Raw genomic sequence first — 144179 nt, forward strand, 5'->3', positions numbered from 1 at the left:
CCCAGAAAACTTGAGCAACACTTAGTGACAGTAACTGTTAACAATTACATTTTAAACCCGTGTTTCACACAGTGTACTAATGCAGAAATAAATAAATACAAATTTAGTACTGAGAAATACTCAAAAGTGAAAGTACAATAAAAGGAAGCATGGGTTTATATACTATACATACATGTATATACAGATAGATAGATAGATAGATAGATAGATAGATAGATAGATAGATAGATAGATAGATATAGTGTGTGTGTGTGTGTGTGTGTGTACAGAGCAAAGAGACAATTTGATAGGATCTGTCCCTTTTTCATCTCTGTTGGCTATGGGGGCATGGGGAATGTACTTTAGGTTGTCAGACTTAGTGGCAAGTTCTTTGACATGCTAAGCCATCTTGCTGGCTCCAACATAGGTTATGCTTTGTACTAGAGAAAGTACACCGAGTAAACAAAATAAAGCATGCCAGAAGTAACATATAGTGACATGAAAGGAAAACTTATGTCTGCCTTGCCATACATATTTTTCAATAACAAGATATCAATATGACATTTATGAAGCCTGAGTCATGAAATCATTCACAAAACGTATGATAATAGCTACACCAGACATTAGGAGGACCAATTAACCCAAAATCTTATGGTAGAAACTTGTAAATATTTTAATATCATTCCAATCAACAAAATGAACTCACCAAAAGAAAAAAAAATCTATAGAACTGGAGAGATGACTCAGCAGCTAAGAGCACTTGCTGTGTTTCAGTGTAGTCTCCAGGCCCTACATCCAGCAGTTAACAACTACCTGTCATTTCAGTTCCAAGGAGTCCAGTGTTCTCTTCTGGTCAACATGAGCACCTGATTGTGAGTGCACACGCACACACACACACACACACACACACACAAATAAACCTTAAAAAACAAAACTGCAACTATCCTAAGATACCTACTTTACAAACTGCATAAATTTAAGAATGTAAGCAAAGTTAGTCTTTGTAATGTCAGAGTTTCTTTTAAATCAACTGGTATTTGCTATAAAGCATGGCACTCAAAGTTTGTTTAGGCTTATTTTGCCTGAAACAGGCAGTATATATATTAACCTATCTAACTTTGCATGTAAACTAATTGTAATTATTACAATCCATATAATTTAGGAGATTTTTTTATAAAAATTACACCCAAGCAACACCTTTCCATATGGCCAATTAGTAGAGTCGTAAAATGCTGCAAATATATGATGCTGTATTGAACATCTGTGTTGTTTATCCTATGGGAATTTTTAATAAAGGACCAAACAGCATATTGATGTTAATGCTACGTTACCAGGACTTTAAATAAAAAACTAAAATAAATAGCATCCATTAAACTGATCATACTGTTGTAACTCAAATTGTGTTTATTATGCTAATGGAACATGAAATTAAGAAAAAGACCTTTATGCCAGTGGAATTAATTAATGAGCTTTATGAAGGCATTGGGATGTAATTTATTTCTAGATAAGTAAGTCTAATTTGCAGTTCCATGGGTCTCGGCAATGCTGATTGTAATAGTTGTCCCTGCAGATGTGCCGCTCACAGCATGTCTTTCCATTAGAACTGAACACCTCATTATATAAACTGTACCTAATTAAACATAATACAGTGGTGACTTGTTAAAGTGGCCTTTTTAAGTCAGCAGCTGCCTCAGCTAATAATACCGTACACAAGATTTATACCATCGTCCCCAGAATACTGATATTAAAATATACTGCCCAAGGGATTGATAACTAATTCACCAGTACGTAACAGGTACATTTCTGATTCTGTGATAAGAGATTAAAGCCCAGCAGCCCATAAAAATAAAATTTATTTCAGGACTATTTGGAACTGGAAAGTACTCAGAAAACTTCATTGAAATGACATACTTGTTTTTAAAAAAGTCAGTAAAATAGTCATGAAAAGAGAACACTTACAGTAAAAATAATAATAATAATAATAATGTAAATAAATAAATACAAAAGACCTAGGGGTCCTTCAACTATTTTCCCAGGTACAAACAGAAGTTTCAGAGTTGACATGCTTCAGTTGGACTTGTACCTACTACAGCTTCTGTATATGGTATGTGACATTTCCCACCACGGGTAAGGAAAATGTTCATAGAGCCAGACCTTGCTCTACTTACTCGCTGTTCCGAACCAACATCCTTAATAGGATGAAATCTAACACACACTCTTTTCTGAACTGTTAGCTAGTAACGTGGAAATGCAGTAATGAAGCTGGAGCTTAGGCAGATAAGCCCAGCTTATGAAGAAATACTCACACTAAGCCATGTTCTCCAGCACTGAGCTGATCTGCTTACCTCCTTCCGTCCTTCAGCCATCTACTGAGCCCCTCAGACTTTGAAAAGCTGTCCTGAACTTAAGCAGGAGATCTTAGGTGACTCAACCCTTGTCTCCTCAGCAAGCCATGCCTCCTTTTGAGTGTTAAATAGGGCAGTTGGTAGACATCCAACTGTCCTATCTCAATGTGTTTGCCCTCTGATAGATTACAAGAGCTAGCTGTATTTTGTCAGTGCAACCCAATTTGTAATTGGAACATCATACTTAATGTTAGTTGATCCATGACTTGAAGAGTCTTCAGCCTGTCACTTTACTGTTGGCCTTTTCTGTGTGTAAGTTTCTAGACCTATCTATCATAGGTCCTTAGGTAAACATGTTAGTTTAATCCACTGGTGAGCATCTTCTGTGCACTCATACAGTCAAAATCTATTTAACTTAGGAACCAAATAATAATTTAACATCAAATATAGATTTCTACTTTTCACCCAACTTGATAATCCTGAGCTGTTTCTTTATGGGCAACAAAAAACTTCTCCACTCAAAATGCAAATATTTTTAGTCTCAAAAGGATATCACTTTCACAGTATAAAATATACCTATTTGAAACTTTGCAATGGCCACTTCAAAACATTTAAAACACAGACACAGTGAGTTTACAGCTATTAATCAAAATTAGTTGTAGTACATAGGAGAACCTCCACAGCAATACTGTTAGGGTTCGTAAGTCCTGACATACTCTTTTTAGGTTACCAAAGGGTATCAAACTAACACACACAGACAGACACACAGACACCCACACACGGACACCCACACAAGAACACGTGCGAGCCCACGCATATGCTAGCTGTGGCCCAAATGGACAATTTGAACTTCCGAAGTTAAGCTAGGTAAACCAAAATATATTTTGCATAATATTGGACAAGCAAAAACATGACTAGTTTTTACATCAATGTACATTTAGTTACATTGATTTCAAGTGTAACTAAAGAGCATAAGAAGGGCAGAAACTGCAAAGGAAGAAAACCTTTATTTCAATAACAGGAAGTCTAGATGCTACAAGGAAGCTACCGGGCCTTTCTGTTAGGATTTCAATCCACACATGAGTCTTTTTCTCCCCCTGGAGGCAACATAAACAGGCGTCATTTTACAGAGAGGGCCAGATCCTTGTTCATTATTGTAGAGAGGACATAATCTACCTGCTATGACATAGGCCAAAACTTCAACAGCTATTTCAATAAAAAGTGTCCTCATAGTCACTAGAGCGATGCCGCTTAAGAACCTGACTTTGAGGCCCTAAACCCACGTCAAACAGCACACCACGTCATTCCGGCACACCAGCATAGGAACATCTTAGGGCTTTTGTCCAACCCAAATCATTAAGGCCCAGGCAATGAGAGACCATATCTCAAGAAACAAGATTGATTGCTCCTGAACGGCTGATAGCTGCCCTCCATGCCTACCTCCATATGCATGCGCACTTGAACAGAAACCTTTGTTTCCAAGCCATCTGCCGTGATCAGAGTAGACGTGTTTGTTTAAACTTGTACAATGATAGGAGTAGATGTGTTTGTTTCAACAGGAAATGTAGACACTGTCTATAGCAAGAAAAAGAATGAGAGAGGGATGGAGGGGGAGGGGTTGAGAGAGGGAGGAAGGAGGGACGGAGGGAGGGAAGGAGGTAAAGGAGCTGAAAAAGGGATTTACATTCTATGTTTTTGAAAATATAGCTCTTACAAGGAATGAAGTAGAGCCAGCCCAGGTGAGCACTGCGAAGCAGATGAGTAGGAAAACCTAGTTGAACAAACTGACAGTAAGAGAAAGTGAGCCTTTTATTCTATGTTATTTGTGATGGTTTTGAATAAGAATTGACCCCAAAGGATCATATATTTGAATACTTAGCAGGGAGTGGAACCATTCAAAAGGATTAGAAAGATTAGGAGGTGTGGCCTTGTTGGAGGAAGTGTATTCTCCACTCTAAGTTTTCAAAAGTCCACACCAGACCCCTCTTTCTCTCTCTCTCTCTCTCTCTCTCTCAGCTTATTGATAAGGACATAGCTTTCAACTACTTCTGCAGCACAATGCTCTCTGCCATGATAATGGACTAAGCCTCTGAAACTGTAAGCAAGCCCCCAATTAAATGCTTTCTCTTATAAGAGTGAATTGGGGGTCTCTGCACAGCAATAAAACAGTGATTAAGATGCTATTGCTACTCAAAACCCACTTAACTTTCTTCCATCACTATTGATCTGCCTTAAGAAAAAGCAAAAAGACAGAATAAAAGGACTTGGAGACCTGGTTGTAACTTTTAATAAGCCTTTTTTTTTTCTTCAGTATTTCTGAAAAATGAGATACTTACTTTTCAACTGTCATGTAAGTTAAGGGGAAATGTGCTCTAGTCTAGTTCTGTCATCTGGTAGACCACACATCTTAGTTCTAAACAATATGATTTTATAAGTAGGCATTAGCAGTAGCATCCCCATGCCATTTTCTGGCCCATGGTCAGAAGTCATGTACGTGTTCCAGGAGCCATCTAAGAGCTATGGGAGCTGGGAAAGATAATCAGAAACCAGTCCTTCAAGCAATAGGTATTCATGATCGGATTGCTGATCATACACCTGACCATAGATGTATAAAGACAAAAGCAGCTGCCTCTTGTGCAATAGTGTCAAAATTTTTGTTCCTGGAAAAGAAACATAGAAGAATAGTAAATAAAATAATTTACTAAAATAATAAATAAAAGTAAAGATATCATACATTATTCTAAAGAAATTTAAAAGTTTTAAGACTTTTATGAAAAAATTATAAACCAACAAATTGGATGGTATATATTAAAAAGAAAAATTTCTAAAAATACAAAATTTATCAATACTAAATCATAACAAAATATAAAATATGAACAGATCTATAAGTAGCAAGTATAGAGTCAATAATTTAAAATTTCCACATACATCTTTTTTGTTTTTAATTTAATTTTTAATTTTTACTTCTTTCTTCACAATTTATTCATAATATATCCCAACTTAAGCACCCTCTCTCAACTTCCCCCACTCCCACCTTCTCCTCTTTCCCCATCCCCTTCCTCCAGTCCACTGAAAGGGGGAGTTCTCCCCTACCATCTGACCATAGCTTATCAAGTCTCATCAGGACTAACTGGATCCTCTTCCTCCATGGCCTGGAAAGGCCACAACACCAGGGCCGAGTGATCAAAGAACAGTCAACTGAGTTCAAGATAGAGGCAGCCTCTGCTCCCCTTACTCAGAAATCCACATGGAGACTGAGCTGCCAATCAGCCACATCTGAGCAGAGGTCTGGATCCTCTCAATGCATGGTCCTTGGTTGGTGCATCAGTCTCGGTAGGACCCCGTGGGCTCAGATCTTTTAGTTTTGTTGGTCCTCTTGCTCCACATACTTCTCAATTTAGAAAAATATGTAAGCCCTGGATATAGTGGCTTCACTGGAGAATTTACAAAATGTCTAAACAGTAGTTAACACACTGTACAAACCTTTCCAATAAATTAGAGACCAGAATTAGCTAGCACCAAAGCCAGACACAAACTATCTCTGCAAACATTGATACAAATACTCTCAACAAATTCTAGCAAATTAAATTTTAAAAAGTATTAACTGAGATGTACAAAATGAAAAACTGGAATTTGTTCTCATTTATAAGGATTAATACACATAACTAAAATAAACATAAAATATTAATAAATATAAAATTGAGCAGCATAATGTGCTATATAAACACAATGGATAAAAGTCTATGTGATCATCTCAATTGATGAAGAAAAAGCATTAGAAAAAGCATTTGATTAAGTTCAATAACTTTCATGAATAAAAAAATTCAACAAGCTAAAAAATCTATCAACATAATAAAAGTTATATATAAAAACCAACACTGAACATCATACTCAATAGTAAACGACTACAAGCTTTTTATCTAACATCAGAAAAGTGCATGGACACCTACTTTTACAACCACTATTGAACAGAGAGCTGAAAGTTCTAGCCAAAGGAAGTAGGCAAGGTGAAGTATAAAAGGCATGATTGTGATAACCTTAAAAGTAGAAAAGCCCTAAATATTGCCCAGTGAGGCCTTTAGAACTGGTAAATGAATTAAGAAAGGTAGCAGGATGGAGCTAGAGAGAGGGTTCAGCAGTTAGAAGTATGCACTGCTTTTTGAGAGGAAGTAAGTTCTGATCCAGGCACTCTGTCAAGCTGTTCAGTGTAGCCTGTAACTCCAGGCCCAGGGGATCTAAAGCCTCTGACCTCCACAATCACCTGTACTCACATACACATCCCCACACAGAGACACACATGTATGCACATAATTAAATATAATAAAAACAAATCTTTAAAATGTAGCAGGTCGCAAAAGCAACACCCAACAATGAGTAGGTCCCTGTTCTTTAACAACGAGCAATCTGAAAAGGAAATTAGAGCAATTGTTCCATTTGCATTAGCAGTAAGGAGAATAAAATGCTCATATAATAAAGGTGACAAAACAGAGCTGAAGAAACTAAAGACATAGCTACATGGAAACATTTATGTTCATGGATTAGAAAACTTAATATTATTAAGATGTCAATACCACCTAAGGTGATCTACAAATTCCCATGTAATTCCTCCCAAAATACCAATGGTATTCTTTGCAGAAGTGGAATTGTTGTCTTAAATTCATTTGCTATCTCAAAGGGTCTGGTCGTCAATAAATATTGGAAAAGAAAAACAAAGTTGGAAGATTCCTATTCTCTGATATTGAAACTTGGGAAATTACAGTAAGCAAATATGATACCCTCTCCCCCCCACACACACACAAAATGTTATACCTCAAAACATTGATAACTCAAAAACAGCTATGTAATGCTTCAAGAATACCATGTGATGCCTCAAAAAAATTTATTGTAGATCAGTACAATAGGACAGAAGTTAAAAGCAACCCCTCATAAATGTCACCTCGTCATCTTTTCCTTGACATGACAGGATAAATCCAGAAGGAAAGGATAGTCGTAATGTTTAAAATTTTAATATTCACATGTAAAAAAATGAAATTGAACTCTTGCCCAATGCCAAAAATGTATCCAACCTAAATATAAGACCTAAAACTATAAATCTTTTAGGTGAAACTATGAAGCAAATCTTCAGGGCCCTGGGCTCATGGGAATGACAGAAAGGGCCTGGGCAACAATAAAAACATAAAATAAAAAGTTGGACTTCATGAAAATCAAAACATTTGTATACCCAAAGATCTAATTGGCAGTATGAGGAAGCAAGCCACAAAATGAGAGAACATATTTGCAACTACATATTTGTGTAAGAAAGTAATATCCAGTGAAGAGAGAGAATTCCTAAAACTCAGCAAAAATAAAACTGATTCCAAATTAGGCTTAAGGAGTTGAAGAGGCATTTGTCCAAAAAAGACACCTAAATGGCCCCAGATCACATGAAAACATGTTCACCATCACTGATCAATAGAGAAACGGAAATCACAACTATTTTGAAAAAATAGCTCATATCCCTTAGGACAGCACTATAAAAGTTATAAAGTGACAGATGCTGGAAGAGTGGGAACTGGTGAGATTCTTGTCCATTGTTATGAGAGAATAAAATTGTAGACATGTTATAAAAAAAAAAGTATGGCAATTATCAAAAGAACTTTTAAAAATAAAATTACCATATGATACTGCACCCATTTCTGAGAATACACACCACATAATTAAAGGGTCTTGAAGAGATATTTATACATCCACGTTCACGGCTGTGTGATTCACAAAACTTAAAACATGAAAATAACACGACTTCCATAAATGGCTGAGAATGAATAAAATGTGGTATCTGCATTGTTCTAGTTCCTTCTGCTGTGACAAACAGCATGATCAAAAGAGAAGGGCGAAAATGGAAGCATTTGGCTTAAACTTTCAGGCCACACTCTGCTGCTGGGTAGTCCAGATAGGGACTTAAGCAGGAACTCAGAGGAAGAACTCTGCTCACTGCTTCACTCTCTCGCTTGCTCACAGGCTCATAGGCAGCTTGCTCAGTAACCCACATAACCCACGGCTACCTGCGTAGGTATGGCACTGCCCACAGTGGGCGGGACTTTCCCTAGAGCAATGAGTAATGACGCTCCTCCCAGGGCTCGCCCCAGGCCAATCAGATCTAGACAATTTCTCAAGCGGGCATCTCCTCTCAGATTACTGTAGGATGAGTCAAAATGGCAATTAAGGTTAACCAGGATGTGCGTGTAGGGTTATAATGCTCAATATTAGAAAGGAAAGATTTAAAAAGCAAAACATGTATTTCTACAAGAATGGATGTGAGGCTATCAAGCGAAGGGAAATGAGCCAGTCACAGAGCAGACAAATACTTCTTGACCCGCATTACACTGGGTGGCTGGAGCATTCAAGTGCGCAGAGACAGATGTAGAATGGTGATTGCTGGGGACTGATTCAAAGAGAGAATGAGAAGTTGTTTAATGAATACAGAGCTTCATTTTTTAAAAAGAGACAAGAACTCCAGAGACAGATGGTGGTGACGTCAATACAGCACTAGAAATGTACTGAAGCAAGTGAACTGTACACTTAAAATGTCTGTGACGGAATCCTTGATATATGTGTAGATATATATTTCACTCAATAAAAATTAGTAAGAACACAACTAATGAATCGTCATGATTCTCGTCTCAGAGTTTGAAAGTGAATGACTCCTGCCCCAAGTGTCTCCATCCCTCTCAGATTCCAGTTCTGTCACAGACAGGCTCAATCCCTCTGAACTATGACAAGAGCCTTTGTGCCCACTGCCTCCTTTGAATTTTAGATTCCTCCCTCTAGTTAACTGCCACGTGATTCTTCAGACTTCACTGAAAATATCAGTTCCTGAAAAATAAAAACCTAAGCCCTCCCTGACCATTCATGTCCCAGAAAAAGTATGATAAATGTGGTAAGTAAAACTATGATCCCCACTCCGAGATGTCCCAGTTACTAGAAATGGCACTGTCCTGCACTGCAAAGGCAGAAGCAAGATGATAGTGGGGTGCTCAGTATTACCCACGCAGGCTGAATTAGAAGGGTCTTTAACTAACGTGCATTAAAGAAAAGAGATCAGAGCAAAGGAAAAGAGAACTCAGCGCAATGCTGCTAATTGTTAAGAAGAGTAGAGGGAACCAGGAATGTAGAGGGCCTCGAGGAGCCAGATGAGTAAAGAAATAATCCTTAGAGAATTCTGCTGCCCTGGTTTTAGCCCACTAAGACCCGCTTTGTATTTCTGACATTTGGAACATTGAGATAATGAAGATATGTTAAGCTAAACCTTGAAGTTTGTGGCAATTTGTTCTAGCTGTAATTGAAAATTTATATATCCACTTAGTATAAATTCTCATGGGATGCTTGGGTAAAATTGTTAAAATGTAATTATATTAACAATTTGGTTAACACCTGTCTCCTTCCATATCTGTCATGCTCATGTCTGGCTTCACATCTTGCCTGGTACGCAATAGGCTCTCTATAGATAGTTTGCTGGTAAGTTGTTTTGTGGTGAAACACTGATTTCTTATGACAAAAAGTGATTTCCTAATATGACCTCATTGCTGGTTCTTTTAATATTTGTGAGGCCTTGTGAATATTTATTATTATCATTAATCACTTTGGAAGGAGAAACACTTTGATCTACAGATGTCAAAAGAAATACAAGACATATTTAGGATTGACAAGAAAGATTTAATATAAGTATAATGAAAGCCACTGGAGAAGAAAAGTAGAACAATGGAAAAACCAAACATTAATAACTAATAAAAGGTATGAAATAAAATAGATATTATAAACTGGGCATGGTGGCACATGCCTTTAATTCCAGCACGGGGGGGGGGGGGAGGGGAGCAGAGACAGGCATATTTCTGTGAGTTTGAGACCAGCCTGGTACAAGGTGAGTCCAGGACAGCCAAGGCTACACAGAAAAACCCTGTCTCAAAAAAAAAAAAAGAGAAAAATCACAATAAATAAATAAATAAAATGGGTATTATATATCAAAAGAGTACAGTAAATACTTAGATATAGCTTATGTATTATAGATGATATAGGTATATTGACATTAAATAAACTATGGTATTTTTATTAATTCTGAATTTTATAATCCTGTGTACTTTATAACCAGGATTTTTGGTGAAGAAGAAAAATAGTTTAATTCAGAATTTGAACTAGAAGTATGAATATAAACTTGGAAAGTGTTTAAGCCTTAAAGGGGAAGACACATTTCTTGTGCTATCCACTAACCAGATCTCAAAACCATTCAGAATCCATGAGCACCACCAGGGCCTAGGCTGTGAGCTCATTGCACCACTTTCCTTGCAAATGAACCATAACTGTGTCCAGAAGATTAGCCAACTCCATATCAGAACAACAAACACAACACTGACCTTGAATCCCTCCGCATACTAGTACTATCAACTTATTAACAGTTGTATTTAGTTTTGGAAAATGTGTTTTAAAAGGTCAAGTTTACCTTGTTTGTAAGATCCCACAGAGCTTGGCCCTCTCCCCAGGAGAACTCTCGGCGCAATTATGGAACATGGATTGACAGTCAAAACACAGCTACAAGTTCCCATTAACATTTGAAAGCACACCTCAGGAAATACGGGGACTGAGGGCTGTTTTGTTTTTTTGTTTGTTTGTTTGTTTGTTTGTTTTGTTCTGTTTTGTTTTTTCACCTTTCTTGTGTCCTGGGTTCAGGTGAAACTAGGAAAAACAATAAGTTGGGTGCTTGAAGTGACCTTCTATTAATTAAATAAAGCAACAGCAGGGTTCACTCTTTTCAGTGCAGCTATTAATGATAATTTTGCAGGCATCAGAAGGTGGGGTTTCTACTCAAAACTAAATTGCTAAGGCACATACATGACTAATATAATGAATCACTGGGGGACAAAGCATAAGCAATTTAGATTTAAGGGTTATGAAGTAAAATAAAATTAAATGTTGTCCCAAAATGATATTAGAATTAATCAAGACAGAAAGCAAATTAGTTGTTGCCAGGTCTGGAAGAAGGGGAGAGAGAGTGACAGCTATTAGGTCTTTGATGAAAATCCTCTAACATTTGATGGTGATGATGGTGGCACAGGCTGGAGACGTATCCTCAAGGCCATTGGACTGGGTACTTTAAAGGGGTGATCATTATACTATGTGCACTGTATTTCAGTAAGGCTTTTGCACATACAGGACTTTGGGTGAGGATCCCTGTGCCCCGTCCTCTTTCTTCTTCTCTCCCACTCTCTTCCCTCTTGTTCTTCATTGTTCTCTTCCTAGTCTTCCTTCTCTTCCCTTGTCTTTTGGCCTACAAGGTAATCAAATTAATTCCTTAAGAAGTCTGATTTGTGTGCTCTCTCTATCAGAGCGTTCATAAAGCTAAAGGAAATTGCATCCTTTTATTTTACTAACTTCAAATTAGAGCTTTGGGAATTTGTCATGCAAATTTATGCAAAATACGAACATGGATCTGTTACTATTTCAATTCAGAGGCAAGAAAGCAGTCAGTTTTTTAAAAAATTTAACAAATCTACCTCACTGTTACTCTCATTTTTCTGATCTCAAAAAAAATAGCAATTACTTCTGACTAAAGTACATTTTCACTATTATATGCATTTCTAATAGACATTAATAGCACATTACACATATTAGATCCATTAAAGGAAATACACATCAGCAAATTTTTGTGTTCTGCGTGCATCAGCTGGAGCAGACATGATAGCATCCTTGATTCAAATGCTAGGAAAGAGCACTTCTATCCAAGAAGCCTCTAACATAGCAACCATTTTGTTTAATTATATATAAATTCTGTTAACTACCTCGGTTCCTAAGTGTTTAAACGTAACACTGCACCAGTCTTCAACCTCACATACTTCTGATTCATGCTTCGTGTCACCATAGATTAGATGCTTCTTCAAAGCATAACTATAGCACCAGGATTCTCTGTTACTTTTTCACTACTGATAATCTGTAATCTAAACGCTTCAATACTGTTTTCTGGGTTCAAGCAAAAGGACCACCACAGGCTTTACTTTTCTTGCACTGGGATTTGTGTTGTTGTTTCTTTTCAATTTTTAGTTCTTTGAAAGTTCTGCACGATGTGTTTTCAATCATTTTCCACCCTCCCAACTCTTTGAAGATCCACCCTCCCACTCCAACCACGCTTGCCCTAATATCCAGCTCTTGTCCTTTCTTTTCTCTGAAGCCATCAAGTCTAGTTTTTGCTTCCCACATAGTTTTGGATGTGTGCCTTTCCACTGGAGCCCAGTGGACCTGCCTGGGACTACACTCTTGAAACTGACATTCTCCCTCCCAGGGCTATCCATTAAGAGGGAGTTGCCAAACTCCCCTCAGGTAGGAGTGGGACTTTGTGCCTACCCCCCATCTCCATGGTGGGATTTTGTCTGCTTGTGACCGGGTCTTACATGTTCTGTCATGTTCTGTCACAGTTCATCTGTGCAGCTGTCCCATTGTGTCTGGGAAACACTGTTTCCTTGCAGTCTGTTGCTGCCTCCCGCTCTGACAGTCTTTCTGCCCCATCTTCTGCAAGGATCCCTGGGCCTGGGGAGGGGGGCCTGTGATACAGATGTCCATGGGGGACTGAGCTTTCCACAGTCTCTTTCTGCATCTTGACCAGCCCTGAGGCTCTGTGTTAACTGACATCTCCTGCAAATAGAAGCTTCTCTAATGACACTTGAGGGATGCGTTGACCTGGTCTTGGAGCCTCCTGTCCCCTGGTCTCACATTGGAAATTTTAAAGACAAAACCTAACTTTAATTGAATTCTATCTCTACACTTGCCCAAATTATTTGAAAAACATGCCAAATTTTACTTATAGCCAGTGCCTAAAGCCTAAACACTTTATTTGCATTTGTTTCAAGACTAGAGATTTATTGAAACAATATCAAAAAAACATTTTTTAAACGTTAGTAAATACAGTGTCTCACTTTACAAAGCAAAATACTCAAAATTTATGCCAGTTTTCCTGTGGTTTGTAAAATCTGGTATACAGTATGTTTGGTGACTGAAGCCAAATCGTTGGGATGGAAAATACAGTCCCAAGCTAATACATAGCTTATCATCTTGCATGCTCACATTTATCAAATGAAGGGACAGAGAACTCAGAACAAGCATGGTTCACCTTTTGCAGAAACAAATACATCACAACATTTTCTTAAAGTTTTTATGTTTTTCTTTCTCCCAAGTAAGGTATTCCTCATTCTAAAACAGCTGAAATGAAAACACCTTGAAAATAGCTAGAGACCAAATTATAAGAGAAGCCTTTCTGTCAGTGATGATTTCTTTTCCTCAGTGAAGAAATCTTCATCCACCCACACCGTCTCCATCCATTGTGGTGCTATGACTTCAGTGTCACAAACATTTTAAAAAGCAACATTTGAAACACACCTTACAGTATAAGACTAAACCCATGCTTAGGCAAGGCACTGTTGGTAACAGACTCCTCAAGGACTTCTGCATGGTCAGCGCTTTGAATGTTCCTTAATCCTTTCTCTTTCCTAAATTTCCTAAATTACTCAGTTTCCATCTTGGTTCCCAACAGCCATCTCCCCACACACATGAAGAATCTATAATATCTTAGGTTAATTCTGTGAATGTTGAAGTAACTTGCACAGTTAATCTTACGAATCTTCCTCCCTCCCACTCCTTCCCTTCTTTCCTTCCTCCTCCTTTCTCCTTCCCTCCCTCCCTTTCTCCTTTTCTTTCTTCATTTATTTCTTTCTTCCTTTTTCCTTTCTTCCTTCTGTTTCCAAGGCTGAAACTCTGTATGCAGCCAATGCTGGCTTCAAACTTGTGATCTTTCTGCTCTGGCCTCTCAAGTGCTAGGTCATAGGCATGTGCCAGCACACCAAGTTTTATGTAGTGCTGCAGCTTGAATTCAGGGCTTCATGCACTCTGTCACCTGAGCCACATTCCCAGCTCCCTCTTAAAGCCCATTTCTAAATTGCCACTCTTCAATCATATAACAATTAAACCCAAAACATAGCCTAATTATCACATTGGTCTGATAGATTTGTATAACCTAAATTTTGGCCATTAAACTCTCCATGTAACAAAATACTGACTTCAAAAGATAACAATAAAAGAAAAAGAAGAGGCAGGTGGTCATAAAGAGGACTGGAATGAGGAAGGAAAGGAAGAAAATGATGCAGTTATACTTGAATCGCTTAAAAGACATAAAACGTAGTGTAGGTGGCAAAGGAGATTCTGGAATTTAAGTGCTCACTTTTGTGTTATCAGAGATGGCGGTCACCATGCCAGTAAAGCCGATGGAATGCACTGACCTCCCCTTCTCTGAGAGCTCTATTCCTGCTCCTGCATACTGCAACACCCTTTATATATCACAGCCCCCTCATATATGCGTTAAATAAGTGACTTGCCAATGATTAGTAAGGAATTCATGACCGATAACTCCTCATGTAGACAAATAAAACCTTAATGCATACAGAAACATGGGATGGCTATGATTAGGGGTTTTTTAAACAGTTTACCCAGTTGTGCTGGCTACTCTTGTGTAAACTTGACACAAGCTAGAGTCATTTGTCATTTAGGAAGAGAGAGCCTCACCACATTGGTCTATGGATAAGACTGTGTGGTGTGTCTTGATTGATGTTAAACGCAGAAGAGCAAAGCTCACTGTGGGCGGTGCTGCCCCTAGGCTGGTGGTCCTGGGTGCAGGCTAAAAAAGCCATGAGAAGCAAGACAGTGAGCAGGACTCCTAAATGCCCTCTGCCTTAGGTGTCATCTCCAGGTTCCTGCCCCCTTGGCTTGGCTTCACTCAGTGGACTGTGACTCAGAATACATAAGCTAACTGCTCTCCTAATCAAGCCGCTTTTGGTCATAATGTTTCATCACAGCCGTAGACACCCAAACTAGGACACCAGTGATGGTAAAAGAGGAAACGTGAGAGCATCATCTACTGCTGGCTCTGACGTCAACGGGTACATTTCAGCAGAACGAGTTCAGATATGCATGGCAAGCCTTATGTCCAAATAATCTACTTGTGGAAAGTGTTTAAAAGCAAACTATGAAAAGCATAGCACAAGCTTTGAAGCCTGTTTGGATAAGGTTCGGACACTCCTTCAATGGCCTCGTTCTCTTCCTTCATGCATATCATTCATGTCCCCTCTGCTGCACAGGGCTAACGGTTCCTTACACATAACAAATGACCAATAACTGATACTGAGTAATAACTGTGCCACATTTGTGTGACACACCGCTATTGAATTATAAAAATCAAGTGAACTTTCAGGGTTACAGGCATAGTTCAGTGGCACAAGGCCCTGGTTCCAATTTGCAGTTCCTAAAAAAAGACTTTTGCTTGTAATCATTTTCTATTTTTAACGTCTTTATCTATCCCCCACAAAAAACACATACTTCACAACCTATATCATGGGTCAGCAAAAAAAAAAAAAAAATTAATTACATATGGAAGGATCATATAAAGTTACAGTCAAAGCGGATTAGTACCGTAGTTCCACAATATATTTTTGAGCATATTGCTCAAATGCTTAAAATGTAATTTTCAAAAAAAAAAAAACTATCTGAAACATTTTATAACCGGCCAGCCTCATGACAATTTAAATTTTTCCATATGGCCAACAGCTGACAGTATTATGCCAGCTTTAATGTTCCTCTCCTTTTTTATACATAAATATGCATTTTTCAAAACCAGATTTAAATTATTGAGAAAGGAACCGTGAATTTTTATAGAGCTCGTGTTGACACAGGGCTTTGTAGTTTTTTAAGTAGACCTTTGCGGTATATCTTGTGCCGGTTTTCTCTGTAGCACACACAGGGTTTTAACTCTATGAGGTGCCTGAAGAGGTACGTACGAAGTCTCCAACAGTATTTCACTGTTTATTGTTCTAAAATGAATGTGCAATAATCGCCTTATCCTATCTGGGCTCGTGGCCACTGGGTCAGATCCTTGACCATATTTGGTTTCCATTTGAGTCTTAATCCTTCCACGTCTCGGTTTCTCTCTATATAATATGAGGACTACAATTGTATCGTAGGGATAGTAAAAGGATAAAATCATTCCCAATACACACATGTACTTGATGGTGAAAATAAGCCAGGGCAGCACAGTGTGGAACTAAGGCTCTACACTCACACACATTTTGGGGAAGTGATTTCCCAATGGAGAACCAATCACATGAACAGGAGTGCCCTAGCCTTCACTTGGAAGCATGTAGAGGGGTGGGTAAAAATGTTTCCTCATCAGACTATCTCCTTGCCCGTGTATGAACTTGCCTGTGAGTTGAGGATGTACTGTTCAGATTTTTTTTAAAAAAAAAATTTAACTCTATATCCTCAAAGTATTTGAAGGCCTCTGACATCCAGCCACGCTACAAGAACTAAAACCTCAGAATTTCTGCATGCTTGCATGAGCATAATTTCTTTTTCTTATTCACATAGTGTTTTGAACAATATCTAGTATCATAGCACAAAACTAGTGCTTTTCAAAACGGATCTCAGGGAACACTACAGAGACCTAGTGAGGTGGTTGGTAGAGTAAAGGTGCTTGCTGTCAAAGCTGACGGCGCGAATTCAATTCCCCGGACTCACGGTCGGAGAATACTGCCGCCAACAGGTTGCCCTCTGACATCAGCGCCAGCCCCAAGACATACACATGCACGCACTCAGGCGTGCACACACGCATGCGCACAAACACAAAAGGGGTAAAACGTGATTTGAAAGAAGGAAGCAGTGCGCTCTGCAAGGTAAGTCCCAACTCTGCAGTTCCTCTGTGCCACGCTTGCTTGAGTAAACAACGCTGGGACTGAGTGTGTGAACCTTCAGACATACATCTCTGCACGGCTCCAAAAGGTATGTGTAGATCTTTGAAGATTGAAAGTTAAAATATATCCTGGAGCCTGATATATGTGTAGCCAAAATACTCAACTGACAGAAAATAACAAAAATATGTACATGATTTTAGGCTAGGAAAAACTTTCTTAAAGAAAACACATTTTTTTTAAAAAAATGACAAAATTAGAGTCATTTTATACAGGTAGGATGTCTCTCCCTCACAGCTATATCATAAGAGTAGTCAAACCCTTGCATCCATTATTCATTTTCCCTTACTTATTTATTCATCAGGTATTTATTGCATTTATAAATGTTAAATCATTAAATACATGGGTTTGTATCTATGTGTCCACTGATGACTGTGTAGCTGGGGCAGTCAGTGTTAACGGTCAGCGTGGCAGACTCTAGAATCCTATGGGAGATGGCATCTGGGCACACCCATGGCGGATTATCGTGGGTGCGTTATTTGATTTTAGAAGATGTGTCTTCATTGTGGGCAGGACCACATTCCTTGCTTTCCTACTGCAAACAAAATGTGATCAGCGGCTTCAGATTCCTGTGGCCTTGATTTCCCCACTGTAATGGACTGTCCACTCAAACTGTGAGCTGAAATTTTAAAAAATTAAAAAAAAAAACAGGATGATACCATCTCACAGGATGTACTGCACTAGAGAATATAATAACAATAAAGCAATTCAAAAAGCTGCCAGAGAAGCAGTTCATATTTCTAGAATATGAAGTCCCCAGGGATTCCCTGCATGTGCTCCTCAACTCCCATGAGCCATGAAGCAATCTGCTGCTTACATGTGGCTGGGTTGGATTTCTTTGAGTTCCTCCTGTTTGGGGTTAACTCTTTTGTAGGTTTTATTCATTTGAGGCCTTTGCTAAATTTGAGAGGGGTTCACCCACATTTCTTTGAAGACTTTTCCACTGTTTGTTTTTCTTCTTCTTTTTCCAGGGCCTGGTGCAAAGAATGGATGTGTGATAGAATTTTATGGTCCCCTTGGCTCTGCACATTATTATTTTTTTTAATCCCAGGTGGACAGATGAGTAATTCCTGTTGTTCTACTTTCAAGTTCACTAACACATTGGTTTCTCCATTCCACAAATGACCCTACCAAGGAGCATTTAATGTCCGAAGCTGCATTTTTCGGTTCTGGCATTGGCATTTGGTTCTTTCGATGTTTCTCTCCCTGTCCCCTTAAGGTATGTTTGTAATTGCTCAGTGGGATGGCTATGGTTGATCCTTCAAAATCCCTGTCAGCTGTATCCCATCTCGAAGCCATGTTGCTACTGTCCTCTGCCCCTCACCTTTTAATATTCAAATTGAGTTCTCCCTGGCTCTTCATAGGACAGGTGGTTTTTCTTATTACATTCCGAGTATGGGAGATAACCGTCTTATCTGACTGTGTGACTTATTTAAATCTTCAGCTTCAGTAAGTCTGCTTAAGCAAGAGACTTCTGCTTTACCTCTACTGCGTCTCCACACAGTGAGGACACAGTGGCCTCTGACCTCTGCAAAGCCCTAGATTCCAACTGGCCTCTGCCACACAGCCCAGCCAAGAACAGAAGGGGCTGCTTGCCTCCTCCCGGTGAGAGCAGAATATCCTGCTCCCCATCAGCCTGTGCTGACGCAGATGGAAGTAAGGCTGCTATCTCTTCTGTGACGCTGGAACATGGGGAGGGACCATATTTAATGCTTTCTCTTTTCCCAGGAGGACCTTTAGCTGGTGATTCAGCCAAAACCACAAGACTTTTCTTGGGATATTCTGTTTGTGGGTCAGCTTTACTACTTTCAAGTGGGGCTCTGTGTTCACCAACATGTCGCTTATACCCAGCAGTTGCTAACTCACTGGCTTCCTTACCATCTCCTATGTTCTCCTAGGTTTCTTTTGGATGTTATGTTCAGAGGTTTGGGGAGTTTAGGAGGATTATGTTTTCTTTGTTTGCTTCTTTGTTTGTTTAACGGTTTGAGACAAAGTTTGGCTATATAACCCTAGTTAGCTTAGAACTACTGTGTAGACAAGGCTGAATGTTATTTTGCCGTTTTTAACAGTATCTAGAAAGAAACATGAGGAGATGACTGTGTAGCCTATCTTTTCAAGAACCAGAAGACAACCTATTTCATTTACATCTGTGTATGTATATTATTTCTATAAAGATTTTTGTATCCTCATATTATTGGGAGTGCATTCACCAGGAAGCTTACTTCGAACAGTTTTTACGTGTCTGTTCTACCCTTGCATGTTTCTCTGGCAATTTTTATTTAACCATTAAAATTTTTCAATCTTCCCCACACATTTGACTGCATTTTTTGCTCTACGCCTCTGTTTCTTGGAAAGTGTAACAGCACTACCAAACAATGCAGTTTTAATGAATGGAAATACAGAGGTGGTATGTGCTTATTCCACATGAGCTGCTACCCATTGGATGTTTCACAGGCATCTTTCCAAATGCACACGATAAGAGCCTGATTATTCTGTTAATTTCAGCCTCACCTGAACAGATGTTCCGAGCTGATTTTCTTCTACTTGTGCACTGATAGTCTCATTTATTCTGATTATCATTTTGTGTTTTTATTGAGCATGAGCTTCTATTTGCTCATTTTCATTCACCATTCCTGTCTGAGCACCTCCATCATCTTTTACACAGTTTGCTTTTGATGTCTGAAGAAGCCAATAATATCCACCAATCTGCTGTGGCTCAGATGCTCATTGAAAGCGCCTTTTCCTTTTCAGTCCATCTCCTAGAGATGTTTACCTGACAGGCAATAAAACAAGTTTAGAGAAAATAATGTCTCATTTACTTCTTTCTCCTTAATTTGTTTTTTTTTTAATTCTTGCCTTAGAACTTTGTATGAGAGAAAAACTTGTTTTGAGCCAATCTCGTGAACTAAATCTAACCTTTGACAACATTTCAGTGATACCATGTTCATTTGGAAGTTATACCAACATGTAGAAAACTCCAGGGTTAAGAGATGGCTCCTGGGTAAAAACGCTCATTGCACAATCCCCAAACCACACTTAAAAGCTGGATGTCATTGCATGAAAGGACCTGCAACCCCAGCAGACTTGTGGGAAATGGGAGGTGGAGACTGGGGAATCTCCTGGAGCTCACAGACCAGCTAGCCTGGCTTCTGCAGCAATGAAGACACCTTGTTTCCAATCGTGTGGAAACCTAAGAACTGACACATGAACACTGTCCTCTGATCTTCACATGTAAACACATACACACAGGGAAACCCTGTTTGATACAGCCTACTATGCTGACCATTGTTACATCTGAATGTGCATGTTACATTTCAAAGGCTTCTAAAATCCAAGCAGCCTTACCGCTTACTGTTTTTTTGTTTTTGTTTTTGTTTTTGTTTTTTAGTGAGGAAAGATGCTTCTGTAGACTCAGACAAGTTCACACACAAGTCAACTAACGGTTAAACTGGTCTGATTCTCTGAACTATGACTTTCGTCTTTTCCAGTTTTTCTAAGAGAAGATGACGTACACACACATGGACACATCTGCCCCACTGCACTGCTTCCTTCCCACCTCAGCTCAGTGTGGGTAGAGTTGCTACTGGAATGCCCAGCCCTAGCTCTCATGACGTCACTGGAGAAATGCCTCCCCATTCTCTTTCGCTGCCTTTTCAACGTAATTTATAAGTTATTTGTATGACAACAGTGGCCTTTATTACAAGCCTCAAGTTCAGCAAAAGATACCCAGTTGTTTCTATTTAATTCCTTTACTGATTGCTAAAGGACTGTGGCTAGAATTCTGCGGTCCCATCACTTAATATCTCGCAGAGAAGAAAATGTTCTGGTCCCAGGCAGATGAGCGAAGGCAGAAAGTATCAGTCAAGAAGAAAGGAAAGAATGGCATCATTGAACAGAGAGGTTTAAGAACCCCTGCACAGATGTAGCCCATGGCAGTTCTGTGTCCAACTGGGTTCCATAGTAATGGGAAGAGGGACTGCCTCTGACATAATCTGATTGGCCTGCTCTTTGATCACCTCCCCCTGAGGGGGAAGCAGCCTTACCAGGCCACAGAAGAGGACAATGCAGACACTTTTGATGAGAACTTATAGACTAAGATCAGAAAGAAGGAGAGAAGAACCTCCCCTATCAGTGGACTTGGGGAGGGGCATGCATTCAGAAAGAGGAGGGAGGGTGGGATCGGGAGGGGAGAAGGGAGGGGCTTATGGGGGGATACAAAATTAATAAAGTGTAATTAATAAAAATTTTTTAAAAAAAGAAGTGAAAGTAAAAAAAAAAAATGAGGGCAAAGAGCAACACATTACAGAGAGTCATTCTATTTGCCATCATGCTCTCTACTGACTTTTAGAACATGGCTTTTCCCACTATTTCCTTAAAAATGCATTACTTACCTTTGTTTCAATTTGTTTTATTATGTGAGTAAAGTTGATCCCCAGTTAAATCTGACTCAACATTTATTATCTAATGAGTGCACCATGATATAGTCAGTGTTTGAAATATATGTAGAAACCACAGCCAGCTTCCTTCCCTGTACTGCACAGCATACAGTTCTCACATGAAGTAAGGATACCACCAAATCATTTTTCTCCAGTGAAACTGTATTTGAAGAATTCGTCATAACGGGATGGAGATTAAAGAGTTATGTATTTGCCGGTCAATGAGACTCTTTCCCTCCATCTTTGCCTCTTGAAGCAGATGCTGAGACTCACAGCCAAACTTTGGGCGGAGTGCAGGAAATCTTGTGGAAGAAGGGGGAGATAGAAAGACCTGGTGGGATGTCTTTATATATGTATATATGTAAACATTTATAGGTGTTTGCCAGTCTGTATCCCCAGCTCTCAAGAGGCTAAGGCAAAAAGATGAAAATCTCAAGGCCTGGCATGGGCAACTTAATGAAACCCTGTCATCAAGATGAAAGTACAAAAGAGAACTTGGGATGTAGTTTAATGACTGAATATGTGCTTAGCCTGCATGAGCCGCTAGGTTTGATATTCAGTACTGCAAAACACAAAAGAGTGAAAATTAACAATGAGAGAACAATTACGTTCTTAGAAGACAAAGATTGAGTACCTAGAGTTCTAGCAACACGGTTACTAAAATTGAGAAGGGGAACCCCGTCTACTGAAGCTTTATAGCAACATAGTTAACAGCTCCAGCTGGAACAGCGTCCATGCTGAAGCACTTAGGGATCACAGAAATCTTTACACTTCTGATTTCAGGATCTCATTTCTAACCATCTCTCCGAATCCAAAAGTCAGCTATTATGAAGGCATAGAATGAAAGCTAAGATTAGAGGGAGAGACACCAATGATGATTTTTACATTTGCGGGTCATTTTTGTTCATTTGTTTTGGCCCTGCCTTTATTTAGTGCCTTGGAGGTTTGAAAAAAAAAAAAGGGAAATTTTAGTATTTTCTAGGTATTACTTCTGAGGAAATTACCATATGCATTAGCACATAAAGGCTGGGAAAAGATCCGCAAAGTAACGACAACAATAATAATTAATAGAAAAGAAACTTGTGTAAGTATACCATGACCTACTCTGGGAGACCTTGAACCAAACCGACAAAGAGAGGTTCTTAGAAGATTGTGACGATTAACGTTAATTGTCAACTTGAAACAACCTAAGATCCCCTGGGAGAGTCTCAGTGAGATATTGTCTCCACTGGGTCGGCCGATGGGAGTTACTGACTTAGATTAATTGATGTGGGAAGATACTACCTACTACGGGCGTCCCATTCCCTAGTGACAGGATCCTGACCTATGTAGGAGTTTCTCAGTTGAGCTGAACACAAGCAAGCAAGTATGTATGCATTCAGTTCTCCCTACTGTACATGTGATATGACGAGCTGTTTGACGTTCTTTCACTTCCCTGCATGATGGACTATAACCTAGAAACATGAGCTAAAATCAGTCCTTTCTCTATTAACTTAATTTGGTCAGGTTGTTTTTATCACAATGACAGATATAAACAAGAACAAAGATTAAACCTAGTGTAAGGACACTGTAAATACCCTAGATGCAAATCTGTTGGTTCCAGATAAAAACAAAGAACACTGATCAGCGCTCCTCAACCTATCTGCTATTAAAGATCTTTAAAGGTCAAAAAAAAAAAAAAGAAAGAAAGAAAGACCTGGTGGGGACAAGAGTGCCACAAGAAGACCAACAGAGAAAACAAAAATCTAGGCTCAGAGGCTCCTACAGAGAGTGATGAATCAACAAAGGATCATGTCTGGAGAGGACCTAGATATAGCCCATGAGCAGCTTTGTCTCCATGGATACCCTAGTAAGGGGAAAAGGGGCAAGCTCTGGCATGACTGCTCTTTGATCATCTCCCCCTGGTGGAGTGGCCATACTAGGCCACAGAGATAGAGGATCCCAACAGTCCTGATGAAACCTGAGAGGCTAAGGTCAGATGGGAGGGGAGGAGGACCTCTCCTATCAGTGGACTAGGGGAGGGACAAAGTAGGGGAGAAAGGGATGGAGGATGGGATGCAGAGGAGGGGCTACAGCTGGGATACAAAGTGAATAAATTGTAATAAATAATAATAATGAAAAAAATTTAAAAAAACAAGTCAGAGCAATTAATCTCTACTTTCTTTGGCTCTACCCAGTGTAATAAAGCCATATTTTTTTTTTACCTGAACTGAAAGCATTTTCCTCTACACAACTTCTATTCTTACTACAATGGAGTTTGAATATAAGTGATACACAACCCAACGACACAGTCCAGGATTTTAACTGTGACAGTTTAACTGAAATAGCTTCTTCACAGAACAGTGTTGACATGTGTTTTCAGCAGTGATGGTGGATATCAGCAGGATATTTCTATTCTTAATTGAAACATTCCCTCCTGGCAGGAGAATGCAGGTTTCTGAGCCTCAGGAAGCTGAAAACTCACAAGGCTCTGGAAACTCCCAAAACAAACAAGACTCACAAGGCCTTTCCCAAAGGATTTTAAAGCAGCAAGCAATTAGTGGGGAGAAGAGAGTCTCTGGTGGAGCTGCCAGTGTGCTGAGCAGGAAGCTCCAGGGAGACAGATTCAGGAAGCCCATCACTTCCACTGGAGTAGACTTTCCCGAGATGCAGCAGCTTTTGAGTCACCCATCCTACTGCAAGCAACCCCTCACCCATAAACCTGCAAGTAACCCAAGAAACTCATTCTCTCACTGAGCTCGACTTCAGCTAAATTGTTTATTTTTTTCTGTCCATCTCCCTGGGGGGAAAAATTATACGTTTGTTAAAACGTTATGAACATTGTGAGTTTTCTAAAAGCAATATTTGGAAAGAAATGAAAGCCTTCGCTCATCCTCAACAATGAGAAAAGAGTCTTGTCAAGGAATGTGGAAAATACATGCCACTTGGTATGGTATAGCAAGTATGGCTGTTTGCTCTATGGCTAATGAGCAAAGACATCTCCCAAAGTCAGGGGAAGCCCTCTGCTCAAACGGAAGCCTTCCCAACTACGCACACCATTGCATCGTTTCTGAAATGGGCCTCTGACTGTTACTGAGAACTCTTTGCTGCACCAGTCTCACACTGGTACCTACTCTCTAGAGCCCTCTCTTTCTGCAAGATGGGAAAAGAGTGAGTGCTCATTTTGAGATGCTCAATACATTTATGTTTAATTCTTCATATACTTTCCAAGCCACTTTCGTGTTGATGGTACCGGGAGGTCTTTGAAGTGTATTTCTGTACATTTTCTTGTCTCCTGGAACACATATTTCCTTTTCTTCATTTATCTGCCTTCATTTCTCCCACCATATCTATCCATAGCTTACAAAGAAAAGGGACTGTAATGTTTTCCCTTGCAGTATTCCTTCCCCAGAGTCAGTGCCAACAAACTGCAAGCATTGACGAGTCCTGGTGTGTTTGTGTGCTTCTGTACATCAACAGCAGAAACAGTAAGGGACGGCAGGCAACTGCAGACTGAGCATCCAGCGTGGATATATAGCGCGAACATCCAGCGCTTGGCAAGCTGCGTTCAGGGAGGCTTACTTAGCTCTCGTTCCAGGATTATTATAAAAATAAATCTTTTAACATTTGTTTGGGATTAAAAGTGAGGGAATCTAGACTCACATTTTAAAATGCACATCCTGATGAATAATAAATACACTTAGTAAATATACATTAAAGGGAGAATTATATTCTGCAGCTTGTTGTGTTTCACTGAAGGCGCTCTCCACATAACAATGAATTACAGAACCCCAAATCAGACTGAACTGGGAGCAGTAAGCGTGGAACATGTGCCGTTTCCTAGAAATGGAAGCGGCCTACAATGAAGGGAAAGAGGAGACTCGAAGAGGAAAGTGCGGCCTGGAAGACATTCCCAAGCAATCCACAGGGAGCTGCTTGGAGTGTGCTGCCTGCCAAGATCACTGAGCTCAGAGAAAGCCAAGGGGTAGGGGTGGACCAGGCCCACCAGTTTCTGCTTCTCAAATCTCCCTTGCTCCCCAAGGCAGTTAAAATGTCTGCAGAGCACAAGGCCTCACAGACACAGGATGACATACAAGCTATGCTATTGACAGCACAGAGGGCAGAGGCCCTGCGATTTCAGGATACAGGTGACATTTAGAAAATGATCCTCTATGATTAGCCCTACGAGAGTCTGTGAAATTATCTCTCCTTCCTTGGCTCCCCTTTTGTGGATTAACTTGCATTAGCCCGCCCCGACTAACTCCTAGCAGTCAACTGGAGCTTGTTTTAGCCATCTGCCCCCTACTTAGCCTTCCCTTGTACACGCTGCTGTATCCAGCCTTCTCTGCTGGACTCTGCAGCACTCCCTCCAGCCCCACAGCCCTGCTGAATTGTCCCGAGCTTGTGTGTCTGTGGATCCTAATCTATGTTGAAAAAGACTCCGATATATACTCGGACTGAGCAGCTGGAAAGTCTGGATTCAAGCCACACAGCCCTAAGCCTTGGCGGACAGTCTGACCTCGCGTGCCTTCCTCTACCACCTGTAACCTGAGATAGGAGGACTACCCCGTCACTTCTGTGAGATAAGGAGGCTCAGGCCTCATGTTCAGTGTCTGCCATATAACTAAACACTCAGGACATGTTCAGTATTAACTCAACAAGTCACTGATACATGTCAGTTCCGTGTCACCCCTTTCTAAGCAACCCTTGAGTTTATCAGCAGTCGTAACATAAACTGGAATATAATCATTGTGTGATTCCTAAATCCCATAGCAAGAGGCTGAGAGAAGCTTTAGAACTCAGCAGTATGCCTTGGCTATGCCGATCCTTGGTGTACCATACTCCTCCACGGATGCCCAGCCTCTCCCCACCCACCCACCCCATCTCATTGTTTCATTCCATAACAGCCGAACAGGCAGAGGCCTGGACCAGACACAGACGGGGAATATTGGGAGAGATGCTATTTACTCTGGGGCCTTGTCAAACGATCTGCTCTTTATCCAGAACTGGGTAAACAGCAATACTTCTGCAAAGACAATAAACACGGTCTTGTGCAATGATTTCACAAACAACTATTTAATAGTCCATTACCAGCTTTTCCAGACAAACGATCACTGAGCCTCTTTTGCTGTGGAGTGGGCAGCCATTGCCTTATTTATGGCTTGGGGCAGACAGGGGTGGGAGTGTGGATAGGTGACATTAACATTACTGTCCCTCTTTGAAGCTTTCCAGGTAAGCCATGGGTAGACTCAAGGACACCGTTTTGAGGCCGACTCCTCTGTCTCCCCTGAAAAGCCGGGGGAATTTTAATTGAAATTACTTTCAGCATTGGCACTCTGCCTTGTTTGCAATTTGTATTATGAAGGACAGTGCTAAATAAAAGGGGTGACTTAAAAAAAATAATAAAGACATGGGCAGCCCTCCTCCCTCACCTAAGAAATAATAATAATAATAACAATAATTCCTTCTTCTGTGCCTTTCTTTCCTTTTTGTTCCACGGAAGGACAGTAAACATCTTTGGTTATCGACATTCAAAAGCTGACTAAAACAGAACAGCAAGCTGTGGTGGCAGAACGACGTCCCCAAAGCAGAGAGCTATTCGTGATGCTGAAAACAACCAGAACAAACAGGAAACTCCCCGTGTTTCCATTCTCCATTTCAAAGCGGCGTTAAAGCCGCAACAGCTCCTAAAAATTCATGAACTCCAGCAAAAGTTCAGGCTTTCTCAACATCGCCTCCCCTCTCCCCTCCCCACCCTGTCATTCCCCTGTTGGCGTGTTGGCTCTGCGTGTGCTGGTTGACGGTTCACATGTACGCATGCGCACTTGGAGGCCAGTGGTCAACTTGGAGCGTCATTCCTCGAGGTATGCACCTTGGTTCTTGACCTCGTACGCCTGGGGCATGCCAATTAAACTAGACCAGCTGACCAGCAAGCCCCGGAATCTCTCTGTCTTTGCCCTCCTGCCCCGCCCCTCCAACACTGCAGCAGCCGCCATGACCAGCGTCTACAGACTGCGTCCTCAGGCTTAGACAGCAAGTAGCACCCAGAATAGTATATTTTTTAACCTAAAATCCAGTCCTGTCTTTTGCAGGGCACCCGCTCCCACCCCTCTTCCTGTGGGTTTCCTATGCTGGATGCCAGCGCAGCTGCCCTTATGACTTGGGAGCAGTTTTCCCCGGGTTAATCCACCCCTAGCAGCGTGGATTATTTCTAAAGAGCAACCTTGTGAAGGAAAGAGGGGTTCTTTAGCTAATCAGAGGCACAGTGAAATATTAGAGACAAAAAAAAAAATCAAAACACCCTACTGAACGGGGGCAATTTCTATAAACCTCTTCGTTCTTAAGGCCAGATCCATGCTGGAGGTAAGGTTCCCCATGAATAATTATTCCCCTGGGATGGGCTCTATGATTATCTACCCTATTAGGAGCCAAGGCCTTGGAAATCCAAACGCAAGCAGTGCTTAGACAGCTATAAACAGTGGTTAATGAGGATTCTGACGAACTGTGATGTGGTATCAACGCTGTGAGAGCCACTGCAGAAATGATCCCTGAGGAGAGATAAGCCCTGAACTGAGCTGCCCTTTCCTTGCAGGGAGGGTCCTCTCCCCCAGGTGCCCCTCCTCTGTGCTCCTTCCTTCTGCTGTTGGATCCCACTCTCCAGTTTATTTTCCTTCACCTCTCCGTCTCTTACTGTTATTTTGACATGGGGCGGGGGGTGTCTCACGCTGTAGCTCAGGCTGGCCGAGGACTCGCTTTGCAGTCCAGGGTGGCCTCAGACTGTCAGTGATCCTCCTGCCTCAGAACCTTGAGTGCTCAGGGTTAGAAGTATGATTTTCCACATATGGCTCACTGTTTCTTCTTTACAAGTCTGTCCCAGTTTTGTGTGGGAGTTTATTGTGAGTACATTCGGGTTCCCTGTTGTTATTTACTTAATCAAAATTAGCTCTTGTACAACACTCTTTCCATACCCAAAAGGAAATCGAGTTAGAATAATTTTTATTATCTTATGTATGACATCCCTGTTTATCTGAAGACCATTAGCCACTGATAGCGGAGAATGGGATGAAAGTCACACTCTTAACAAAAACAATAAAAAAAACTACCACAGTTTTAAGAACCTCTGTAAATTAGGTTTCTTTCATTTTTCTTTCTTTTATTAATTTTTTCTTTTAAACATGTGTTCATCGTAAGCATATTGTGTTCTTAATAGTTCCCAGAATCTTTAATAATGCAAACAATAGGATGGTGAAAAGGTTACTGAGAAAAGAGAAAGGTTTCCTTTTCTGTCCTAAATTTTCTCCTTATGGTTGTTTTGCAGGAAAATCTAGACAGAGCAAAGATGTAAGCGTACACAGACACGGGTAAGCACACTCATGCACACAACGAGTGGGGGTTGGGCAAACTTTACCCACAGCCCTCGCCCTCACCTCTGCCTCTGTGCTCTTCTCCTGAGAGTCTCCTTGTGGACCCACCAAGTGGAGAAACTGTAGAAGGGAGACAATGCTTAGAGGCCAGATTCTTTTCCTCTCAGATCTGAGCACACTTGGTGAAAAGCACAATGCTGCTGCTCCAACAGGTCCCGGTGCTGGCTGTGCCGTAGATACCCTTTCTCTCTTAGACTGCACTTCACAAAGGTGGCCCACTGGGCTCAGCAAGGCCAGGACAGGTTCTCACCTATGATATCAACAGGAGCAGGCTTCCACTCTGAAGACAGAGTTCCCTCACTACCCCATCACTTTATTCTGGACCTTGAAAACGCCAACTGAGTATTTAATGTCCACATTGTCACCAACCCGCATTAGGGGAGCCCTCAGTCTCTTTCTTAGGGCCCTCTGACTCCATCATAGCATGGACTCCATGGATGGTACTTATTTCTCTGTCACCTGGACACCTTCATTTATGAACTGTCTGAGAGCAGAGCAAGCATCGTCATCACCTCTGTGACCCCAAGACCCCTTACACAGGATCTGACATAGAATGGAATTGGTGTCTGTGAACTACACATCTGGTTAAGTTTGGACCGCTGGGTTTATGAAAATGATCTTATTCCAGCATCATCACACACAGAGAGATGAAACCCAGATTGAAGAGGCAGAGCAAGAGGAACAGTTGCTTCAAAATGAACATCGAAGAGATGCAGACATGAGGGAAGCAGACCCGGTAGGCTGATTTGGGTTTATTAAGTTGCTAAAGGAAGCAGAAAATGTGTATTGGTAGGGCCTGCTAAGACAATGGCTGAAAGTCAGAAGAAAGACATCCTGAGAGAATTTGTCTTCGGTGTCCCCGAACATCCATCTGCGGAGCCCTGACACTGCGCCTGATTGACGGGCCACCTCAGAGGTGAATAACCTCAGCAGCAGACACCCCTCACACAGACTTCGAATCCTTCAAGGGAGCTCCTGTTTTCAGTCAGCTTGAGGTGACAGGTGTACAAGGAAGCTTCCACCTTTCACCCTCAGCTGCAGTTTGGGCAGCTCCTTAACTCAGTGTCTCTCTGCACTGTGGGCAGTAAACGAACATTCCGTCTCAGGCGTCACCCTTTACACTGCGGCGCTTGTTTAAAGCCCTTGGACTTTCCCAATGTTTGTCATTGGAGTTACGTACTTGGCCTGAATTTTAACTCCTAGACTTAGAAGAAACCATTATTGGTCATATCTGAAATGCTCTTTTTATGCTATCTTTATATTCATGTTATCTCTATAGCACAGAAAATCAGAAACAGTTTCATAGGTCAGCAAATAAGGGATTGGGCTCAGTAGCTGATTGACTTGAAATCAAGAGGAAATTTGGCTCACTGTGACGTTGTGGTATAGTTAACTGAGTTATTCTGTTCACCAGAAATCCAAGAGAGACTCATGTAAGTTTGGTACAATCCTCTAACAAAAGAGATTCTGAGTTCTCTCGGAGCCATCCTTCCAAACATCAGTACACCATCAATACCACTGATGCTCATTCTGCAGTATTGCCAAGGAAGTGGGGTTCTAGCCCTTCTTCAAGAACAGGACAGAATCGCATGACTTTAAGAGCCCAAGGGCTGGCGTTGATGGGAGACCAACCTGGACTGTAGGCCAAGCATAAATGTGCCTGCCTCCTGCCCTCCCCAATGCCCGGCCTTTCCTGCTCTCTTCCACGTCATGTTCCCGGGTATTCCTCCAAGTCCCGCTAGCCTGACTGTAACTACTCACCACTGAAGTTCTAAGACATTAGTTAACAGGAGCTGAAGATGAGCACTCCATGCCTGGGAACATCTGCATGCTAGTGAAACCTGCTTAAACTTCTACCCCCCACCCCAGCCCAGACAACAAAGGTAAATGCTGTCTTTAACCTTGAACAGAAATGGTCCCAACCCTGCTTTTGCAGTTCAGTTCCCTAGAAGTCCTGCTCAAACCGTCAGCCAAGATCATTCTATCTCACAGCGCCTTACCATACTCATGCTTTTCCTCTACCTTGTAAAACATCCCTGTGTCCACCCATTTCGTACCACAACCATCTTCAACTTGGTAATGTCACCCAAGAGGATGTGGGGGTTTGTCAGGAGGCCTTGTCCACAGCCACAGCCTGAGCATCCCTGGTCCCCGCCCACTGCTCACCTCCACTCACACCAAACCCTTCCTATTTCACGCTGTAATTACTCTCTCCTTTCTCGGCTCACCCTAGCTTGATGGTGACCCCCTTCCTAGACTTATCACTCCTCCATTTTCAAAATCTGGCGAACTGCCCAGTAGCCAGGCTAAACAAATAAATGATTGCAACCACATGAGGGAAGACTGGGGTTCCACCATTTCTTAGCCGGTGAAATTAAAAAATACTGGGCATATAATACCTAAAACATTGCCAAGCCCTAAGACAAAATACAGGACTCAGTACATTACTGATCCTACAGTACTGCAATATTTCTGGGTTTGTTTGTTTGTTTTCTTAAAAAAAAAAAACATACTAGCCTATTAACTTTTCATTTGTTTCCCTTTCACTAAAGCAGAACACAAAACAATCCCATTATTTAGGCTCCCCAACTGTCTATGTCCCAGATAAATAAGCTTACTGCATTTGTGTGTGCTTTTATGCACTTTAATCAATATATTTCCCAGTTTGAACAAGACAATAAATTAATTCCTGTCTTTTTAAAGCTAGTTTCCATTTACTCAAAGCTGTCACTATTCAACATATAAGCAGCCTTGAAAAGGGTGGGGGAGAGGGTCCAGGGAGTCTTTGGTCTAGAAGTTAACCTATCTGCAAATTTTCATCCTGACCCTGCCTCTAGCTGAATATGCAGCCTTGGGAAAATTGTGTTACATTTATGGGACTCAGTTTTCTCATCTATAAAACATAGGCAATGGGCTAGGTGATTCTTTTTTTAAAGAGGACTTTCAGTTTTAGAATTCTATTATTATATAAATCTTTAATTCTTACATAGAGCAGGGAGCATCAGGACAGCACTGGGCATAGTACTGTCACACAAGGAAGATAACCTCCTTGTGAAGATAACGTGTTCCATTCAGTTTAAAATTCACAGTCAAGTCGAATTTGCACGTACTGTGTCTGAATGTCCAAGAGTAATAAAATGAATATTTGGAAGGAGCAGGGAGCAGGAAGCTGTGGGCTCTGTGACACAGCACAGAGCCTGGATGCATTTCCCGTCGCTGGTGTCTTTTAAATTTGTGACTAGGAATAGACCACAGTGAACAGCTTGAAGTTCTTTGGAACAAACAATCTCTCTCTTAAGGTCACTGCAATAATAGCATTTGGCATATGTAGATAGAGTGATTTGTGGGCTGGAGCATGGAGAATTAGTCTCTACCTGTTCCAAAAAAGATGATCCATGATGCAGGTGGGGGAAAAAAAAAAGTCAGGTATATTTTTGACAGTGGCAGCAAACCCAAACAAGTGTTAAAAAAAAAAAAAAAATCAATATGGATGTCCTCATTAAAATCCCCAAGCCGCTGTGAGTTTGACGTCCAGGGGGGTCTGCACAGGGATAATGGATTTGGTGGCCTGAAGGAACATTAGAGATTTTAATAAAAGGAACTTGAAATTGCCAGTATTGGCTCTGGTTCCAAGGAAGCCCCGGAGGCCTGTCCCTAACAACACAGGATGAACCTAACTCCTCGTCCCTACACTTCTTGCCATTCGGCTTTAAAATGCCAGATCATTTCTCTCCAAAAAAAAAAAAAAAAAAAAACCCACGCGGGAGAATTGCCTTAAAATTCCTGATCAATATTTTCAGTTCACCCACATATTAAACCGAATTTCCCAAAGTCTGAAAAGCTAATTATGCATTCAATTAGAGTTTCTTAATAAAGATTAAAACTCTGAAGTCTATTACAAGCCTATATTTAATTCAACTGCCATTTCATCCACACCACGAATGTGTAAGTGGTAACAATGAATATAAATTATAATACACGCTACGGAAAGAACGCTGTTTGTCCAAGTACCTTACTATAAAGAATTAAATTTTGCTATCAGCTCCATGATCTAGTTAAAATTGGTATTCTTTATTTGGTCTTTCAATGTAGTCCAATTTCCTACTTTGAAAAACAAATTCTAGGGAATAAAGAAAAGAGATTAATTTATCATTAAGACTCTGCTTAATTGAAGTCAATTCCGAACAAACTTGAATTCAATTTCTGCTCATTAAACTGAATGTGCTCTGCGTTCCTCTCTGCATTGCTTTGAGCAAGCAGCTGAGAACAAGGGACTAACATCAAAATTATTAAATTGAGGAGATTTTATTTGGTCTTCACATGCCAGAGCCGCTTTGATGAGGAACAGTTTTGGCACCGAAAGGAGCGACGAGCAGCTGGAGGAAAAATCAAATGAAACTAAGCCTTGGAAAATTGAAGAAAACGCAAGCTTAATAATATTTAATAATTAAATTTCCACAAACAATAGCGGCAAATGAAGTAATCTGCAAAGTCTGTGAACTCATTTGCATAATTGATGCCGGTCCCCTGTAAATGAATAATGAAGATAATAAAAGATGTTGCTAAAAATGGGCACAATAACAGCAAATTTCATCAAGCCGCGCTCTCTGATTAATCTGCTCTCGCAAATCAGCAGCGAGAGGGGAGCGCGTGATTAACCGCGCCGAGGCCGGCAGCCGGCGGCGGCGCTGCCCTTTCTCTGCGGGTCTCTGGGCGCGGCCCGCTCGCTCCCCGCTCCGCTCGCCGCAGCTGCCGCCGGGGCTGCCGCGGGCGCCGCTCCTGCGCGCCTCCGCCCTGCCCGCTCGCCCGCCGGCTGCCGCTTAACCGCTTCGCTGCTGCCCCGCGGCCCCCGGAGCCCGCGCCTCCCCGCGCCCCACCCCACCCCACCGGGGCGCCTGCACAGGGTGGTGGGCGATCCGGATGCTCCTCAAGGCTCCCTGTCTCCATGAGGTCCAGATTCTGCATCAGTTTGGGCCTTTTTTTTTTTCCAGAACGGAAGCGGAGAGGTGGCTGGGAGGTCCAGGAGGCAAACCGCTCCGGGAGATAGGGAATGGAGCTTCCAAGGCCTTTTTTCCTCCATCACCGAAAAAAGAGCCCGGGCCTTGAAAAAATGAGGTTATTAAACACTTTTAATAGTCCATTAGGAAAGACTAGGAGGCAAAAGCAGCTTCCCACCCCACTAATCCCCTCCTCCCAGAAAGCCACCCACCAAGGTACGATGGGCAGCTCAAAAATTTTGTGGGCTCTCTTTCCCTCCTTTAATCAAAATAACATTTTGCAGGTTGGGTGAGCCAGGCCCAAATACGTTATGCGTGCAGTCTATGAAAGTAACTTTTGTGAGAGCCAGTACTTTGAAAAGAAAAAAAGAAAAAAATCATGCCTAATGCAGTCCTCCTCCAGTTGAGCACTGGTTGCGCTTTTCCCAGCTTGCTACCGGAAAGTTGCCTCGGGAAAATGAAACTGTTGGTAAACCATGGTTCCAGAATGATACTTGCTTTCCAACCCCTAGCTTGCAATCGATCTCAGCAGAGGCCTAACAGCAAGGACCCGGCTCTCGTGTGTTTATACTGGGGCAGTGTTTGATGCCTCAGATACGCCGCGTCAGCCACGCAAAACTGTGTTATCCTTGTTCGCTTCCCGGATCTACAAGGCAGTGATTTTTTGTTTAAAAGAAAGGTCACGATTATTTTCCATTATGAAGGAATGGAAACATTCTAGACAGCTGAGAAACAGATCTTTAAAACCTGGTACTGAGTTGGGAAAAGCAAAGAGCTCATGTCAAAGTGCGACAGAATCTATTTCACCAGACCAGCTTTAACCAATCCAGTAAAGTGCTGGCTTGCTCCCGGGTCAGAAGGGCCACCATGCCTCTCTCAGCCCCGAATCTTGCAGGGTTTTTGTTGTTGTTGTTGTCGTCATTGTTGTTGTTGCCCTGCCATCAAATAAAAACTCTGGCTTCTTGTTAAGCGACTGGCTTGTTTGTCAGGGTGGGCTTTTTCCTCGTGCAGCAATCTCACTGTAAATGTCTCTAATCCCTCTCTGTAACTGCAGAGAAATTCGACACCCATGAAATTCGGAGCCAGAAGGAACCTCCTTGTTTTATGTGGAAGCAAACAGAGAATTAGAAAAGTTAGGTGACCTCCCTGTCTGGCTTGAGAGCTCACACCACTGTCAACCTATACCCTGCTCCTGGACCTTCACCTCCAGCCTCTTGGGAGGCACTGGAAAAGGGGCCATCCACAGCATTTCAAGAAAATTAGTGTGCTGCAAGAAGGGTTTTGGATGACAGGTACAGGTTCTAAAACAAGCTTGAAGATTCGGGAGCCCAAGGCAAGCCAGAGAAAGGGCAGAAACTCTGCAGAAAAATAATGGAGTCGAATGAAGACTGTGGAAAGAAAGCAGCAGATTGGAAGGCATCGCGGACAACAGCCAAAATCACATGGAGGAAGCGCCGTGTGGGAAAAGGCCGTGCCCGCATTGTGATGGGTGATGAACAGAGCAGGTTCACAGAAGGACCTGTGAGAGGAAGAGTCTGTGTGTCTGAGGAAGAAGGTGGTGTGTTCTCCCGAGGGTGAACTGATGGAAGGCATGGCCATGTTGAGGTGAACCATAGCGGCCCCTAGAGAGCCTTGGTGAGAAGGTCAGGTCCTACCACACCCAGGGTCCTCCACCTACTGTGGGATTCGGCATCCTGCACCCGGTCAGATCTCCGACAGGTGGAATCGGAGCAGCACAGACACGGGTGGAGACAATTGAAGCTCTCTGCTCCTGCATCTGGCGCACACCTTCGAGGCGTGCCGCCCACCTGATGAGGATCCGCTGTTGTTCAGTTACATGGGATTCACATGTCATTGTTTCATGACGGCCTCTGAATGTTTTCCAGGGTTCCAGTTCATTGCTTTTTGTGTGAGAAAGTAATACTGCTCATCTTTTCTTTAAAATACTCGATTTTAGAAGTACCTGGGCTCCCCTGTGCAAAGGAGATCACTTCTCAGTTGGTCGGTCCTCAAGGCCGGTAGAAACTCGGACTTTATTGCCATTGTTTCACCACAGAAATAATGGAATCGTGGCTGAGGTTTCATTGACAACCCTGTGGGTTTTTCCCTTCTCTTTGTCTTGTTTTGCCTTTTAATGAGACTGGACAGCCTAGACAAAGGTCTAATCTTTTGGACCTAAAATTGTGTCCTGGTGTTTCTAAAAAGCTGTTCTAAACCACTGTCTCACATACCTGAGTTTCTACTTCTTGCTGACTTCAAAGGCTGGTAAAAGATCAAGTTAAGTGCTGACCATCTACCACACAGAAGTAAGCAAACGTTGTTGGAAACCTGATCAAGAGAAATAGTCACACCCCTTCATGCTTACTGCCTGATTAGACAAGGAATCTGCCTGCAACAGAGAGTTTCTTCCACACGAATAATTTATCTCTGATGAATAATGGTATCCGCATTGTGGGACGTGGCCCAGATAGTGAGTTTCCTCTGGTCATAATTACCTATAACTGTCATATGTTTTCCCATTCAATTAAACATTTCTTACAGAGATGGAAAATTTTATTAAAATGCTCAAGAAATTATTAAGAAATTAGCATATAAACTAAAAGGGAGCAACATTTATGTAGGATACCCATAAGCCATTTAAAGCATAATTTATGGATATATAAACATTTTTAACAATTAGCAACTGTCTCCCACTGGTTGCTAATTCTTACTTGTGATAATTTCACCATCTCTATACTACTGAAGCTAAAGCACAAATTATTTATCATTCTTGCTTTGCTCAGAGTTTTTCGGGATTTTTGCTGAAGCCTCTGAAAATAGAATCCTGATACATACCCTTTTCTTCTCATTGTGCCTCACTTTCTCTCTGCTGGGAAGGCAGAAGAAAGCAGAATGAAGAGCCTGAAAACCTGAATTCCCTGTTCCTACAAATTCAGTCCCCCGTGGATGGAGCACCCATAATGTGATGCCATTGAGGAATCAGGTGATTGAGCCTTGCCCTGCTAGAACTCACTCACAGCCACGTGGATCTCTCTCCTACCTGAGCACAGAAAATTGTTGGTGACATAGGAGGTGCTGTTAGTACTTAGCCTCAGAAGTCTGGGTGTTTTCATAAGAAGAAAAAAGTGGTGAAAACTTTATGGCTGCTTAATTCATGACCCCCTTTTTATGATGTGTTATCCAACCCCGTGGGCCTGGGCTGTAATTCCCCACTTCCAGATATCAGAAGACTGACTCATTCATAATACCGGCAGACTACTGTCAGCCACAGGTTTAAATTCTAGACTGTGCGGTAGACGGCACTCGTGCAGATCTTGTCAAGCATCCTTGGCACACCTTGGTTGGTTACACTGTCATCTAAATTGGTTACTTTCTATAAGTTACCAAGACTAAAGCGACATAAAGAGGAGTATCATGGCTACCTGTTCTAAAGGGAGAGGCCATAATGACAAGGGAGGGTTAAAAGCAGGCAGTCAAAATAGGAAGCTGACAGAGAACATCCTCAACCACAAACATGAAGCAAAGAGAGTGAACTGCAAGTAGGATGCTGCTGCAAACTCCCAAAGCTCAGTACTTCCTCCAGCTGGGCTCCGCCTCCTCTGGCTCCGCCTCCTCTGGGCTCCGCCTCCTCTGGGCTCCGCCTCCTCTGGGCTCCGCCTCCTCTGGGCTCCGCCTCCTCTGGGCTCCGCCTCCTCTGGGCTCCGCCTCCTCTGGGCTCCGCCTCCTCTGGGCTCCGCCTCCTCTGGGCTCCGCCTAACAGCATCACCAACTAAGGACCAAAGTATTCAGAGCATGAGCCTATGGGGCACGCTTAAATCAGAACAGAGTCTTCCCTGGTAATTTTCTTCATATGTACATGTGTTTACTCAACATGCACATTTTTCATTCTGGATGTCAAATTACAAGTTTTATCGTGGCTTCAGGAAACATCAAGTAAAAGGTGATATGTTTATACGTGTCTATAAATTGTCTGGCAATTAGGAATTGATAGATGCTCTGGAAATCCCTGTATAGCTTTATAGAAATCCCTGTATAGAAATAGTCATCACTGCGGCCCAGTCAAACCAGCAGGATTGACAAACAAACAGGACCAGTAGGTACAAGAAATTATGGCTAAAATGTGTCACAACTTCAAAGGATGCAAAAGAAATTATTTTAATATGAAAAAAAGGGGGTTAGCTGCCAGGAAGCCGTATCTTCAAGACAACACTCTCAAAAACCTGTGTAACGGGTCATATTACTTGCACCTATGTCAAGAAACTCCACTAAAATGGTTTGTCTCTTGGAGACAGAAAGGACATGACAAATGTCACAGACCCCACAATTCCCTCAGTGACTCATGTTCTTCCTTTCCTGTTGTCATCCTTAATCTGGGGAATTTTACCCTGTGGTCACAAGATGGCTGCTTCACCTATGTATGTTTTATATCTGCATTTTAAGCAAAAGCAAAGGTATGAGTGGGGGGGTTGTCTGTGTTAGTGTTACTGGTTTGTATCTTTTGATGGAAAAATATTGCTTTGTGCGGGGCTTTGCTCAGTAAAGTTTTGCATACAATTTGCGAGCAAAATTGTATCATCTGACCATAGCCGGTAAAGAAACAGGGAGATGAGGAACTTGAACTGGGTCCTAAACTCATGTTTTCCCCTATAAGGACAAGAGGGAAAATAAGGGCCAGCGATAAGGAGGCAGCGATGACTGGTTCAGGTACGGCCTCCAAATCTCTCAACTGTCTCTATCACACAAACCTAGGGGGGAAGCACCTCTCCTTAAAGTCCAGGTTAACACTGTTGCAAAATTAAACACCAAATTATTTCCCCTTCTCCATGGCTTCGTATACTTTCCTTGGCTAAAGAGGCAACATCCTCATGATGGGATCAAGTGGCCTGAGCTCATCTAAAAGGTTTTTAAGAGACTCTGTAGTGCAGTAGCTAAATGTATGCCTATGCTCCATATGTAACATAGATGAGAATTTTCATTTGCAAGATCACCAGCAATTTCTCCTTGCTTCTGCAGATGACGAGGCTGCTCTAGTCCTCCCCTAGTAATCTGAGAGGGTTTTTTTTTTTTTTAAGAACCATGTGCTGGTCTGTGGTGTAATGGAGAACCCCAGCATTCTTCTGCATCTGACTCTTGTATGATGACGTTACATGTCTAACGAAGCTTGGGTCTGTCCTTGAGGTGGGAATTGACAGGTTGGCTTACATGACTGGGTAGGGCTAATGTGATGTCTGAGTTAACTGTCCACTTGTCAGGATGCATGGGGTTGCTCTCCACTCCTCGCTGCAGATTAGATATGACCAGCTACTTTTAGTTCCCGCTGCCCTGATTTAGCTCACAGATCTAGGCATAATTTATTATGCCTAGATCTGTGAGCTAAAATAAACCATTTCCTCTGGTTTTTCTTTTCTTTTTTATTTTATTTGTTACCATTTCCTCTATTAAGATGCTTTTTCAGAGTGTTTTTTTTTATCACAACAGGAAGGAATTAAGTCTAATAGACAATGCTTTAAAATATGAGGTAGGCACAAAACTGGCTAATCCCAGTAATCTGCTATGCTCAGCAAGAAAAGAATGAGGCGAAAATGTTTTCTTGCCATATATTTGTCTCATTAAAAAGCATTTATTGTGAGGCCAGAGAAACGGCTCAGAGGTTGGGAGCATTGAGTTCAGAGGACCTGGGTTCAGTTCCCAGCACCCAAATGCCTAGAACTCGTAACTCCAGATTCAAAGAATCAGGCGTCCTCTTCTGGCCTCCTTGGGAACTGCACCATATGGTACACACACTTGGCACACCACCTTTTAAATAAATGTCTTTTTAAAACTTTCTACTTAAGAGAGAATTATCAAGTTCCACACATTTACCAGTTGTCAAAAGGAGACAAGACGTATTTTACTCCAGTTGGCTCTTTATTCCTTCTTTACCTATTTTTGAAGTGAGTTTTCCATTTAGCAATATCTCAATCAGAGCAAGACAGAAAGATAAAACCTCGAACTAGGCACCTTAATTATGTTATCAGCTACAGTTAAGGGTTTGCTGAGGGATGAAACTGGAGCTATTTGTAAAATGAGGTTTGTACTTGTCTCTGGCTTTCAATTATCCATGCTATTTCTAGTCCCTATTGCCATGGATAATCGAGACTTGGATGATCTCAAACTATCATTTTTGAGCACGATTTGGTTACTATCTGTCAGAAATCATAATTAGCGTCAAAAAAAAAAAAAAAACATTCCGTTCCAGTTTCGTACAAAGCATTGGACAAGCTGTAGCCGTGGGGGCATTTCGGAACAGCGATGTTACAGCAGTCTCTTACCAGATGCACATTTTCTTAGAAAACTCACGTAATGAGTACATAAGTGTACAACCTTCAGCATGATGGGAGGAAGGAGCACGAGGGTTTTTTTTCCTCAATAATTAGATTCAGAGTCTTCGGAGTCTGGCTGAAGGCATCAGCAGACATGTATCATCTCATCCAGTTATCCCAAAAGGGAAGTTTGAATGTTCAATTTACACAAATGTGTTGACTTAGGTTTTGCAAATGAAGGACTTTTTTTAAAAAACATCTCACACTATGCTCCACATTAGGCCCAGCGCTCAGACTCTCTTTGATTATAGCGCAAAGACTCTCAGCTTTGCCAATTACTATGTGACCTTAGGCAAGTCACTCACTTAACCTTTCCGAGAGTCCCTTCCTTCATCTTTAAAGTGGGGACGAAATCTAATCCACAGAGCTGTTATGAGGAAGGGGGGAAAAAGAACATGTTGGAGGGAAAAAAAAAATCTGTAAAGTGCAATGTGTTGTACTTCTAAAAGGTACTGATTAATTCGTTCAAAGGACATATTAAGGAATATTTATGCAATGTTGACAAGCATGGAGTACCTAAGTGGCCTAAGAGCACTGAATAATTTTCTTGAGGTTCCACACAGTCTCAAAGACCAGGTCTCAACATGGCCAGGTAATCGGAGAAATCTCTCTTTCTGACATGAAAGCTGGGGTCGTAAAAGGTACTGTGCTTCAGAAATCCTGCTCAGGGTAGTCCTGCTTTGGAATTTGTCACAAGCCATTTCCAGGATTGCTAAATTAAACAATCCTCATCCTTCGGAGAGAGCACACAGTCAAACAGAAATAGCCACCACCCCCTTATTTAATGGAAGGGAATATCAATGCGTGCGTTTTTCCTTATAAAAGACAGAACACTAAACTTACAAAGACACAGATGAAATGGACATGTGTGTATGTGTCACAAATTGCTGCTATGCAAAATCTACTACCATTGTGCCTGCCTTTTGTAACCTAAGTTTCAACTTTGCCCCACTCAAAGGGCCTAACAATGGAAATCCCACGTAATTCTTGCCTAATAAATAGCTGTGCTAGACTGTCCCCCTCCCCTCCGCCCCGCCATCTCCAGTTGCTGATTGTTACCAGACAGGGTCTCTCCTGTATCCAGTTTTTGTATCAATTGCGTATAACTTTCACATAACTTGAGGGGAGGTTTTGGCTCAATTCTGGTAATCTGGGATGGTTGGCTCATAGTAAATAAAATCCGTACTGTATGGCTGGGCAGCAATTTTTGTTTCAATGCATGCTTCCAAATATTTGTGGGAAATTTATAAAATGGGTCCTGAGCAGAGGGTTTTAAGGAGGGAAAGGTATCATTAGCATCTCTCCTTGCCTAATGTAGCCAAGCGCATTCCACAACTCTCCCAATCAGTATATTAAGCAGATGTGGTCTTTGTCCACTTAGTAAGTTGTGTTAGACCTTTCAACACTTGCAGCCTTTTTTTCACTCGGCTGCCAAGTTCCCTAGGGTAATCACAGACAGCTTGTCAATTTAATTGCAAAGAAGCGGGCTTTCTTGTGACCATTCCAATTTTAGCTGCTACTTTAAATTGTACGTGAGCGTTCTTCCATGCTGTTGGCCCTTTAGAGAGGGTGGACCTCTGCAGGCCTCTTACTGGTGATGGGGGAAGAAGCAAGGCTGAAACCAGGTTTGCTGATGGAGCCTCATGCGTGATTTTTAAGTTGCTGCTTCAGCACAGGAAGCCTTTCCTTGAGCCCTGTATGCTGTCATTCCATGCCGGTGCTAAATGATGTTTTTCCTTTTAAATGTTCCACTTTCTAGCACATCGGCCTCCTTTCTGGGTAATAGAGGATTCATGGGCCATCTGGATTCTGAAACATCTGGACACCAAGTTTCTGTAGAGGAGAGTTGAAGGGAAGAGATAATCAATGGCAGGGCTGTCTCCAGAGAGACTTAAATCAGCGATGGTATTCTGGTTGTATTACTTTGGGAAAGTTGACACAAAAAGTAAAGAAAAATAAAATCACACAAACCCAGTGTTCCAGGAAAACAAAGCGTACATCAAAGAAGCTGGAACTCTGAGATATTAACTGAGGGCAGTCTCTGAAAACATCTCTGTGCTACATATCAACTCTAGTGTTCTGCACTGTTGTGAATTGGGGGTACCTCCACTTAGGGGCACTCTCAGTAATGCTGGGCTTAGAGGCCTTGAACATGACACCTTTTACCTTAACTATGTAATTCAAGTTAACACTTTCATTCTCAAACACGGGCTTGGTGGCACAGACCTGTCATTCCAGCTCCTTAGTGAGCTGAGACAGGAAGACCACAAGCTTAAGGCCAGCCCCACAACTGAACAAAAACCACTGCCATTAAGTAGCAGTTACACTCGGTCTCGGGAGCAGACTGAGATGGTTGATAGTTTCACCTCGTTAGAAACTGTAGGTGTGGTTCTACTGAACTCAACCAAGATTTGCTTTCCAGTTGCACAGAACAAAATCAGTAGAGAGACATGAACAGCGCATCGCAGGCCAGTTAGAGGGTGCAACCTCTGTACCCAAGTGTCAAGATCCAGGATAACAAGAAGCAGAAAGGGTCTCATTAGGCTTTGACAAAGTTCCCCTGCCCTCCCCCCTTCAAGCTTGGCTTCTGAAAATCTGTCTGTATGTGCACGTGTGCATGTGTGTGCCTCGGTGGAGGGCGCGGGGGGGGTCACCTGAGAGCATTCAGAAATGCTTGCCCGGAGGCTGCTCTGAACGCACAAAGGGCCTCTCCTTGCAGGCCATCAATCTCCCCACTGAGCAGCATGCAACAGGGCTACAGAGTTCAGTACGGTCCAGCCAGCCATGAGCGCGGGGCTTATTTATCACCTTCAGCTCATCCCTGCTGATCCTCCACCTTCCCTGAACTCAGAGCGGCAGAAACAGAACTGAGGTCAAGTGCCCAGCCGGCTTAGGAGCGTGTGCTCTGAGCAGGCTCCAGGCTCCTGCCTCAAGTCTGCAAGGGCTCTGGACAGGATCTGCTCAGATGCTCTAATTTGCTTCATGTATTAATTTAAATTTTTACTTCCTATCATGGTATTTTTTTTCGGGTAAATATTTGTGCTTTTACTCAGTGTTCGTCCTACACACACACACACATACCCAGACACCTACACACAAACTGAAATAGTTGCAGAATGCTTCTAAGAGACGTACTTGCAGCCAAAGACCTGCACAGTTTTCCTGAGGTCTGTGTAATGCAGTTCTCCCATACACTCTCTTTCTATGTAACTTGACTTCTTCAGAAGCAGAATAGTTCAAAAGACAAAGATTCCAACAGGAAAATTTGCTGCAGCAACTGCTTTAATTAGACATACCTACCTTTAAATCTAATTACTGTCTGAAATAAGGGACTATAAACAGTCTCTGGTTCCTGCCCATTCTCTGTGCCTTTAATTTCCTCTAACTCCAGTGAGTCCCACAATGAAGTACAATATTAGTGCTCAGTTGCATGATGTCAACCTTGTATGAAAAGGATGAATAAGAAATGAAGTTCTTAGCCATGATCAATTCCAGATTAGCCGTTTTCATTTATAAAACTGTTTGTTTTACTGTGTCAGTTTGAAGGGCAATCTAACTTTAAATTGCACATTGCGGAATTTCAACAAAGATCTGAGCCCCACCTCTGCCACCTGTAAGACTAGAGGTGAAAAACTGATTCTTAGCCAGAATATTAGGCCGGGTTTAGGAAAAGGACCAGGTCATATTGATATAAGACATTTCACTTTGAAGCTGAAACGTTGGGGGCCTGGGCAGGGGCATGATGGCTCCTAGATGGTCATGCATTAGTTGAGAACATTAATCCAAGACAAAGTGTGGGGATAAGTTCTAGGGGACGCATGTCGTCCACTAAGAAACGACTAAGTGCGATAGCTTCTGTGTATAAAGCACTATATATTGGGTGTTTGCCTAAGCATTCCAGGTACTGTCTTGCTATGTGTCTGCAGCAGAACTTTTAGAGGTAGTACTGTTGTATTTTACAGAGGAAGAGGCTGAAGGGCAGAGAGGTCTAGCTCAAACAGGATGAAGGACTCAACCCAAACAGAAAGACACCAAAGTCTATACTCTGCACACCAAAGCTCTGCATATGGGCAGTATAAAGGTAGCAGTACAGCGCGTGCAGATGGCAAGCGTACAGTAGAAGAAAGGCCCTCCTCGCTAGCACCTTTACACAATCACCCTTCCTGTAATTACGTCAATTTATACCAGCGTCTATGGGGCTCCACTGGAGAAGGTTGAAGCTGGTCATCTCCGGATAGACAACTTATTTGTGCTCCATCTATGATGATAGACTCCCTTTTCTCAGTGGGGGGTTTAAAAAGTCTCCCCTGATCTGGGCGATTCCAGGTCTCTTAAGGAGCATCACACAGTCCTCGGGGCAGATTATAGGCCAGAGCCTTCCCTGATAAAGAAACTGCTCTAGCCAGCATCTAGACGGATCTTAGTCCAGCAGTGACCTTCAGCTGTACTTGGAGAGAGCCCCACTCCATTACCCATAGAATAATTAAGTACTGAATTTTCCTTCTTTTGATAAGACCATTAAGTACCCCTGACCTCCTGACCCCAGGGAATCAAACACACTCACCTCGAAATCCCTCCCTCTGCCTAGGGTTTATATTGCCCTTGATCTCACACAAACAAAGGTTTAAGCTTTCTCACTTCAAGGTCATCTGAAATTTGTCATTTCTCCTCCTCTGGGCTGGGTTTCACAGGGCCTGCCCTCTGGCCCACTGGGCCTGGGCCTTGCCAGGCCTGGGCCTCACCAGACCTGTGCCTTGCCTGCACACTGCCCAGGCATGGGCCTCCACCCACATCTCTTCTATGCTTAGCACAGCAGCTATCCCCTTAGGCTTTGGACTGCCCGTGTTTGCTTTGCCACCAGTGACCTCATGCTAAAAGAGCTAGACTGTAACACTCTGTGGAAAACCTTTTGCACACCCTGACATTGCACGATTGGGCCTCGCCCCAAAGTGCTCTAGCTGCCCCTGAGAGGAATAGAAGCTCATTCTCTGTCCCAAAGCCAACTTCCAGGACCCCAGCTGAAATCCAGTCCCCGGGAACAGAGAACAACAGGTATGTATCACTGGACTTTAACCTTCTCGTGGGCAGAAACCACAACATATGCTAAGCATCTGTAGGGATTATTGATGAGTAATTATGTTATACCCAGATCTTCAGGTCCCCAAAGACCACCAGAAGCCGTATCACAAATGCAAGAGCAAAGATCTTTATTCAGGCTTAAGCTCAGTCTCTCTATCATCACCAACACAGTGGATCAGAGAGGAGAGTCCCGAGCAGCTGCATGGCAGGGTTTTTATTGGGGTTTGAGCAAGAACAGGGAATTCCCAGCTTAGCAGTGACAAGACTGGATGACATTCAACAACGGCAAGCTCATTGCAAAGCGATTGGCTAACTAACATAACTAACACTGAGCAAGCTATCTACAGACCTCAGGAATGTTAGGCATTTTCTGTGCCATGAATGTTCTACTACAAGGTCAATGGGCTGCCCAGCACAGACGCTCCAACCTGAGATGAGATACCTTCTCTTTCTGTGCTTATCCTCAGGCTCTTCCTTGGGTAGGGGACTCGATGACCTTGTTTCTGGAGTTGGTGACCTATGGCCTAGTTCCTGGTGACTTCTGGGGGTTGTCAGGCTGGTTTTCTCGGTTACAGATCAAACAATTAGTGTATTCATTGGCTGTTTCTTGAAATGTGATTTCTTGTTAGGGATTCTCAACTTTTTTTTTTTTTTTTTTTTTTTTTTTTTTTAAGCCATAGGCTTTTAGGCGCAGAACCTAAGAGGCTTGGAACTCATTTTCCAACACCCTTTTCCAATAGTTCACAACCATCTGTAATCCAGTTCTAGACTTCTAACAACCTCTTCTTGCCTTTATGGGCACCCATAAGTACATGATACAGATTCAGACAGACACATACTCATGAATAAAAATAAAATAAATCTACTTTTAAAACCACGGGTTCTAGTTTAAAGAACACCAGATCTGGAGACAGATGAATCATATTCTGACTTCTGTGGTCTTGGCAAAGCCACTAAAACTATAAGTTATTTTATCACATGATGAATGTACAACAGTAAGATATATCCTTTAAGGAAGTTTTGGGTGCCATAAAAATGTATATTTATATGTATTGCAATTACAGGTTCTTCTACTTGGTGATAGAATATGTAAGATGAAAAACACAAATGATTTGGAAATCACCTCTGTTTTATGGAGAGCAGGAGCACAATACAGGAAGCGCCACATACCAAGTGTTGATTTCACGGGGAAGACTCTTATCCTCAGATTCGGCTTGAAAGGGCCTGGTTGCAATTCCTGTAACATATCTCATCATCTCTGCACTTTACTAAAGAAAACTCCAACCTGAATATGCCTCCAGGGTTAAGGTATTTCTCGACAGATTCAGCCAGCAATCACATGCCCCTTAATGGTGGTCCAGTTACCTTGTAGCGAAAGACAGTTGACTATTTAACTGAAGAAGTCCTAACCAGCATTTCAACCATAATTCCAAAGAGTCCATCTCCATTTCAGGGTGGCCTATTTAGAGAGGAGTAGTTTATCTCCAATAAAGAAAATAGTTTTGCACTTTGGTTATATATCTTCCTTACTTGAAAGGATCAAACTCGGGAATTACAGGGAGAAAACTCATACAGGCACTATTTCACATGGAGTGAACCCAGATTTATTTTTTCTTGATAGGAATTTTAGTAATGCTCACAAAATATATGGTTTTCCTAAATCAGTCAGTTGCAAAAGGAAGTAAGTCTGAATTTAGCAAGTGGATTTAAAAATGGATTCTCATGTTGTAATAATGCCCTTCTAAGTAGAACTTGTTACAATAATTTCTCCTGTTTTAAGTCTCTCTTATACTAATTAGTAATCCATTCATCCTCATCTGAAACCCACAATTTTAAAAATATTATTTGAAACTAAATTCTTTTACAATAAAAATAGGTAAAATTTCTATTAAGTTTAATAATATCCAACATAGTTTTATGATCACAGATACTCTAAATTCATAAGATAGACCTTGAAATGTGGATATGATAAAAATATGCTGTATATGTATATGAAAGTCTCAAAAAAAAGAATGTTAAAAAATGAACTTCTTAACATGAGGGTCTATGCATAGAATCAAAATGGCTTTAAATGCATATAAGAACAAAAAAATGGAATTTTTAAGCTATGTTAGTAACCATGGCTATTTTAATATAATTTTTCATCACTGCCTCAAACTAATAGTTATTAGACTCACTGATAAGAGATTTTATTCAGTGTATTAATAATGGACTCCTATCTCTATATCACAACATTTAAATACTTTTACTAATTGTTTTTCCATATAATTGGTTTCCTTTATAACCCTACATAGTGCCTTGAAAACGTAACTGTGGAAGAGTCCACTCATTCTACCACACTACCAGATGGGTGTTTGGCTGTAAAAGCCACGAAGAGCCCGTGTTTTTTCATTCTCTTAAGCACTCGACCGTGAAGAGCACTTGCTGCTCTTGCGGAAGACCCAAGTTCAGCTGGAAGCACCCATACTGAGTGGTTCAAAACCACGTATGTACCACTCCACTTCTGGGAGGATTCATGGGAACCCTCACTCACATACACATACCTCCACACAGACACAGATATACTCTTAATGAATGAGTGTAATAAAAGAAATTGTTTAAAAATAAAATGAAGTCGTGCTAAATAACTGAGCACACACTACAAAGTGAATCGCCCCTCCCTGTCGGATACACGTATTGACTCCTGAACCAGCGATGAGACTCTGATAAAGATCAAGCCTTGGCAGAAGTCCTTGGTTTAGATAGAGGCAGAGGGTGAGGCTAAGTCTACCAGAGTTGTGTCCTTATCAGAAGAGAGGAAGGAGGGCTTGCTTCCTCTTAGCCACATGAAGATCAAGGAAAAAGGCAGCCACCTGGGAACAAGAGGGCCCTTACCAGAGCCAAATCATGCTAGCACCCTAGTGTCATACCTTTAGCCTCCCAAACTGTGAGAAGTAAGTTCCAGTTTGTTATGGCAGCACAGGCCAACTGACACACACAGGTCTTATACTCTGGCATGCTAGGTTCTTTAGGTGCAAGCCTGGGTGTTGAGGGAGAGTTCGGCATACCCGTTCTGCTTTTTAAGTCCAGAACTCCATAACTTTTAATTCAAATAGATATAAAAAGAAACTAACAACCTATAATCCCAGCACTCAGGGAGGCAGAGGCAGAACTCTGTGCATTTGAGGCCAGCCTGGTCTACAAAGCGAGTCCAGGACTGCCAAGGCTGCATAGAGAAACACTGTCTCAAAAAAAGAAAAAGAAAAAGAAAGAAGGAAGGAAGGAAGGAAGGAAAGAAAGAAAGAAAGAAAGAAAGAAAGAAAGAAAGAAAGAAAGAAAGAAAGAAAGAAAGAAAGAGAAAGAAAGAAACTAACCAATTAAGAAACAATATAAAACATTTTAAACATATTTGTTTTTGACTCAGACTTGGCTGGCAATTGCTGTCACTGAGACGGGATTCTGCGTCAGCACCTCTGCTTTCTTTGGCAATTCCTTTGTGATCTACTCTCTTCTGAGGCTTGCAACAGCTCTTGGGCCATATAGTGGCTTGGCAGGTCCGTGCCTCGCAGTTTGCCTAGTTGGATAGCTGACTGGCCTGACCTCAGATGGCTAGTGATGGAAAGGGCCCTGTCTTCCTACATCAGCGCTGTAACCTACCTCAGGTACTATACCATACAACTTATGGTTAACCTTAAAACCGTCACATTAAAATGAAGAGGACTGTCAGTAGAGCAATTTGTAAATAGCTAAAATTAAGCAGAGCAAGACTGCTGGCGCTAATGCATAAGCAAAGAACCCACTTCCTGCATTTCCTCCAGAATTCCTGATAGCAAACTGCAGTATGTTTATTGTACATTAATTCAACACAGCATTCAAAATGAATTTACGCCGTGGCTGAAGGGTGCGATATTGAAACTAAATATTATTTATTATCTTAATATTAGTAACCACAGTGAAAAAAAAATCATGCTAACAATTCAGAGTGTTTAAGAGAGCTGAGATGCTATGGTTCTACTTCCCAAGCAAGCCCTCACGCCTTAATTTATGCAAGTGTAGCCTATAGCTAAAAGCTTCGTATATTTGTTTCCCGCACGGTATTAGTACTCAAAAATAGGACACTCTTTCAAGGGCACCTTATAAACATAGAACTATAATTTATTTGGCAAATTAAAGCTCATATAAAATGTGCACATGGAGGTGCAGATTAACATATTTAATTTCAATATTACCTGCAAACCTATTTTTCCCATACACTATTCTAATTAGTCATATAAAATAGACTCCATGTCTCACAGACCATTATTTCAGTGGAAATAGAAAGTGGATCTGAACTAAATATACTGTAAAAAGATAACAGTTTTATGGAAATTAATACATCCATTTGTATCTAGGAAAAATTGTGTTCTAGTTAAATGGCAAGAGAATACTGAACATTCCGAACCTTATTGTGGTAAAAGTTAAGACTTTTATGATTTAATAACAGAGTAATTTGCAATCTTGGTAATATACCAATATTTATAAGCTATTTCTAAGTTTTCAAAACCCTAGTAACCATTAGATTCACTTTATTCAGTGGAGTTTTCCTACTATGGAAATTCACTCCCCCTACAGTTAAACATGCAAACCGCTTATGAGCACTTTATGTAGGAAATGATTCTTTTCTTATTAAGCCTGCGCTTGGAATTGCCATGGCCTTAGTGCCAAGCTTACTGTGCACTAAAACATCAGCAAATCAGCTGGTAAGAGAGGGCACCTGTAAGTAAATCAGGCTGTAGCATGGTTATTAGGCGCTTTATAAGTTGTCGTGAAACCTTCACCACTTAATATTTTCAAGAAGGTCAGAACTGAAGTCAAGTCTCTTGATCACAGGACATATGACCAAGGAGACTCTAAGAGACTTGGAACTAGAAGGTTCTCTTTAGATATCAGCCTGAAGATGTCTTCCTCTGAGGAACATTCCACATCTCAAGTATCTCCCCTCCCTCAGCTCAGGCCGTTAACTCACTACCTGTGTGCTGAGAAAAAAGACAAATCAAACGTGTCCATTTCTTTTTATTTTTCCAACGAGGCCAAACTTCAGAGAGCAGGGCATGTCACGATTTTAGCACTGTTCCTGGAGTAAAGGGGCCAAAAGGAGGGCCTGTTTTCTGATTAACAGATGGTAGCATCTCACTGGTCATAGAAGAGTCCCCTTGAGGATCAGCGAGATGGCTCAGCAGGTAAAGATGCTTGCTGAGTTTGAGCCCCAGGACCCAAATGGTGGAAGGACAGAACCAACCTGCTTTATGTCCTCTGACCTCCACGTGTGCTCTGCCTGCATGACCTAGACCTAGACCTCTAGCAGGCTCCCTTCCTAACATCCACCATTTTTAGGAGTAGGATTTCAGGATTTGAGGAAGATGCAAATATCAAAAAGCCTAACAGTGAGATCAGAAGACTTTTTTTTTAACGTCAAGATGTTTATCTAAGACTATTTAGTGCTTGTTGTCAAGAAATCCCAGATTTCTCAAATGAACCCTGACCCAGGAAGACAGCACAGTATGCACTCACTTAGTAGATATTAGCCATAAAGTACAGGAAAACCATGCTACAATCCACAGACCCAAAGAAGCCAAGTAACAAGGTGTGCCCAGTGGAGGATGTTTGAATCTCACTCAGAAGGGGAAATAAAATGGACATCTGAAGTAGATGGGGGGAGGGAACTGGGTGTGAGATGGAATGGGAAAGGAAGTGGTGATGGGGTGGGGATCAAATTGGGAGAAGACTGGGAGAGAGAGAACAGAATCAGTGTGAAGGGGCATCTCTGGGAAGGGGAGGTTCCTGGCAGTCTATGGGGGTGACCCTACCTGAGACTCCTAGCAGTGGAGGATACAGAGCTGAAGTCACCACCTCCTGTAGCCAGGTGGGACTTCCAGTGGAGGGAGGGAGACACCAACCCACTCATAGAACATTCGACCCAAAATTTGTCCTGCTTACAAAAAGTATAGGGATAAAAACAAAGCAGAGATCAGGGAAGGGCCAACCAATGACTGGCCCAACTTAAGACCCATCCCATGGGAGAGAGCCAACCCCTGACACTATTAATGATACTCTGCTATGCTTGCAGACAGGAGCCTAGTAAAACTGTCTTCTGAGAGGCTTCATCCAGCAGCTGATGGAAACAGATGCAGAGATGCACAGCCAAACAATAGGAGGAGTTCAGGTAGTCTTGTGGAAGAGTGGAAGGAAGGACTGAGGGAGCCTGAGGTGGTCAGGGATATCACAAGAAGACCTACAGAGTAAACTCACCTGAAGCAATGGGGCTTCACAGAGACTGGACCATGAAAGAGCATGCATGGGCTAGACATGCATGGTTCAACACATGTAGCGGATGTGCAGCTTGTTCTTCATGTGGGCCCCTAACAATCGGAGCAGGACTGTCTTCAGATCCCCCTCCCATAGCTGGGCTGCCTTGCTGGGCCTCAGTGGGAGAGGATGTGCTCAGTTCTGCTGCAACTTGATGTGCTGGGGTGGGTTGGTATCCATGGGCGGAGGGGGACTCCCCTTCTCTAAGGAGGAGGGAGGTGAGTGGGAAGAGAAGAGTATGAGGGTGGGACTGGAAGGAGAGAAGGGAGGGGTCTGCAGTCAGGCTGCAAATTGAGTTAGTCAATAAATTAATGAAAATAAAATATTCTTCGATTCAGAATTAGTTGCCCATTGTATTCATGAAGACATGGCTTCTCCCTTCCACCAACTTTTCTAAAAAGATGAGACTCTGTATTACAGATGTGAAGCGTTAGGAAGTATCCAGAACTGCCCAAGCATGTGCTTTGCTCCTCTGGCTGCTCTTCATAGCCTCTGGTCACCCGTAAGACATACTGCCAGCCTTGTAATAGCAGTCCTGCTATGCCGCTCTCCTGGGCTTGTTATGAGTTCCTAGCAGGGGGATATTATGAGCTGAATTGTGGTCTCATAAAATTCATCAATGGAAACCGAACCCCTGAGATCTTGGGGTGTGTCTATATTTACAGATAGAGACCTTAAAAGGTAACTCATTAAAATGGGACCATTAGGACAGTCTCTCATCCAGTCTGACTGGAATCTTTATAAGAACAAGAGATAAGGACACAGACACCTTGCGAAGACATGGCACAGGAGAGAACTCCTGCGAGTCCCTTGACCTCAGACATACAGCCTTCCTGACTGCGAGCAAGTACCTTCCTGTCATTTAACCTTCCCGTTTTGTGCTACTTCATTTCAACCTTGCTGCAAGACTAACAAGGGAGTGATTACAACAAATAAGTCTACTATAGAAGCACCAAGACTGCCCATGGTTTCTTCTTTTGGACATTGTCAACCTTTATTCAGCAGCTAAAATCTTTCCAAAAAGGCAAACACAAATATGCTACAGCACATTTGAACATCAAACAGGAAGAGAGAAAGAAAGACTTTAGAGCAGCCTCTTCCTCTTTTGGACTCACAGTACATGGAAAACAGCTTGTCACCACTCATTAGCCGCGACCTGTTCTGTCATCAAGAGGCAGGACAACCACAGCCTGCCACCTGCTCTTTAGCAATTTACTCGTTATTTTACATGCTTGGTTATCCTTTCTCCCAATTAAAAAAAAAAAAGGCCTTCACAGCTTTCAACGTGAAGGTTGCACCACCAGACACACCCTATCTGGTTCCTAGTATTCCTCTCCAATCTCTTATGATTTAACTTTAATAAAACTATTGTTACATTGAATAGTAGTTATGGTTCTTTTTTGGTTTGATTTAAAGTATCATACCCCAATGAGCCTATTTTGCAACTATGACATTGTCTTTTATTTTTTTTTTTTTGTTACTGTGGCAAGATAACCTAAATAAAATCGACATAAGGAATATAGAACAACAATAACAAAAAGCAACATAGGGAAGAAAGAGCTTGTTTGGCCATGCAGTTCCAGATTATACTCCATCATAGCAGGCGGCCACAGAACGGGGATTAAAGGAGCTCATTGCATTGCATCCACAATCAGGAACAGAGAGCTATGAATGCTTGCTAGTGCTCAGCTCACTTTCTCCACCCTCTACGGCCCCAGATTCGTCACCTAGGGAATGGTTCCACCCACAACTAAGATGGGTCTTCCTACACGAATTAGTGTAACCAAGACAATCTCCCCCACCCCAAGCATGCCCAGAGGCTCATCTCCCAGGTGATTCTAGACTTTGTCACGTTAATCATCAGCACTAATCAACAACCATCCACCTGCCCTCTCCCACCGGGTGGCACATATATGCTATATGTTTTAAGCAGTAGCATCCATTGCACCGTTCTTGAAATGCTTACTAAAGCTATTTCCAAAGAAGAGTTTTCGATTCCTGGTTTTTACAGTCTTTCTTAGTATTTTGAAATGCTTCTGGTTGCTCCCAAGTTCATGGTCTTCACGTGAATGTTTTTAATGCACTCCATGCCTTCCTCTCCTTGCTCATTTCAGATCATCTTCCACATGCTGCTACTTTTTTTTTTTCCACCTACACTCTGTTCACCCAACACCCAGAATCCCACCCTTCTGTAACCTGCTGGGACTACTTCCTTCCTTGGCTCCCTTTTCTCAGCTTCTCCACTTAAACACTAGATTCATCCTCTCGAGACTCTCTGGAAGTACCTCTCTGCAGAAGGTTGGCCCTGGCTTCCTGTACTGCAGAGCTCCAGACTGTTGTCATTCATAGCATGTTATCATAACTGCAATTGCACATTAGTTTCTGTAGGTCTGCCTCAGAATTGTTTTTTATTATCTTTAGGTCTTGTTCATCTCAGGGCTTCAAATGTCATCGACATAGCCACAATTGCCAAAGAGACAGATCTACTCTGTATTTCTCTCCCAAACTCTGGATTCAATATTTGTTGCCTGCCTTGTTCAATAGCTGTCATAATAGCTATAGATAGAGAAAGTATCCCACCTCTACCTTGGAAGTCCTAAGCTCTTCAGCATCCCCAAACCTGCTCCCTGCCCCTCCCCTCAGTGAAGTTTATGGCAGCAGAGTACCATCTTTCCAACATTTCATACATACACAAACAGCAAAACAAAACAAGCAAGCCCCTCAGCATCCCCTTTCACGTGTCCTCTTTCCTGACTTAACTCCCTGCATTCAAAATATGTTCCAATTATTCCTGTTTCTCCTCCTGTTCTACTGACTTTTCCTTGGTCGGAGCCACCATCACCCACTTCTCTTCTGCTAACCTTGCCCTCTTACATCCCATCTTCAAAACGTCGGTGACGCTTTTCAAACCCAGGTGAGACTGTGGCACTACTCAAAGTCCTGCGGTGGCTCCTCACTTCCCCTCCAGGACAGCCAAGTGCCCTGTGGTACTTGGGGTTTTTTCTTTCCTCTTCATTCTGCCCAGCTCCCCCAGCGACTTTGTATTTCCCCTGAGCCATGCTTCCATCCTATGACCTTTATATGAACTGGAAATTCTCTGTTTAGGATGTACTCCTCCCAGGCAGCCTCTTTCAAAGCCTTGCTCCAGTATCACCTTTCTATTTCATCCAGAAAGCTCCTCCATCCTCTGTCTGCCTCACTCTAATCTGCATCTTTTTCTAATTAACAATGAAACACTCTAAGCTCCAATATCATCTACATGTTTTATATTTTTATTCCCACATTGGCTAGTGTTAGAAGTCATTCATATATTTGAAGTAGCTGAAATATAGAGGTGCTGAGGTGTGTGGGGGATGAACACAGAGAAGCCTATCTGTGTTCCCAAGGTTGTTTTAAGAATAAGTAAAAACAGTGTGCATGAAAGAAGAGGGTCCCTAGTGACAGATACCCAAATCTTTTTTCTTCCCACAAAAGTCACCACTGACACCAGTGGGTAAATTTTTTTCTATGTAAATATGCTCAAAAAATACAGCAATGTTTCAAATGAGCTTTTAAAAATAATGAGCATCCTCATATTGAAAACAAAACCTGTTTGTGACTGGTACACCTTGACATGAGTGTTAGATGGTGATTACCCAGGAATAGGGATAAAGGGACTCTGAAAAAAAAATGATAAATGACACGTTTCACAGTGACCACACACTGTAACTTCAGAATGACCGTCTTCTAAAGAAGGAATGACTATTGCAAATATGAACCAATGCTGTAAGGTTAAAGAAAGATTAGAAAAGCCAAACTAAAACATAGTCTATATGGTCTGCCTTTCTCCGTGTATTCTGAGGGATTTATATTCAATTTCTGAAAAAAATGCCTAAGTACTAGACTGGAAAACATCACAACTGGGATATTTTCCCATGTTTACTTTTCATGTCTACTTCTAATTTCTGCCTTCATAGTTGATGCAAATCATATTTTTTGCTTCTTATTTCTAAAACATATGGCTATTTTTAGACTCGCTCACTGGGTATCTCATCTGTGTTGTCTACATTATGATAAACATCATCTTCATGAAGAGCATTAGTTGAATTTTGAGCTATTTTACCTAGTAAAAGTTGCTTGCCACTCATAGGGGAGGTCTTCCTCTCCTTCCATCTGACCTAGCCTATCAGGTCTCATCAGGACTGGCTGCACTGTCTTCCTCTGTGGCCTGGCAAGACTGCAACCCCCAGGGGGAGGTGATCAAAGAGCCAACCACTGAGTTCATGCCAGAGACAGCCCCTGTTCACCTTACTAGAAAACCAACTTGGACACTGAGTCTATGGGTTACAGGGGCAAAGGGGGAGAAGAGGGAGGGAGGGTGGGATTGGGAGGAGACGAGGGAGGGGGCCACAGCCAGGATACAAAGTAAATAAATTGTAATAAATAATAAATTTTTAAAAATTTTAAAGTTACTTGCTTACCACAAGAGTAGATTACCACCACAAGAGTAGATTACCACATTTTCCCCTTAAAGACATCAATTTATTATTTCTTTTTGTATCATTTTCAATTTTTTATAATTATTATAATATCTATCAATATTTTTAATTAATTATGCTTTCTACATGAATTTAAATGGTTCTATAATAACAGGCTGTTATAGTTTAACCCAATAAATCTAGCAAGGAATGTTGAAGAGTTGAGTCAATGTAGCCATGAGAGATTCCACTGCCAAGTCAGCTATCAGAAGAAATCCATTAGGATGGAGTTTATTGTAGAGTACATTCGGCACATTAATTATTAATTCACACTGCTGTGCTTTTACCAAAAGCCTGTCCTTAGTTGCTTTGTTTTCTCGTGTTTAAGCAGTTAGATTGCATGGTTTTGTAATCTAAGATTAGTTTCCGGCGCCTTGATCAAATTCCCAAAGTTCTGTAATGTCTCTGTTTAGTGCCAGTAAATCCAGATGGAAGTGGCTTTTAGTGCAGTTATTAAGTGTGAGTTTATTAATGTGCTCTATTAAGCCCACACTACACATTTCCCATATAAGAACTTTCAGAAATGTGCCTGATAAACGTACCAGACAGGTCTAAAAGGTTGAAGAATAAGATGAAGACTTTAGTATATAAATTAAAACACATTGTTGCCTCTTGGAAAGTACCTTGAACACAGAGTTCTGAATCACTAAGTGCATATTAAGGCAGAGCCTCTCATCAATAAATATTTTTAAAATATAGGCACAATTTCCTAAAATGAACCTTAACTAAAATTCACAAAGAAAGAGAAAGGAAGCCAGTCAGAAAAAAAACACATATAGGAGTAAGAAATGGCTGGAGCTCTTGTATCCCAGGACAAATCTGAGCTAAGCTACAGACAGAGATCACTGGTGCATCTCTGTTTTCAATGATCATAACAAAATACCCAACACTGTAGTTTGTAAAGGAGATTGTGACTCACAGATTAGGAGTTTGGGAAACTAAAATAAAAGAACCACATTCAGTGAGAGCCTTGGGCTGCCTCTTAGCACAGAAGAAATTGGAGAGAGAGGGAGGGTGTTCAGCAGAGTAGAGGCACAAGTTCCTTAAAGAACTAACCTATTCCTGAGAGAAAGGCCTGAATCCATCCAAGAGGGGAGTTTGATACAGTAACCCAAACACAGGACCACAGCCTCCCAATGTTACCGCATTGAAGAAGTAAGGCCCTACCCATAAAACCTGGGGGGAGCATCACACTCAAGCCACAGTAAAAAGATCAAAATCTCTGATCCTACTTTGCACAGAGTACTCCATAAAATAAGTCTCCCGGAGGCTGATGTGTTCTCCCCAGCTGCTGGAGCCATCATTGAAAACCGGAAAAATCAACTTGTTCACATTTCTAAAATTTAACCTGTATCCTACAGGGGGAAAATACCTATAGATAAAGTGTCAAAAATATTTCACAGACCTCAAATTTCTAATATTATTTCCTTGAATGGTTCTGCTTTAAAAACCACATTTATTTGAAAATCTGAAATAGATAGTAGCCTTTATTAATTACTGCACCAGTTCTGAATTGAAGGCCTGAGATTGGCACTGCATTCGTTACTGTGCTATAGTCAAAATATCTATATAGACACCTTAAAGGTGAGAGGGGTTATTTTGGTTTTTTTTTATTTAATTTTATTGTATTAATTACACTTTATTCACTTTGTATCCCCCCCTAAGCCCCTCCCTCCTCCCCTCCTGGTCCTACCGACCCCTCTCCCTTCTTCAAGCATATCCCTATTTTGGGTCATAGTTTTAGAAGTTTCTGATGGTGCAGGTGAGGCAGAGCAGCTCATTCTCCATCACGGCAGTAGAAATGTGTAACTGAGGCATGTTTACTTCATGGTCAGGCAGGAAACAGAGCAGGAGGGGTCAGCCATACTCTCTGACTTTCTTCTTTATCCCCTTTTATTCTGACCAGTCCCCTGACCCACAAGATGGTGCTCCTTACATTCACTGTGGATTTCCCCTTCATTCTGGGTGAGGTGGTCCCTTAGAAATCCAGCGGCATGCTCAGCCTCCTCCATGACTCTAAATCCAGTCAATTTGACAGTGAAAATGATTGCAGGCACTCTCTCTGAAATCATACCTGGAGATCTCTATGACCTACAGCAAAGGACTAGAGATAAACCTTAGCCGCCTCCTCCTTCATCATGAAGACTACAAGTTTGGTGGAAGATAAGGATCTGAGCTTCCCAGACAGTGTGGGAAGTGGCCAAGGAGACCCAGAGGCCAGGCTAAGTGATATGCTTAGGAGCAGAGTGTGAAGATGCTTCTGTGCCAACATGATCTAGAATGACAAGAGGGTCTTTTCTCTGAACCCTAATTCTTTACAAAAGTCTAGACACAAAACAATAGACAAAATAATAGACATGAGATCTGTAATGAGGAAATGCATAAAACAAAGCCCTGGGACATTATCAAATGCTCTGTATAAAACAGCCTAAGCTAAATATTCCTCGTGGGCTCATTTCAGGACTCCATAAAAGTAAAAGGCAAGGGAGCATTCCTTTGAAGGGTGGGAGGTCTATATGCCTCATAAGGCATGTACTGGCAATCATGGTAGCACCTAATATGATGGTAGTGTCATGTCATGTGAGGCTTAATACTGATTGTCAACTTTACAGGATCTAGAGTCGTCTATGATCTCTGGGCATGTCTATGAGGGACAGACCAGGCTAATGGAGGTGCCAGGCCCCACTCTATCAATGGGTAGCACCATTCTATGGCTGAGGTCATGGGCTGAATAAAGAAATGAGAAAGCTACACAAGCAGCAGCCCCTCCCCCTCTCTCTTTCTGCTTCCAGTTGCTTCACTCTCCTGATTCAAAATAAAGTCTTCTTTCTTTAAAAAAGATCAAGCATCTCGTTTTAATCAGGTATTTGACCATTGCAATGAAAAAAAAATTACTAATACATTACCTTATCCACAGGTCCTGGAGCCTGTTAAGGAGTAGACAGGGATAAAGACGAGTCACTACATGATAGCAGAGTCCTTCACAATCCCTCTATGCCTATGTGCCCAAGGACTTCTTGCAATAATGAGTGAGACTTGTGGTAGAGTTGGAAGAAATTTACTCTGTGTCCCTTCTTGGGACCTTATTTTAATCTCTTGACAGGTTAGGGGGATATTTCTATTGCATCATTTCTTTCCTGATGTGGAACATCAAGGATCCTTTAACAGCCCCTAAAGTAACAAAGAATTCAATCTGCCTTTGGAATCCAAACAGAGTCTTCATACCCAAATCAATAGGTATACTCCAGAGATCCCATATACATAGACATAGAAAAAAAGCTGATGGCCAAAGTAAATTATTCCCTCCTTGAATGGTTTCCTGTGTTGTATATACCTAACAGGTAAAACTAACTCAGGTACACTTTTTGGTGCATCTTACTTATTAGTCTATGCACGTTCTTTTTATCTTTGTTTATTTTTTATGTGTATGAGTGTATATGTGTGCATCACTTGTGTGCCTGATGCCCAGGAAGGCCAGAAAAGAGCATCAGATCCCATGGAACCAGATGTTGCATGGTTGTAAGCTGCCATGTAAATGCTGGGAATCAAACCGAGGCCCTCTACAAGAGCAACTGCTCTTAGCCACTGAGCCATCTCTCCGGCCTCGTTCTTTATATCTTTTGTTAAGAAACTCTAATCGTTTGTTCATATACTTTTCTGAGGTGTTGTGCTACAGCATGCCATTTGTTAAGAAGAATCTCAACAAAGCTTAAAGACATCTGGCTTAAATCGACCTCCATCCCTTTATTCCCAGTTTCTCAGATGTTGCCACTTATGGACAGCCCTTAAAATCATCCATCTAGAAAGAGAGAGGGGTTACTGCTCGCAGCGGTTTGAATCCATGTGTTAATGGCTCCGTCCCAGGCTGGTGTTGTGGGAAGGTGACACCAGGGAGGTAGGGTCTTGTGGGAGATCCTCGGTTCATTGGAGCATGCCATTAGCGGAGAGTATAGTGCTCCTAGCAATGTGATATGTCTGTCGTTCTGTCCGTCATGAAGCCTATGGTTTCGCCCACCATGTGATCCCACCACCGGGTATCACCTTGTTCCAGGCCCAAGTGACCTTCAGACCAGAACCTCCAAAGCCACCTCTGAAATAAGCTTTTACTTTTCAGAAGTTAACTATCTGGCGGGGGTGGGGGGATAAGCTGACTTTCACACTATTAACTCACACTTATTCAGCAGGGTTTATCCCCAAGTTTTAGGTAAAAAAAGCCCCCAGCAATTGTAGGTGACCTTTCTGGCCATCATGAGAGTGAACTGGGGCTTTTGCTTTGTATTTTAAAGGATTTGAGATATGACAGTTGAACGAATGCCTCACCATAAAAGTGCAAGGGAAGTGACAGAAAGAGTGACAGACAAATTAAAGAGTAAGTTCTGTTTAGCAATTTTGGGTGACAGCACTTAAAATTTTTAGCTCTAGGGTTGTTTAGGAATGACAGTATGCAGCTGAGAAAGGCAGCTTACCCATTATAAAAAGGAATTTATGTGTGAAGTTAGAAAAATCAGACCTTAAAAGTAGAAAAAAAAAATAATCTTTACATGTTATTTAAATAGTAACCCATTAACCTTTTATAGAGCCTTCAAGCTGTCTGTTGCTGCTTTTCATCGTATTGGAACCAAGTCACTCAGGTTTGTTTCACTGTTCCTATAAGAACGACACTAGACATTGAATCGCACATCCGTCATTAAGGCCATTCCTCTAATCTCTGACCAGAAGGGGGAATCAAGATTTCCTTTACAATGCTCTCTGCCTTGTTATCACGAATGACACCAAAAGTTGTGTTTATCTCATTTAAAAACAAAAGAAAAGAAAAACAATGACTTAGTGGACAGGAAAGATGGCTTGGTAGGTAAGAGTATTTGCTATGCATCCATGAAGACCTGACTCACAATGTCACTAGCACCCTGAAGTACTAGAAACTAAGTATTTTTGAACCATATGTCTCCTGCATATTCACTGGATGCTAAAATGAATGCTTGGAAGGAAGAAGGAAGAAGGGGAATGAGGGGAGGGGAAAAGACTGACAGCTTTTTCTGACACTGACTCTGTAGTCATTTTAAGAACTTGAAACACATGTAGGTAAGCAGTAGGGATATTTTTTCATTGGGATTTACTCAACATATATCAAGCCAGGCTATATTTGTACCCCTTACTTTCCAGGTTTTTCCCTTTGAGCCTTCAATCACAAATAATCCTACTACCAACAACTGAGACCAATGGCTGGTAAGAAAAGACACTTTTAAAACTGGGATTTCCTCACTGCAGAGGAACTCTGGAATGAAGCCATGACCTCCTTGCTCCTCTGCATTTTTCACTCAGAAGGTCTGAAGTCAGAAAGTAGCTCCTCAAATGTAAACAACAAGATGTTACTCATAATCAAAAGATGAGTGCAAAGGTCCAAGCCTGGACCTCGTTGTCATCTAAAGAGTCAGATTAGTGCCAAAGTCTGTCCAAATATTTGTTATAAACAAAAAGTTTTCTGTGGGTTTGAGCCAAGTTTTTAATCTAAAACCATTATCTATCTCTGTGCTCTAAACTTTCAAACAACCGTGGAAACTTGGGTCATAAGAAGGAAGGGGAAGAGAAAGAGCCTCTATAAACGAAGGTCAGGTGGCCACCAGAGAATCTATACACTCTACAGACTGAACTTCAACCAGCCGTTCTAGACAACCTCGTAATGAAGATGAAATCAGATTCTACTGTCTTCGTGGCCAAAGTATAGGCTTGTCTATCTTCATCATCAACTTGACTGGAATTTAGAATGACCTCTGGACAAGACGATGAGCGAGTTTTCTTACACTGGAACAAATGAGCGAGTTTTCTTAAACGTGGAACAAATCCTCAGGCTCAGAAAAGGCGTATGGGAGCAGCAAGATGGCTTCACAGATAAAGGGAGTGCCACCAAGCCTGAATTCAATCCCAGAACCCACCTGGAGGAAAGACAGAATGGACTTTTTCAAGTTGTCCTCTGAACTCACACACACACACACCACGTACCAGGGCATGTGAATTCTCACAATGAATGAATACATGTGAACATTAGTAAGAAGGGAGTAACAGAAAGCTAGCTGAGTAGCAGTGTTCATCTCTCTCTGCTTCCTGACTGTGGGTGCCATGTGAGTGTGCCTCATTCTGTGTGTGTGTGTGTGTCTGTCTGTCTGTCTGTCTCTGTCTCTCTCTGTCTCTGTCTATATATCTCTGTCTCTCTGTCTCTCTGTCTTTCTGTCTCTCTCTCTCTCTCTCTCTCTCTCTCACACACACACACACACACATACAGTGGACTGTACCTGCAAACTGTGAGTTGAGTCAGAGTAAAACTTTCCTTCCTGGCATTGCTGAGGTCAAGTATTTTGTTTTTGTTTTTTGTTTGTTTGTTTTTCAGTAGTAAGAAAAGTAATAACATGTTATGGGAGTCTTCCCTTCGTTATTCGGTGGTTTGCTATTGGCTCTAGTGCTTCACCCGAAATCAGAAAATAATTATACTTTATAAACCACAGGGTGGAATATATGCCCTTCATTTCTACTATTTTGGAGGGATTTGTGGACTGGTATTAACTATTATTGACCATATTGTATTATTACCAACTCTAAGGTGGTTCTCCACATTCGCTATTTTATACTTTGAAGGCAATAAAAGCAAACAGCCATCCCGGAAACTTTTTTGTGTGTATGCTCCTTTCTCTATTCCCACAGCCTGAATTTTATTTACTGCTCCATTTCTATCTTTTCGACTTGGTATGAAGGAGGAAATAAAACCATATAACATTTTTAACAGTTGCAGCAAAAGTAATGATCCCTCAAAATTTAATTTAAAAGATCTCTAAAATCATGACTAGAAATAGATTTTCTTAACCTGAGAAATATTGTAAGCCTGTAGCAATCGTCGTATTTAATGATAAAAATTACAGAATAATTCCCAGTTAAAGCACAAACAAAACAATACTCCTGCTAGCTTACCATCCTAGTGTGGCACCTTCTACTTAGGAAGTTTTAATAATGTAGCAATAATAAATGAACTAAAATATATAAAAATTAGGAAACTCAAAATTATATCACAATTCAATGTGATTATCTATTTAGTATAACTTAAAGAACATGCAGAAAAGTTTGCAGAAATAAATGAGAATTGAGAAAAGGTGTTAGATAAAAGTAATTTGACCAGCTAACAAATAAAATTGTCATTGGGGATCATGCACAGTTCTAGCTGTCTTTCATATATTATAAACTGATAATATTAACCAATTTAATATAATAGTCTTTAGTAATGATACATATTTTTGCAGAAGAAAATTTCTATCCTAACATGCAGAAAAGTTAAGTAGTTTGCTATTATGGTTTGAATTTTACTTTCCAAAAAGGATGTGTTGAAGCACTAAGCCCTGCCCCCACTACCTGTGAATATGACCTTATTAAAAAGTGGATCTTTTCAGAGATGATTAAATAAAAATGAAGCCTTCAGTCAAGGTTCCCTAGACAGCAAGAAACAATAAGGTGGAGAGACACAGACAGATATAAAGCTTCTAGAGGGGACTAGGGGAATTGGTTAATGCCATCACTGAGGCTGCGGAGTACCACAATAGGCCTGCTATGAGCTGGAGCCCCTGCGATGTCAGCCGCTTGGATCAATCCCGTCCCCAAAGCTCCATCAGCATGGGGCTTGCAATGTAACTCAGCCAAACATGAAGGCTCGAGAACCTGGGGGCTGCTGGTGCAAACTTCAGAGGCTAAAGGCCAGAAATCTGGGCAATGTATACCCTTAGGGAAAGACTCTCAGCTGTAGGAGGAGTAGAAAATAATTTACCTCTTCTTGCCATTGTGTTTCGCCCATCCCCGAACAACCAAATGAATGGGGGTTACTGAGGACAGCGCAGTTCACCAGCTCACTTACCCGTCTTCTCTGGAAACATCCTCACAGTCCTACCCAGAACACAATTCTGCCAGTGCTCGAGGTATTTCTCAATCTGTTCAAATTAGGGTCGAAATGATCCACCTCATGGCATCACAGGGAAGTTCCTAAAACAATGTGGCCACACCCTTATTAAAAAAAAAAAAGCACAGAATTTCACACACATGCAAAGAGAACTCCATGTGTTGAAACAACGGAGATGGATATTAGCGCTATGCAGGTCCAAGTCAAGGGACACCAATGATTGCTGACAACTGTCAAAAGGAACAATTAAGGACAACTAAGAAAAGGAACAACTTTTAAAGGATGCTTCTACACTTTTCAGAGGGGTTGTGACTCTGTTGCCATCTCAATGGCAAACTTCTAGCATCTTTAAGATAATAAGTCATTTGCTTTAAGCCTCCCAGTTTCTGGACTTTTTTATGACAACCCTAGTAAATTTGTCAGGTATCATGGTTAGGAGTAACATGACAAGGCTGGGATGTAAAACCAGCATAGCCAAAACAGTATTGTCTAACAAATTAGAAAATATAATAAAAAAAAAAAACAGATAACTATTGACAATTATACCACTACTGTGTACCTTGAAACTGCTCTAGTGAAAGTGTTTAAAATGCAGCAGTTGGGGATGGTTTTCTGCACTGTGTATTCAGATGCTGATTCTGTGCCCAGAGATCTGGCTGCAGTCTGGAAGTGGGCACTGTCATTATCATTGAACAATCTCCTGTCTCGATGTTGTGTAAAAAGTGTTCCCTATCATCTCGGATTAGTAAATAAAGAGCTGAACAGCCAATAGCTGGGCAGAAAAGTTGAGGCAAGACTTGCAGTTTCAGGAGGAGGGTCCCAGGTAGAAGAGAGTCCCAGGTGGAGGAGAGAGAAGAGGGTTGAAGACAAGGTTGATGAAGAGGTCACCATGAAGGAGTCACTGTAAGGACAGGAACAGCCAGGGCAAGACTAAATGGCAAGTAACAGGGCCTATGGCTGGAAAGTATTCCAGGCCATAATAGCGGGGCTAGAATAGATGAGCATCTGCCCAGCTGTGGTGCTTGAACCCGATTAATAGATATAATAGGTCTCCATGTCATTACTTGGGAGCTAGAACAGGCATAGAAGAAAAACAATACTTTTAATTTTACATGCACTCAATTTTCACTATTTGTGATTCGATGCCAACATGGCAAATTTCAGACTATACTACTAGGTTTTGTACAAGCGTTTTCTTCTTTTAGGCTTCTGGACACAATATTATCATCAATTAATAAATACATGATATTGGTTTTCAGTGTTTTTAATACATATTGTTAATTCATTCTCATTGAACTTGAAGCCACATTATACCTCATGTCTAAATAAAGCTTTAGCAAACAAACCCTCTTTTTTCCATAAGGCACATTTTAGACTTCTTGATCTTAGGAACATTAGATGGCATATCAATCCAAAGTTTGAGGGTCCTTCTAAACAGTAGAATGACTGGCTGAAATGCAGAGATGTGGAAGGCTTAGCACTGCCTAAAAAACACAAAAGAACATTTATGTTTGCAATATGAGAGCTTTAAAATTAAAAAGGCACTAGCTTTTTCTAGTTAGATTGGAATGTGTATAACTGTCTGTTGGGCACTGAGGTTTTCAGCACTATTTGCATGGCCACAAACAACAAAGAAAACTCACCAAGCACTGATATTAGGGTTTTAAATAAATTTTAGAATTTATGTAAATTCACAAATACCAAAACACTGAATAATAAGGGCCAACTTCACTCATGAAAAAAAAACTATGAAACTTTATAAAGAAACCCAAAAGAAACTTTATAAATGGTTATATGTTATGAATGGCCAGTGGTTATAAATGAGAAGTCTCAACTATAATTCTATCACCTCTGCCATAAGTTAATCCCATGAAAACCCTAAAGAGTATTTTTGCAGACCATGCAAAGTTGATCCTAAAATTCATAGGGAAAATCAATAAGCAAGAACCATTTGAATAATTTTGAGAAGGTAGGTGTGGAAAGGCTGGAGAAATGGACCAGTGGCTAAGAACGCTTTCTACTCAAATGTGAGAACTTGAGATGAAATCCCAGCTCCCATTAAAAAGCCAGGTATTGCTGCTCTGGTGCCTTCCAATCAGGTTCTGTAGGAGGCAGAGACAGGCACTTTCTAGAGGACTTTGGCCACCAGGATGCCTGCAGGCTCAGTAAGAGACCCTGTCTCAAAGGAATGAGACAGAGAGTAATAGAGCAGTGCACCCCAATGTTTCTTCTGGCCTCTACATAAACACACAGGGAAACACCCGCATGTACACATGTGCACACATCACACACACATACATACATATCACATATGCACATATATGCACATACTACATACACACATACACATACAAACACACAGGCACATATATACACATAAACATGCATATACACATATAGACACACAGACATACACATACATGCACACACTTATAAGCGCGCACACACACACACACACACACACACACCAAAAAGAAAAGAAGACAACTCGATATGGATGTTTCTTCTACCAGATACTAGAACTTAGAATAAAGTTCTGTTGATTATGAGAACATGAATTTAACACAGCTTCAGTTGGATAAAATGGGGGTCCAGAAGATGGAAAGCAGGAACTGACATGTGCTCGTACAGTTTGTGGTGGGAGTTAAATCACAGAAAAAGTTATTATCATTAATATGATTAGAAGCAAAAAGTTATCCATGCAAAAATGATAAACTTCTTCCCATATATTGGAAATAAATTGGACAATGAACAAAAGTCTGAATGCAATAAGTGAATTTTTTATATTTAGAAAATGCAGAGAAGATAATTTAGTCTCTAAAAAGGTAAGATTCATTTAGTAAAGAAAAAAAGGCACAAATTGCAAGGGAAGTCTGACCATATTAAAGGTAGTAAATCTCAATAAAAGACGTCAAAGAGTCCAGGTACGATACATGGGCCAAGGGAAAGTATTTACAAGCCACATTAACAAGAAAGATAAGGTAAGAAGTTTTTAACTAAAACTGAATAAGAAAAAGGAAAACGAAGGTTAAAGAAATCAACAAAGAATATAAATGTATAAAAGGTACTAAGTGCATGTAATCAGAGAAATGCAAAACTCATTACATTTCAGTCCATACCAGTAGTTGGTAAGACTGGGAAGGCATATGTGTATAAACATATGTTATGTATACACATATATTTATATATATATATATCCATATATGTGAGAAAGAAAGATAAATACTCAGAAAGAGATGAAGTCTATTTACAGAAAGTTTAAAACAAGTGGATACATTATTTAGTTATGTCTGTGTATTTCACAACTATAAAACACTAATGTAAATAATACGCAAGGTAGGGAGTTGTCTTTATAGGCTGGGATGGTATGGCAGAACAATTATATAAACAGTCAGAGTGAAAAGTGAGAGTTGAAACAGGAGAGACTGGTTTATAACAGTGTTCCCTGTAACTTGCTAGGAATAACTGTAACGTTTCATTCAAATTTTAAAAAATGTTAAAGTATATTCAAGTGGGGACGACTGTCAGTCTAAGCCTTAAATTCAGCACTTGCCTGTAAAAGTTAGAATCTGCCACCAAGTTCTATAAATAAGATAATAGAATGTAGGAATTACACTTAATCCTCTAATTACTCTCTGCTTTAATCAAGCCTTTATTAACATAATGTGTCTAGCTTGGGGTCTTAAAAACCTGAGAGGGGATTTAGGGGAGAGCAATCAAAACAATGAGAAATAAGCAGATGCTGTCAGGAAAGCAACAGAAAGCAGGGTGATGTAGATGAGTGAGGGTTAACTGCACGGACAAGGACTTGGTTCTGCAGTCTATGCACTTAGAGCCTGATGGAATCTAGTCTCTAATGCAGCCTGATGCAAGCTAGCCGCTTTGGCTATCTGTTGCCAGATAACTCCGAATTAGAATATGCTAGAAGGGTGAGTATCATTTATCTTACTAATGAAGCTGTACTATGCTTAGGACTTCAGTGGGGACACAGCTCTTGGATCTTTCATTCAGCAGCATCTGCAGTGGATCACCGGAGACAGGAAGAACCACGTCCACATAGTTCATTCCATCCCTAGGAGGCTGACGCTTTGGCTAGAGCTGATCCAAGACTATGGTGGGCCACCTTATGGGATTCTCAGACTGCCTTACAACACATTGCTGGCTCCCAATGGGAGGAGTCCATGACACTTTTACATCCCACCTTCAAAGTCAGAGTATCTGTGCAAACCCAGGTTTCTAGAAAAACAGAACTGATAGAATAAATATGTATTGCAAAGGAGAAGTTATTAGATCAGCTTCCATTATAAGATCTGGTTAGGCCAGTTTACCCCCCAGAGAGAAGGAAAATCTGCTGTTCAATACATAAGAGATGCTTTAACAATTCCAATCTGTCGCTGAAGAGCTGAAGCGTTCCTGATAGTCACTAGTGCCCACTAGAAGAAGCCAAGAAGTTGGGTTCTAATGACAGTGAAGGATGCATGCAGTCACCAGCAAAAATGGAAAGTGCACAGGCAAAACAGCATTGGTTTTCTCTGGGATGTTTTTCTATCTACACCACCACCAAAAGGTGCCAGCCAGTCTTGGAGGAGGGCCTTCTTCCCTCCCTTCCTGGAAATGCCCTCATTGACAACTCAGAAATGAACCTGCTGGTTCCAAGCAAGTTGACAATCAAAATTAAGCATCTTGGTGAGTCCATCACAAAGACCCACCAATATCAGTGAGGAGACCTATACACCCCTTGATTGGGTAGTAACGCATGGTTACAGAAGACAGCTGGGTCAGAAAATTCATTCTCCCCCCCCCTCATACTTTTACCCATATCAACACCCTTGCCCAAATCTATCCTTAGATCCATCCACTATTCTCATCTCTCCCAACAATCATATCATTCTTTTGTTCAACAGTCGGTAGACAGTTACCTGCTTTGACCCTACTGCATGACTATAGAGAATCAAAAGGCATGTAATTGCTCCTTGAGTAACAAACATGTGTTCCTCTGACCAGTTCCTAAGAAAGTCTCACCCCCAAATAATTGATGCCTTCCTACGTGAGTCCATCTGAAATAATGTGACGGCACCTTCATATTTCACACAAGCTGGGCTCACCACCGTGGGCAGAAGCATGAGCACCCAGGAGGATGTGGGGTAATGCACGCAGCTCTGTGTCTGCCATCCCCTAGATGGAAGATAACTTACCTATCAAATCAGCTTCGAAATACTTCATAGCCCAGAGAAAGGCAACTCTTAGATTGTTGTTCTTTGATGTTCTTTCTGTATTTGGTTTGGATAAATGCAATACAATAGTTAAAAGAAACCATGTTTCTTCAATTCAAAGACCTATTAGTTGGCCTCATTATAATATTTCTACTTTCATCCTATCTGGCATTTGAATACATTAGCTCAGTCACATTTTTGCTTAATCAGGAAAATTAACTACCATCTCACATCTTAACATGTTTTATTGGTTTTTGTTGTTGTTGTTGTTGTTATTGTTGTTTCTTTGAGAGACTGATCAGCATATGAGCAAGAGTTGACTTTTTTGAGAGACCCATTCAACTAAGACAGTTCTTGGACTCCTCCTAAGTTAGGTTGAACTAAAATATGATAGTCAACCAGTTTTAACCAACAGCCATGAAATGGAAATGCCATGCTTAGCATAACTGTACACTCTGAAAGTAAGGACAGAAATGATCACAAGTTCAAGTCCAGACTCCACTATGAGAGCCTATCTCAAAACAACAACAAAAGAGGATGGAGTTGCAAATGTTTCAACAGAGGTAAGCTATTCAGCTAGGAATGACACATAATTGTACCACAATCTGCTTAAGAAGGTCAATCAAGATACTCCAACCAAGAACCATTCGTGGAGATAACCTAGAACCCCTGCACAGAGGTAGCCCATGGCAGTTCAGTGTCCAAGTGGGTTCCATAGTAATGGGAACAGGGACTGTCTCTGACATTAATTGATTGGCCTTGCCTTTGGGTCACCTCCCCCTGAGGAGGGAGCAGCCTTACCAGGCCACAGAGGAAGACAATGTAGCCACTCCTGATGAGACCTAATTGATTAGGATCAGAAGGAAGAAGAGGAAGACCTCCCCTATCAGTGGACTTGGGGAGGCACATGGGTAGAGAAGGGGGAAGGAGGGTGGGATTGGACAGGGAGGAGGGAGGAAGGTACAGGGGGATACAAAGTGAATAAACTGTAAATAATTTTAAAAAATATAAAAAAATAAAGTACCTTTATAAGAAGAAAGGAAAGACAGAAATAAGGTCAATCAATACAATGGCTTAAGGCCATCCAGGAGATTGCTGGTGAACACAGGAACACTTTTTTTGTGTGTATGTGTGTTTGTGTCAAAACGACTTCATTTCTTTTATTGCTTTTTTCTAAGCATTTTGTACATTTCCTCCTCAATTAAATGTAATTATTTTTAAATGAATACATTTAATAATACATGTAATCATAAGTGGTACTTAATTATCCTGTATCAGTAGCAGTTTTGTACAGTGGCTTTTTTAAATTGTATTTTATTTTATTAATTACATTTATTCACTTTGTATCCCCCCATAAGGCCCGCCCTCCTCCCCACCCTCCCTCCCCGTTCTTCACGCATGCCCCTCCCCAAGTCCACTGATAGGGGTGGTCCTCCTCTCCTTCCTTCTGATCTTAGTCTATCAGATCACATCAGGAGTGGCTGCATTGTCATCAGTGGCCTGGTAAGGTTGCTCCCCCCTCAGGGGGAGGTGATCAAAGAGCAGGCCAATCAGTTCATGTCAGAGGCAGTCCCTGTTCCCATTACTATGGAACCCACTTGGACACTGAACTGCCATGGGCTACATCTGTACAGGGGTTCTAGGTTATCTCCATGCATTGTACTTGGTTGGAGTATGAGTCTCTGGGAAGACCCCTGTGTTCAAATCTTCTGGTTCTGTTGCTCTCCTTGTGGAGTTCCTGTCCTCTCCAGATCTTACTATTTCCCACTTCTCACATAAGATACGATGCACTCTGCCCAACAGTTGGCCATAAGTCTCAGCGTCTGCTTTGATAGTCTGCAGGGCAGAGCCTTTCAGAGACCCTCTGTGGCAGGTTCCTAGGTTGTTTCCTGTTTTTTTCTTCCTCTGATGTCCATCCTCTTTGCCTTTTGGGATGGGGATTAAGCATTTTAGTCAGGGTCCTCTCTCTTGATTAGTTTTTTTAGATGTACAGATTTTAGTAGGTTTATCCTATGTTATATGTCTATATGAGTGAGTATATACCGTGTGTGTCTTTCTGCTTCTGGGACAGCTCACTCAGGATGATCCTTTCCTGAGCGGGATCCTTTCCAAGTCCCACCATTTACCTGCAAATTTCATGATTTCCTTATTTTTCATTGCAGAGTAATACTCCACTGTATAGATGTACCACAATTTCTGCATCCATTATTCAGTTGAGGGGCATCTGGGTTGTTTCCAGCTTCTGGCTATTACAAATAAAGCTGCTACAAACATGGTTGAGCAAATGTCCTTATTGTGTAGTTGAGCCTCTTTTAAACATATACCTAGGAGTGGTATGGCTGGATCTTGAGGAAGCGTTATTCCTAGTTGTCTGAGAAAGCGCCAGATTGATTTCCAGAGTGGTTGTACAAGTTTACATTCCCACCAGCAGTGGAGGAGGGTTCCCCTTTCTCCACAACCTCTCCAGCATGTGTTGTCACTTGAGTTTTTCATCTTGGCCATTCTGATGGATGTAAGGTAAAATCTCAGGGTCATTTTGATTTGCATTTCCCTAACGGCTAATGACATTGAGCATTTTTTTAACTGTTTCTCTGCCATTCAATATTCCTCTACAGAGAGTTCTCTGTTTAGCTCTGTTCCCCATTTTTTAATTGGATTACTTGGTTTGCTGCTTTTCAGCTTCTTTAGTTCTTTATATATACTGGATATTAGCCCTCTTTCAGATAAAGGGTTGGTGAAGATTCTTTTCCAATCTGTAGGCAGTCGCTTTGTTTTGATGACGGTGTCCTTTGATTTACAGAAGCTTTTCAGTTTCATTTATTGATTGTTGCTCTTAGACCCTGTGCTGTTGGTGATCTGTTCAGGAAGTTGTCTGTTGTGCCAATGAGTTCAAGGGTATCCCCACTTTTTCTTCTAACTGATTTAATGTATCTGGTTTTATGTTGAGGTCTTTGATCCACTTGGACTTTAGTTTTGTGCAGGGTGATAAGTATGGATATATTTGCATTTTTCTACATGTAGACATCCAATTAGACCAGCACCATTTGTTGAAGATGCTATCTTTTTTCCATTGAATGGTTTTGGCATCTTTGTCAAAGATCAAGTGTCTATAAGTGTGGGTTTATTTCTGTGTCTTCTGTTCAGTTCCGTTGATCCACCAGTCTGTTTCTATGCCAGCACCATGCAGTTTTTATAACTGTTGCTCTATAGTACAGCTTGAGATCAGGGATGGAGATACCTCCAGAAGATCTTTTAGTGTAGAGGATTGTTTTAGCAATTCTGGGTTTCTTGTTATTCCATATGAAGTTGAGAATTTTTCTTTCCAGGTCTGTAAAGAATTGTGTTGGTAATTTGACAGAGGAACACTTTAAGACCTTGTCTCATAAGGCTAGTCTAAGAGAAACCTTAACAAAAGCCTCAACCTTCTTGTCCTTTTATGTTAAAATTCAAGAGCCATTGACTCTAGAAAGAACCCACCAGCTGAGTTCTACATGTGGAGAATTGTCTCTAGAAATAGAAGGACTCTCACACACAGATTATCTGTTATTTCCTGTGTATGTAGATTTTAAACATTACATTTAAGAATAGGCTGGATGTTATTGGATGAAACGTTTGTGGATATTTTTAATACACCAATTTAACTGGAATGGTTATAGGGTTTTTGTTTCCCAAACTATGAAGTGAGTGAAAAAGTCTTGGTTTTCCTGAGAGGTTAAAAGAATTTAAAGAATCCTTAAGCAGTCTGTAAAAGTACTGCACGAGATAGACCCACAGAAAGTATCATCACACATTTTGGGAATTATGATTAGCAAACAAAATAATAAGTCTCCTGCAGCATTTAAAGGTAACTGGTAATTCCAGCCACTACAAAAAAATACCATCTGCGAAGACAATGAAAATGAATGTGATCTATAAGTTTAAAACACATTACCTTCATTTGATAATCCCTAGCACTAAACACAGGATTTGGATAAAGGTTTTGATGCAGGATGAGAAAGTAAAAAGCTTACTAAAATAATTAGGTGTTCCAAAATAAGTTTCAAATGTTCCTGTGTCTTGGAACAGTATGAAAAGCCTCATTTTAACTTGAAGTTCTCCAAGTTGAGTGAGTTTAATAGCAGGAGGATTAAAGTCATGTTGGGCCTAGTAAATGCACCTTATGAGAACTTCCCTTAACTGAGATTTTTGGCACAGGCCTCTGGATATGTGTGTATCAAGTATCAGTGTTCAGAGTTAGTTTGGTCATGGAAGCCATTTGTAATAGTATTTCAATATATCTTGCTTTTAAGGATGCATTCTAATACTCTCCTGACACCACTTTGACCTATGATTTTCCACATAACAGGCCCTTTATCCAATCTTCTTGTTTAACTCTTGAAAATTATCATAACTTCTACATATTTATTTTGGATCTTATTTTATCAACAAACACTCATCAGACATCTATACTTTCCTAAGCACTATGGTGGGTTTTACAAAGATGTGAATAATTAAAAAACAGACTCTGTTCTTATGGTTGACATTTTAGTTAGGAGAAGTGCTAATTAATACATAAACAAAAGCAAGTGCCAATGAACAAAAACAGACACATTGTAGAAAATATATGACTAAAAATCAGTAGAAAAGTTCCTCAAGGAAAACGTAGATAAGCACAGGTAGGGCGACTTCCTGAGCAAATGGCATTTAAAAATGCCATTTTTAAATGAAGAAAGGCTTGAAGAAACTTGCAAGCCTTACTCTTGTATCTTCTCTTACTTTTAACCAAATGAATTTGGTGGATTAAAAGCGAAAGATTTTGAAATTTTTGTAATTAAAAAAAGCAAAGCTTAAAGCTCTAACCCTCTCATCTTAGCTTTAATTCCAGAAACAACCTGTGTTATGTTTCTGTGTTATGCTTTAGAATTTTGTTTTTGTTTGTTTGTTTGTTTTGTGGAATTCATAAATAGAAGCAGGTAGAGTAACAAGAAGAAAGGAACTAGGGTCTGTTAATTATCTTGAAGTCACCATATCACCCTGAAAAACCTAAAACCTCATGCATTCTTGGCAAGTGTTCTTCCATTAATCTATATCTTTAGCACTCATTTGTTTGTTTGCTTGTTTGTTTTGTTTTGTTTTCCAGGGTTGTCCCCCTCCCTTTATGAAACAGGATTTCTCTTAAGTTACCCAGGCTAGCCTTGGACTCATTCTATAGCAGAGACAGGCCTTTGCCACAAAATCCTCCTACCTCAGCCTCCATAGTTGTTTGTATTATAGACCTGAACCCTGGTGTGTGTGTTTGCTTTTATTCAATGTGAGTTCTTTATGGTCTTTTCCTGGGTAAATAAATATTCTTAAAGAAATTATTATTCATTAATGTTATGACTCTCGTGATTTATTCCAGTAATTTGATAATTCCACGCCTTAGATTTAAGTTTGTATCCATTTTGAGTTGAAGTTTTAATTTAATGAGAGATGGAGTCAAAAGTTCATTCTTCCGCATGTGGATATCAAAATCTCCCAGAAACATTTACTTGAAAATCCGTCCTTCCTTCAGGAAGTGCTCGAAGCATCTCTGTCAAAAGCAGTCTGTTGTATACACACGGGTGTATGCCTAGGCACTCCATTTTATTCCACAGGTTTGCGTGTTTGTTTTTATCCCACTACCACGCTGTTTGGTTGCCCACAGCTTTGCAGCATGCCTTGAAATCAGGTAGTGAAATATACCCCTCGTTTTTTTTTTTTTTTTTTGACTACTTAGTTTCTTTATGATTACTTAGTTTCTTATAAATCTTAGTATGCCCAAAGAGAAATAAATATCTCTGAAGCCAGAAGTCAAAATAACCCACTGCTCTCCATATGGTGACTGGATCAGGTGTTTGTCCCAGAGACTGACGTCCACCTGATACTGTTCTAACATGATATTTTGGTGGAGTTTTAGAGTTTCATATGCATAAAATCATGATATTTGCAAACAATGACACCTTATTCTCTTTTCTAACTCGGATCCTTGTTGTCGTTTTATTTTGCCTTGTTGCCCTTTCTAGGACTCCCAAAATCCTGTTGAATGAAAGTGGTGATTGTGGGCATTTCTGTGTTCTTCTAGGTCATAGAAAATAAGTTTTGTGCTTTTCCACCTCATACACTGTTGACAAATGGATTAGTACAAGTGGCCGTCATTCTGCTGAGATAGCTCCCTCTGTTCCTACTTTGTTTAGCAATCTTTACAATTCAAGTTCAGCTGGGGCTACATGCTGCAACTTAACATTCACATGTTTATTTAGTATCCAGTTGTTTTCTTGTTTATTATTCCAGCTCTACTGCCCTATACTCAAAAAGGATACTTAATGTCAATTCTTTTAATTTTTTGAGGACTTGATTTGTGACCTACACCACAAACTATTTTATAGAATGTTTCTTGGGATGAGGAAGGAAAAAATGTGCTCAGCAGCTGTTGGACAGAAAGTTGAGTGGCCTGACATGCAGTTTATGTCTGCTGATTCACTGCTGATTTCCTGTCTGCATGATCTTTCCACTGAGGAAGGTAGAATGCTAACATCTCTACACTGTTAGGGCATTTTTGTCTATCTCCCTGTCTAGTTCTATTAATATTTGCTTTATGTATTTACATACTCCAATGTTGAATTCATATCTATTTAGAATTATATCCTTGTACTGAAATGACCCCTTTATTGTTACATAATGGCTCTCTCTCTCTCTCTCTCTCTCTCTCTCTCTCTCGTTGTTGAAGTCTGGTTCTGGTATACATATGGCTACCCCTGTTTTCATTCAGATTCTGTGGCATGGAGCATTTCATTGCATCCTTTCACATTCAATCTGTTTACTCCTAGAGGTGAAGTGAGTTTCCTGTGCGCAACATACGGTTGGGTTGTATTTTTACATTCATTCAGTCACTGTGTGTCACTCTAAATCAGCTACAAAGTCACCAGAGGAAACAACCAATGATCTACAGTGCACTGTGTTGCTAAGATGCGATGTTCAGTAAGTTAAGCACATTAGATGCGCTTTTACTTACATATTCAACTCATACCCAGTGCAATGGACACAACCTCATTACTGGACCCTGTTTACTTGTTTATTTCTTTTTGGATAATTTTCTATGTTCATAGCAGTTACTAGCAGGTAAAGTCTTACCACAGCCATTATGTAACTTGATTCCTAGGTATTTTGTAGCTCCCTTCTCCCCTCTCCACCCCCCCCATACAGTCTTTCTTTGTGGTTAAATCAACATGTTAATAGTGAGGGTTTTTTTTTTTTCTCTCTCTGCTTATATGTTTTGGTTTTGCTATTATCTATTTTTGTTTTGTCACTGCCATGAGACTTTCAAAAAGCATATTCTTACCATAACCACCTTTTTTTGAAATTATATCAACTTACCACAACAATCAAAATGCAGTCGAAACAAAGAAAGATGTTTTACCTCTAGATTAATGGCTCAAAATCACGCCACATTTTGGCTTGCTTCACATTTGGATCATGACTTTCCTCCATAGACGATTCCTGACTTACAATAAGTTAACTTATGAGTTTTTTGAATTAACTATGATGAGAAAGCAACACACACTAAGTTCCAACCTTACTTTATATCTTGAATTTTGATCTCTACCCAAGACAGCAATATACATTGCCCTACACACACACAGACACACACACACACACACACACACACACACACACAGAGTATTACTCATAGCTCTAAAGCAGCAACAAATTTGTCAGAGAAAGCAGCTAATAACCTGCAGTAGACCATGCTGCCAAGCTATGATGTTCAGTGAGCAGAAGACACTAAAATGCATTTTACTCACACTTTCTCCTGATCACAATGAGTTGACCAGGATATGTCCTATTATGTGTCTATTAGAATGCTTGCTCCTCGTGAGCATCAGAACCCTTCAACATTTACTGATGTTTCTTAAGTAATTCTCCTTCTGGGTTGTTATCAGAAAAGCACGTTGCCCATTTTGTCCCTTTGTCTGTGGCATCCTTCTTCAGATTGTTTTCTCTAGTCCTGGAAATGTTCCTTTCTGCTGGGAGTCATGCTTCAAGAGCTCTTCACAAACTTCTAGCATGGCTGTCACACTGCACTGTCTTTTCTGGACTCTTGTTAGAGTGCTGTGGATGGCTTCCTTAGGTTATATTTTCCTCTTCTGTGTATTTTGTTCTCACTGTTTCAAAGAACACTGTAAGGAAATTACCCAAGTAGGAAGGCCTGTGGGTATGTTCCAAGACATTGCATGCTTGGGGAAATCTTGTTTTCCTTTTACACTTTGATTGACTGTAATTTATTTTCACAAATTGCAGTGCTTTTAACTACTATCAAGACTATACCTTTGGGATTGTTTAAGGCTACTCTGATTCTTTTTCCTCTGTAACCTGTGATTTCATCTGGAAGCTTCTCAGACTCACTGTCTATTTTGAATATTTGGAGATTAACTGTGCTGTGTTTGGTTATAGTGGTTTTTACTCATTCACCTAACACTGTGTGGTAATTCTTCAATGACAATTAGAAGCTTCCATGCAGCTTTGAATTTTTTTTTTTTTTTTACTTTTTTAATATCTACCTTCCCTACTTTCTGTCCATCCAGTACAACTAACTAATAGTTAAGGTTCGGCATGACGGGTTCATCTGCTAACTGTGAGCTAAAGTTCTAGCTATTTCCCTGGCACATGAGTTCCTCACATTGTTGCAGCCTTTTGGGGTATCATGGGCCAGAATCTCTGCAAATTAATGGAGAGGGAACACTTCCCGATTAACATTCCTTTTTCATCTTCTAGAAAGTTGATATGATTCCTCGTCTACAAGTGGCATTCTGTCTTTTCTTTTGCTTATTCTTTTGTACGTTCTGGATTTTCTTTTCCAGCTTTTGCATTCAGTCTGCTCTCTTGCTGGAGCACTTAAAGTTTACTTTGGATGACATAGTTGAAATAAGACTGCTACACCAACTTCTCAACGGTGATATTTTTAAATAGAATAATATGTTATCCAACTTAAGTAACATCAAGACGCAAGCTTAAGCATTCATGCATTTTTATCTTTGTAAAGAAAAGATGGGAAGGGCAAAAGAAATGCAGGTTTCCTTTTCTTTAAAATGTGGTAATAAAGCACCATTCTTCTGCTGTTATTTTTCATTTTCATGTAGAATGTAGCTCTTGAACTTACATGGCTTTAAAAACATTCTTTTTCATTTAAGTGATGCCTTAAAAGCTTCTCTGCACAGAAACTTAAATGATTTTCAGCAGAGTTTTTTTTTTTTTTACCCTGTGTCCTTGGATCAATTTCTGATTCTTTTAAGACATGTTACCCACTGTGATATTAACGTATCATTATAAGAATTGTAACAGCAGGAAACCGCTTTTCTCTTCCTCTGGAGAGGGAGAAAAGATGTGTGCCTACATTTTGTATGAGAATTTCCTTGACATCCAACTTACACTCTTGGTGATGGGAGTGGTACAGTAGCCTCTCTTCACATAAGTGGGCTTCTAATGAACTCAAGGATATGTAAGCAAAACATAAATTTGTATGTACAACTCTCCCATGTTTATAGTTGTTTTGGGTGAACAAACTATCTTCATTCAATAAATATTTGTACTGAACACCATTTCTGGCCTTGAGATGTACAGTAAATAAGGCACCATGACCCTGGAGGAACTGCTGGGTAAAATAAAAGGAAACAAACAAGTAAGCAGCCAGTTTCCCCCACCCTCCCCCTGAAAACAATGCCCTATCATGTTGTGGGGTAGGAATAAGGTGCTTTTAAAATCAGATGAGACAGAAAGTAAAACCCAGGGAGTTAGAGGAGTGGAGAGAGATGGCTTCCTCAGGAGATCATGAGTCCTGAAGTGAGACTCAAAGAATCAGCCAGCATAAGCAAACATAAAGACATTGAGGCCGATGCGATAAAAAGGAAACCCTCTGGGAACCCACTGATGTATGTGTGAAGGCTGTACGCAGGACCCCAAGCAATGAAACTAAGAAAGAAGCAACAACAAGACAGAAGTTTCCAAAGAATCATCTCTATGTGTGTGCACTTCCTCCCCAAGTATCAGAAGCACGGTGAGCACGGCTGTGAGTCCTTCATGTCCCTTCACTCAAGTTCATGTTCTCCTTCCCCTTTGTTCCTCAGTTGAAGTATTAAGAGGACTGACCGTCACCACGGCTTCGCTACATCAAGATGCTACACTATTCGGTGGGCAGGAAGTGAGGTTCGGCCCCAGTGTGAAAAGAAATCAGGATGTTTGGATGGCATCTATTCTGTTGAGAAGCAGACAATCACAGCAAGCAAACTGGGAGTGAAAGAGAAAACTAGAAAGTCACATGATGGCGTAATGCCATATCAAGTATTTGACCTCAGAGAATATGCTGTGGAAGTTTTCTGAATGCAGAAGAAACATGGTTCTTCTGTTTCACCCTAAATCGACATACTTATCCCTATGAATGCTGCACACTTCAAGAAATACAACACCTGACTTAATGCAAGTTAATTTTGGGCTATCTAGGTGAGTCGCTTGTTTTCATAACTAATGGTGGAGATGGGTGCCAAGCATTTTCTTCAAACTCAGTCAAGTGAACATTTACCCAACTTCCTGTCACAGGGTTTGTAGTCTACAATCACAGTTAAAAATGGCTGCCATAGCCTTCAATCATAGCTATGTTACCATTCGGTGATGGCAAAAGTTGAACAAGCACCAAATGTGAGGAAGATCCCATGATTCTCTCCACATTTCTCTGTCTTCTTTCCGAGCTTCATATTTAGAAATAAAGTTAATTTAAACACAGTGAGTTTAAGTAAATGCATAACCCTTCTCCCATGAAAACCACCAAGACGTTATTTGTCTTTACCTCCTTTAAAGAGGGCAGATTTTGGCTGCATGAACTCATGAGTTTCTGTTATGGGGGAAGGAAGATGCTCTTTACAAAAAAAAAAAAGAAACTGTACAAAATTACGCATAAGAACTCCTAGATTTCCCCCTTAGAAATGAAAGAATTCTCACAAATAAATAAAGGGCTGAGCTTTATCAGTTTTATTGCAAATTTCCCTCTCATGAGCATCAAGTATGTAAGTATGCAATGCACTTTCGAGAGTTATAATAATGTTAACTGGCCATTTCAGAATAAAGCTTACATCAGACGCACAGAGGCTCTTTAAAGATACCTGCTCTGGGCTATAATTACCTATATATGCCAAAACCTTGATTTGTCACAGAGAGCAGTTCTCATTTGAATAGTCAGTCAACAAGAAAATTTGTGTAGATGATCTTGCTCTCTCTGTTCCTCCTTTCCTCTACCTCTTCCCTCCCTCCCTTTGTCTGTCTTTGCAGTATTTCATGGGACTTAGATCCCATTCTCCCAAATATGCATCTCTCTGACCCTTCCCCAAGTTTTACCCAGATAGCTAGTTTTCAAAATGCCAGCATACACACTGCAGAGTCAGTAACATAGACTAAATGTGTTCTAATAGGTAAGGAAAAAAAAAATAACTACAACAGGGAAAAAAATAATAAAGCTGATTAGGGCATTGTCCTTAAAAGCCTGTTCCTGAAGGCAGTGCTGGCTGCTGTCTCAAGCTGCTCAGTCCACTGGAGACAGTCGAGTCTTAGGACTGTGCGAGTGAAAAGCTGCAACCCTCCGAGCACACAAGTAGCACCTCATTATACAAATCGAAGCGACTCAGCTATGCATGCCCTCAGACTGAGCTCTGTGTGCCACTGCATCTCAAAAATATCCATCTGTTCCAAGAGAAGAAACAGGAAGTTTTGTTAATTATCTCTCACAAGCCACTAGTTAGTTTCCAGAATAATCACTAACGCCATCTTTCCTGAATAAATTTAACAAGCAAGTTACAAGATGCAACTCAGCAGATAAGCCTTCCATTACCCCTCTTAGGTGAACCGAGCCTATCGGTGACCCAATTGCACACTCTCTGCCTCTAAACCCACTTCTGTTCCCTTGGCACTCAACAGACGAGATTATTTTCCGTAAACAACATTTTCTGTTACAATATGGACTGATAAAGCAATAGCACATTTGATGTATGCAAAACACTACTACCCACCGCACAATCATTCAACAAATATTTTCCTGGCTGCTCATCTTCAGCACAACTTTGCTTCTAGATTCCGTTAAACTAGCAAACAAATTTTCCCATTTTTATTCAGCAAAATACATTCACATAAAAAAAAAATCATTGGTGGTTATTAGCTAATTTAAATCAACATCTACAACTTCTGCAGTCTTATTATATTGTCTTAGCTAAGTCTCCACACCAGTGTGCTATGCTGATATTAAGATTACATATGCCCATTTGGACTCTTGCCATTATTCTATAAATCATTGCCAATTATGCCAATAAAGCATCCTGGGCAATGACTGATTTCTTAGTTATGCCGTCAGCTGTTCACCATTTTGTTCCCTTCTAGTGTCTCAATCATGGCCTAGTCTCCTCACACCATGATGGTTCACACTTTCCCATAAAACACATTTGCACACATCTGCTGGGGAGAAATAGAGGGCAGACACTCAGAGGGACCTCATTAATTCCATTTAACTGTTGAGGAGAAGATGACCCATATTGGTGAAAATTCTGAACTGTGGGAGATTTTAAAGAAACAAGGACTCTGTGAGATGGCTCAGCAGGCAAGGGCACTTGTCACAGAGCCTGGTGACCGGAGTCCCACATGACCTCAGTTCCTTCCCTAGAACACACATGGTACAAGGAAAGAACCAACTCTTCTGCCTGCTACGTGTGCACCATAGCATGTGTGCATACATACGCATTCCATACACACACACATGCATGCACACGCACACACACATGAACACATACAAACAAGCATACATGCACAAACACATACAAAATAAATAAATAAATGAAAGAAAAGTGGCTGGATACAAAATTAACTTAAAAAAAAAAAGTAACCTTCCTCTATACAAACGATAAACAGGCTGAGAAAGAAATTAGGGGGAAAAAATTAGGGAAACAACACTCTTCATAATAGCCACAGATAATATAAAATATCTAAGTGTAACTCTAACCAAGCAAGTGAAAAACTTGTATGACAAGAACTGCAAATCAAGGAAGGAAAAAATTGAAGACGATACCATAAGATAGAAAGATCTCCCATGCTCAGGAATCAGTAGAATTAACATAGTAAAAATGGCCATCCTACCAAAAACATTCTGCAGATTCAACACAGTTCACCTCAAAATTCCAACACAATTCATTATGGACCTTAAAAGAACAATTCTCAACTTCGTATGTAAAAACAAACAAACAAATAAAACAAGCTACCTAAAACAATTCCTTGCAATAAAAAAAAAAGAAAAAAATTATAGGTATCATCATCTCTAATTTCAAGCTATACTACAGAGCAATAGTAATAAAAACTGCATGGCACTGGCATAAAAACAGATAAGCTGATCAATGAAATCAAATCAAAGAACCAGAAGTAAATCCACACACCTATATACACTTGATCTTTTGACAAAGAAGGCAAAACTATAGAATGGAAAAAAAAAAGCATATTCAACAAATGGTGCTGATCTAACTGCATGTCTGCATTTAGAAGAATGCAAATAGATCTATATCTATCACCCTACAGAGAACTCAAGTTCAAGTAGATCAAAGACCTAAACATAAACTAGATACATTAAATCTGATAGAAGAGAAAGTGGGGAAGAGCCTTGAACTCAGTGGCACAGGAGAAAACTTCCTGAACAGAATAGCAACAGCTCAGACTTTAAGATCAACAATTAATGAATGGACTCTCATGAAACTGAAAATCTTCTGTAAGGCAAAGGGCACCACCAAAATGACAAAACAGCAGCCTACAGAATAGGAAAAGGCTTTCACCAACTCCACATTCGAGAGAGGGCTGATAGTCAAAATATATTAAGAACTCAAGAAAGTAGACATCAACAAACCAAATAATCCAATTTAAAAATGTGGTACAGATCTACACAAAGGAATTTCTTTTACTGTTGTTGTTGATGATGATGATGATAATGATGTTGTTATTTTATTTTTTACAATTTATTTATTTTATATCCCGATTATAGCCCAGTCCATCAACTCCTCCCAGTCCCACCCTCCAACCCTCTTCCATTCTATTCTCTCCCTTAGTCCACTAAAAGGGGGAGTTCTCCTTCCTGCATCTGCTCCTAGCTTATCAAGTCTCATCAGGAGTTGAAGCAGATGCTTAAACTCACAGCCAAAATTTGGGTAGAGCACAGGGAATCTTATGGAAGAAGGGGGTGGACAGAAGGACACAAAGGGGACAGGAACTCCACAAGGAGACCAACAAAGCTAAAAAAATAAAAATCTGGGCCCAGGGTGTCCTGCAGAGACTGATGCAACCAACCAAGGACCATGCATGAAGAGAATCTAGACCCTCTGCTTAGATATAGCTGATAGGGAGTTGAGTCTCCATGTGGGTTCCTGAGTAAGGGGAGCAGGGACTGCCTCTGTAAAGAACTCAGTTGCCTGCTCTTTGATCACTTCCCCCTGGAAATGTGGCCTGGTCATGCCACAGAGGAAGAGGACAGAGGAATTTCTAATGACTAAGAAGCACTTGAAGAAATGTTCAACATCCTTAGTCATTAAAGAAACACAAATCCAAACAACTCTGAGATCTCATCTTACATCTGTCAGAATGGCTAAGATCAAAAACTCAAGCTACTTATAAGTGAATATATACCATGTGTGTCTTTCTGTTTCTGGGACACCTCAGTCAGGATGATCTTTTCTAGTTCCCACCATTTGCCTGCAAATTTTATGATTTCCTTGTTTTTAATTGCTGAGTAGTATTCCATTGTGTAAATGTACCACAATTTCTGTATCCATTCCTCCATTGAGGGACATCTAGGTTGTTTCCAGCTTCTGGCTATTACAAATAAAGCTGCTACTAACATGGTTGAGCAAATGTCCTTCTTGTGTACTTGAGTATATTTTGGATATGTGCCTAGGAGTGGTATAGCTGGATCTTAAGGAAGTGCCATTCTTAATTGTCTGAGAAAGCACCAGATTGATTTCCAAAGTGGTTATACAGTTTACATTCCCACCAGCAATGGAGGAGGGTTCCCCTTTCTCCGCATCCTCTCTAGCATGTGTTTTTAAACTTGAGTTTTTTATCTTGGCCATTCTGATGGGTATAAGGTGAAATCTCAGGATCATTTTGGTTTGCACCACCCTGAAGATTAAGGACGTTGAGCATTTCTTTAAATGTTTCTCTGCCATTCTATATTCCTCTACAGAGAATTCTAAGACACACACAGTATATACTCAATTATAAGTGGATACTAGGCATATAATATAGGATAAACCTACAAAAATCTAAAGAAGCTGAGCTAGAAGGAGGACCCTGGGTAAGATGATCAATCCTCACTCAGAAAGGCAAACAGGACAGACATTGGAAGAAGGAGGAAACAAAACAGGAGCTTACCACAGAGGGCCTCTGAAAGACTCTACCCAGCAGTGTATCAAAGCAGATACTGAGACTCATAAACAAACTTTGGGCAGAGTGCAGGGAATCTTATGAAAGAAGGGGGAGATAGTAAGACCTGGAGAGGACAGGAGCTCCACAAGGAGAGCAACAGAATCAAAAAAAATCTGGGCACAGAGGTCTTTTCTGAGACTGATACTCCAACCAAGGACCATTCATGGATATAACCTAGAACCCCAGCTTAGATTTAGTCCATGGCATCTCAGTATCCAAGTGGGTTTCCTAGTAAGGAGAACAGGAACTGTCTCTGACATGAACTCACACAGGGACTCTCTGTGCCAAACATGAAAGGCATCACCTGAGTGAGTCCTCAACCATGTACCAACACTGAGAGTCAAACCTCTTTTCTTAAAACTGTGTGCAGACTCTGTTATTGTGTTATTGCAACAAAATTTAGACTACCATGACTGTTAATGTGATCAATTCTTTACCAGCAAAGAGGTGCAATTTACTTCAGTCTTTGTTCCAATCAATTTTTCATTTTCATGGAATTAATTACTTGCCAAAACTCAAATATGTTTTGGATCAAATAATTCAAATGGGGTTTTGATCCAAGGCTGGGCATTTTATATTTTTCAGAAATTAGCTATTAAACTTATACAGAAAACAAAATAGAGATTCCATAGACCTTGAAGCCTACCAGACTTGGGCTCAAATCAATCCCAGGTCTACTCCTCACTAGCCTGACAGGATTAGCCACTAACTCAGCCAACTGTTACATACTGTGCAGCCACTCTGAGCTGTGGATAAAAATGGCGAGGTGCCCTCAGGTTTCTGTGCCCTTACGGTGGGTCCTGTGGGAGATAACCAGATGAAGAGACAGGATGGTTTCAGATAATCGTAAAGCTGTTAAAGTAGAGTGAGACTTGGAGTGGTAACCCGTGTAGGTGGTGAGGGAACACTTCAGAAGGCATTTGAGGTCCCATTTGAGGCCACCATGAAATAGGCAAGGGCCGCTTAGGCAGACCCTAAGATAAGGATGAGTATTCAAAGCAAACGCAGCATACAATAATGCTAAGTTGGAACAAACCTGGTGTGTTTAAATGGAAAAAAAAAATAGGCCATTGAACCTGGTCCCGTTGAGTGATAGGCACCTTCAGATGTGAGATGAGAAGAACAATGACATCAATCCTACAGTTATTGTTGGAGATTTTATTTGCAAAGTACCTCATCAGTGCCTGCCACATCTTGAATACTCAGAAAAAAAAAGAAGTAAAAATGCCACCATTTAATTTTGGGGAACTAAAATCCTGTAACTAACCTACTATCTATGGAGCTAAAAGAAGCTGTCTACTCAGAACTATAAAAACTGTCAAATAATGCGAGGGAATGGTGTCCTTCTAGCATCCCCGAGCTGAAGTTTACATTCTCACCTCACAGAAGCAGACATTGTACTGGCTTTCACACATCCATGAATGTTCAGCCAAAATGTTCCCCAAACACTTTAATAGACACTGGAGCCAAAGGGAACGCTGCAGAACTAGAGGAAGACAATAAAGCTGACACTGAGGGCTGAGGACGCAGCTCAGTTAGAGTGCTTTCTTAACATCTACAAGACTCTAGGTTTGACCCTTGGCCCCTCAGAAACCAGGCGTAATAGCATGCCTGTAACCCCAGCCCTTGAAAGATGGAGGCAGGAGGATCAGAAGTTCAAGGTCAGTGCTGGAGAGATGGTTCAACAGTTAAGATTGCTTGCTGCTCTTCCAGGGAACCTGTGCTTGGTTCCCAGGAGCCATGTGAATGGTTCACAATTGCTCAGGAAATCCAAGGCCGCCTTCTGGATTCCACAGGCATTCATAAGTACCCACTCGTGTGTGTGTGTATGTGTGTGTGTGTGTGTGTGTGAGAGAGAGAGAGAGAGAGAGAGAAAGAGAGACAAAGACAGAGACAGAGAGAGAGTTTTTGAGTTTTTTTAGGTTTTAAATTATAATTGATTATCAATTTATGTTTGAATTACATACATACAATTTTAATATCTGAATTAATTAATTAGTTAGTTAATTTACTTTATATCCTGGTAGAATACTCCTCTCTCCTCTCCTCCCACTTACTCCCTCTTACTTCTCTTCCCTTCCCCTTGTGCATCTCTCCCTTTCTTAGAGGAGATTTCTCCTGGGTATCAACCTGCCTTGGAATATCAAGTAGGACTAGGCACATATTATTCTTGTTTTTTAATTTTTATTGTATTGATGTTGAAATAAAATTACACCATTTCCCTTTTCCCTTTCCTTTATCTAAACCCCTCCCATGCTTCCCCACTCTTTCTCTAAACCATAGCCTCTTTTCCTTTCATTTCTATTGTTGAATGTATCTATATATGTCTAAATATATCAACACAGCCCACTCAGCCCATTTAGAGTTGCTTGCATGTATACAATTTTCTATGTAGGCTCTGGGCTTTAACTCAGACAATTAGAAATACTGCTATCTCAAGATCTAGCTATACCACTCCTGGGCATATATTCAAAAGATTCTCAAACATACAACAAGGACGTTTGCTCAGCTATGTTCATAGCATCTTTATATGTAATAGCTACAATCTGGAAACAACCTAGATGTCCCTCACTGGAGGAATGAATGTAGAAATTGTGGTACATTTACACAATGGAATACTAGACAGCAATTAAAAACAAAAAAATCATGAAATTTGCAGGCAAATGGATGGAACTAGAAAAGATCATCCTGAGTGAGGTATCCCAGAAGCAGAAAGACACACATGGTATATACTCACTTATAAATGGATATTAGACATATAGGATAAACATACTAAAGTCTAAAGACCTAAAGAAGCTAAACAACAAGGAGAACCCTAGGGAAGATGCTCAATCCTCATTCAGAAGGGCTAACAGGATAGACATTGGAAGTGAGAGAAGACAGGGAACAGGACAAGAGGCTACCACAGAGTATTGAAGCAGATGCTGAGATTCATAGACATTTTCTTCTATTGAGACTAGGTAAGGCTGTCCAGTCAGGGGAAAGGGATCCAAAGGCAGGCAACAGAGTCTGAGGAAGCCTTTGCTCCTGCTGTTAGAAGTCCCACATGAGAACCAAGCTATACATGTGTTACATATCTGGGGGGGTCCAAGAACCATCCCATGGATGCTTTCTGGTTGCTGGTTCAGTCTCTATGGACCCTTATGGGTCTAGGTTACTTGATTTTGAAATAAATGTTTTAAAAAAAGGAGAGGATCAAAACCATCCTCTACTACATAGCAAGCTCAAGTACAACAACCGGGAATACATGAGATCCTGTCTCACTATGTGTGTGTGTGTGTGTGTGTGTGTGTGTGTGTGTGTGTGTGTACAGGTATATATTAGCCAGGTATCTCCTGGGTCGTAATAAATATGTGTGTTTCTACACATTATTACAAAAATGTGTAAACATAGACTGTGTTGTATCACATCACTGCAGTTGGCTTTAAGTGTCTCGGTACAGCTTCTGGAAGAGCAGCTCGCCCTTGCTGCTCTTGCAGAAGACCTGGGTTCAAATCCCAATTCAATTCATGAACTACCCTGTAACTCCAGTGGGTATCTGATGCCTTCAACTCCCAGCACCCATAAGGTAGGTCACAATTATCTGCAATTTCAGTTCCAAGCAATCTGATAACCACCTTTGACTTCTGCAAACACATGATACACACACACACAAAATACTCATACACATAAAGTAAAAATAAATACAAAGGATCATCTTGCTTCCACTTAGATATCTTAAAAATCATAATTTCTTAATTTTAATTTATTTATTCACTTTTCATCCTGATCGTAGCCCCCTCCCTCCTCTCCTCCTAGTCCCTCTCTCCCTTTCTCCCTCTTTCCCCACCCCTCTTTCCTGTTCTTCAGATAAGGGGAGCTCCTCCCACTCCCACCCACCCCAGCTCATTAAGTTGCATCAGCACTGAGTGCATTCTCTTCACCTGTGGCTTCATGTGAGTTCCCTAGTAAGGGGAGCAGGGGCTGTCTCTGGCAAGGACTGTTGCCTCCTTTCTGATCACTCCCCATTGGTGGGGCTGCCTCGCCAGGCCACAGGGGGAAATTCAGAAATTTTAAAAAGAAGAAGAAAAGAAAGGACGAAAAAGGAGGGAAAAAACAAAGGAGAGGGGAAGCAAAGAGAGGAGAAAAGGGAAGAAGAAGGAAGGGTCTGAACAAAATTTGATCATAATCCAAAATATTAGTTGAGTGTATACAGAGAAATATATATATATATATATATATATATATATATATATATATATATGAGAGAGAGAAGAGAGTCAAAGCTCCTAAAAAGAAAAATTTCAAATATCTTACCTACACAGCTCTGCCCGCAGACCAAACATCTCCACTTAAATGTGGAATGTAGAGATAGACTCCCTTCTAAAGAGCACAGTCAAGGAAATGAGGAGAAGAAGGAACTTTAAAGTGACAACTGTGACCACCAGCCACTAGCCCCGTAACCCAGGCTGCCACCACAGCCGTGTGGCATCTATCTAAGTTGGTGCCTTACAGAAGCAATCTGAGGCCTGATGTGTTGGGAAGGGGCTTTACTCCTGGACTCTCCCTTTCCTGAAGCCTAGTGTCACCCTGGAGAGGAGAAAAACAGCAAACAAATGTCAAGTGGGGGTGCTCTACAAAATTCCTAAGACCTCATCAAAACTGTCATGATCATTTTTTAATTAGGCACTCAGAGGTTAAGAGAGGCTAAGGAAGTAGCCCAGCCAAGAAGTGTTCAGTGGCCAAAAGTTAACACGGTCAGGACTGTGGAACACAAGAGCTCTGGGTAAAGGCTTAAAAGGTATGAATAAAGTCTGGAATAGTCTTGAAAAAAAGTAAACAATGGATGTTCTTGAATCTTTTGACCTGAGACTACATGAACCAAACTAAATCATACTATTTTCAGATATATTTCTTATCTGTGGAAGTTTGGTTTTCCAGGAGATAGGCAAAGAGAATTCTTGCCAGAGGAGATCGTAGAGGGTGCCTAAGGGTCTGACATCTGCAAAAGAGAAATGTCAAAGCAAGAGCAGGGCAAGGGGAGAAGCCAACATGAAATGCAGACCCAGAGGTTAACCTCAACTAACTCCTTCAAGGGCTCTTGGAATGGTTCCTGGGAGAGGACAACCACACTTCCAATGCATGGAAATGACTCATCTGATTGCCTGGCCTGAGAACCATGAAAAATAAGTACTTCAGGGCTGTCCATAGACTCATGCCTATTCCTCCATATACAATTCTGCCCAAGCAAGGTATAGTAGCTTGCAATCACCCTAATCTCATCTGGCAGGTTTCTCCCTCTCCACTCAAGTGTCCGTCAAGGAGGTTCAGACCACCCTATTAGAAATTTAGTTTGCTTTCCTATGGTGAAGCTTTTCTTGGTCATCAAAACTCTTTTTAGTAAATTGCAAAGACCCCTCCAAAAAGGCAATTTAAACCATTTTCGATGAATGCTAGTGGACATTAACTGATTCTAGCTGAAAGCAAAGAAGAAAAACACTTTGAGAGAGAAACGGTACACTAAAAGAAGGAAGAGAGTGCCAACGGGAGCATTACATCACTTCTCAAACCTGTCAATTACACCCCTGCATTTCCACGAAGAGGCAACTTCTTCCTATATGTCATTTTAGCACCCTCATGCTTCTAGGAAACAACATAAAGCCATTTTTGGGGTGTCACATGACTCATAGCTGCACTGCAGTACATGAGGCAGAGCACCAGTGCCTGAAACAAATTTCTTACTGACTGGACATTATTTATTCTCATTCAAGACTTCCTGGTTCTGGGGTATAAGTCAGCAGGAGCTACACCTAGAATTGTATCCACTGTCTTAGAGACGAAATTTAATCTTAGCCAACAATGAATTCTCACAAACATAACTGAAGATTTAATACAAGCCCTTATACTTACAGATGTCAATGTGCATTGAAGAAGATGTGAAAATTACTGGAAGCCAATTTACAGCAGCTGGAGTAAATTAGGGCGCATTGCAAAAAAAAAAAAAAAAAAAAAGATTTTTTTTTTTTTTTAATTTAAAGAAGGAAGTAATGAAACACCCAGCTCTAGGCAAACCATATGTGAGAACCCAAGTCTTTATTAATGGAAGTGAGCATTGTGTTAATGGCAACTTAGTTCCTTAGCAAAACTCAACAAAGATATGCACTAGCTTGTAACCGTTGAATCTCTAGATGAGTTAGCAAAAAGTGGGCAGTGATTCAGGGACAGTTTCTACGGTGGCTTAAACCTACAGGTTTGAAAGATGTCCACACCATTCATTACACTGTCTAAAGATGACTATGACCTTTTTTTTTTTTTTAATCTGGAAAACGTTACATCTTATTTTACTACCATTAGGAAATTCGATCAGCTCTGAGGAATATTCAGGGTGGCCACTGAGATGGCTCAGTCACTAAAGGTGCCTGCCAGCAAGACTGACCACTTGAGTTTGGTGCCCCGAAGCCGCATGGTGGCAGGAGAGAACCCACTCTCGCAAAGTTGCCCTCTGACTTCCACGTGCCTACCATGTGTACTTCACAAATATATAAATAATAAATCTAAAAAACAAACCAGAATTATGAGGGCTAGTTCAACAGAGAGAGGAGGCTCAATAGAGAATATGCTTAAACATGAGTTAGAAGCTCCAGGGAAATCCTGGCATGGCAGCAGGGGTCAGTGAGAGGTTCTGTCTCAGACGATAAAGTGAAGAGCAATGAAGGGGACACCCGATGTGACTGTCCAGCCTCCACACCTCCACACATGTGCATGCATCACACATGCGCACACTTAGGACACCGGACATGGACTTCCGGCCTCCTCACCTACATGCGCAGATGTGCATGTATCACACACACACAAACTTTTTCCAGTTCTTTAAAAAAAAAATAAAGCATTTATCATATATGCTTAGGGTGAAACTGACAAGGAAATTATCAAACTAAAATCTGAAATATTAGTAACTGTCTAACATCTACCTTCTAATCTAGGTAGACTCAAAATTTCTGTACATATGACAAGATATTGGCCAAAGAATGTGGCATCTCTGAGCAAAACGAAAGGCCAAAGGTCAGTGGCCAAAGACAAGCCTTCAAGTGAGGAAAGCTTGTATCAGCTCCACCTACGTATAAAGGAAGTGCAGACCCTTATGATAAAGCAGCTCATGGACAACAGCCTCCCCCAGGCCAACTTCCTGGGAGTCATGCTGTTTTAAGCCTTGCTCAATTCTTAGGCTAGCCCACCCATTTGCCACTCACTTTTATTGGTTCATGGGGGAGGGGGAGAAAACAATTATGAGACTGCAATAAAGAGAGTTATTGTTCAGTTAAATTTCCTTCTGAGTCTCAACACCACATGCTTGCTTAATTTCTTCTGGTGAAATTTTGGGCTCTCTAAGTGATTTCTTTTTTCTAGGTGAAAACAAATAAAGTTTCCAAGGATCTCCTAAAATTACTCAGTCATTGACTCTGCTTACATTTAAAACATTTTATAACCAACTACAGTTCACCATTATTGTAGATGAAGACATCACTTTGAGGGACTGGAGAGACGGCTCAGTAAATTAAGAGCGCTGGCTGCTCTTCCGGAGGACCCAACGCACAACCATTGTAACTTCATGGTATACAATGCCTTCTGACTTCCTTGAGCACCAGGCATACACATGGTGCACATATATGCAAGCAAAACAACTATCTATACAACTTATAAAATACATTTTAAAGTATCATTGTAGCGGTTTGAATGTTTCCCCATCGATGTATGTGTTTGAGTCCTTGCTTTCCGGCTGGCAGCACTCTGTTAGAGGAAGCATGTCACTCTGACTACTTTAAAACTCATACCCATTTCCAGTGTGTCTTCTCTGCTTCCTCCCAGTGGTAAAATGTGAGCTCCCGGATTCCTGCTCATGCTGCCCTGTACCTGCTGCATGTTGCTGTGACTTCCTGCCATGGTGGACACTTATCCCTCTGGAATCATAAGTCCAGATAAACTCTTTCTTCTGTAAGTTGCTTAGGTCATGGTTCTATTACAGAAGCAGAAGAATAACTAGTGCAATCATTATCGTGGCTTTGTAAAAGATGCAGATTGCTTCCTCGGTAAATCCCATTATCTGTAAGGCCTCCACTAGAGTAAAGCATAGTTCTTATGACATTTGAATTGGCTAGTAGCGGTACTGGTATGCTTCTTTATCCTCCACAGTTCGTATTTCTCCTCATTACCTGTGATTTAGGATTAAACGATGAGAGTTTAGTGCTAAGATGTGCTTCCTAAACAGGAATCAGCTGCTCTTTGATACCGGCAAATGTTGGTTGCTCTTAAACATTTGAGGATACAGGGTTGGGGGGGAGGGATCCACTAATCCCTAACCATCCATATACACATCTCCCTGGAACATTCTATTACCAAGGCAGTAAAAAATGATGGTGCTTTTGAGTATAGCATCAGTATTTATATACTGTAGATAGTTTTACTGTTGAACATGTTATTATGTTTACACCTAGCAGTTATGTATCAATGTTCTCTGTTTAGTAATGACATACTATGGGAGAATACTTTTATGGCAAACTGGTAGAGATAATTCACACACGATGCTCAGCATGAGACAGACAATCGGACACTGACAGCCCTATTAGCTACAACACTAAATAATGCTTTGTACATTCCTTACTGGAGGATTAAGATACCCTGAGTTCAGCTCCTTCAGGAACTAGTCTAACCCTCTCTACGCCGCTCACCATTTGCTATGTTCGCGCTCCACGTGTGCTTTTAATTATTTTATACGATCAAGTGTGCAGCATGCACTGTAAGTAAATTATGAAGGCCACCATACTAGACAGTGGGCACAAGCTGTTAACTGTGCATTTGCCTTAGTAGGTCCCTGTCAGCGTGTGTGGCACAGTTCTTTCAACACATGGCATACACCTATCAGAAGTTTCTACTCCATTTTATTAAAAGCATGGAGGGTGTGATTTCCAATCCTTTATAATTTCCGGATTACTAATTAAATTGCTTCAATCAAGTCAAAGGGACTTTTTATCACTTAGAATATTAGAATCAGCCCTTTTTGGAGAACAAAGTCAATCAGAACAACTCTAAAAGCATGAAAAAGTGTTTCCTGTGTTCAGATGACTTAAAAGGAGCTCAAAGGAAATTCACCAAATTTAAATAAAAATTCATTATCATAAAAAATAAGGCTGCAAATTAAAGCCAAAGCAGCTAGTACCCAAAAAAACAACCCTACGCTAAAAGGCAGCCCTATCTCATCCTCTTCTACTACTCTCTTTTTCTATGCCCCTTAGTCTAGTTATATACATAGTAAGTTCTTTATCAATGTGGGCAGCCATTAAGGTGCCTTGGTTGATGTATTGGACTACATCAGAACCACTGGATTAGAAACACAAGAACTAATTTTCATATATATATATATATATAATTATTTTTATATTAATTACAGGTTATTTACTTTGTATCCCAGCTGTAACCCCCTCTCTCATTCCCTCCCAATCCCGCCGTCCCTCCCTCCCTCATCTCTTTCCTGCTCCCTCTCTAAGTCCACTGATAGGGGAGGTCCTCCTCCCTTTCCCTCTGACCCCAGCCTATCAGGTCTCATCAGGACTAAAGAACTAATTTTCTAAAGTACTGGTTTGTAGCAAGCATTGCCTCACTCAGTTCTCAGAATATTCTACAATACTGCTACTGCTACATCTCTTTCCAGAAGCAAAGCCTAAGTGAAGTTATAGGCCACAGGAGTTATGATTTAAAACAAATTGCTTCTAAAGCCACCACTTTTTCATTCTACAAAATAAATTCATATATTATACTATATACATACTACTACTTTCCAGAGAACTAAAATATGATCAAAATAAATTTGGGTTAAGCAAAATACAATTTATTGCCTTTGTAGATTTGGAAAATATTTTTGTCATGCTTCAGGGTCATTATTATATGCATTATTTTACATATGTATTTTTATTTTACATTGTAGATAATGAAGGGTAATTAACACATATAATGGCTGCCTGGAGCATGCCAAAAAGCCTTTCATTTCATATGTATATGTCTCATAATGAAAGGATAAATTAGTGCTTATAATATGTAATCAGAAGTGCCTATGTTTATAATTAATAGCAAGACAGTATGTTTATGTTTTTTTTCTATAGAGACATGACAAGTTGAAGACTTGCAAGATGGCTAAATAATCACATAATAGCTGTACGTTATTATAATATGATTCCTCAGTGAGCTTGACTCTGGAGGGATTTTTGTGTAGTGTCCTCACAACACATTGAGCTTAGTGAAATAAAGAAATTCCAGAACATACAGTGGCCATGCCTAATGTCCAAATCCTCAGAGAGCTACTGCTTTTAATTGTTAATGATGAAATGGCCTGAGGTAACCCATAATATCATCCAAAGGAAAAGATCGCTTCATTTGTTATTTTTCTTAATTCTCAAGCTAAAGGTGACCTTAGCCAAAGTCACTTTCAGCACCTTACCCACAGTGGTTCCAAACTTCTCTAAGAATAATCTGATATTAAAAGACTTTGTAATGATTGGAAGTTTTCCTGAGCCAAAGTCTAAGCTCTCTACCTCTCTGTGCACTGAGGGGACAGTTAGAAGACATCACTGTCGCCTCAGCGGCTAGCATTCGTCACAGCTGACTAATCAAAATGAGCTTGTTTTCCTCTATCCTGCACTTGGATCTCAGTGTGCTGCATTATCCTATGCCAAGCACGGAGCTTTAGCCATTTCTCTGTTTAAGTATCTTGGTATTTCTGTATTACAATAAAGAATTAGGAAAGGCAAGTTGATGAGAGAGGAACAAACGTGTTATCTATGCATACGCACAGTTTAACGAAACCTAGACCCATTGTCATTTCCTCATAGAATTCCATTTTGAATTATTCAGACGTATGGCATAGACAGAATGTCTTCTTCAACTGAGCATATACAACATGATGAATAAACTCTTCTGACTTGCAGGGACTTCCAGAAAGATCTCCTGTTTAATATGTTGACCAAACAAAGAAATACACAGCTGTTAATATCAGAGAAAGGGGAAGTTTGGGTAAAAAAAATGGATCTATTAATTGTCTATGTTTTCAAAAGTAGCACATGTAAAAATTAATTGCACATATATGTGTACACCATCATCCTTTGTAATAAAAAATACCAAAGCTGAAGCTAGGAGTATATTTTAAGCTTCCTGTGGCTATTCACATTTAAGATACAAAAGTAACAAGGGGAAAAGTAGTATTCATGAAATTTGCAGGCAAATGGATGGAACTAGAAAAAAATCATCCTGAATGAGGTAACCCAGAAGCAGAGATTCACACATGGTATACACCCAATTATAATTGGATATTAGCTGTATAATATAGGATAATAATACTAAAATCTATAATCCTAAAGAAGCTAAACAACAAGAAGGATTCTAGATAAGATGCTTAATCCTCATTCAGAAAGGCTAACAGTATAGACATTGGAAGTAGGAGAAGACAGGGAATAGGACAGGGGCCTACCACAAAAGACCTCTGAAAGATTCTACCCAGCAGGGTATCAGAGCAGATGCTGACTCATAGCCAGACTTTGGGCAGAGTGCAGGGAATCTTATGAAAGAAGGGGGAGATAGGAAGACCTGGTGGGGACAGGAGCTCCACAAGAAGACCAACATAGTCAAAATTCTGGGGTCAGGGGGTCCTGCAGAGACTGATGAATCAACCAAGGACCATGCATGGAGAGGACCTAGACCCCTTGCTCAGACATAGCCATGAGCAGCTTAGTCTCCATGGGGCTCCGTAGTGAGAAAAGCAGTCAAATTCTGAGACATGAATATTGGTGGCATACAGCTTAACCTGAATGTAAAGGAACATGACAAATTTTAACCAAAATGCAAGAGTGTCAATGCCCACTGATGATTTGTTGGAGAATGATGTAGAGTGTACTGATCCATTGAAGAACAGGAAGTTTGCACTTAAGGTAAAAAGTTCAAGGATGTTACCATGGTTACAAAAACGAGTATCACAAGTAGCCTTAGAGGGCTCAGATCAGTAGTGGAGCCCTGGTCTAGCATGGGCAAAGCCCTGATCCCAATACCTATTACCACAAAAATGAACCAATAATTGTACCATTATACTTGATAATGGTTGAAAAGTTCACTATCCATTTCATAGGCAAAAAAATAAGTTTAGGAAAAAGAAAGTACATCTCATCCACTCTAAATTTGACTCACTGGCTCAAATGTGCACTGCAGATGCTCCCATTTGTTTATTTTATTCTGTGTCATTATTGAGCACTTATTGCATGCTGTATAGTAAATGAAAGCCCACATAAACTCCAGTGAAGGACAGTCAGTATTTAGACAGGGTGCTTTAGTTTTCTTTAGTTACTTCTAACTTTTATCAAGATTAGGCAATACAAATGTTAGCAAGTTTTCAAATGTAACAAATATAGGAGATAATTGCACATACATATGTGCATTGTCCTCTGTGATAAAAATATCATGTCTGAAGCAATTATTTTCTATGTGCTTCCATGTGTCCAGTCTTCATTAGTAGGTGTCCTTTTCTCGTTGACAATAGCTGGGGTAGCAACAGCCACTATGGAAACCAGGAGCCCTTGGTAGCTTCAAATTTACACTCAGATTGTGCCACATAATGACTCTGAGCATTCACATCTGAGTTTTCCTCAGGTCTGAATTTGAAAAGCATTTATAAAATAATAATAATAATAATAATAATAATAATAATAATAATAATAACCCCCAAAAGACCTGTAAATCAAGCATCCTCTTAAAGTTTATCCTTCCTCCAAAAAGAAATGGCAAACAGACAAAGGGAGGTCCTTCTGGGCTACCAACTGGTTGCTGGCAAATGTGTGTCATAAGTTTTCTGGTAGTTAATTCCCATTTTGAAAAATGTCATCTTCAAGCACCAAAGCTTGGTAGGGAAAATGCAGAACCCACAAAGGAGGGAATCACTATAATACACGTTGCCTCTCTTCAGTCTTAATGGGTTCCGATTACTCAAACAGACCCTGTGACTTGGAAAGCCTTTGTCTGCATGAAATTGCAGAGTGGTTTGAATGCAGCACAGATGCCATGGAAAGCAAGGATGGACATTTTTTCAAATTGAAAACATGTAACGGTTGCCTAGTACAGAGATAAAAACTTGGCTGAGGAAGTATCCCAAATTGACTTGTAGAAGTCGAGAAAACAAACAGCTCTTCATTAGGCATCTCATTTCTCATCTCCAAGTTCTGGCAGCAAGCATTCTTCCTTTGGAGAGCTGGCCTGATGAAGAAAGCTTCCATTGCTGAGCTTCATGAAAACTGTTGTTTGGATTTTGGAGTTCAATGGGGAGTCAAATTTAAGAAAAGGGAGGGAAGAGTTAACACACATGAAGTTTCCAGAGACCCTCTCCAGATTATTAATCAGCCAGATGAGAACATTGCCTGTTTTTCATGGAATATTTTTCTTCTAAGTGAAACAAGTCTGGCATTGCCGGCAAACATCAATGCCATGCAGAGAGAGTAGATAAATTTAGAGTGAATGATTTCCCCATTAAATAGAGACCAACAGTGAGTTTATAATAAAACAATTTGCACACAGTTTGGAATATGACAATGGTAATTGTTCTTGTGCCGAAAACAAACATTTCCTGATGTGTGCTGGAGGCAGAACAGGCCATGTCCTGATCTAGCTCTTCCCGCATCTCCACAGTACCAAGAAGGCAATTTTGTATTGGTCACACTTGTCCAGCATACCCAAGAGCATAGCACATTTGGAGGCATGATTACACACAAGAGTTTTCAAACCCTTATTTTCAGCTAGAAATTCAGTGTTCAATGCCAGACATTTGAAAGCAGAGAGAGAATGGGGAGTCCTTTCATCTTCAGTTGATGGTTGATATTCCTGTTATCTGGAACTTCTGACATGGTTTTAATCATGGCACAGCACTGACTCTCAACCTGGCTGTGCAGTGGAATCTCCCAGGGAGCTTTAATAAACTGATAGCTGGTACCCACCCCTAAATGTTCTGATTTAAGTGATGTGGGGTGTGGTCAGGCAGTGATAGTTTTAAAAGCTCTCCAGGAGATTCTAAAGAGCAGATAAAATCCAAAGGGGGCTATGAAAGGTAGAAAGAAATAGATAGAGAAAAAAAGAAAGAGATGATTTTTTGCCGTTTATAGGTACAAAAGCTAAAATCTACCTAAATAGCTTACAGTTCATTTTTGGTTGCATCATGACAATCAGCCAAGTGATCACAGGAAACTTTGGATAATAGAATATTTGACTTAGAAGAGAGCCCCAAGATCATTTGGCCCTAAGATGCTTAGCCAGGGGTCCTTGGATTTCTGGGAGTCTATTTAATAGTATGTGAACCATCTGAAATTACAGATTTGGGGTGGTTGCAATTAATCCTCTGGAGGGCCAAAGTAAGGTTTAAACTTCTTTCCTGGCACTTATTAGCTGATTGACCCAAGGTAAAGTAGTTAACTCAATTAGCCTCAATTTCACTTTAGTAAAATAGGATTAATCATACCTCCCTTATAAAGTTGATGTGTTGTGTATGCTACACAATACCTCTACACAAAACCTCTATCATTCAGACTGAGCAATATAGGCATGTATACAGTTCACCTTCTTCCACTATCTTTTAAAACCTATATATGTGTATTGTTGGTGCTTAGTTTTTTTTTAATTTATTCATAGTCTGGGGACCAAAATCAAGGCTAGGCAAGTGTTGAACCTCATCTGAAAGAAAAAAACAAACAAACAAACAAACAACTAAAGGGTTTTTGTTGTTGTTGTTGTGTTTAATTAAGCAAAAGGTACCTAAAGAGGCTAGAGAGTGGCTCAGTCACTAACAGCACTTGCTTACCTTATAGAAAACCCAGTTGAATTCCCAGACTCTGCAATGAGAGGCTCACAGCCACCTGCAACTGTGGGTCCAGGGGATGAGATGCTGTCTTCTGGCCTCCACCCCTGCATGCATGGGGTGCACATGTACACACAAGTAAGAAGTAATTCGTTCATTAAATACAATGCCACAGCTCTTGCTCTCTAGACCAAGGAGTTCCTCAAAGCCATTCATATCCTTCCTTAGCTCAATTCCACTAAGCAAAACTGAGAATTGTGGTTTTAGTATTTTTTTGTTTTGTTTTGTTTTTGATTTTTGTTTTTTCAAAATTAAAATCTTGACAAGCTCATTTATATGGTCTTTAGGGTATTTTTGTTTGTTTGTTTGTCTCTTTGTTTTGTTTTTTATTTGTTTGCTTGTTTATTTCTTAGGTAGATTTTACATTTACTTACTGAAGCTTTGAAATATGGAGCAGAAAATATTCCATTAATGAATAAAAGATGCTGAATATTTTCTTCCCATGTGCTTTATATTCCTATGTCTTGCAACAGGTCAAAAATTAATATCATTGATTGGAAAGTGGAAAGGGAAGGAATGAAAGAAAAGAAAAACAGGAGAGTACCTTGACAACTAGTCACAGTTCAATGTTGTATCTTTACAATTAAGTATCAAATTTACTCAGTTTTTTCATATAGCATCTAATAGTTATCTTATAAGATGGCACTGTAGCCTTTGGAAGCTCATGTTATTGTGGGATGAGAAACACTGGATAAAAAAATGCAAAGGTATGTGGATTTTATTTAATGAATGATATAAACACCACACACTAAAACTTATTTCTGCAAAGAGAAGAGAGACTTGGACGGTTAGGGAAAGTGAGACTTGAGTTCTGCAGAGACTCTGTGAGCCCTGGAGCCACTGGAGAAGCAAATGTTGGAGACTCGCCCGAATACTGAAGATGCCAATCTGCAAGGCAAAGTGGTCCTAAGGAGGAAGATGAGAGCACAGTGTTGAGCCATGTCCAAGGAGCAACTGGAATCCTGAAGCATAAGAGAGTAAAAGAAAGTGAAGGTTGTGACTATGCTACACAATACCTGGATTCTCCCCCTGCACTTAGGACACAAATTCTGTGACACAAGGAAGAAATGATCCATAAGACCAAAGTACTCCAGACATTCCTAAATAAAGAAAAACCTAAACAATTGGCTCATATTCCAAATTCATCCTTCTTTACAGGTAGCCATAGTCCGAAACGTTGAAAAATGCTTCAGATTTTCAAGTAAACCTGAGAACCCATCCGTGAGCAAGAAACAAGCATGATTTTCAATTGGTGAATCTGAGCTCAGCATGCAGCACTGCTCAGCACTGGACTGCATTAGTCAGGGACAAACAGGTGTCACATGCCCACTTCTCTGTCATTTTAAAAGAGACGTAAGCTTATTTGCCAAACAGAAAAACACACAGGTTTTTTTTTTCCCTAAATGTATAGCATTCTGGGGGCTGGGTTTTTGGTACAATGTTTGCTTAGTTAACATGAAGTGCTGGCTTAGATCCCCAACGCCATATACACCACACATGGTGATAAATACCTGTAATCCCAGCACTTAAGACATAGGAACAGAAGAATTAGGAGTTGAAGGTCATGCTTGGCTAAAGAGAAGTTTGAGTCCAGCATGGGCTACATGAGATCTTACCTCCCAAAACATGTGAGTGTTCCATTTGGCAAAGTCTGTATTACCCATAGTTCTTCAAAAAAAAAGCATATTTCCCCATTCTCATTCCTGAATTTCCCAATTAGCAGATGCCTGGGCTGTAGCCATGACTTAATCGAGCTGTGAAATACTGTATCGGTCTATAATACTGCCTATCTAAATCAGCAGTTCTCAACCTGTGAGGTCGTGATCCCTTTGAAGGTTGAACAACCCTTTCATAGGATCACCCAAGACCATTAGAAAACACAGATATTTGTATTACAATTCATAACACTGGCAAAATTACAGTTATGAAGTACTAATGAAAATAATTTTACTGTTGGGGGTCACCACAACATGAGGAAATGTGTTTAAAGGGTTTCAGCATTAGGAAGGTTGAGAACCACTGATCTGAAATGAATGTTAGCCATAAACCTAACACGAATGATTTTTTGTGTTAGCAGAGAAAGAAGGACTAAATATTCTCTCTGCCTCATGTTTAGGTTATCTGTCAAGAGAAACTGGCCCTCCATGGCATACCTTGGAATTCTATGTGGACATCTTGAAGCCAAGAGAATCAGCTAATCTCAGCTAGTCTGATCAAGGGTTCCATGGCTGCTCTGGAAAGACTAAGTTGTCTTGCTATGAGCTTTCTTTCACACACGAGCAGGGGTACGTAATATTATTATATGAGTGCCTGCTTCTTCCTTATCAGTAGAAAAAAATGGGGGAGTAGATACCAAATAGAAATAAAAAATTAAAAGTGAATGTGATGAGGGTAAGCAATAATGAGTGCCTATAAGGAAGGGAATATAACTAGCCAAGAGTAAACAGAAGATGAAAGCTATACACCGAAAGAAAGAACACAGAATGGCTGGGCTATGGAAACAACAAGGCTAAGAACTGGCATTTTTTTTCTCCTATTTAAACTGCTGTTGGTGCCTTTGTAAAAGTTGCTATCTCTCCCCAAAGTTTAGTGCTATTTGTCTTACAGGCATCTTACTGGTTAATACATCTTTACAATAAACACTCAGCAAAGTGTAAGGAACTGAAGAAATAAATTGAAATGGCTTTTAGTAGTGGCTGGGGGTACCAGATTGACAGCTCTGGAAACAGATGGCCCTTTTTTTCTCCCAAGAACAGATAGAGCCTGATAAACAGAGGTGTTCCTTCAACTACTTCTTAGTAAGCCTTCACCCTGATAAAGCAGTGGCTGAAAGGAGACAGGCATAGCCACCTTTTCCAGCCAGCTCTCTGTGCACTGCTTAGGAACTACTGTTTAGCACCAAGGTGAGAGTATTTTCCCTGCTATCAGCCAGGAAATGCACTGATTTCCCTTGCAACTGTGAACAGTCAATCAGATGGTGATAAGTTTTGACTGCACAGCCTCCACTGGATCTAAAGCATGGAACTTGGAGAGCAAGAGAACTCATGTTTCCTACTCCAATTTCTTACAGTCATCTAGTCTTCCCACAGTCCCCGGCACTAAATCAGGTAACGCAGTTGAGTCTGGCTGTTTTATCTGGTTCTCCCAAAGTTATTTGAAATGAGTACTCTGCCATCCATGAAATCAAATGAATCTCAGGGACATTTCTATTTATGCAGTGTGAGGGGGATCTTTCAAAAGAGAAAGGAAAAGCATTAAAAAAAAAAAAAGGCATGGAATGTTTCCAAGAGAACAGTAACATGCATTTTCCTCTCCTGAAGAAAAGAAGCAAGTATGTATGAAAAATTGAGGGGCATGAGTTAAAGTAGAGTCTTAACATCATTTATTTATATGCTGAACTTAAGAGCCACTAAAATCATCTTTGTCACGTGACCCTAAAATGAGCAAAGACCAATATAATACCACTATCGGATTACAGTCAGGAGATGTCAAAAAACGTATGCTTTGTTTATTTCATACTTTCCTAAACAATCACACACAGTCTTCTTTTGTTCCAGGAATCACTCAAGCATATAATAAGAGTTCAGCAAGTTGAAACCTCTTGTATCTGGTTATTTTCAATGCGTTGTAAACCTGCTGCCTCCTAGTCAGTAGTTTTCTCGTGTTGCCAGAGAGCTGTTTTTAAGGAGTCTTTGCTCCGATTCTTGTCAGGAAAACATTTCACCATTAACATTCATTAATAGCTTGCATTTGCTTTTAAAACAATCTTAAACACCTGGGATGCTCCCAAAGTAGAGAGCACTCACCTGGGAGTGTGCCATTCTTGTTTATTGCTTGCTTATTGTTCCCTAGGCTTGCATCTCCCAGGCTTCCCTCTGTCCCTGCACCCCAGGACAAACCTCCAAGCTCAGATGTGTAGAGCTCAGATGCCCTGCACTGGGTCCCTCTCGTGTTATCTGTATCATCTGTGTTCACCTTTAGTTCATTCGCTTGTTTGTCCACACAGACGTCTATTAACATTTTCATGAGTCTTCACTTGCCATCTAGCCTACTTGTACACACACATACATGCATAGGGCTGAACAGCAGACAAGGCACTAGAATAGAAATGCTGGATTCTATAACCATTGGTGTCTTCCAACAAATGAGATCTGAAGCAAGTCACTTACTCTCTTTACATACATGTCTGATACTTAAAGGTTGGGTTATGTCATGTCTAAGATCCTTTCATACCTCTGATTCAAGGCCGATTCACTTGTATGTTGCAAATAGATAAAACCATGCAATTACATTTTAAAACTTTGCATTTTTCATTCTAAAGTGTTGACATTTACAGTGGCTGCATATAGACATTCTTTAAAAGTAAAACAAGGAAACTGAACTTTGGTATTTAGGGCATGTTAGTAGACAAAGGAAAGAGTATTCAAAAAAAAGAGTGTCCAAATCCCATTTAAAGACTAGTCTCAAAAAAAAAAAGAAAAAAAGAAAAAAAAGACTAGTTTCATTTATCTGCTTTTTATACTCCACAATTTAGGGACTCTGATTCACCTTCATCTTGTTCCTTACCTGTTTCCTGCACATCCAATGGAAATAGCATCCTCAAGATTGCCAAGTTATTTTCCAGTTTGCATTCATCAACCTGTTATTCCTCATCCATGGGAACTGTCTTCAATATTTGATGACTACAATTCCATCTCCTTCATCCATGCCCTCTTCATCTGGCATCTGATTTCCCCACCTACCTCACTAACTAAGGCTTCCTCCTGAACCCCAGACTTGTAGATCCAAAAGACTCAAAGGTCTTACAGAGAACACCTGATATTCTTGCCCAAGCTTTATCCAACTAGGACAGTTGATGGAAGCTGTCCATGTTACCAGAGGCTATGTCAAAAGCATCTTATGCGTCACCCTTGGCTCTTCATTCTCTTCCTAAGTACTTCCAGCCAATCAGGATGTGACTCCAGAGTCCTACCACATACCACCTCAATCATCATTCTCCTTTTGTGAGTACTGTCAGCTCTTCTGCACACTGAAACTGTCTCTCTGCTCCTGTAAATTCCCTCTTATAATTTGTTACCACCATAGAAGCAATGGTGATCTTCTTAAAATCTTAATTAAAGCGCATGTAAAGAGTTGCCAAAGTCTTCACAATAGCTCTCCATGTTGGGTTCTCCCAAACTTCTCAAATTTCCCCTCCTGCTCTCTACTTTACCCCTTCCTGTGCAGTTACATAGGTCTCCCTACTTGAAATATAAGAGCCAAGGCTTGATGCTAACTTCTGAAGAGGTGTACATAGCTAACTATTCATCTCCTTCAAGTCTTTGTTCATTTTTCATCTCTTCAATGAAACCTATCCTACGTGAATGAATCCTATTTAATCCAGAGTGTTGACCCTCTAGGCTCTCCTCATCTTCCTCATTTTAATTTACATGTCTTTTTCCATGGCAGCTATCACCTTCCAATGTTATATGTAATTTACTTGTTGTACGTCCAGCTTATTTTCTAGTTTCTTTGTGTTAGAATGTAATTCACAAGTGAGCAAATGATCTTTTTCTTTTTGTTCATTAGTTCATTGCCAGTACCTGGAACCATCCTGGTGAGTGTTTAATGTGTGGTAAGTGAAGCAGTGAAGGAGCAGATGAAAGGGAGACTGGTCTTTCAGTCATCAGATTACAAGCAACATCATATGAACCCACATGGCTGATCATCAGCCCAGTAGAGCTTTGTTTTAAGTAGACAATCAATGCCTTGCCCTTCTACCTTAGTCTTCTAAAACATTGGGGAAATTCTTGACCTTCACCCACTAAAACCCTCAGAACAAATAATAATCTTGTTTTGGAGAAACATAGACATAAGAGTTTTAGACTCATCCTGGATAATTTAGAATAAATCCTAGATAATAACTACCTCATGTTTCTACTGCAGTGACTGCAAAAGAACTAATCAATATCGAAGTGTTTCAGCTCTGACTATATGCCAGACTGCACTCTAAATTTTTATAAATTCATTTATGTATTTCTTGCGTTTACTCTTTATTCTGGCATGACTGCTCTCTCTCCATTATTGGCTGAGTTTCGTGTGTGCAATAATCAGAAAGTAATAAATGTGAATGGGTAAGAAGACTCAGAGCTAAAAGTACGACCATGTTAAGAAATGTTTGTGTGGACAAATATTCAAGAGCAATTAAATTTGTCCGGGGTGAGTTGTGGAGAAAGTTTGGTTCGGAGTAGGTATAATTTTAGCCCTCCGGCTACAATTGGTATGAGAATGCTAGCTATGTTAAGTACACTTAATAAATAGTTTGGCTCAAGGTTTCATCAACATTTTCTCCTACTATTCTTTAAAAATAATAACAATTAGCTGGACCATGCTCATCTCATGGTCATTTTAAACAGCACTTTATTATCCTACTCTCTCATCTCTATAAGGCAAGAGAGTGAGGAGCCATTTCAACTAACACTCTGAAGCAGCATTAGTTCTAACCCTCTAACTACTTCTAAGCATTTTAGCCTACTAAAAGACAAAGGAGTTCACTTCCCACAGAGATTGCATCAGTCTGTTCAGCACACATCTGCTGGATGCCTACTGAATGGCAGGCCCCTGTTAACCACACAGAAGCATGTACACAGTCCCTCAATCAATGGACTTGGTCTTGGGTAGTGAAGGGTAAAACAACAGTCATAGTTCGGTTTTGTCAATGGCTGGCTCTTTGACCTTCCCCCCCCCCCGCCACCCCACCCCCGAGGGAGGAGCAGCCTTTCTAGGCTACAGAGGAGGACATTGCAGCCAGTCCTGAAGAAACCTGATAAGTGTCTGATGGAAGGGGAGGAGGACCTCCCCTATCAGTGGGCTTGGAAAGGGGCAGGGAGGAGATGAGAGAGCAGGCTACAGCTGGGATACAAAGTTAATAAACTGTAACTAATATTAAAAAAAATTTAATAAAAAAAAAAGAAAGGAACCTCCATATCCAAAATGTTAAAAGCTTGATTACTACCTGTAATCAGGTGGTAATCTTTGGGGAGATAGTGGGGCCATAAAGAGGTAAGGGCCAGGTGGAAAGGAGTTGGGTGAGGAGGGTATGCTGAGGAAGATGTATTGGTATCCCAATGCCTTCCTTTATGTCACTTTACTTCCCTGGTAAATAGGCTTTACCACCACATGCGCCTGCAAGATCATACCATCCCACAGGACCAAGTGAATATACACCAGGACTTCTCAGACCATTCACAGGAAGAAACTTCCTACTCAGGAAGTTATAAGTGTACACTGTTTCCATGGAGGAAGGACTAAATAGATACATTAATACCCAAGAAAATCAATGCTGCACAGCAATTTAAATGAATATATTAGATTTAAGTATACCAACAAGACTCATTTTTTAAATATATGGAGTTTTCAATATTGTTAATAATAACACTAGATTACTTTTAATGTGACTTTGTATATTGATTACGAATACAAGAATAGGTAACAAAATATAAAAAGCATAGACTTCAAGGTCAGACATCAAATTCCAAATAGTGGCCACCTCTAGGAAAGCAGGGAGTAGCTGGCTTTGAAAAGGGGACTTGTAGGGAGATTGAAATAATAGGTCAGGTGAAAAGATAAAAGAAAATGGAGTGATTGTGCTCAGAAGGTACTGTAAATATGTATATATATGTGAAACTGTCAAAACAAATTTAATAAATGAGGACAAATACACACACATGATAGACTTTAACTTGGTCTGTAAAGTGCCATTTCTTGAGAAAAATATTTGGGAGCCAATATTTTTAAATGATGAATTTTGTCAATGAGATACATACTTTTTTGTAACACTTTTTCCTTCTAAATTCTGGGAGACTGACAGAGAGAGACAGAGACAGAAACAAAGAGATCACATTCAAAATACTGCTCATAAAAGAAAAGTGTCAAAGGCCATAGAGACTGGGTTAGACACAGAAGCTGGTGGCAAGTGAGTGGCACAATTAGGAAAGACCATAAAGTTACAGAGAGGGGAGGCCTTGGGTAAGGTGTGTCCTGAAAGGCCTGAGAAAGCCAGCCTTGGGCCTGACCAAAGCTGTGCAAAGCCATTCCAGGCAAGAGGAGTGGCTGAGAACAAAGAATCCAGAGGTTTCAGCTGACACACTATCTCGGGAGTCAGCAAACAAGTCCAACATTGCAGGACAACCTTGTAATCTACAGAGTTCATGGTCAAGAACCTGAGTTCAGTTTTAAAAAACAAGTCTTATCTATAAAAGTAATGTCATAGTTTTGAGTTGGATTCCATTCAAGGCTATCCCACAGGCCATAAGTTGGATATGGCTAAGTAGAGGTTCATTTCTAATTGTGCTGTTTATGACTCAGTGACCTTGGGAGAATCGATCTCTGAACTTTCTCTGCAAGTTGAACAAGGGATGATAAGACCTTCCTGCTGCCTCAGTGTGCAGGCTAGAGCAGCTGCATGCAGAAATGCCTACCACGGTAAACAGTAATTGCTCAGAAATGAAGAAATGATTAATGATTATTAGCCGAGACTAAGACTCGTCTCCTAATTTCCTGAGTTAGTGATCTTTTCATAACACTGCAGTGCTGATTTTGTAATTAGCATTATCCTAATTTCATAAGGCCCAAAATTTTACAGTAATAAAATACGATGCCTCACTGGAGTCCTAGGCAATTTACTAGGTCTGAATTTTTAAAATATGGCCACTCATGCCAGCCTCTTTTGCTCTATGCTTCTTTTGCTCTATCCTCTCCATGCCTGGCATGTCTGATTACTTGGTAAGATCTCTCTATGACCTTGAAGCTATCAAAGCTGGAACTTTGGATAAACTGGCTTCTCAGTTATGGGCTGTGAAGCTAGCTGAAACTTGGTACACGAAATTTTTATCATCCAGAAAGGCAAAATAGGAACAATACATGCTTAATGCCTTGAAATACCTGCACTCCATCTGGTTACTGAAAACCTGAGTGTGTGTGCCTTTGTTTATGTAGCTGTTGATAAAGCATTTGCATATTTAATAGACTAGCACATTTCTTATTATTTGGGTTGTTAAAAGATAAGTTGAAATAGATTTTAGAGTAGTTAAAAAAACAATAGCAACAACTTCTGGAACGCACATACTCTGAGTGATAAATACTAACTGACTCTTACCACATACAAGGATCAGGAAAGGAAGGCTACATCCACATCATTCCCCAACAGGAGATTTCTCTCCAACATAAACTGATACTTCCTTGCCACAAGACTGTGTCACATACAGCATGATCTAAGCCCAAATTTGAGCAACTGAATTATTTTTCTCAATAAGGTTTTAGCAGCCATTATCACTATCCCAAGAAGTTGTCTGTTCCTGGAGACGAATGGTCACTGAAAACTATACTTCTTCAGAATGTGTTTCCAAATCCTACTGTCCTATGTGGAGGGGAACAGGCCTGCTGTCTCTCCGCACAGCTCACTGGAAACAGCTGAGAAACATGGGGTCATTTAGGCTGCAGCAGCAATCGGCACGTACTCTCCAGAAAGCTCTTCTCGCCTGAGAGGGACAGTTACAAATGCCACAGACTTGGGCAGATAACACACTGCAGCCGACTGGCCTGCCATGGCCACCAGCACTTTAGTGAAGCCTCTGGTTCCTCCGGAGCTCCTGACAGGCCCTGTCTCAGGCTACACCTTCTTTATCTTTTCTAAAAGGGAAAGTAATAAACAAACAAAAGCAGTTCTAAGATTTTCGTAAGGGCTGGCTAAGAGTAAAGATACAGACTTCGGTGCATGGGGTGAGGGTTAAGCTGGTATTGTCACAGGGGTATCTGAAGGGAACTGAGATAAGAGTGAAGCCTTTTAGAAAATGAACAGATCCACTATGGCGGAGGGCTCTAGTACTTAACACTCAGCTTTGAAGCAAAGGTGGACAATAGAAGAGTGCAAGAATCAACCTCTCTCCCTCCCCACACATCTCTCTTGTATTTGTGGTGGGTGGGTGTGTGTGTGTGTGTGTGTGTGTGTGTGTGTGTGTGTGTGTGTCTGTCCATGCTGGTCTGGACCCCCTGGGTAGCAAAGGATCCCTTGGAACTCTTGCTCTTCCTGCCTCTACTTCCAAAGTTAAGAAATTAGAAGAACTTACCATTGGGAATTCTCTTAATATGATGTTCCTCCAAAACAAGCTAGAGAACCAGGAAATGAGAAATTGCCCTTTTCTCTCTGCTGTAAAGAGAGCTATAGGTCTTCTGAGGGAGGATTGATCTAGTGTCTTCTGTGGTTTCAAAGCCTCCCAACAATTACAAGTAAGGGATAAATGACAATAGGAAACTCACCATTTTCTTTCCGCTCTCTAATTTTGAAAATTTCTAAAATTAAAGAACTCCCTTTTCCTTCCTTGCTAGGAGCAGAAAACAATTGGCACCGTTTTGAATTTGACGCTGTTTTGAAGGTAACATTTCAGAGTCCATCCCCAAAGACAGACTAAGAAGCAGCAGGCACACTTTTGCAGCCTCATTAGGCATCACAGTTTTTCATTTTGTTTTTTGATTAACTTTTTCCCATGCACGGCTAAAACACACTAAGTAGAATGAAAGGCAGGTGACTGTAATTACACGAGATTGCCCAAAGCAAGAGAGGAAAGGGAGGCAAATCCTGTAATTCAGCTCCTAAGTACCATACTCACCTGCTGGAGTTACTTCACGTGTGTATAAATCAGGCTCTTAAAAGTTTGCAATGTATACACTGAAATGAGTAATATTTCTGTTGGGAAAATACATTAGTCTGCATCAGGGTTTTCTTTTACTCTTAAATACATCTTTTTCTCCTGTTTTAGAATATATTCTACATTGAGGCAGGAAGGAGAAAAATTATGAGGTGGAGAGAGGTGATAAAGTTACACATGTGGGCTCTGGGGACACGGCTCAGCGGTTAAGAACACTGCCCTTGTGGGACCTGAATTTAGTTCTCAGCACCCACATCCTGGCTTGTGACCTCCTGTGACTCCAGTTCCAGGGATTCGACAGTTTCTCCTGGTCTTTGGAGGCACCTTGCACATATGGTACAGGTAGAGAGAAGCAGGCAAATGCAAACACACAAACCAAATAAATAAATAAAATAAGTCACAAATGCAAGGCATAATCTTTAAAGACCTATCTAAAATATAATGTGGATCAAATTATACCCTCAGGGTTACCAAATGAAAGGAATCAATGTCTTGCATATTTATGACTGATATATGATATCACACGTGGGGAAATATCAAATTTAAATCAAAATAAAGCTTAATTTTATACAATTTTATGTTATCTGTACAGCCAAGATATATGTAAAAATGTTGAGTAAATAGTAGGAAAAGCTTAAACCGTGTTCCCAAAACAATGAGATGAACACCACCCCAGAGTGAGGTGGCCTGGGCATAGCACAGCTCCATGCATTTAAACCATCAGTGTTCTTCGTCAATATATCACCAAAAGAGAAAAAGCTTGGCATGTTCCAAGTGCACAGACAAGAAGGAACAGCCAGAGCTGATGAAATGTCTACAGAAAGATTGCATACAGCCTTGGCAAGGAAAAGCATGGGGCAAAACTAGCTAAATACAGTTTAGAAAGAATAAAGATATAGTCTGTAATGGATGTTTGGGTTTCTCTGTAAACTCGGTTATGTTATGTAAATATGTTTTCGTTTTAAATCTCGACTGTGGGGTTTTAGTTTGGGCTTTAGTTTGTCCACAGCTGATAACTGTCTGAAGCAGGGTGTGGACTTTGCCAGATGGTAACTGAGAGGTATTCTGCGTGGCCAACACCGGGAAGACAGTCTGTGTATGGCAGTGCTTGGTAAGCAGTCTTCCAGAAGAAAGATGGTTGTTGCTGGAAGATGGATTATGGTCAGTATAGTTTATTGGGCACAGGAACCCTAAAACAGCCTCCATGGATGTTCAAAGACCGACAGCCATGGTGCACTTTTTTGTGAGACATTTGTCTCCATAGCTAGGATAAACTTGCTGAGGCCTCAAAGAAAGATATGGAGAGTAAAGATAAACTGTGCCCCCAGGGAATCTGTGTTCATTTTCCTCTACAAGTTATATATTTCTTTGCTTTCAAAGAAAAAAAAATCTACTTACTATTTATAGTTTGTTTGTTTGTTTGCTTGTTTGTTTGTTCTTATTCATTATGTCTTCATTGAGACCCAAGACTTACAGGGTTTGACAATTTGGGGCCCTTTCTGGTCCCTTGCTTAATTAGGCAAGGAACACTGATTATACTATACAAGTAACATGCTTATTTCTGGCTTGTAATGGCTGAATCTATTGCTGTTTAGCCTCTGGGCCTTTTGTTTAAATCTAAAGTAAAACACACACACACACAAGCACAATCCTGAGTTTTCTATCCAGTGCTGAGTACAGAAGCAAAATCCAAAGATATAACACGAAATGGAAAGAAAAGCAAAGAAAACTCTCTTTCCAAAATTAACAAATAGAGAAAGTCTAAAAACTGAATACCCCAGGGCTAGAGCGTACGTTTAAGGAGAATCAGGGCCTAACTTTTCACTCCAATGTTTCATTCCATTGCAACACAGCCTTTCAATTCTATTATTTAAGGAGCCATTTGAAATAGCTTAATACCTCCGAGAGCACAGCTCCACAGCATATAAAATACACTATGTAATAGCCAGCTTACCTAAACAGGTAGGAAGAGCAGAGCCAACAGAAGAGGTCCCATTTGTCTGGCAAGCTCCTCCAGGCTATTTGAGTTGAGACTTCAAGACGCTAAAAGAAGCCATACTTCTCGAGGTTTGCAGTGAAGCAAAGAAAACAGCCTAAGTCCCAGCACAAATGGCAAAGCACAACCTGCCGTCAAACCAACCGTCCCACTCCCCACAGAGGGCAGGCTCTCACACTGTCCCAGGTCCATGGTTACAAATTCAAACCATCACCCTTCTAAGTGAAAGCCGAACCCCAGACCAGCAACTCACACACAGCCACTTCAGTTCTCCAGGTCACCAACTGTGGAAGTAAATATGTTGAAAACAAATGAAGTTGTATTGAAGCTGCTGGCTCTTTCCCAACCTTACCTTTGCAGAGCTTGTAGGCTACCCTGCCATCTTCCCTTGGCACAAACTTTTATATTAAAGTTAGGCTCAAAACTGCTTAGTCTTTCGTCCATAATCCACTTTTCACTTCACTTCTAAATGTTAAGATAAATAGAAGCCTCATCAGTAAACATTGTGACAGTTTTAACTCATTTATAGAAACGTGGTCACATCCCTTTCTAAGTCACTCTGATGCGTTCATTGTTCAGATAGAAACATGGTTAGTAGAGCTCTGTCATTTCTATATATGTATATTCACTGGTGAGTGACTCACTTTAGACATCTTCATAGACCTGAGAAACCAGGCTCCGACTTATTCACAGATTCAGGTGATGATCCTGGCAAAACAGACCCTGTATCCTGGGCCAACACGGGGAAAGTAGGCAAAAGTCAGAGCACTCGAGGTATTCTGATCTGTTGTTGGGTACAAGAAAGGTTTCAGAGGTTCTCCTGAGAGGAAATTGTCCCTTTCTCTTAGCTTGTTCGGGGCTACCTAATCCTCTCACTCCTTATTAACCCTTACCCTGCCCATCTGCCCCAGTGAATGCTGCCAACCATGGAGACCAACTCCAGGCTGATTAGATTTTCTGAGCAGCATGCTCTGTTTTATGCACAACTCCAGATTAGCACAAGGGCAAAGAGGACAAACAATCCATTAACATAACAAGCAATTTCATATCCCAAGGTGGCTACGGCATAGATTTGATTTCAGAAGAAAAGGCGGAATTAAAATGTGTCTGTCCAGAAACATCTAACCTCTCCCACACAGCATATCTTTTCTGTTCTCTATACTCTGGTGAGTAGTGAGTGCTACTCAAAGATCAAGCCATAATTCCACTCCGTCAGACTCTGCAGCCCTTAAATCTTACTTTAATACATGAAACTTGCAAGAAAAAGAAACCTTTTGAAAGCCGCCTTCTTGATCAGCAGTGGGCAACGTTCTGAGAGTGGGTGTGCACACACAAACACACCCACACTTCCTGAAGGAAAATGCACTGTTATTGCTTTATGGGGGGAAAAAAAACCTCATTTTCTTAGTTGCTTTAGATTGCATGGGACCCATTGCTTAAATTTATATAGCAGCTATTATGAAAATTTACTCAGATACATAAATATCAGAGAAAACCAATTTATGTTGTTACCCAGTGTTAATTACAGACATTAGAACAACATTACCGTTATTTATTTCCATCTCTAATTCAGTGTGGAGTGATCCAACAGGATTTCTTCTGCCCACCTCCTAATTCAAATGTGAACATCCTAGTAAAGGTCTTTGCTTACTCGATTTTCCTGAGACTCCCTTATACATCCTCATCTTATGGATGAGCCATTTGGGGGTGGAAGGGTTTGGTGGGTTTTCTTTCTTTTCCTGACCTTTCACCCCAAGTATTTGCTTTTTCTGTTACTATAAAGTTGTCTGGTCCTGTAATAATATTATTATGCCGACTGCATTAATGACAAGACATACCTGGCCACATGTCTTCACAGGTTACTGATCTCATTGATGAAAGCTGTCAGGCTGCCTCCTTGCAACTTCCATCTCACAGCAATTAAAAACCAGCTTTTTTAGCAGTTTGAACTTCATTTGCAGCGACTTGGAAATAGCACATGTGGCTGAAAGAATGTATGAGTCACCTGTGCGGCTTTCTGCAAGAAAAAGTGTGAAAAGCAAGTGAGGGAGTTAATCACGTACCCAGGCTGTGGCATATGCTTCCTTGTGCCTCTGCTGGAGGAAGGAGCTTGGCTTAAGGAAAGAACGCTAAAATGCAGAACTAACATCACCTCCTAATTGCAGCTGAAGCTCCCATTTAACAGGTCAAAGCCGAGGCAAAACCAAAAGAACCAAAAAAGAACGCTAACAGTTGAAGGTGCTCTGAAGGCATCACCCAAATAGAACCACTAGGGACAGAAAAAGCAGGCAAAAGTGAGAAGGGGAATTACTTTTCACTGGCCTCTCTCTTTCCTTTTAAAATATTATTTTCTTACCGTTTTAGTTTCTAATTAGGGCACCAAGATATACCTTTTCTTTTTGACTTTTCAGACATAATTAGCTTTGGTTGACCCTCTTCCTTATTTCCTTCCTCTACTCCCCAGCCCCCAACTTGTGGCCTTCCACCTCTCTCCCATTTTCATGTCACATCCTCTCTCCGTTTTCTTGGTCCATTCCCTCCAGGGTCTCCTTTCCAGTCTCCTGACCTACACCCACGTTCACTTTCACAGGACTATACATGAATGAAAATGGAGAGCTAGCATCTACAGTTGAGAGGGAATACATAATATCTATCTTTTTTCAGCCTGTGCTCTTTCTCATCAAAGTTGAATATTTATCTCATTTTCATATTCTTTATTAACAAAAGCAAGCGTAAAGATGACCGAGCAGTGTTTGTTTCTTTTCATACTGTGGCAGCTCGCAGCAGTAGAGAGCTTAATGCCAGCAGAACTGTACACTGGATTGGCTTCTTTTACAGAGTCCCATCCCCCAGTTCCTGGCCCTCGAGGGTCCCACCTCGTTGTTCCCTGAACTTCAACCGTTTTCTTGCAGCTTACACCCTCTCAAGGAACATTCCAGGAATCCTTCAGAAAACATGCTGAATATAAAGGAATGGCTACATTCTTGCTCTCTTACCCATGCATCCAAAGATGATGTCAAACTCAATAATCCTTTCAAATCTTCACTTTGCCAACACAGGGAACAAGTTTTCCCCAGTTAAACAATGGGTTGCAGGGCTTGGGGGGAAGTAGTTTAGATGACAGAGTGTTTGCATAGCATACGTGCAGCACCCCCTCCCCAGCCCGGTGGCACACACGGTATATCTTAGCGCTTTGGGGGTAGAGGCAGGGGGATCAGAAGTTCAAGGTCATCTTCAAATGTATACAGCAAGTTTTGCACAAGCCTTGAACGTGTGAGAGTCTACTTTAAAAAAATGAGTGGCAAATGACATTTGTACACATTCTGTACTACCTAAAAGAGAAGTAACTGCGCAGGGCAGGAAAGGAGGTCTTGCACAGAGGTCAGAAAATGTAGGTAGGGATGCAAGTGTGCCAGCCAAGCATGACCCAGCCCTGCTGTGGGCAAAGAACCCAGCCACTCCTTGTCCTGCTGATGTCTGCTCTTGAGCATAGGGATGTGTACAAAATGCTGACACTATATTTTCAAGGAAATGGTACAACAACATCACCCAGCAGGACGTGAGCTGGTGAGAGTATGTCCCACACGGTTCTCTGAACACTTTCCATGAGGCTGTTCTGAGTCTGGACCTTTCTGTCTCCTGAGTGCCCCATCTTTGATACCGATGTGAACCCAAATTTTCTCCTTCTGTTCACACGCATGCATTAGAACACCCAGACCAAAAAAAAAAAAAAAAAAAAAAAAAGATTACCTACTTGAGAATTAAATTTTTCCCCTTTAAATGGTTCGTAAGGCCAAACTCATTAATCTTTTTCTATTTGCTGTTTTCGGCAGTATAATTACCCGGCACCAACCAGTGGCTAAAGGCTCAAGTAATAACTCTAATGATGCTCTTCATGCCTGCATCCTTCTAGAGAGAAGCTGGTGTGGCAATGCTGGCCCCACTCTGTCCTTTCAGGAGCCATCAACTTTAAGGCATCCACTGCTGCATCCAACTGGGCAGTTACTATAGCAGAATGAAGCACCACGTTGTTTCATAACAAGGTAAATATTCAGAACCCTACTGAACTTTACACCTAAAAGTCATTAAAATTGTAAATTCCATGTTAGGCATGTTTCACCACACTAAAAAAGATTAAGCATCCTGAATTTTTTTTCCCAAGATAGAAACACCTTTATTGCTTCTGCTGATTTTCAAGCAATAAATACAGGCTCTACAAAATTCTAACAGAGGAGAGCAATATAGAGATAGATTTAAAAATAAATAAATAAACCTTCTTCATCATCTTTCCCAGTTGGGATACTACTGTGACCAGCTTGGCAGACACCTTTAGGGACTACTATTCAGCACAAACAGTGAAAGAATATTGCACGTGTCGTGAAGACTTCAAAATAGCTAGCAGAGAAGACCGCAGCTATTCTTTACACAGAGATTTAGTAAATGTTGGAGATGATGGACCTGCCAATTACCTGGATATGGTCATTACATGCTATAGACTGATATTGATATGCCATGATCTACCCCAATAATGTGTGCAATTATATGTCCAATTAAAAATAAAACATTTTATTAATTTATTTATCTATTCATTTTACAGCCTGATCATAGCTCCCCCACCCTCCTCTGCCTCCAGTCCCATTCTAAGACCCCAGCCATATCCCCCATTCTCCTCAGAGATGAGGAGGCTCCCACTAGGGGTACCAACCCTGGCATATCAATTTGTAGCAGGACTAAAAGCATCCTCTCCCACTGAGGCGAGACAAGATAGCCCAGCTAGTGGAAAGGGATACAAAGGCAGTCATCAAAGTCCAAGAGAGACCTGCTCCAATTCTTAGAGGACCCACATGATGACCAAGCTGTACATCTGCTACATATGAGTAGGGGGCCTAGGTCCAGCCCATGCATGCTCTTTGGTTGGTGGTTCTGCCTTGTGAGCCACCATGGGCCAGGTTAGTTGACTCTGTAGGTCTTACCATTGTGTCCTTGGCCCCTCTAGTTCCCTTTATCATAGCCCCACTCTCCCACAAGACTTCCTAGGCTCTGCCTAATGTTTGGCTGTGGTTCTCTGCAGCTGTTTCCATCAGCTGCTGAATGAAGCCTCTCAGAGGACAGTTATGCTAGGCTCCTGCCTGCAAGTATAGCAGAATATCATTCATAGTGTCAAGGGTTGCCCCTCTCCCATGGGACAGGTCTAAAGTGGGGCCAGTCATTGGTTGGCCTTCCCCTCAATCTGTGTTCCATCTTTATTCCTGCACATCTTGTTGGCAGGACAAATTTGGGGTCATAGCTTTTGTGAGTGGGTTAGTGTCCCCCTCCCTCCGCTAGAAGTCCTGCCTGGCCAATGGGGATGGACACTTCAGGCTCCATATCCCCTACACCCCTACACACACTGCTAGGAGTCTTAGCTAGGGTCCCCCATAGACTCCCAGAAGCCATCCCAGGTCTCCAGGTCATTCCAGAGATATACCCCCGCCAATTTCCCTCCCCCTACACCTGATCTTCACCCTGTTCCCCCCTCAACACATGGTCTCCACGTTCATTCCCCTCCTTACTCCCTCTGCCACCAATGTCTATTTTATTTCCCCTTCTGAGTGTGATTCAAGCATCCTCCCGTGGGCCCTCCTTGTTAGTTAACTTCCTTGAGTCTGCGTATTGTAGCATGGCTATCCTGTACTTTATGGCTAATATTCACTTATAAGTGAGTACATACCATGCATTTATTTCTGGGTCTGGGTTACCTCACTCAGAATGATTTTTTTTTTTCTAGTTCCATTCATTTTCCTGCACATTTCATGATTTTTAAAAGCTGAGTAGTATTTCATTGTGTAAATGTACCACATTTTTTTTAATCCATTCTTTATTTGAGGGACATCTAGGTTATTTCCAGTTTCTGGCTATTACAGATAAAGCTGCTATCAACATGGTTGAGCAAGTGTCCCTGTGGTATGATGGAGCATCTTTTGGGTATGTGTCCAGGAGTGATATACCTGGGTCTTGCAGTAGAACTATTTCCAGTTTTCTGAGAAACCACCAAATGGGTTTCCAAAGTGATTGTGCACAAGTGTGTACATCCACCAGCAATAAAGGAGTGTTCTCCTTACCCCACATCCTCTCCCTCTTTCTGTTTAAAATAACAGCTTTTCTTTTAATATAAATAAAAACTTGCTGTTGCCTTTTTGAAGGAAGATGCTCATGGAACCAAACCCTTTTTGGATCAATGTCTTTTATAACCTGATGACTCTCAGCTGCTCTTGTCTGGATTGGCTCATACTTGCTGCTGTTGAGCCTCGAGCTAGATTCCTAAAGGCCAGAAGTTATCCAAACATTCTTGCAGAGAACCGACTGCTGCCAGAAATGGCTTATTCCCTTGCAGAACGTACCATATCTCTCAGGGTTAACGCACTGGCCATTTTAATCTCTGAGGCTGCATTGAGAATTTCGCTATCTAAAACTTTTGGTGGCTACTGGAAAAGCTAATTATGATAATCTCCTAATCTGAAGCTGCTCCTCTCAAAGTTTCGTTTGTTCAAGATTAACCCTTTTTTCCTGAAATGGGCTGTTCCTCTTTAACCCTTTCAGCCTGTACAGCTTGCTTCTCTTCCCAGCTCTCCAGCCTGCCGAGAGGCTGTGGGAACTCGACATAGAAAGTGCTGGAGCAGGGCTGGGCGGCAGTTGTGGAGAATTCGGATCTTAGCTAGCAGGTGTTCTCCCTTTACCAATGGCGCTTTGTGCTTTCCAAGTGTTTCAGCCTCTACCCGCAAATTTTCTAGTTGCATTGCCAACTCTGCAATCCTTTCTAATTGTTCAACCATTCTAACTTTCTTTTAAAGGGAATGCAGGAAGATGATGAAGCAAAGCCAGAGACTCCCCTCTGGGAGTAAAACGGGAATGAAACTAGTGGTAGCAGCCTCAATCTTATGCTCATATCCAAAACAGTATATGCTTTTGTTCAAACCCGGCTGTGTCCTCTACAGCATTACCCATTATTTTATGCCTGACACATGGGTGCCATTTGTTGGTGCACTTAAAAAAAAAAACACCTTTTATTTACATTTCTTATATCTCTTTCTCCCTACTCCACCCCAATCCTTCTCAACATCCCAACACCAGATAAGACAGAAAAAGTGTTAGTGGGAGAGGGGGCATAGTTCTCCTAGCTGCTTCCTGCTGGTTAAGGTCATCAGGTTCCTTGGATCCAGTCCAATCCTCCTTTCAGGAGATCTCCAACTTCTCTCACTGCAACAACAGCAACAGGAGCTGAAGGAGGAAGCAGCAGCCTTGTTCTTTCTCGGAGCTCTGCCACACTTTCTGGGCTCTGGCATTTATTCTCTCTCCGGAGTCCTCAGATTTAAACTATCTACAGCTAGCAAACAGCTCGTCTCAGAGTCCGATTAAGGCAAATAGTTTGCTGCTGTGGACTGTCTGAATAAGTCCCACATCCCACATCTGGGATTAAAACAAAAAATGTCTCTATCCACAACAGAAAGATATTAATTACCAATGATTGTTAATTCTTGTTACTTTGATGTTGGTGGTGTTAATGTGTTTGTGTGCATGTTTGTACGTGTGTGTGTACTTTCTTTTTTTGTTTTTGTTGGTGTGCAGATATTTGTTTCCTGTGTTTTCTTGGGTGTAGTTAATCTCCTTTGGTTGGAGTTTTCTTTCTAGTATCTTCTGTTGGGGCGGATTTATTGATAGATATTGTTTAAGTTTGGTTTCATCATGAAATAGCTTGTTTTGTCCATCTATGGTGATTAAAATTTTGCTGGGGATAGTAGTCTGGGCTGACATCTGTGGTCTCTTAGAATCTGAAAGACATCTACCCACAACCTTCTGGCTTTGAGAGCCTCTGTTGAGAAGAAAAGTTGGGTTAATTCTGATAGGCCTGCCTTTATATGTTACTTGGTCTTTTTCCCTTGCTGCCTTTAATAGTCTTTCTTTTTTCTGTACATTTAGTATTTTGATTATTATGTGGCAGGAAATTTTCTTTTCTGATTCAAATTATTTGATGTTCTGGAAGCCTCTTTTATGTTTATAGGCATCTCTTCCTTCAGGTTGGGGAAAGATTCTATGATTTTGTTGAAAATATTTTCTGGGCCTTGGAGCTGGGAGTCTTTTCCTTCTTCTGTTTTTATTATTCTTAGGTTTAGTCTTTTCATAGTATCCTAGATTTTTTAATGTTTTTTTGTCAGGAGCTTTTTAGATTTAATATTTTCTATGACAAATATACTGATTTCTTCAATTATATCTTCTATACTTGAGATTCTCTCTTCCATCCCTTATATTCTATTGGTGATGCTTGCAACTGTAGCTCCTGATCTCTTCCCTAGGTTTTCCATGTCCACTATTCCCTCAGTTTGTGTTTTCTTTTTGCTTCTTGTTTCCATTTTCAGGTCTTGAACAGTTTTATTCATTTTCTTCATCTGTTTGATTATATTTTCCTATATTTCTTCGAGGGATTTATTCATTACCTCTTTAAAGACCTTTATCATTATGGTAAGATTGGATTTAAGGTTGTCTCCTTGTGCTTTGACTGTGTTAAGATATCCAGGGTTTGCTGTAGTAGGATAGCTGGGCTCTGGTGGCGCCATATTGCCCTGGCTCTTGTTGCTTGTGTTATCTGACCTCTGGCCGTCTGGTTGTCCCTGGGGTTGGTTGGATGTTCCTGACGCCTGCAGGACTCCTCGGAAAGAGAAGCAGAAGGCAGCTGTAACAATGGAGCTCAGGGAACAGCGTTTTGCTCATCTCTGCTGGCTGTACCCCAGGTCTACCTGAATGTTCCTAGGGCCCAGTAGGCCTCCTCAGAAAGACAGGTAGAGCTTTGGGCCAGACAACAGAGCTCAGGGCAGAGCCTGGAGCTCTCCTCTGCTGGCTGTGTCCCACATGGACCTGAATGTTCCTGGGTCCCCCCAGCCCTCCTTGAGAAAGCAGTTGAAAAATAAAAATATTTTTAAAGAAGTACAGTGGTTGCAAGTGACAAAATTTAACTTAAATCACCCTGAGCAGAAAAAAAAAAAATTATATTATACCTCACTTCCAGGTGTAAATATAACTAGCTTCAGGTATCATAGAGTCATCCAGATCCAAATTATATATAGGCAGATTTTTGTTTTAATCCCTCAGTTTGCCACACTCTGTATTGTTATTATCCAAGCTCCATAAGGTGCCCTCTGGCATCCAGATTCAAGGCCAGCAACTGAAAGCAAAGAACTTCTTCTTGGCTCTTCTGGGGGTAGGGTGGGTGGTGGTGAAGGGTATGCCTTTGCTATGGGTACTCATGTGTAGCCCAAAAGTCAACATCAGTGTCTTTTTCTACCACTCTCAACCCTACTTTTTGAAAGAGGGTCTCTCACTGAATGTGGAACTCACCGTTTGGACTAGGATGCCAGGCAGTAAATACCTGGGAGCCTTCGGTCTCCACTCCTAGAGCTAGGAATACAGAGGTATGCTCCCAGAGCCCCATTTCATATGGATGCTAGGCATCTGAATTCAGATCAGTATGCTTGCGCACCAAGCATTTGGTGCACTAAGCCATCTCTCCAGCCCCTCTTCCTTCCTGTTCTTACATGTTTTATGATTGATACGGTTCAAACAGTGAACCCCAAACTAACATGGGTAGGAAAATGAAGTTTCTGACTGAGTGGCCTTAAGTCTTACATGAACCTGTGGAAGATGAATTAGGGAGTGCTATATTCTGTCAATGGAAAGGTAGACATGTCGTTTCTAAGCAAATTCTACAAGTTTCCCAATTTGATTGGTTCTTTCACCACTGGCATGAGCTACATAATTTGAAAAGGGGGCTCCTTGCATAAAATATATTTTTAAAAGCAGAATGTGTTAGTAGAATAAAACTGTCAAAACTCTCTTTTATTTCATTTGTGGGCTCTCCTTAAACATCACTGTTTGGGGTTTGCGACAAAAACGTCATTATAATTAGAGAACAATTTTACATTTGAATTATTCATATAAATTTCCCATTAATCTTTATGTTATTCAATATCAGTGTAACTGTAAATAAGAAATTTTATCTCAAGTGTAAAATCCCCTAAATTGTGTGATTCATATTTCGTGACTCATAACTGCAGTGTATTTCAATCTTAGCAGAATCATGGGAACTAACTCAACTCCTTATTTCTCTCTTGACACATGCAGCTTCCACATTTCTTCCCTTCATCAACTTATTGATGACTAAGGAAAGACTTAAAGGGAAAGTGATTATGTGTTGTAGTGCTTTCTCATTACTCTTGTTGCCATTTCAACATAAGTGGTTGGCAAATACACAGAAGTATGACAAGTTTGACAGAATATGGCAGAGTTTCTAGGTCACTCACGTTTCTCAGACAGTCTAGTTTGAAAGAGCAGCGCAGCCTCTTAGGACTGCCAGTGAGTCGGCTTTCTCGGGTACAAATGAACCTCCCGTAGCCTGTACTCTCTTTGAATCTCACTAAGCATCACATCTCAGGATCCATGAAAACTCTGTGTTTATGAGGCTCAGAGAACAGTACGCACAAATGGGATAGCTCTATGTCTGTGCATGTAATCCACTGGCCCAAATAAGCACATGTAGAAAACACATGTTCAAGGCCAACCCTGGTGGTACAGGCCTGCAATTCTCACTGCTCAAAAGGCTGAGGCCTAAAACTTTTATAAATAAGAATTAAAGATATGTATGCACTTTCAGTAGATAGATTAATGAAGGAATATGGTTAGGTATATATTTTCCATGTACCATTTAAATGCCCGAAGTCATCTAACTTTATATACTAAGTAGAGTTCAATGACTTTACAGTATATTAATTCATTATTCATTGCATAAGGAGTTGATAATGGGTGGTATGGTGGTTTGAATGAGAAATGTACCATTAGGATGTCATTTCTGAACACTGGGGTTCCAGCTGTTGGCATTGTTTGGAGGAGGGTATGCATTTGCTGAAAGATGTGTCCACTGAGAGTTGATTTGGAGAATTGTCTGTTTTGAGTTTACTCTTTTTCCTTGACATTTGCAGTAGAAGGTGTGATCTCTCAGCTTCCAACCCCTGCTGCCTTACCTGCTGCTTATAGTGATATGCTCCTTCTACTGTAAATTCTAATCTCTCTGGAACTCTAAGTCCAAATAAACTTTCTTATATAAATCAAAAAAAAAAAAGGCTGAGGCAGGAGGTCCACAAACTCGAGGGTGGCTCAGAGAGGATTGTCTCAAGTGAAAAGAGCCCTGGAGAGAGACTGGAAGAGGTCTGTGAAAAGACTTGGATGTTCTTAAGGAAACCTGCTGTCCAGAGATGAAGGTTCCACATAACAAGGTGGTAACAGTCACGGGGGAGAAGATGAAATCCTTCCAAACATACTCTGATACAGACCTATTTCACATGTAAAACACTCACTTTTAAAAGGTCTGTAGGGTCTTGCTGTGTGATGACACCATAATCTAATAGACCTTGTGATGATTGATCTCAGTTGTCAATTTGATGAAAATTGACACCTGCTAGATGGCCTCTGCGCATGCCTGCTGGGGTTATCTTGATTAAGTTAATAGAGATGGGAAGACCCACCCACTGTTGTGACGTCATTCCCTTGGCTAGAATCCCAGATTGCATTAAAAAGGAGAAAGTGAACGGAAAGCAACCCTTCATCAACTCGTATTCCTTGACTGGATACCATGTGACCAGCTACCTCAAGCCCCGCTAGCTTGGCTTCCCCACAGTGCTAGGCTATTCCTTTGACGTGTGGGCCAAAATAAACCAGTCTGCCTCAAGCTGCTTTCATCAGAACATTCTATCACAAAATCAGGAAGAGTAATTAAGACAGTCCCACACCAGCAGTTAGATTGCTTCCAAATTTCGAGTAAGTCCTTTATGAGTAAATAGTCTTAGATACTTGGCTGATTATTCCTCAAGCTCGGTTTCTAGAATTACTGAGTTAACGCCATGCATTTTAGTTTTCAATGCCAGAAATATACCAGCTTGTACTGATGGTACTGTCTAAGAAAATCTACCTCCTTATATTCAAGATAGTATGAATGTTTTTCAATAGTGGCTTGTCTTAATAAAAAAATTAGTATTGCACATTTCTTGACCATGACTGAGAGTGACTAACTAACTTCATAACTAAATATTAAGTCTTAACATTGTTAACATTTTAACATTCAACTATCCTTAGAGACTCTGCTCATACTCTGTGAAACTGAGAGGAAAAAAATGAAATGAAGAACCACACACTTGAAAAGCTATGAGTTCAAGGCCCTCCTGGTCTACATAAGTAGTTCCAGGCCAGCAAGGCATACATACATGGTATAATACTGTTTTGTTTTGCAAATAATAATAATAAAAGCAAGGAGTTAACTGAAGCAATATAATATTTCCTTCCACGGTGTGATACCATCATATTTATTCAGTAATCTCTGTATAAACAAATCTTTATATACATTTCATTTTTAAATCTTCAAAATCTCACTGAATCATAAAAGGAATGAAGACCACAATCATCCCCGTTTTGAAGAAAAACTGAGGTTTGAAAAGGTTAAATGATAATCAGTGGCAGAACAACAACTTACTTAGAAGTCTATCTGAAGCCAAAGCCAGTGTCCTTAAATTCTGTACGGTCTGCTCCTAAACTCAATCTCGAGGCTTTAGTTTTCATATTAACGTGACAAATGGACCTACACCTGGTTGACTTTGACCATAAAATGATCCTTGGCCACAGAACAAGATTGTCTAATACCTAGCAACCCCTGAGGAGGTGAGCCAAAAGGAAGAATGTTACCCAAACTCTATCTGTCTGGCCAGGAGCTGAAAGGCAACGAGAAAGCTGAGTGAGCATCACTCATCTTGAAGCCTCATAAAAGAAGGGAAATTGTATTTGCAAGTCCAATTTCTGAATGTTTGAAGCAGCCTCGCAGGAACACTGCAAGGAGGAGCTAAAATGAGGACCCTGAGAAGAGACGTGGGTAATAGAGTGTGTGGGCCTGCCCACTGCGGGGTATGGAAATGCTTTACACACTAATTCAATTACGTTTCCAGGTTATTCGGGAAGGCTGAGTTAAGCAACAGCCTGCGCCAGCGTCCCATCCCCCATGCATACATGCAGGAGGACAGAGTTAAGAGAGCCCGGTCGACCTTAACTCTGGATTTCTTGACTTTTATGGGTGGAAGTTGGAACTTTAATGTTTTATTAATGTCAAGGTTTTGGAGCTGGTATTCAAAATGTTTCAAGCAGAGATACGATGGGTCTCAAATACCTAAAACCTGTTCGCTTTGACAGGTAGTAAAAAGAAAAAATCACTATTTTAGAGAAATTTCCAGACACTCAAAGAACTTAGTGGGGTTATTTTTGCATATATCATTATATAAAAGATTATTAACCATGCAAAAGGTGAAATGTTTAACTTATAATATTTGATATATATTGGCATGGATAATGTATATAATTATAAAGTTTTTAAAGCCCCTATTCCAAAGTATAACTAAGCACATTCTTAAATTAATCATCTTCAGAGAAAGTGCAACAAGAACTAGAAAACGATTTGCTCAAAGCGTGAAGGAAATGAGCTAACTCTCGTAAATGCCTCAAAACGTCAGGAGATTCTCGAGTGTCCTTGCTTTCTATTATTCCCATCTTGTGCTGATTTATGCAAGAAGTCCCTTCCAAAAGCTCAAGGCTCTGCTTGTACATATTATTTTCTGGAAAATAAATTCAAATATGAGACAAAGTTACAATTTTCAACAATAAAAACTTTCAGGTCACACTGTTTCTCTATTTCAAAAGGTCTGGACTTAGGAAAACAGTGAGATGTATGTATTTTTTTTTTTTTTTGAGAAGGAAAGAGTTGTGTAGAGAGTTAATTTCATATTTTCTCCATCAGAATAAATAAATGCATTTGGTGATTTGTACTTTCCTTGATGATGTTATTTAATGACAGAGTTCCTTTTCAAAGGGCCGGGGAATCCATGTGTTATAAAATTTTAATCAGATTATTACCATTAATGAATGCTAACACATTTTCTCAGTGTTACTTGTATTTTTGCCACCATTTAGATGAGTTGTGTTACCTCTTTCCCAGTTCATTTGCAATACTCACAGGTTTTATTGGGGAGATTTTTATTTTTCCGGAAATTGAGAATTTCAAGTTACATGTTTCCATATTCATAAATGTCTCGACTATAAAGAATAAAGTGAAAAGAGATTCAAACTGGGCAGAAACACTGCTTGTAAAACAGTCACTCAAGAATAATCATCTCAACTAAAGTAACTGTTTGTGCAAAGACAAAAGGGGCCAAATTCCATCCTTGGATGTGCTCACACAGCTCCTATTAGCTTCAGAAAACAGCTGCGTGAGTGGAGCCAAGGACAGCATTTAGCCCAATTTGTTCTAATTTATCCAGACCACTGCAGCCACGAAAGATAAAGACAGATTATAAGACATTCTGAACGTCAGTACAGTAGCATGCTCTGTGTTTTCCAATCCCCGGGGCTTCCTTCATCAGGCCAAATGGCTGTAAGCATATCTGAGAAGTATGAAAAGCATACACAGCAAACTGAATTGAGTTGAGACTTGCTATAGTTGGTGCCACTGTCTCAGAGGAGGCTACTCTTCCTACTCCGTGGGCCAAACTCTGGCAAAGTTAATTTTCCAAAAGAAACAGCCTGAGTCATATGCAAATGACATTAAATACTATGACAAGAATAAAAGGACATTGATTTTAAAGTTTTTTTAAGACCAAGAGATATGAATTAATACGGTTTAGATAGTTTCAATTCTATAATTTACAAGGTATATTTCAATGAGAGAAGTTTTATAGTGAACTAAATTAAATTACCTTCAGAGATGCCTCTACCGATATACATGGTGTCTACAATGGGTATTTACCCCAAAATGGGACTGTAAGTCACAGGACTAGCTTTGTCTAGGCCAGTGCTTAGAACACTGGTACAGGAGTGTTAAATCTCCTGAAAAATTGCTGCCTTCACATATTTTGACACACCCTTATCACACAGCATTGTAGGACTATCAAGGGCTTACTGTCCTCTTCTTTTCTCTTTCACTGGCATTTCATACCAAAAAAAAAAAAAAAGATGACGACTTGGCAGACTGTTTTCCAAATCCATGTCAAGCAACATCCTGCCAAATGCAGTCTGCTCCTTGCAGCTGTAGGATGCCCAAAGATGTTTGCTCTTGTAGCACACACCTGTGTGACATTTCTTACTTCCTCAGACCTCTAGAATGCATTTTGTCTTTTTTTTTTTTTTCAATGCAGTTTATTCAGGAACCTTGAACAATCCTCGGACCCTGGGGAAAGCCAGCCCACAGCTTAAATAGCCTCTGGGTAGCCAACCCAAGCGTGCCACGTGGGCAATGCAGATAGGTCCACATACATGGAAGCAAGCCAGATCCTTGGCCTTAGCCAAATGTGGAGTTGTTCGTGACAGAGAGCACTCACCATCGGGAAGGTGGAAGGCGGAAACCAGCTCCATCTTTAAGGCATAGCATTCCGCAGCTCTCTACAGTTCCCCCTTTTTGTTTTAGACGCATCAGGCAAGAGTAGAGGTCTGATCTCTGATATTAGAAATAAATTGGGACTTTGTACCAATGTTTATTTAGGTGTCATCCACCTAAAGAGCATCAGACCCATCCGATACCTTTTTCTCAGAGGCGGGACCTGGGGCATCAACCCGCATGCAACCAGACATGCTCTTCTCTGGGTCGAAAGCGGCTGACCCTGAGTGCAGTGCTTAGCCTCGCATCCTGAGCGTATCATTTTAGCTTTTTATGGTATCCAAACATGCTTGGGGAGAATGTCCTGCTTCAATGGCTGTAAAGGCCTGAATGATCATGGCTGCATCACACTGTTGTGAGACTCTAATCTTGCATATATACCACAGGCAAACCAAGGAGACCAACACCAGAAGGCCTGCTAACGCTCCCATGCCCGCCCATTCCTTCAGATGATTCATGGCTGCAGCAATCCATGTTGATAATCCTGTGGCTAGTCCTGCGTCCACTCTGGTAGAATTTATTGTGACATTTTGTCTTTTGTGCATGTCTACAGGACCTGACTCAAGACTTCTTATGTGTGTAAAATCCCTACTGACATAAAAACTATTTGGCATGTTACAAGATGGGTCATAAAGGCCATCAGAGAACTTTGGGGGTACATTTCAAGTACAGAGTAAGAGAGAGGGATTTATGAGGAATTTGTCTGCTTTTACCAATAGTGGGCTGGTGGTTCATGAACATGTTTTACTGTTCTCTGGAGAAAGAAAACATTTCGAATTCCATGATCCTGCCATGCAGATAGAGACATGTTTGTATGGGTGTTTGTATGTCTATATGTACACAGGGAGGAAAGAATACATGTGTGAGCATCACACTGTTACACTATGTGCCAGACCTATCACATTTAATCCACAGCAGTGATTCTACAAATGGCTTGAATGCAAAAGAGAAGAGCAGAGGCAGGAGGAAGGCAAGGCTGATGACAACAGCAATGAGGAACAACGACAACAAAGTTGAGCCTTTTGGCCAAAACCTTTTGGTTTTATACTGCCCATCTTATGCTTTGCTTTCTTGTGGAAATAACAATGAATTTCACATGGTCATGATATTCGAGGTGAGCTATGGCTTGATAGTGAAATACCCATATCGCTAGTCCCCAAAAGACGGACAGACTTTGAGCCTGATGTAAAACACACGAGGGTCCTTTATTACCAACTCGAGCTGGGTGACTGCCCTTTACAAGAACAAAAGGGTAAGGGACCCCCAACTCCAGGGAAACAGGGTTTTTAAGGGGACAAAACCGAAAGCAGGGAAGTGTAATTGGCATCACAGGATTGGGTGAAAGGGTCTCTAGGGGAGCTGACCTTTAAAATTATTGGTTTGTTTTTAGGAGCCAAATCAAATGGTCAAGTCTGGCTACCTGGGGGACACCTGACCCCCCCCCTCCATTCTGCCCTGTGCAGGTTAGGCTGTGGCAAGGGGGAGGGGGAGTTAACACATTCCATGGGCTTCTTAGGGGTTATATGACCCTAGTCACACCCTAAGGTGAATCTGGGCAGGGGACTGCTGCTGGACCCCTGCTCTGAAAGGACTGTGATCTGGTGATTTTGCCCCAGTCCCAGGAATTAACTCTAAGTTTTTGAACCTCTCAATAGTAATGGTGGTGGCACAAAAGAAGAGGCCTGTTCTAGAAGACAATGAAAAAAGACCCAAAGTTCTATCTTTTCTTCCCCTAAGCAAAATAATGTCCGTGGGAGCCGACTGGTGTTCTCATTACCTTCTTTACTGTAGGAATGATGTGCTTGAGCTGGAAAGATGTGTTTCAGTTTTAAGACTCTAGTTGGTCATCTGGATCAGGAAAGTACAAGATAAGGGACGGTGAGAGGCACACCTCACAAAACAGGAGCCAAGGTCAACGCAGATGCTATGCTGGATGATTTACACGTTAGACACAGTTTAGGTGGGGAATACGATATTTCAAAAATCGAAGCAAAAACGGCCTAGAGCCACCCCCGCCCCAGAATTGGATTATCTAAGAGGAAACATCTGATCCCCGAGACAGCAGATATGAAATGAGCATCATCCCAAAGGGCGTTCATTCACAGCTCTCTTCTGCTCCTTGCTGGGCTTGGGCAGTCGCAGACGACAGGCAGGAAGCAAAGGGATCATCTGTCACTACATGGATGGGTCTGCAGCCATTTGACACTGACAAGCTGGTGACCAAGAATGATCTCAGAACTCTGAAGTAATCTCCCACAGGTCATTACGCAAAAGGTAACCTAGATAGACCTCATTGGGTTGGCTTACATAGCACAAAATATGGAAGCCCAAAAGGGTTTTTTTTTCCATAATGTTATGGTTTAAATACATGCTTGCATATTTTTAGCATTTCTGAACTTACATGTTGATGTTAAAATTAACATACACTAGAATATTTCAAACTTTTCGGAGTTTGAGAATTATATGGAAGTGATGTATATAAAACTGTCACAATAGCTTCTATGTGTGGAACACAGACCATGTGCTCAATTGCGTAGTAAATATTTATACTAGTCAGCTTTCATTACTGTGACAAAACTCCTGAAAGAACCAACTTAAAGGACAAAGAGGTTATTCAAAGATTCAAGTGTTTCAGTTCGTTGTCCGTATGGCTCAGTTGTGTCTGGGCCATGGTGAAGTAGAATACCAGGTAGCATGTAATGGAACAAAGCTACTCATCTTGTGGGGTCTAGAAAACAATGTCAGCAAGAGGCCAGATGCAAATGGTGCCCTTCAAGACCATGATGCAGTGACCCATTACTTCAAATATGTCCTGCCTCCAATCACTCCTATATAATCCTTTGAACTATTAACCCATGCAAGGGTTAATGCATTGATGAGATCAGTGCCTTCATAATCCTATCACTTCCCAAAAGCCCCACCTCCAATCATCATTGAAGCGTTTGTTAAAACAGGCCTTCAACACAGGAACTGTTGGGACATTTCAGATACAAATCATAATGGTATGGGATGAGACATTTTACATGCATGTTACTTCTAGAACATGTGCCTAGTATTCCATAAATTTAGAGAGAGGAAAATAACTACGGTTCAAAGAAGGCACAAGGATATAAATGATTCAAGATTGAAGTAGCCAAGCTGATCTGCCTTCAAGCTTATGCTAATCAGCTCTAGATTAATATGGAAGTAGGGTCAAATCCTCACCAAGAAGCATGCTGGATTTTTTTTATGCCCTTTCTCATATTCATCAGAAAGAAATCTGGTTACGCAGACTCAAAGATGTCTATTGCCTTTTTTCTCAATCCTCTAACACGGGAAGAGCCTCCTCGTCATGATAATATCTGCTGTTATGGATATCACTGTATCTATTTTCATTTTTAAAAAGAAAAATGTAAAAAGTACAGAAACACTCACAGTGAGTCTGAATCCACAAATAAAACTGAATTGAAACTGGTAATAAGTGGCCTCTCCAACACTGCTTCCATGTGCTAGCGCTGTGCCTAATGACTGACAATTTCCTCATCTTTATTCTCAACAAGCTCAATGGTATTGGTGTCCTGTGCATTGTAGAAAAGAAAGACAAGCCAGGAATTTGCTTTATTTGATTGTCCAACTGGCTTTACAAGATTGGTGATTTGTATTCACACCTAGGTATTCTTTGGGAGCTCATCACAAGTCTCTGTTGGACCAACCAGGATGCTACTGCAAAGACAAAAAGCTTTTAACCATTTATTCCATCACTAGACACTGATAATTCTGCAGGAAAAAAAAAAAAAAAAAACTGGAACCTTGTCAGGTATATTTTTAAAGTCATCCTTGAAACTTTCTCCTTAGGCTTCTTTTATTTTTATTTTTTCATAATTTCTCTATTTTCTTTCCTTAAGCCAAATTTATTGAAAAAGAAAAACTTACTGTGTTTAATCTGAATATTTCTCCAAGACTTTCTCCCTCTGTGGTCCTAACATCCTTATTAAGTCAAGTTAGTCAAGACCTACTTTCCTTTGGCATCGCTCTGGGAGCCATCCAGATTTCACAGCTGCTTTTCGGAAGCGGTGGGGGAGGGGCGGAGTACCTCAGTGGTAGACAGCTTGCTTAGCGGTACAAGGCTCTGGGGATAGGTGCTAGTCCTAGTGGCACACCCCTGTCATCCTGCTAGTAGGGGGGTAGCAGGAAGATCAAAAGCTCCAGGTGATCCAGGACTACATACTGAGTTCAAGACCAGCCTGGATAATACGAAGCCATTCTGAAGAGCAAAAGAGAATGCAATGGGCCCTCTGTGGTAACGAGAAGAGCCTTTGTTTCACAAAGGAAGAGATAACACTTCTCATTCTCCCTCTTTTCACCATTCACTTCTTTATTTGCAGAGCACAAAAAAAAAAAAAAAAAAAAAAAAACAGGCAGCACCTCCAAGACTATCTATAAATTGGCAAGCATTACTCTCCTCCCCATTTCTGTACAGATAAGAACAGTTGAGACCCTCTAGCAATGATGTGTTACATACTGATGGAATAAATAAAAGTCAAATCTAAGTACAAAGTGCATTAAGGACTTAGGGTTATCCAAAGGAAGGTCTGTGAGCCTCCATCCTCAGAATAATAAAAATATTAAATTTAGTGTAATTACAACAGGTCCCACTGCTTCCTTAGCCCTTACCTAGAGCTACAAGATTTCCCTATAAACACTTCTGGTCACAAAACCATACATTTTGCATCTAGGACAATACTGGTCTAGGAATCTTAAAGAATGGGATTACTTAAAACTGATATTTCCCTATTCAACACAATCATTTTAGAAAGAAGTATAGAAAGATAAAGAAACCAAGCTGAAGTTTCCGTAGGTGACAAATGATATACATAAGGCTAACGAGATGAGACACCAGTCAGTAAAATTATGCCCAAAACTACTCTTCATTCCACAACATGACTTTATAGAGATTTCTGGTTATTAGATTCTAATTGTCATATAATGCTTTTCATTGTAAAGTAAAATTGTCATGATAGAATTTCTAACATGTCCCTTCCTGGTTTCCAGACTCCAAGTGTGATAAGATATAACGACCATGAATATGTTAGATCACATGACAGAGGGATCTCATACAACTCAGTCTAGTCATCAAGTTCCTCTTACAGTCAGAGCGTTACCCTGTATTGCTCTAGGAGGCTTCATCTGGTCACAAGTTCTAAACACCCGGCTGCAGAGTGAGAAGAGGAAATCAGAGCCATTCCGCAGAGGCAAAGCCTTTCATTTGTCATTATTGGTTTGAAGATGGAGAAGGTCATGGTAAAAGGATTTCAAGTGGGCCCTCTCAGCCATAGCAGTCCCCAGCTGACATCCAGCAAGGGAGAAGTCTGAAAGTTACAATAGAATTTGAGCAACAGTTCCACTTGAAAGTAGGTTCCAAGAGCTCCTTTTCCCTTAAGAGCCCAGATCAGTGGACCTCTTGAGTGGACACAGCAAAACCATATGCATAGAAACGAATGGAGCCTGCCTGGAACTTTAAGCTACAGCAACTGTGATGCAACTGCTTTGTGTTGTTTTAGATCTCTGACTTCATGTGCTTTTAACGGAGAGAGACAGCAGAAGGCTAAAAGGTGAACATTTCATTATCAGTTTTCACATTGTAAATACTGATAAATGGTTTAAATGTGAGAATCAGGTTTGATTTGCAACTGCTCTTCAGATGTCCAAGCCGTGAAGCTTTCTTGGCGGTCATTTAAACAACAGCAGGGTGGAAGTGATGGTCTAGCAGAGGTATGTGCCAAAAGCAATACCTAACTTGACCCACAAAAGTTGAGCCATGAAATCAGACAGCATTTATCATTCACCTGCTGCTCGCATGCTGAGCAATGAAGATAAAGATTAACCAAAAGCCTGCTGTGGTAGCACATATAAGTTCAGCACTTGAGAGATGGAAGCAGAAGGATCAGGAGTTCAAGGTCATCCTTAGAACTATGTAGTGAGTTTGAAGCCAGCCTAGGTGAGCGGGAGACCCAGTCTCAAAACAAAATTTCAATAAGGTTCCTGTGACCTTCCATGACCTGATTCCTGCTTACTTGCCCACCTAGGCCTAGTTCTTACAATGCAGACTGTAAACCCTCTGCAGCAATCACAGTGATGTCTTGAAGTCATCTGAACATTCATAGTCTCTCACATTTCAGTATGGATAATGTACTTCCTACAACTCTCACCCTCTGCTCTGTCTCACAGAAAGATAAAGTTTTTTGTTTTGTTTTTTTGCCGGGGTGGGGGGACGGTCAGAGCTGTGAAAGTCTCTACCAACTCAGAAGCAAGGCTAGAGGCTTAGAAGTAAGGGACCTGAGAGGAGCAGCAGGAGGTCAAAGGTTTGAAATCTCTACCTGAAGAGGAATTACAGTGGGAGGTTACCAGAAAAAGGAAGGAAAAACGCCAAGCTGCATTGAGAATGCAGCTGAATGTGAATTATCAAGAATAATGGCGATTTTCCTGATCTTAATTTCTATATACGTACAGAAAATATTCTGCCTATGTATCTTTCTACTGCCATAAAAGAAAATTGAGGACTAGGTGCGGTGACCCGTGCCTTTAATCCCAGTATTTGCAAAACAGAGGGGAGATCTGTGTGAGTTACAGACCAGCCTGGACTACATAGGGAGTTTCAGATTAACCAGGGCTATATACATATAGCCCTGTTTTTAGAAACAAGGAGAGAGAGAGAGAGAGAGAGAGAGAGAGAGAGAGAGAGAGAGAGAGGAAGGAAGGAAGGAAGGAAGGAAGGAAGGAAGGAAGGAAGGAGGAAAGGAAAAAGGAAAGAAAGTAAAAGAATATTTGAACTAACAAAAACAATTTAATTTTTCTTCATTGTTGCAAAGGTCTTACAAGTATCTGTGGTTGAGTTATAAATATTAGAAAGTCGAGTGCTTTTATAAATCACAACCACATGTATGTACTTTATGGTTGTATGTTTTTTTCCTACCTTTTCACATTAAAAAAATTACAGGTGGGTGAAGGGGGGGGACCATCCACCAAAAGGGTTTTGCGGATTGCAAGGCCCCATGCAATTAAGGCGCCATTGTTAATTTTCAAATTGTCATAATCCATTTGAGAATTTAAGACAATTCAAAAAACAATTATGACTGAATGAAAAGCGATTTGGGCAATCAACTGAGATGAAATTTAGCCCAGAGAAACAAAACATTGAGTGGGGGAGCCTGGAATACGGTAAGAATGCAAGGCATAGGGAAGTGACTGATTGCTCAGGGATGGTCTTCGAAGGCCAAGGCTCCTTGGCAGGAAGGTATGGGAGGTGAGGGTGCTTTACACTGTGTGTTAATTTGCTGTTCTGCTAAGTACAGCAGATTTGCCCTTTAATTTTTAAGTTGCATAATAAAAACATGGAAGGCCACCCAGACACACGTAGATGGGGCTGTGTGCTGTTTACCAAAGACTATCATACAGAAGCAAATAAACAAATGGGTCCCCACAGACATTACTGAACAGCTCTCTGCAAAATGGAATTTCAATTGTTTATTCTGGTTCTTAGAAAGAAGATTAATTTGTGGTGCATCTGAATGAATTATTTCACCCTAAATCAGCAAGTTCAAATAATCACATCCAATCTTTTTCATTTGAAACTTGAAATAAATGTACTTAGCTAGATCATCAAATAGCCTCAAAAGACCCTGTCATAAACTGTGTACGGCTACACAGATGCATCCTTAAATAATTTTTTTCAACTCTTTCCCTCCTCCACCACCAAAATAAGATTCCTATTCCCTGAAATCTTACATTCCACACAAGCAAACTGACCCAAGCAGAGGAGTCAAATACTATTTCACTATGGCTTGTTATTTTAAGTTCTTAAATCTGTATTTCCTTCCAAGCCATTTCCACCTCTTGCAATCATCCCCCTGTGCCTTTTGCAAGACATTAGACAGGATTCCTCTCCAGCCTGGTGCTTTCCTTGATAAATCACATCCCATCGTGAGCTTCCCTGTACTCTGAATCCCCTCTGAATGCATTCGTTCGTTCATTCACTCACTCGTTCATGGATCATTTTGTGCTTTCCATGAGAACTCCTCCACAGCATCAAGTTTCATGTTCTGCATGCAGTGAAAGTGGATCTATTCTATGCCTCCCTAGGGTACTGGGCCTGTGCTAGGCACCATAAAGTTTATAGAAAGGAGGATAGGTAATTATTGGTTTCTTTCAAAAAGATTGAAGGTGGCTGACTGTCAAAACAAACTAAAGCATAATAACATGTTCACCCAAAATAAAAGAAAAAAATCAAGCAATAAATGAGAAGAAAATTATATCAAAACCTCCCAGTGAGTTTTTATAAGCTCAAATGGGGAAACGGAATGGATTGTGAAGATTTCATTCCCTAGTAGAGAAATCTCTTTACTATCCTATTACTATTCCGTTCCAATTCTAAGTGAAGCAAGGATAATGAAAGCATGTTATGGTTAGTAGTACTCATGACACAACCTCAGGACCGTTGTCCACAGAGCATCACAGCAACCAGCTATTAACTCGTCATAACATTACTTAAATATTCCCTATGTAAATGACATGCTCATTCCTTAGGATTGTTGTTTAAGGATTAGTGTGTAGAATACGGCTAGAAATTATACTAGGGTAGGAAAGTAACAGTGGTATGTTCTCCTCTTGGGTGTATAACCTCAGCAACCATGGGTAATTAGCGAGGTATCCAGCACCAAGAGTGAGTTCCCTCCTACTGAGCTGGCCTTAAATCCAACTAGAAAACTGCTGGTTATCCCCAAGATATAAGTTCCACTATTGCATCTAGAGTGATATCTTGGTATGCTGATCACTGTTGTCGTTCTCAGACTTTACAGCTATACAGGACTGTTTACTGTTTTTCTCCATTGGCACCTTCAGATACTACGAGGGCTAGTTCTCAGGGAAGAAGCTTGCAGGTCAGTTCCAGATTTCTCCAAGTCGTTGTATGAAGCTTGTGGTGTCTTCAGAATAGGAACTCACCTTCAAGTTTTAGAAGGCAGCCAAAGGCAGTAAATACCCTACCATATTTAGGGAGTCTCTTAAACTCCCCTGACCAATTACTTGAAGGTATGTTTCAGATGCCTGATACTACAGATGCACAGTCTATGGATCTTTGGGAGAGCATTATTACCTTTCAAGTAGCATACCTTCATTCAAATTGTGTGTGTGTGTGTGTGTGTGTGTGTGTGTGTACATCGTGTGTACACATCCAAGATGTTACTGCAAGACAGTGTCTTCTATATATGATAGGAAAACTGCACCCACAGAATCTTAACAATATGGTTAGCACAGTGCTAACATCAGCTGACATGCCAGTGTCACTTGGGGAATGCTCATAAGGTCTCACCCCTTGATCAAGAGCTTCAAGAAAGTCCTAGCTACCGAGAGAGGACATTCTGTCTTCTCTAGGAACAAGGACCTGGGGTCATCTTATCCCAAGCAGTCTGCTCTAAACACAGATACATATGAGCAACACCATATGAACTTGACTTGCTATATTTTTGTATAAGTGTACATATAACAGTAACAATCAAGAAGACGAGCTCAAGAATTTGAGAGGGAGTAGGATGGGGACACAGGAGTCGGAGGGGAAGAGAAAATGATTGAGATTGCATAACTATAATACTCATGTATCAAAATCTCAATTTTAAATAAAAAATTAAAATGTAAAACCATGAGTTTGCTATTTTAAAAGACTAATGACGGACATTTATAAAATTATAAAATTTTATTATTTTGGACTTTAACCAAGTACTACTGATTAAGTCTTCCCTGGTATTCTTTTTATCCTGGATAAAAGCTGGGCATAGTGGCCACACTCAGGAGACAAAGGTAGATGGATCTCTGTGAGGTCAACCTGGCCAACCTCATCTACAGAGCAATGTCCAGACAAACTAGGGTGATACAGTGAGATTCTGTAATAAATTTTAAATTTAAATATTTAAAATTTAATTTAAAACAAATTTAAATATTCAAGATTAATAAAAGATTAGCTCTTGGCCTCGGATTCAGGCCCTATATAAATAAAATGTCCTGGATAACATGAGTATTGAGCATGACCAATATGGGGACCGCCCATATGAATCTTTGATTAACTTACAATACAATCTGTATTCAGAAAAGGAAAGCCTTGGTAGCAAGAAATATGTCTGACATGGAAAGAAAAACATCTAATCCTGAAGGATGGGTGTTGTTGAATGAGTGAACCTTAAGTAGTCCTTAACATTTTTAATGAAATCAATATTTTATTCATATTTTACACACAATTTTGAGCACTTGCTGATTTGGGGGGTTCCTCTGCGTACAGGCTTTTGCACATAACATCCTGTAACTACCAGCAACAGGAGGCAAATGAGAATGAGTTCCCTGTCTTAATGAAAGCTAAAGGGTCATTTCACAGACAACTATGACAGGTGGTATAAGGTTGCTTATTGGAAGAATTAAGAATAAAAATAATAACTAAACACTGAGTCTATAATCTTGTGAGGTTTTTTTTTTTCTTTTTGGGTGTTGTTTTATTTTCTTGGTTTCATCATTGCATTGGGCTTCTGGTTTTTTTTTTTAAGAGAGAACTTATAGGTGGGTGGTTAGGGAGGGGAGGATCTGGAAGGACTTGGGAGACCATAATAAAACTATATTTAAATTTAGAAATTGTTTTAAATAATTAAAAATTTAATTAAAAATCCACAGCCATGAATGAAACTTATTAGTCTCTATTAGTCATCAGGACAAAAGGTTGAGTGTTCTCTCCTTGATGTTTTAACTTTACCTGCCTCCCTGGTATCTGGTCTTGTGTCATCAAAGAAGGAAGTTTAAGAGTTGAAAGAGTGCAAGGCCATTTTAATTGCTCACCCATCCACCTGACAGCACCTGTCACAGTCGTCTGTGAAATCACCTCTTAGCTTTCATCAAGACAGGGAACTCATTCTCATTTGCCTCCTGTTGCTGGTAGTTACAGGATGTAATATGCAAAAGTCTATATGCAGAGGAACCCCCCAAATCAGCAAGTGCTCAAAATTGTGTGCAAAATATGAATAAAATATTGATTTCATTAAAAATGTTAAGGACTACTTAATTCAAAAACATTTTATATGTTTGCATATTTATTTTGAAATTTGCATATTTGTTTGCATATAACTTGTAAAGATGAATGTTAATTATACTTTAAAATCATTTATAAATTGTAACTAAGAATGTTGTATGAATTTTTAAAACTGACAAATTCTCAAGTACCACTAATTATAAAGTGTCATGTAAAGTACACTGGAGCAGACCTCATATTGAAAAAATATTGAGATCTTGACAAATGGGAAAGCGGAATGATGAAGTGTGCCTGCTGATTTAACCCTCCCTCGGGTGAGTGAAAGTTAAGTATCATTCATGCTTTCGCACAACACCCATCTACCCTCCCAGAATCAGGATGATTTTGCTCCTAACCTGACAAATACTTTACCTGGCTCCTCCACATTAGCCCACATTCAAACATTCCTTCTGGGAGCTACTGCATCTTTTATTCAGCTGTGTGTCCTCTGGCCATGAGGAACAGAGGGAAATAGAAATCAGAGTAAGTCATAAGGCTGCTTTAGCAGCACTTCCTGTTACCCAAGGTGAGCTGAGATTTGGCAACATTAGTCATTTCCACAAGGTCAGATCTGAACTGGTTTCCAAAAAGAACCATAGAAAAGAATGAAACATCCAGATAATTATCCCGGATGTGTGGATCTAACACTCACTATTAAATTGGGCATGAAATTGGACTCCTTAAAACTACAGTAGGTCTTGCTTCTACCTAACTCTCTATAGTTTTGAGAAAATGTTTGTTTACCCTAAGCACAGACACACCATAAGGAAGAAACACAGCCTGTGTGTCTTATTTTTTGAAATTAGGAACTGCTGTAAACCAGTTTTAATTTTTTTTTTAAGCGTTGTCATTTATTCCACCATCTACGTCTCTCTGACAGGGAAACACCTTGCTCCCACTTCCCCTTTCTCTATCAGCCCCCTGCCCCTGGTCTCTGTTAGTTTAGAGTTGATTTGCAAATGTCTTACTACAGGAAATAATTAATGCTAAGTTATTCCAGGTTGTTATATTATCAGTGTCCTATCTGAATCCATACTAACATAATTAGAGATAAAGTCGACAGTAAAAACCAAGTAACCCTTAAGCTTCCACACATGCCAAGTAGCATCTGCCTTGCTGGCAGAACAGAACTTGGACCTCAAAAAACACGTGATAATACAAGAGAAAAGTAAACGAATTATACTAGTAACTTCGTTTTCTCCCCGTAGGTACTAAGCAACCCCTGTCAACCACCCACTGCCTCTTCAAACCTGCCTCAAACAGAATTTAAGGTTTTGAAAGGCAAATGGAAAAAATTGTCTCCCTCTGGTGGGGAACAGAACAAGTTTTTCTTTTTCTTTCTCCTTCTGTTTCTTTGTTTTCCCCTTCCTATTGTGTTTTCTTTTTCTTTCCTGCAGTCAACTTCAGCAAAGTTTCATGATTGCCTAAAAAGAGTATTTTCTAATTTGGATCATCTAATTGTATCATCTAATTTGTATCATCTTTTCAACAGATTTTATTGTAATTTAAATGTGGCCAAGACTCGGAATATCCAGATTTAAAACAATCTTTATTTCTTTCACCTTTTCTTTTTCCCTGAATAAAATAAAAGGCTAAAAGGAGGAAAACATGAATCTCCAGAAGCCGGAAGACTTTGTGCTTGCAAGAAACTCTCAGCCGCTAGATGGCTGTTGTGCAAAACTTCACTTTAGAATCCAGTTTTGAACTTATGTTTCTAAATGGGCAATTTCAGAAGACAAAGATTCTACAAGAAGCCCGTCTCCCTCCATCCACCCGCACTGTTTGCCAAGGCTACCCAGGGCTTTCTCCCTTCAGTGATCCTGAACCAATGGAAACATGTTCCATTATCACCGGACCACTGGCTTTTTGTGTATCAGACCCTCTGGCTGAGACTGGGAGCCCTCAACAGATGTTGTGCGTTTGTGGGTCTCCAAGTCACCCGTGTGTGACTTACTGTTTAGAGCACTGAGAATCCCCCCAACCTGGAGTGAGCAGAGCTTTGGGTACACAATCATGACCACAACACACCCAGTCTGCTTTCATGGAACTATAACCTACCTATGAGATTAATCTAAAGCATATTCTGCTCTAGAAACAATAGATTAAACAGCAGCAACTGGATACAAGAGCTGGGATGGATTATAATTTCCCTTTACATAGCATTGTTCCTGAAAGTTCCATGGGATTCCTGCCATTGTGGACCAAATTGTTCAAACCCAAGGCTTTGCAAGTACTAGGAAAGTACTCAACCACTGGCTATATTCCCAATCCAAGAATTTTAAGTGTTTTCTTAAATAAATTTAACTGTGTTTATTTAAGACATAGAGCATTGTGTGTGCGTGCGTGTGTGTGTGTGTATTGTAAGCCTCCTCCTGGGTTATAATAATAAAGCAAGTTAACATTTATCATCAAAAGTTATTACTAGCTTTTTTGTGAAAAGAACAGCTCAAATCTAATCATTTAGCATGAATTCCCAAAACAATACAATTTTCTTACTGATACCCCTGGTGTGATATATTCAAATTAGACTTCTTTATTCTGCTTGTCTACAGATCTTCTGAACTATGTGATTCATTTTTGGTCAACTTGACACAAGCTAGGGTCATCTGGGAAGAGGGAACCACAACTGAGAAAATATCTCCATCATATTGGCCTGTGGGCAAGTTTATGGGGCATTTTCTTGATTCATGATTGATGTGGGAGAGCCCAGCCCACTGTGGGTGGTACTGTCTTTGGGCAGGTAGTCTTGGGATGTATATTTAAAAAAAAATCAAGCTGAGCAAGCTATGGAGAGCAAGCCAACAAGTAGTATTTCTCCAAGGTCTCTGCTTCAGTTCCTGCCTCAAGGTTCCCGTCTTAATTTCTCTGATGATGGACTGTGACTTGTAAGCCCAAAAGAATCCATTTCCTCCCTAAGTTGTTTTTGGTCAGAATGTTTTACTGCAGAAGCAGAGAAGGTAGCTAATTCACCCACCGACCCTGATTCTTGCCCACTGATTGCCACTGCTTTGTTCTGTATCTCTACAAAGGTAAATGTATTCTATTCATTCTATTCCATATAGTAATACAGATGACAGCTGGGGGTGCTGCTAAGTACTAACACGTACAGGGCTGAGTTTAATACCCAGCACTTCAAAAAGAATCGCTTCCACACATGAAGAACCCCATTTAGGGAATGGTTTCCTTTCTGTGTCTGGTTTCTAGCACTTAGCATAATATCCTCAAGATTCTTCCACATTGTAGTAAATGGCAAGATATTTTTAAATGCTGCATAATAGTTACTGTACATATGTGCCTTGGTTTCTTATCTAGTCATCGGTTGACAATATAGGTTGGTTGTTACGTATTTTGAGTACTACACATAGTGTTGCAATGACTGTGGAGTGCAGCTATTTTTCTGAGATGGTCTGTAGGCTACTCGCTTCCCTCTGCCACCTGTTCTCCCTGCTGCTGCTGCTGGTTTGTCCTGCTGTTATGTTTGCTATTTCTGGATTGCTGGTTTACTGGACCGCTGGACTGCTGGATATTCTGCCGACAAAGATTGGATGTTTCCCAAGCAACCTAATGTACCTAATCAGCAAGAAGTAGCCAACAGAGGTCCACACCCCCTTTTCCCTCCAACCTTCTTTCTCTCCTACCTAGTGTTGGGATATTGAAAGAGAACAGGGTGGAATAAGAGTTGGAAGGGGGGTAGAGGTATAAGAACCCAATAAAATAGCTTTAAAAATATACCAATAATGGTCTTTCATTTTCTTTTTATTTGTACAAAAGAGATTTCTGGGTCTCCTTGGGAATTCTAATTCCAATTTTCTTGGAAGACTCAATACGAGTTCTCTCTTTCCTACATGCTCTTGTCAAGATTTGCTATCTTTTATTTTTTATAATAAGCACCTAATGACACCTAATAATTGTAAGATGTTATTTTATTTGTTTGTTTATGTAGAAGCCACAGTGCAAGAATACAGATCAGAGGACAATTCTTTGGAGTTGGTTCTTTCCTTCCACATAAGATCCCAGGGATCAAATATGACTTATCAGGTTTGTGCCAAGTACCCTCAATAACTGAGACATTTGTCTGGTGACATGTGCCCTTTTGCAATGATTTTATTTCCATTTCTCTGGTAAATACTAATGTTGAGCATCATTGTGTGTGTGTGTGTGTGTGCCTGTGTGTATGTTGACCATTCTTAAATTTTTAAAGACACATTTATCCAGATCTTTTGACCACTTTTAATCAGATCATTTGTTTGTCTAGGATTGATTTGCATGTGTTCTTTATAGTTAGGGTGTTGATTACTGATTAACTGTACACTTAATGGATGTGTTTCCCAGGATGCTACAGTATGTTTTTTCATTGACTGAACATAAGCTTTTGACACGATGTGGTCCCGTTTATTTATTTTTGCTTTTGCCCAAGCTTTGGGTGTTATGTCTGAAAAAATTCATCACCAAAGGCAATATCCAGAAGCTTTTCATCTGTGCTTTCTTTCATCATTATCTAATACTTTCTAGCTTTATATTTGGGTCCTTTATCCACTTTGACTTATTTTTATGCCCAATCCAAATAAAAGCCAGTTTTTTTTCTTCTCTTTTTTGCTTTCTTTTCTTTTCTTTTTTATTCTTTTGTATGTAGAAAACTAGTTTTTCCAGCACCATTTATTGAAGAGACCTTTTTTCACTATTGTTTTCTTAGTACCCTTGTCAAAATTTTGTTGACTACCTATACTTAGGTTGATTTATGGGCTCTTTGTTTATTAGTCTCTTTTCTACTAATTTATATGTTTGCTTTATAACAGCACCATACTATTTTGCCTAGTACAAGCTTGTATGATAATGTAAAATCATAATATGTGATTCTTCTGTCTTTGTTTTTCTCCTTAGAAATGCTATTGCTATGTGTTCTTTCATGAGTCCATACAAATTTTAATATTTGTATTTCTGTAAAGAATGCTATTGGGATTTTTGTAGCATGCATTCAATCTGTATATTGCTCTGAAAACTATGGAAATTTTAACGATATTAATTTTGCATCCACAGGTATGGATTATTTCTTCATTACTTATGTCTTCTTCAATTTCTCCCATCAGTGTAATATAGCAATCAGTGCACAGATCTTTAAAATAATTTAGA

At 40.6% G+C, this 144179-nt stretch overlaps 1 protein-coding gene and 1 long non-coding RNA gene across 2 annotated transcripts; both read right to left on the bottom strand.

Annotated features, from left to right (window-relative positions):
- Window positions 1–33018: 33018 nt before the first annotated feature.
- On the bottom strand, window positions 33019–37705 carry LOC132656871 (actin nucleation-promoting factor WAS-like). Its single transcript, XM_060392595.1, has 2 exons — window positions 37545–37705; window positions 33019–35066 (listed from the first exon to the last, which is right to left on the bottom strand). Exon 2 carries the CDS (start codon window positions 33936–33938, stop codon window positions 33603–33605), a length of 336 nt encoding a protein of 111 aa, XP_060248578.1. The 5' UTR covers window positions 33939–35066; window positions 37545–37705; the 3' UTR covers window positions 33019–33602.
- Window positions 37706–39876: 2171 nt separating this feature from the next.
- On the bottom strand, window positions 39877–89354 carry LOC132657041 (uncharacterized). Its single transcript, XR_009594883.1, has 3 exons — window positions 89184–89354; window positions 64144–64289; window positions 39877–42165 (listed from the first exon to the last, which is right to left on the bottom strand). It is a non-coding gene; the product is annotated as an uncharacterized LOC132657041 (long non-coding RNA).
- Between the last annotated feature and the right edge of the window lie 54825 nt (window positions 89355–144179).

The sequence above is a fragment of the Meriones unguiculatus genome, chromosome 10, assembly GCF_030254825.1.
Source record: "Meriones unguiculatus strain TT.TT164.6M chromosome 10, Bangor_MerUng_6.1, whole genome shotgun sequence".
Lineage (NCBI taxonomy): Eukaryota > Metazoa > Chordata > Mammalia > Rodentia > Muridae > Meriones > Meriones unguiculatus.

What these genes read in the sequence shown, in the direction of transcription:
- LOC132656871 (XM_060392595.1), bottom strand. Translation starts at nt 33,938, where the DNA reads ATGCAGAATCTGGACCTCATGGAGACAGGGAGCCTTGAGGAGCATCCG.